General features: G+C 40.8%; 2 protein-coding genes across 7 annotated transcripts; both read left to right on the top strand.

Annotated features, from left to right (window-relative positions):
- The first annotated feature begins 17,670 nt into the window (after positions 1-17,670).
- eif2s3 (eukaryotic translation initiation factor 2, subunit 3 gamma) lies at positions 17,671-57,907 on the top strand. The gene is made up of 12 exons (XM_041211023.1): positions 17,671-18,224; positions 23,119-23,182; positions 27,607-27,734; positions 28,318-28,439; positions 34,988-35,082; positions 36,370-36,528; positions 38,158-38,292; positions 40,237-40,331; positions 50,441-50,585; positions 51,740-51,909; positions 52,267-52,439; positions 55,582-57,907. Exons 1-12 carry the CDS (start codon positions 18,156-18,158, stop codon positions 55,643-55,645), a joined length of 1,419 nt encoding a protein of 472 aa, XP_041066957.1. The 5' UTR covers positions 17,671-18,155; the 3' UTR covers positions 55,646-57,907.
- Positions 57,908-84,180: 26,273 nt separating this feature from the next.
- Positions 84,181-133,105, top strand: LOC121290553 (zinc finger X-chromosomal protein-like). Of its 6 annotated transcripts, none has more exons than XR_005945840.1 (11): positions 84,181-84,539; positions 97,071-97,155; positions 99,386-99,483; positions 111,967-112,539; positions 115,274-115,432; positions 116,355-116,498; positions 117,759-117,800; positions 120,911-121,048; positions 124,189-124,329; positions 125,962-126,112; positions 129,221-129,417. XR_005945840.1 is itself a non-coding variant. In XM_041211077.1 (11 exons), exons 3-10 carry the CDS (start codon positions 99,417-99,419, stop codon positions 126,024-126,026), a joined length of 1,329 nt encoding a protein of 442 aa, XP_041067011.1. In that variant the 5' UTR covers positions 84,181-84,539; positions 97,071-97,155; positions 99,386-99,416; the 3' UTR covers positions 126,027-126,053; positions 129,221-129,417. The 6 variants fall into 6 exon arrangements, 5 of the variants coding, with proteins under 5 accessions (XP_041067011.1, XP_041067007.1, XP_041067009.1 ...); XM_041211077.1 differs by having other exon boundaries at positions 125,962-126,053; XM_041211073.1 differs by lacking the exon at positions 125,962-126,112 and having other exon boundaries at positions 84,184-84,539; positions 129,221-133,105.
- Positions 133,106-144,179: the final 11,074 nt, after the last annotated feature.

The following is a 144,179-nucleotide window of genomic DNA, read 5'->3' as shown; positions in this document are numbered from 1 at the left end:
TCTGGGAGAATTCTACCTGGACAACCCAGGGAGCAACGGGTTATCTCGGTTGTCTTCTCTCTTCCTCTTACCCCTTCTCATAGTCATATAGCTGGTGGCTAGAACTGTCCCCTCATAAGGACAAGGTTCTGCAGCATGCAGCAGACTACCAGGAATCTTGACAGCCACTGTACCAAATACTGCGGGGCTTCTCCAAGGTGTCCAGGCAGCAGAAGCTTTGATTCCTTTTTATATTTTGGAGACCGGATCTGCACAGTATACTACGTGTCAACTTTTTACACATTTACTGCTTCTCTGTGCCAAGTCTCAACCTTGCAGCTTTTTCATCGTCTTCAATGATATTCCTACAGTACTTTGAGGACTGATCAAAGCATATGGTTATTATACTTAAAATAATAATGGATTCCTAAATTGTCAAGCAAAATTTAACTAGCTGCATGATCAGGCAAAATATTGACCACAGAACTGAAACTGAATATATAAAATCCCAGTCAATAAATATGATGGATGAAGTGCAGTATCTAATCTGAAACAGCGATTGAAATCCAAACTTTGAATTTATTCAGCTACTTTCAAATTCTAAATTGTCTTTTCAATTGTTTTATCGATATGGCTAGGGAAATATTAGTTAGAGTTTAACAGCCTTCTCTATGTCACTATAAATAGCAGTGGTGTCAGTAGCAGAGATAAATATCACCATTATTTTAATTATATTAATATAATTAATATTAATTATAATATTAATTGCTATAATAATTAATATTAATTATTGTAATAATTATAAATATTATTTTTTTTAATTTATATTTACTTTTTCAAAAGATAAAATTTTCAGAAATATTTGGTTCTAGAATAGCTTTTGATGTAGTAATTTTCAATTTAGTAAATATAAGCTAGATTTTACAATCAATAGTAGTACTCCTGTCAATAGTAAATGGGTGAGCAGGGATCAATCTATTAGGACTTACCAGAATCACCAGATTTCTGCCTTTCCACCTGCTTTTCTCATTTGCAGTGGCCATTTTGTTCTCATACAGAATGTACATGAGTTTTATTAAACAATCATAATATGAGGGTGATTCCACAATGCTGCAGCCTATGGTCATCCATCTATTAAAGCTAGAGGTGCCACATTGCACATGTCATTTAGTGAGGTCAATGCAATGCAGCCCTTGAATTTAATTTTTTCAGATCATTGTCCCACGCAGTATTAAGTACAGCTATTGGACACCAGATATATTATCACATATGAGGGAAACAGCTCTTAAAAGCACAAAGGCATTTATTTTATTGGTCATTTCTGCAATTTATGGAGTTTGCTTCCATAGGTTTGAATCAAAGGTACAGGAGCAAATGCCAAAGATACCAGTTTACATGAAAATCAGACTGCCTACACTGGTCATTCTGTCACCAACCATACCTGCAGGCTTTGGCACACCTACCTTGTTATAGCCATGGAGAACTGTCTCCACAGATGTCTGAACAGCGCAGGGCATTTTCAGCCAACTTTATCACAGGAAAAGCACAGCAAAATGCAAGGATCTGTCATTGTTTCCTTCAACAGTAATGCCTCTGCCCTCTTCCATAGTATAGGAATTATCTTCTGTATCAGGCAATTTTCTATCCAATCATCCATCATAATGCATCAAACAATTCCACAGGAGGATCCACACATTAATTTTCTTTTCTGCTGAACAGCTGCAACATGACATGGCTGCCTAAATTCACATCATTGTGAAATACATCAGTGCAGGAGCCATCCTGCAAGCTCTGGTATATGTCAGTAATTGAGTTTGCTTCTTGCAGCTATGATGTGTTGGCAGGACTTGCTTTGTGAAATGCCTTTAGGATTTTATTGTAACAGCAGTTCCAAATGAAAAGTGTATGTGTGCTGCTGTAGGCCATGCATGCTAAGCATTCAAAGTGCAGTGAGGTTGCAATGACAACCTTGGAGGAACAAGTAGCAAGCGTATCATTTTCTGAGGACATATTTATGACAGACACTTGTAATTAAGTAATTAACCATAATCTGTAAAGGACCATATGCATCTCTCTTCATAAGAAAGAGACAATTCATTACATTTATATCATACTTTGTTCCAAATCTGTAGCCAAATTCCTCGGGTATTGCAAAGAGCAATCACCATCAGATACTTGGGATAATTCCAACAAGCTATCAACAAGTGCAAACTTCCTTGCTTCACGTACGCTTTTGGACCTCATTCTGCTGTAATGTCTATTGTTCTAACAAAGTATCAGCAGTATAAATTAACTAATGTTCCTGAAATACTTTTTAGCCTGCTCATGTGAGACTGCTACCAATGAACTGCAACGTCCTATGATGCACAGATCACTGCAGAAAAATGGCATTTTTATATATTTCAGGATTATTTTCCCTAACAGATGGAACATTAATAATAACTGCAGCCGAAGTTCATGACCCTCTGCACTTTCATTAAAAATCTACTTTGTTTCGTATGTTAAACATTAAGGGCAGAATTTTCCCTTGGCCGTGCAGGGGGCGGGCCCCACACGCAAATGCGTAAAATGATGCGCGGTGACATCAGGCGAATGTCCTGACGTCACTGCGCACCGTGATATTTCAGTGGGCACGCGCGCAATGATCTCTGATGCGCGCCCACCATTAATTGACGGGCCACCTAAGGCCTTTGACAGTGATTTTTAGGGCCCGTGTGATCTTCACGTCATCACACAGGCACAACGGGCAGGCGGGTAGGACACATTTGTATAAACCTCATCCATGGGTGGGATAAGAGGGGTCAGTGGGGTGGCGAATGTGCTCAGTCAGATGTTTAATTTGGAAAGTTACTGATACTTGCCTGTTTGAGCAGAAATACTTCAAAACTCATACCAACTGCTTGGACAGGACTCACAACCTTCAGGTCAGCACTCTATAGTGAAGATCCTTTTTTAGGCCTGCAGGTTTCAGGAAGCCTTCCCTTGACCTGGGAATGGGAGCTGTGCTCTCCACTGGAGGCACCTCCTCTGAGGAGGAAGGGAGGGCCAGAAGGGGGAGGGGGCCAGGAGTCCACATTCAGCCTCCAGGGGAGCCATCTTTGGGAGGAGAGGTGCAGGCACAAGGGGCGCAGGGTCAACAGGAAGTCCAAGGCAGAAGGGGCCGCAGAAGACGCCACTATCCTGCTGCCAGAGTATACAGGCGTCAAAGCAGCAACCTCAATATGTCTGAGGCGCAGTGCCAAAGGAGGCTCCATCTCTCAAGGAAGACAGTCAATCCTATCTGTCAGATGATAGGCCCTGAAATCTCTGCTAACTGTGTGGGTGGGCCCCCCATGCCACTGGCTCTAAAGGTCACAGCTGCCCTCAACTTCTACGTCTCTGGCTCTTTCCAGGGCTCGGTGGGTGATCTTTGCGGTGTCTCCTAATCAGCTGTCCACACTTGAGTTAAGCAGTTGGGAGAAGCTCTATTCAGGCATGCATTGACATTCAGCCACTACCGCTGGGACCAGATCAGCCAGACAGAGCAAGTTAGAGACTTCGTAGCGATTGCTGGCTTCCCCCAAATCCAGGGTGCTATAGACTGCACACATGTGGCCACCAAGGGGTCAGCAGGTGAGCCCGGTGCCTTCGTCAACAGGAAGGGCTTCCACTCCATAAATCTGCAGATAGTGTGTAATCACAAGCTGCAGATTCTGCAAGTCTGTGCAAGGTACCCAGGCAGCGCCCATGACGCCCATATCCTCAGACACTCCCAGGTGCCGGATCTCTTCAGTGCTCCAGCGCTGTTGGATGGATGGTGCTGGGTGACAAGGGCTATCCCCTCAGAAGGTGGCTCATGATGCCTCTCCGCCATCTAAGAACAGAAGCTGAGCAGCGGTACAATAGGAGCCATGCCTCCACAAGGGCTGTGGTGGAGAGAACCATCGGTCTTCTCAAGATGCGCTTCCGATGCCTGGACCGTTCCAGGGGCGCACTCCAGTAACCCCCCAGATCGTGTCTCGGGGATAGTGGTTGCATGCTGCGCTCTCCACAATCTTGTGCTAGAAAGGGGCGACGCTGTGGACGAAGAAGATGTAGACATAGTTGCTGTGGCTGCACGATGAGTCCAGCAGTGAGTCCAAGGATAAGCATGCACAGGGAAATGCCAAGGAGGTAGACACTGCATACTCCAGGGAGATAGGGACACCAGGGAGGCTTTAATCCAACGAATCTTCAGCTAGAGCACCACAGATGGACCTGTTGAAGGGTCATGAGGACTCGAAACGTCAACTATTTTCTTCTCCGCTGATGCTGCCAGACCAAAAAATTCTGTTTTTGTTTTGGATTTCCAGCATCTGCAGTTTTTTGTTTTTATCACTGTGCTGTCCTGTTGGCCTCGATGAGCCTGGCGGCCATTCGCTGGCCTGTGGAGCCTGTGCTGGCCCGGCCTGGGAGGGAGTGGCCAGTTGCACAGATGGCATCTCCCCAGTCGTCGCAGCCTCATCGGATGCAAACGTCACAGGCAGAGGGGCAGAGGAGCTGCTGCCCTCATCCGGAGTGCCCAGAGAAGAGCCCCCAAAGACAACAAGCAACTGCTGCAACAACATGAGGTAGCTTCAGACCTCCCTGCTCACTGTAGATGGATGGGCACCGAGCTGGGAAACTTGTTAACCAGACCATCTCCCACACTGGCACTGACCAGCTGAGGCCAATGCCGACGTGAGGGCTTGCTGGTCCGCGCACATCCCCAGAAAGCCCTGATTGGTCTCCTGGAGGAGCCTCTCCATGAGAGTCACCACTCTTTCCATGGAGGAAGCATGGCACCAGGCCATGAGGCTCATTGCATTGGCGATGGTCCGCGTGGACTCCTCCACCATGGAGACCAAGCCAGGAATATGCTCATGTATCTCTGCCAGATCCTCCCTCACACCTTGCTGGACTTCCAGCGTTTGCTGCCTCATGGACGACTCCAGAGGCACATCACCAGCCACCAACTGCCTGGTCCCCTGCAGTCCTCTGACTATTGACCCCATGGGCATTTTCTGTCTCCGCCAACTCCTCCAGCGACTGTGAAGTGCCCTCATCGCTGTGCCCCGGGACACTAGCCGATGATCTAATTCCCCCGGGGTGCCAATATTTGCGCCGGTGCCTGCCAGGCAGAGATATCATGGCGCTGGTAGGTCAGAGACTTCAGGACCCTCAGGTGTGAGAGGGGGGCCCCTGTGCCTCCTTCTCCTGGCCCTGATCCACTGATACTGAAAGGAAGAACAAAGACATCTGATTAGTTAATGTGGAGACAATGTCAATGTGCATCCCTGTCCCCCAGACCATTATGCGCTCATCCTTCCATAAGCAATGGTCAGGCCATGTTGCAAACTTCAATCACTGAACATTCAGCAGTGCCATGGTTGCTGGGACACTAATGGTGACCTCAGTGCTGGGCTAACATTCCTGCCCGCGGCACCCCAGCTTCACCAACACCAGTGGACCTGGGCGCATGGCCGCTCTCCAGATCAAGGGCCTTCTGCTCGAACCTGGAAATGATGGTCAGCTGGGCCGGCCCTCCACCAGTCCTCAGCCGCTCAGCGGCATTATGAACATTCTTCTCCTGAAAAAGAGAAAAGAGAATTGATCAATGCAGCTTGTACCTGGATTCCATTCACTGCCATCCCACCCCAACCAGACTGGAACATTGCAGGGCTCCAGTGCCTCCTCACCCTGCAGCTGCCGCACACTCACAAAGCTGCCAGGCCTGTTACCCCCACCCCTTGGCCAAATGCAGCATACATCACATTTGGCACCACACGGTCCAAACTTCCAAAGCAAGGAGGTGCAAGCAAGTGGAAGGCAAAGGGCAGCAGATGGATCGGTGCCCTGCAAACTGGAAACTCTCCTCCCAGCATGTCAGCAGCCTGACTTTGACATGTTTTGCAATTCCAGCACTGCGCCTAGGTGCAGATCCTCCAGGTTGCCCCCAAAACAGTAATGTGGGTGTCACTGTACCACATGCTGCAGGTGCAGAACCCATCTCATCACCACCCTCTCAGGGTGACCTCGGCATGGCCAATATCTGATGGCCTACCCACCGAAGGACACATGCCATCGATGATTCAACGCAGTAGCTGCACTCAGAGTTGACAGGGGGGTGCAGCCAGGGGGGAAAGCCTACCTGCTGTGTTAAGTGACCAATGCCAACATGAGTGCCGACATGAGTCCAGAGTGCAAAAGATCGTTAAAGCGCTTGAGGCACTGGATCCAGGTGCATCGCACCACATCGCGGGAGCTCACTGTCTCCGCCACCTCCTCCCAGGCACGTTTGGTCATGTGGGGGGTCTCCTCCTCCACTCCCAGGGAACAAGGACCTCTTGCCGTGCTGCCACCTCCCCGAGGAGGGCAGCAAGGTAATCGTCTGAGAACCGAGGGGCATGGCCCCCCTGCCCTAGCCTCCTGCCTGGCCTGCTCACCAGCAGTGCTCTGGGGAGCCCTTCTGCTGGCCATGTTTGACAGCTTTTGCAAGGCTGCAGGAGGACTTTTAAACAGGCCGCCCAGTCGCCATTGGACCCAACAGTCATAGCAGTCCCTCCACCGCCCGCTTACTCCCACTGTCCTCGGGAGCAGCATTTCACACTGGGTGGACCCTAATTGGCCCGCCCGCGTAAAATGGCGGTGCAGACCCGATCGCAGGTACCAATCGGGTCTGCTCTCGCCCACGCCCGCTCCCACAGGGCCCACCGACAGGCAGAAAATTCTGCCTTTGGTCATTCCATTTCAGTTTTCATGGAAAAACAATCTGAATTGTGAAATGTGATCCCAAAATGCTAATAAAAATCCTGAAATCCAATTTGATAAAAAGGAATTTAAATAATTCTGATGCTTTGAAGCAGTGGCCTTGGTCATTGATCTTTATACAGAGTTGTTTTTCACCATTGTCAGCTTTTTTTCAAGCTGTTTATCTGCTTTTCTGTATTTATAGGATATGGTGTTTATGTTGACTGCCATCCATCTATCCATTGTACAAAGCTTTCAAACATTCTTTTATGCAAGGATTGTTACATAAATACAAATTGATATGCAGAATATATCTACATCAAACAAGACTGTCAGAATATTATCTCCTTGCCTTGAGTTCTTCATTGCCTGATAAGTCTGTTTTTGCTCAGAATGAATGTCCACAGGATAAATATTAGATCACAAACATACCAGGTTGGGTATCTCAATTTTTTTCAGCAAGATTTCCGCAGTTTGGCATGCTTTCCTATCTTGAGCAAGCTGTTCCTACTTAAGGACCCCTACTTTGCACTGTTTCAGATTTACATTTAAGTAGTCTTTATATGACTTGTGTAGTCCATCAGGAGTTAGTTTCCCAGCCTAAAGAGTATGATCAACAATCGTTATGATGGGTGGAGTGTAATCCTTGCCTAGAACTGGTTAGAAGAGCACCACTATCTTGCCAATTTGCAGGCAAACTGTTACAAGATGGTTCCTGGTTGTTAGCATATAATCCTGAGGATGGGTCATCAGCAAAGGGGATTAGAGGAGTTTGTGAAAAAGTCTGGCTTAGAGCCTTCTAAACTTGAAGAGCTTCCCTTCAGTCCTGAATCTGATCCTGACTCTGGTTTCGAGATTATTGAAAGCCGCGAGAAGTATAACAGCAAACAAAATGGTGAAGTGTGATGGTCACTTCCTTGCTTTATGCTGTTCATAATGGGGAAGGAGTGAAAACTGGCCCCATATTTCATCACTTTAGTTATTATTTTCTTTATTCTTTCATGGGATGCAGACGTCACTGGCAAGGCCAGCATTTGTTGCCCATCCTAATTGCCTTTGAGAAGTTGAAGGTGAATCACTTTCTTGAACTACTATAGTCCATCTGGTCTGAATACTCCCATAGGGGTGAGGAAGGGAGTTCCAGGATTTTGATCCAGTGACAGTGAATGAACGGCAATATAATTCCATATTAGGATAGTGTGTGGCTTGGAGGGGAACTTCCAGGTGGTGGTGTTCCCATACATCTGCTGCCCTTGATCTTCTAGGTAGTAGAGGAGCCTTGTTGAGTTGCTGCAGTGCATCTTGTATATAGTATAACTGCTGTCATCAGTGGTGGAGGGAGTAAATATTTAAAGTGGTGGATTGGATGCCAATCAAACAGGCTGCTTTGTCCTGGGTGGTTTTAAACTTCTTGAGTGTTGTTTGAGCTGCACTCATCCAGGCGAGTGGAGAGTATTCCATCATGCTCCTGACTTGTGGCTTCTAGATGGCAGACAGGCTTTGTGGAGTCAGGCGGTGAGTTACTCAATTCCCAGCCTCTGACCTGATCATGTAGCCACAGTATTTATGTGGCTGGTTCGATTCAGTTTCTGGTCAATGGTAACCCCCAGGATATTGATAGTGGGGGAATTCATCAATGGTAATACCATTGAATGTCAAGGGAAGATGGTTAGATTCTCTCTTGTTGGAGATGGTCATTGCCTGGCAATTCTGTGGCAAGAATGGTACTTGCCAGTTATCAGCCCAAGCCTGGATATTGTCCAGGGCTTGCTGAATTTGGACACGGACTGCTTCAGTATCTGAGGAGTCGCGAATTGTGCTGAACATTGTGCAATCATCAGCGAACATCCCCACTTCTGACCTTATAATGGAAGGAAGGTCATTGATGAAGCAGCTGAAGATAACTGGACCTAGGACACTAATCTGAGGAACTCCAGCAGCGATGTGCTGGGACTGAGATTATTGGCCACTAACAACCACAGCCATCTTCCTTTATGCTATATATGACTTCAATCAGCGGAGATTTTTCCCCATATTTCCATTTACTTCAATTTTGTGAAGGCTCCTTGATGCCACATGGCCAAATGCTGCCTTGAAGGGCAGTCACTTTCATCTTCCCTCTGGAGTTCAGCTCTTTTGTCCATGTTTTAACCAAGGCTATAATGACGTTAGGAGTTAAGTGGCCCTAGTGGAACCCAAACTGAGCACCAGTGGACAGACTATTGCTGTGTAAGTGCTGCTTGAAAGCAATGTCCCCCAGACCTTCCATCACTTAGCTGATCAGTGAAAGGAGTCGGATGGGGCAGCTTGGATTTGTCCTGCTTTTTGTGGATAGGTCATAACTGGGCAATTTTTCACATTGTCGGTGTGGTAACCGGGGGGATAGTCTCTCCCTTCTATCAATCAAGGGTCATGTGATTTACTATGGGGGCTCCACCAGTGAGCTTTTAGTGTTGGCAATCCAGAGCCGGGGCTTCCTTATGAGAGTCCTGGCCGAGCTTGAAAGCATCTATAAATCTCTCCGTAATAAAGTTAACTGTTTCTTAATGAAACCTGTCTGCTCTGTTGAACCATCACTATTGGCGACAAGAATGGGATTAACGCTGACTCTGCGCCTCGCCCTGTTACTGTGAATACATTGAATTTTGAAAAAAAAACTACTTACCAGTCATGCCACTCTTCGTCAGAATTGATCCATATGATGCGATTATGGGAGACTGGAGCCAGTATGTGGAGTGCCTTGAATTTTAATTCATAGCAAATGAGGTTACTGCAGAAGAAAAGCAGAAAGTGATCCTCTTGAGCATATGTGGCAGTAAAACATACAACCTCATTCATAACCTGACAGCCCCGAACACACCCAATTCCAGGTCCTATAATGAATTAGTGGATCTTGTAAAAACACACTTCCAGCCAAAGCCATCTGTAATAATGCAGCATCTTAAATTTAATTCAAGATTTAGGGCCCCAGGAGAGTCCTATGTTGTGAACCTCAACCAGTGAACAGAACACTGCGACTTTAGGGACATATTAAACAATATGCTGCAGGACCAATAGGTTTGTGGAGTTCAGGATGATGCCATACAGTGTCCTTTACTCGCTGAGGTCACGCCCTAGAAATCTCCCTCACCATACAAAGTTCTGCAAGAGACTCGCAGGCTTTACAACAGATGGAAAGTGGTGTCGTACTTCATGTTGGGTGGGAACCTGTCACCGAGTTTGGCGTGAAAGCCAGACTTGCAGAATCGAAGCATGATTCAATGCCTACTGTGAGAAACATTAAAAAGCCAAGCAGAAATGTTTGAGCAGCGACTTCAAGACAAAGTTGTTATAGTTGTGGGGGTGACCACGGAGCGGACAGCTGTAAATTCAAAGAGGCAGAATGAAATTACTGTCATAAGAAGGGTCACGTGGTTAGGCAATGCTGGACAAAGTTAAAGCAATCTGCAAAACAGCAAACAAACGTGATAGAAATAACAGGTTCAACAATGGCTGAAGCTGCTGCTCCTGATGTTTTCTCCTTATATAATGTGGCTGCTGTGAAATCCTAACCTATTACTGTAACGCTACAAGTTAATAAGTAGCCACTGAAAATGGAAGTGGACATGGGTGCCTCAACTATGGTGTTCGGAGAGCACACTTTCCGATACCTTAATGGGGGAAGACAGTCAATAAATCTGGAGCAGAGAACCACTAAATTAAGGACATATACAGGAGAATCCACTCAGGTAAAAAGCATCGCCAGAGTCCCAGTCTCTTACAAGCAACAGGTAGCCCAGCTGCCTGTAATAATTGTGAAAGGAGAAGGAGCCAGCTGAGACTGGTTACAGAAGATCAAACTCAGCTAGCCTGAGATTTTTCACCTAAAATCTGAGGGAATTTCAGAACTTCTAAGAAAATACAACATATTTTTTCGGGATGAACTAGGGAAGTTAAAAGACATGCAGGCCAAGATACATGTGGAGACACAGGCGATACCTCGCTTCTTTAAGGCAAGACCTAGGCCTTATACATTGAAAGAAAAGGTTGACAAGGGGCTATGCTAGTTAGAAATGTTGGGCATTATCCAACCTGTTCAGTTCTCAGAATGGCTTGCGCTCATAGTTCCAGTAGTTAAGCCCGACTGCACCATACGTATCTGTGGAGACTATAAATTGACCGTAAATGAGGCAGCCAAACCAGATAACTACCCTATCCCAAGGATAGATGACTTATATGCCAAACTGGCTGGAGGCAAGTTCTATACAAAATTGGATATGAGCCACACTTATCAGCAACTAGAGCTGGACAGCACATCGAGGGAGTAAGTAAACAATAAGACACACAAGGGGCTCTAAGAGTACATCTGTCTATCCTTCGGGGGCTCATTGGCTTGTGGTATCTTCCAAAGAACAATGCAGAGTCTTTTGCAAGGACTTCCACAAGTGGTAATGTCATTTAGATGATGTCCTCAACACAGGGTTAACTGAGGCAGAACACTTGACCAACCTAGAGGAAGTGCCAAGGAGGCTCATGGAAGCTGGCATATGGTTAAAGAATGAAAAGTGCACATTTCAGGCACCAGAAATTACTTATCTAGACCACAGGGTGGATGCCACGGGACTGCACCAGGTAGAATATAAAGTTCAGACAATAAAAGATGCGCCATCACCATCCAATGTAACAGAAATCAAGTCCTTCCTGGGCATGATCAACTACTATAGTCACTTCTTATCAAACCTATCAACTGTGTTGGCACCATTACACTGGTTTTTTTTTAAAAACCACCATTGGTCTTGGGGGTAACAACAGGAAGACACCTTCATGAAAGCAAAGGAATTGTTTCATTTGACATGTCTATAGTGTCTGTGACCCATCAAAAAAGCTGGTATTATCATGTGATGCCTTTCCCTACAGGGTGGGAGCTGCATTATCCCATAAAATGGAAAATGGGTCTGAAAGGCCCATTGGCTATGTCTCGAGAACCCTCTCCACAGCCAAGAAGGGTTATTTCCAGCTAGAAAAGGAAGATTTATTGGTGGTATTTGGGGTGAAAAAATTCCACCATTACCTGCATTGTCACCATTTCACCATTGTATTGGACCATAAGCCATTAATAGGTTTATTCAGCGAGGACAAGGTCATCCTGCCAATAGCACCAGCAAGGATACAACGGTGGACTTTGACATTATCTGTGTATGAGTATACTTTTATGTACTGTCTTGGGCTACACATTGCAAATGCAGATGCACTCAGTCATCTCCTCTTAGCAGATAGTATTGTAAATACTCCCGTTCTACAAGGTTTAGTGCTATTATTGAATTTTCTTAGATTCTTTACTTGTGTGTGTGTAAAACAAATTAGAAGTTGGATGAACAGAGATCTAACATTATTGAAAGTCAGAGACTTTGGGAAGAATTTTAGGGTTGGCGAGCGGGGCCGGGGCCCGCTTGCTGACGCATAAAATAACGCACAGTAACGTCGGGTGGGCGTCCCGATGTCACCATGCATCATTTAGATTTTCAGTTTGGTGGGCACGCAGCCGAGTCGACTGCACGCCTGCCGAACTGTCAAAGGCCTATTAAGGCCTTTTAAATAGTCATTAAAACAATTAACAGGGCTGTTAGTATTAATTAGGAGAAGAGCCCAGGCAGCCTTCACATTTTTCATGGAACCTCATCCACGGGTGGGATGAGGTTTCATGAAGATTTCATGAATTAAATAAAATTTTTTATCAAAATTCATGAACATGTCCCAGCTCATGTGACACTGTCACATGAGGGGACAAGTCTTAAAATATTTCCTTTTCTTCATTTAAATTTTTAAACCTTAAACTAATCTCCCTGAGGCACACCTCTGTGCCTCAGGGAGATTTCTGCGCTCTTAAGAGCACAGACCCCGACTCAGGGAATCCCCACCCCTCTCCCCACCCGCACAGGGAGTGGTCAGTGCTTCCAGGCGCACGTCATGCTGGGTGGGCCTTAATTGGCCCGCCCACGTAAAATGATGGCGCGGCCCTGATTGGGGGCACCAATTGGGTTTGCACCCGCCCGCATCTGCCCCCACATAACCCCCCTGACGGGGGGAAATTTCTGCCCTTTGTCTTAAAAGGATGGCCAAACTTGCCTGTATCTGAGGATTAGAGACCATTCCACGTCAGACAGATGGAGTTGAGCTGCCTGGCAGGATTTTGTTGTGGGGGTCAAGAGGGTGGTCCCACCACAAGGCAGGGAGCTGCTCTTGAATGACCTCCATAGTGCTCATCCGGGCATATCAAAAATGAAAACGCTTGCGCGATGTTATGTATGGTGGTCAGCCATTGATGGAGATATTGAAAATTTGGTCAGGCACTGTCAGCAACAACAGAAGTTGTCTGTTCTGGCTCTCCTGTATCTGTGGGTGCAGCCTGGTTGACCCTGGGTTCGATTACATATCGATTATGTCGGACCATTCTTGGGTACTAGGTTCTTGTTAATCATAGATGCACATTCCAAATGGATGGATGTATACGAAGTCGCCAACGTCAAAGACAGCTATGGAGAAGGTACGTCACAGTTCCAGCGTACACAACCTACCTGAAATTGTTTTTTCAGATAATGGCATCGCTTTTACCAGCACAGAGTTTCAGAAATTTATGGAGCTGAATGGAATATGACATTTCAAAACAGCCCCTTGGCATCCCTCATCGAATGGCCTAGCTGAGAGGGCAGTGCAAACTTTTAAGTCTGGTATGAAAAAGCTATCGGAAGGCACTTTGGAATCTCAACTTTCCTGGTTTCTTTTCAGTTATCGTACAACACCACATTCGACTATGGGTTTAACAGTCAAAGTTATTCATGAAATGCCATCTGCGTACACGTCTACATCATATCTTTCCAAACTTAGAGGGGAAGATGGCGCAGAGCCAGAGTAATCAGAAGTTTAACCATGACATGCATTGTAAAGCTCACACTTTCAGGGTAGGTGACACAGTATATGTACGGAATTTTGGCAGCGGATGCTGTTGGGCTGCTGGAGCCATTGTCTCAGAGAATCTTACCAAGTGCAAGTGGGAGATAGAATACTCCAAAAGCACATGGATCTTATCCATGCCAGAGAGACATTCCAACAATCAACTGATCCACCTGTGATTAACATCAAACCATCAGTTCCTGAGGTGTCTGATCGACCTGGAATAGACATGCCCAATGTCTCTGAAGAGTTGCCAAATCCTGAACTGCCACGTTCCGATGATGTATCTCATACTGCAATTCCAGACTCTTGTCGATACTGTTCAGGAACCTCCAGTGGTCAATCTATGCCATTCTAGCCTTATAAGAAAAGCACCTTAGATACTTGATTTATAATCACCTGAAATTGTATATATGTTTATTTGATTGTTCAAATGGTTTCCTGTAAATAGAAATTGTAAAAAAAAAACTAATGGGGAAGGAAATGTGGTGATTGGGAGTATAGTCACTCCCTTCTATCAATCGGGGTCACGTGATGTACTGCAGGGGCTCTGACAAGTGAACTTTTAGTGTGAGCAATCCGAGGGGAGTGGGGCTTCCAGACGAGAGACCTGGTTGAGTGTGAAAGCATCTGTAACTCTCTGTAATAAAGTTAACTGTTTCTTGATTAAACCTGTCTGCTCCGTCTAGTCATCACAGTTGGGGTCAGGGTTGTAGCTGTATTGGAACAGTTTGGCTAGGGGTGTGGCTACGTCTAGAGCACAAATCTTTATTATTACTGGTATGTTTCTCGGGCCCATAGCCTTTGCAGCGTCCAGTGCCTTCAGTTGCTTCTTCATATCACGTAGAGTGAATCAAATTGGCTGAAGATTGGCATCTGTGATGCTGGGGACCACAGGAGAAGGCCAAGATAGATCATCCATTTGGCTCTTTTGGATGAAGGTGCTTTGTCTTCTGCAGATTTTTTTTTGGAAAAATATATTTTATTCATAAAATATCTGAAAGAACATTGCAAAACATTTCTAAGTGACCATCACAAAAAGTGCAATCATATTCAACTTTTACACATGGATCACCAGGTGCTTCAGTATAATCAATGAATATTACAGCCATTTCAATATGGTCATTACAGACAGTCAGACAGTACAATGGTAATCGACATACATCATGTTGCACTCTGAGGTGCTTTAATACAATTATAATACATTTAGTATTCACTACATACAATCTTTGTGAGTTGTACAGCCTGAGGGGTTTACACAATTCCTAGCTCCTCGGTGGACTATGGCAGAAAGATCTTAGACAGTGACCTTTCCCCATTGTGTCTTTGCTGCAGCTACCCCAAGCTTTAGTGCATCCCTCAGCACGTAGTTCTGGACCTTGGAATGTGCCAGTCTGTAACCCTCGGTCGGGGACAACACCTTGCGCTGGAAGACCAAGAAGTTTCGGGGAGATCAAAGAGCATCTTTCACCAAGTTGATGATCCTCCAGCTGATGTTTGTCATGGTGTGTGTCCCTGCGACCAGCCCATAGAGCACAGAGACCTGTGTCACAGCACTGCTTGGATGAACCTCAATAAAAACCACTGCATCTCTCTCCAGACCTTCTTTACAAAGGCACATTGCACAAGGAGGTGAACAACGGTCTCTTCCCCACCACAACCACCTCGAGGCAATGTGCAGAGGGGGTGAGACTCCTGGTGTGTTGGAAGGAACTGACGGGGAGGGCCTTTCTCAACACCAGCCAAGCTACATCTTGGTGCTTGTTGGAAAGTTCAGATGATAAGGTATTCTGCCAAATGACTTTGACAGTCTGCTCGGGGAACCATCCGACAGGATCCACCATCTCCTTTCCCCTCAGGACCTGTAGGACTTTACATGCCAACCACTGCCTGATAGACTTGAGGTCAAAGGTGTTTCTCTGCATAATTTTTCCACGAGGGACAGGTGGTACGGCACGGTCCAACTACTTGGAGTGTTCTGTGGCAGCGTGGCCATAGCTATCCTTCACAATACTGGGGACAGGTAGAACCTCAGCACGTAGTGACACTTGGTATTTGCGTACCAAGGGTCTAAGCACAGCTTAATGCAGTCACACACAAAGGTGGCCATCAGGATGAGGGCGATGTTGGTCACGTTTTCTCCCCCTTTATCTAGAGGCATGTACATTGCGCCCCTGTGAACACGATCCATTTTTGACCTCCAGATAAAGCGAAAGATGGCTCGGGTGATCGCCATCGTGTAGGAGTGAGGAATGGGCCAGACCTGCACCACATACAGCAACACTGAAAGTGCCTCACACCAGATGACCAGGTTCTTACCCGCAATGCAGAGGGGGCGTCGCTTCCACATGCCCAGTTTTCTTTCCACCATAGCCACTCACTCCTTCCAGTTTCTAACGCCGTCTGACCTGATGGTGAAGGGGACAAAGGATTGGTCAGCCCAGTTCCCAAAGAACATGGCCTCGCTCTTGCCACAATTTATCTTGGCTCCCAAGGCCAGTTTGAACAGATGTTGATCAGTTTGCGCACCGACAGTGGATCCAAGCAGAAGACAGTGACATCGTCCATGTACAGGGAGGCTTTGACGTGAATGCCTCCACTGCCTGGGATCGTCACTCCTCTTATGCCCAGATTCTTCCTGATGGACTCAGCAAAGGGTTCTATGCAACACACCAACAGGACAGGGGAGAGAGGGCAGCCCTGCCTGACTCCAGATTTAATTGGAAAGTTTTCTGATTCCCACCCATTGATTGAAACTGTGCTACTGATTTTAGTGTAGAGCAGTTGGATCCATTTGTGGGTTCCCTCCCCAAACCCCATTTTGGAGAGCACATCCACCATGTAGGTATGTGATATTCTGTCAAAGGCCTTCTCCTGATCCAGGCTGATGTGTCAGGTGTCCAACTCCCTGTCATACATAGGCAATTGTATCTCTGAGTAGCGCAAGGCTGTCAGAGATCTTCCTGCTGGGTACAGTGCAGGTCTGGTCAGGGTGGATCACCAACTGCCGAGCAGACGTGACCCGATTGGCGATGACTTTGGACAGAATCTTATAGTCCACATTCAACAGTGAAATGGGTCGCCAATTTCTAGTTTCCTCCCTTTCCTTCTGCTTATAGATGAGGGTGATGATGCCTTTCCTCATGGATTCTGACATGCTGCTGGCCAGTAGCATACTCTTGTACACTTCTAGCAGGTCTGGGCCGATCCAGTCCCAGAGTCGAATATAACTCAGTCAGTAAGCCATCACTTCCAGGAGTCTTACTCTTCTCGAAGGACTCAAAGGCCTTAGTCAGTTCGTCAGAGCTAGCAACCTGTCCAGACTGTCCCATGTACTTTCATCTAAGACCTCCGTGATAGAGGACAGGAAGGACTGGGAGGCTGCGCTGTCTGTGGGCTTCACGTCATACAATCTTGCATAAAAGGGTTTGCTGATCCTCAAAATGTCAGACGGTGATGACTTTACTGAGCTGTCTTCTTCCTTCAGGCTGCTGATCACAGAGCTCTCTCTGCGTACTTTTTGGAAGAAGAAACGTGAGCACGTCTCATCCTGCTCCACAGAGCAGATTCTGGACCGGAAGATGATCTTGGTGGCCTCCGAGGCAAAGAGCGAGGCTTGCTGGCTCTTCACCTCTTGGAATTCCTCCTTGACATCGACTGCAGCCGGAGCAGGTTCTGCATGTTTTTCTGGAGTCCGGAAGTTTGCCTCTGTTCCTTTCTAGCTTTCTGGATGTCTTTGGGATATGCTGGTCTTCTCCATCATTGAGGATGGGATATTTGTGGAACCTCCTCCTCCTGTTAGTTGTTTAATTGTCAACCACCTTTCATGACTGGATGTGGCAGGACTGCAGAGCTCTGATGTGATCTGTTGGCTGTGGGATCACTTAGCTTTGTTTACTGCGTGCTGCTCCTGCATTTTGGCATGTAAATAGTCCTGTGTTGTAGCTCTGTCGAAGGGTCATGAGGACTCGAAACGTCAACTCTTTTCTTCTCCGCCGATGCTGCCAGACCTGCTGAGTTTTTCCAGGTAATTCTGTTTTTGTTTTTGTCCTGTGTTGTAGCTTCTGACGCTATGGAATTGTTTGACCAATTCAATGGATTTTTCAATCTCCCAAAACTCCTCTCCTAACAATGTTGAACGTTTTTATTGGGTCAACCAAGTGTTGGAGCAGTTTCGCTGGAAAGATCGTTATTCGCTTTCGGAGCCCACATTGACTGCCTGGGGGGAATTTCGCAGCAATGACGAAAAAAACCATTAGTGAACAATTTTCAACACATTCTCCAGTTTCGTACATGTGTTACTTCTGGAAGAATTGCTTGTCAATTCTTTAACTACGTTTTATAATTGGGTGCGAACAGGTTGCTGTGCGCTTCTTGTTCCACATGGGAGCGCTAGCAGTGGTTCCGCCGCCGGAAGGGCCATCTTGCGGAGCCACCTGGTGTTGTCGGCGTTGGAGGGTTGCATCATTCAGGGAGCGGCGGTTGGTCCCGGGAGCAGGATGACGGGAGACGAGGCCGGTGTGACCGTGGGCCAGCCGCATCTGGCGAGGCAGGATCTCAGCGCGCTGGTCAGTGCTCAGCTTGAAGGGGGGGGGGAGGGGGGGTTGAGGTGGGGGGTGGTGCGACGAGGACGAGGGGCTTCGCCAGCACATGGGCCACACGCGGGCCTGGCTGAGCGATGGGAGCGGGAGGCGGCCCGGGCTCGGGCCTGGGCCCGGGAAGCGGGGGAGGGCGAGCAGCTTGTGACTCTGCACAGGGACGGGCGGTGAGCAGGAGACTCTGTAGGATCTGCGGACCCGGAGCTGGCCTGTATCCCGCTCACTGTTCAACTCCCGTCCTGTGCCCGGACCTAAATTTGCTGCATTCCTGAAATCGCCCCCCGCCCCGGTCATTTGCGAACCTCGACCCAATTTTCTTCTTGTTCCTGTATAGGGAGCAGTCTCTTCCCCCGAGCTCCAGAGCACAGGGAATGACCATGTGCTGCCCACTTGCTTTTAATTTGCAAAAGGGGTTTGCAGGAGCAGAGAGACTTTGAGGCTGAATGTGGCAGGACAACTGGAAAAAGTGATAAAAACCTTCTCAGCTGGAAAACAACCCCAGCTTCTCCAGTCTCCCCCTAACCCCCTAACCCCCACCCCCACCACGTCGCCACTTCTGAAGAAGTCATATTGGACTCGGAACGTTAACTGTATCTCCACATGGTGCCATACCTGCTGAGTTTTTCCAGCACTTTCTGTTTTTATTTGGGGCCTCCAGCTTTATTCGTGGAGGCATAGGGTACAAAAGCAAGGAAGTTCTGCCTGACCTTTTTCAGCTAAGGTGAATCAAATGAAAACACCTCAGCAAAATGTATTGTGTGCCCATCGTCTTTTGTGGATGGAAGGATGCCAACAAAACAAATGTATAAAACACTGGTTTGGCTTTGGCTGGAATATGTGTGCTCAATTCTGGGCACCAAACTTTAGAAAAGATCTCATAGCCTTGGAGAGGATGCAGAGGAGAGTTACAGGATGGTATCAGAGACGTTTTATAGGGGGAGACTGGAGAAGCTGGGGTTGTTTTCCAGCTGAGAAGGTTAACAAGATTTGGTAGAGCTGTTTGAAATCATGAATGATTTTGATAGAGTAAATTAGGCAAAACTTTCCAGTAGCAGAAGGTAACCAGAGGACACTCTTAAACTGATGGTTTAATGTATCTGATTCTTTTGTCTTTTTTTTACACCCAAATTATGATGATCTGGAATGTACTGCTTGTTAGGATGGTGGAGCAGTTTCTGCTGCAACTTTCAAAAAGAAAAATTGATAAATACTTGGTGAGGGAACATTGCAAGGCTATGGAGAAAGAACAGAGGAGTGGGACTAATTAGAAAGCTCTATCAAAGAACTGGCACTGGGACGATGGGCCAACTGGCCATCTGCTTTATGCAGCATTCTATCAATTGTATGTTTGTTCTGGTTTTGTCAGATCAGATATTGAACCTGCCAGATAATTGACATACAATGCATTCATGGTTTAAGCAAAATACTGCGGGTGCTGGAAATCTGAAACAAAAACAAAAGTAGCTGGAAAAACTAGCAGGTCTGACAGCATCTGCGGAGAGGAACACAGTTAACATTTCAAGTCCGTATGACTCTTCATCAGAACACTTCTGATGAAGAGTCATACGGACTCGAAATGTTAACTGTTCCTCTCTGCAGATGCAGTCAGATCTGAGTTTTTTCAGCTATTTTTGTTTTTGTTTCATGAATTCATGGTTGCCTTTGGATGTTCAGTAAATGCTGTCGGTGTTTGATTGCTTTTGCAGCATAGAAAATGTATTGATGAATCTACCATTGCCAAATATTGAAGCAGTTTCTTAATTTCAGATTTTTCTTCCAAGCTCTGTGAAGAAATGTTACTTTACAGTCATAATTTGTCAGCCAGAGTTAGTTGGTTGATTGATATAGATTGATCAGTTAAATTTTTGTAAGATGGAAGTTTCAAGGGATAGTGAAAAAGATGTATAAATGGGGAGCATTTGTGATCTAATAGAATGGCAAAAGAGATGTGCTTGATAGACTGAATTGCCGATTTCTGTGTCTCTGTTCATCAGATGTACGTCAGAATTTTCTTTCTACTTTTGATTTTAAGCATCTTCCTGATACTTTTTGCCAGAATTTTATCTGATACCTCCTGGATACAAAATGGATACACTTAGAGAATATCCTCATTTAATGACCAATTTTCAAAAATCTCCTAGTGTAACTCCTACTTGGCAAACTGAGCATTTAGTGCGATGTAGAAATTCTTACTTAATTGTATCGGCTATCTTACAAACACCAATTTCAGATTTCATAAGGATCTAATTCTAGTAGATTCAATAAGGCCTTCAGTGAAACCCACAATGATCTGCTAATTTGAAGTAAATTTATGCTTCTCCAGCACTTCATACACAGAGAGACATCTCAGCACTTGATAAACCAGAGTGGTAAAGTGGATCCCAAGCATGAGGGGGGAAAAGAAATAAACAAAAAGTTTAGTAATCATGCTAACAGCAGATAAACAGTTTATTTTGGAAGACTGAGGGATTCAGGGAATAAACTGATCAATCTGCGTCAGTCAACCCAGGCTTGCTGGGTGAGAGGGAGCGCACCAATGAAGGAGCAGAAGGAGTGGGTAACAGAATAAACTGGCATCAGAGATTGCATGCCCGACTTCAGTGATCTCCAGCTTTAAGTAGTCAGGCAAGGTCTGGTGAGATTTGAAAACAAGGGATGAGACTCATTTTGTGCTTCCATCAGGTTTCTACTTGTCCTTAATGGTTTGCTTTATGTTCAGTAATCCCTCCTATTCACTGAGTAAGGACTTGTCACCTAAGAAAACTTATTTCTTCATGTTTTCACCAGTGGAATAAGCCACTTTCCTAAGCAATATGAGGCTCATGATGGAGTATGTCAATCTTGTGTTTCATGTGGATGTAGACACATGGATGACTGCATTCCTGAATATACAATGCTTTTATCTTTCTGGTCCAATGAGATTGTTTACAAAGTGGCATTTGCTGTAGCCTTAATCTGGTCCTCATGTAGGCACATCAGACATCAGTTTCAGATGGGGTGTAGAAAAATAATTCTGTGCATCTGTATGCTCAAATTAACAACTTGCATTCATTTGGCAACTTTAACTTCAGAGTCCTGTTCAGAGGGGAGAGAGGAAACATATTAATCACAAGCTTGCTGAAACAAAAACAGAAAATGTTGGCATTTCTGGTAGATCCCGTCATCAGAACTGGAAGATTTTACAGATTAACAAATTGTAAAAATGAACAGCATGACAAAAGGGAGAGGAAGGAAAGGAATAGAATGAGCTATAAAGTCATTAGGAGAACAGGTGATAGTTAATTGACAATTGATAATCATGTCAGACAAAAGGAGGCAAAATGAGAAAACCAACAAATAAAATGAGACCCAGAGAATCTATGATATGCTTCAAACCATTTCTGGCAGGCATATTCATGTGAATGCATGCAGTGGCCAGTAGAACCCTGGGAGTTACCACTTATTCAACAATTCACTTATACAATCTCACAGAATTTTTCTGGAAATAGACTAGCTTAGTTTATTTGTCCTCAAAATAAACAGGGCACATAAAGTGTTGTAGCTGGCAACTTTCAAACTAATGGTCATCACTTTTTGGCCAATATAAGTACTATTCGTTTTAAGTGGTGATGGCTATGGTTGGAGAGGGAGCGCATGAAAACCTGACAAAATAGAGAAGGTTCTAGGAGTCTGTTAAAAATAGGCAGATTAGCACCAGGGTTGCAGATCGCATTGCCAATGGTGTACTAGTGGTGGATTCCCAGCCTAAGTACCAATCCACTTCCTCTGCTCTCCTGGAAGCACAAGTTTCCCTGACCCTACTTTACATTGCATATGGTCAACGAAAATAATTAGACCTGATATTAAGGTCCAAATTAGTATGGCTAGATGGCTGCAATATGCCCAGTAGCCAGATTGGGTGTTGTTTTTGAGCTGGCAAATGCACTGAAGTCTCTTTATATGTTTAGCAGGTAATTTGGGGAGGTAATTGTTTGGAAAAGTGGGAGACCCAGAAGAAAGTGACTTATCCACCACTGACAGCTAGCTGGGGTTGATTGTAGACAATTTTGAATACTGCCGTGAAACTTCAGAATTTTGTAAATATGTTGACATTCATATTCATTGTCAAAATATGACTTGAATTTATAATCCACTAAATTGCTGTTGTAGATAAATGGAAGCATTGATGACTTGCAGGAGAAGCATGCAAAAACTGAGGAGGGGGAAAAATAAGTTTGGAAGGGTCAAAGGTGGTGATAGGAAATGTGCTAGCTTCAAATTGCTAGGTGCTTAGCAAGGAAGACGAAGTCAGAAATACCACCAAACCTGGTCACAGTCATACTGAAGCTCTAGTTGGGATCCCAAATTGGGATTTCTATTTTGATCAGGCTTTTTACATGAGGAAGACAAAGGATAATATGCAATCCCTGTGTGTTTTACTAATGTTGACTGATGAGGCATGGAATGGAATTGTTATTTTCTGAGATAAAAACAAAATACTGAGGATGCTAGAAATCTGAAATAAAAGCAGAAAATGCTGGAAATACACAACAGGTCTGGCTGCATCTCTGGAGAGAGAGTTAACGTTTTGTGTCGAATATGATTCTTCAGAACTGAAGAAAAGTAGAAATCTCATGAGTTTCATGCCATTGAAAGAGGGAGGGGTGGAAGAACAAAATGAAAGGTCTGGGATGGGGTAGAGGTGGGAGAGATTAAATAACAAATATCATGAAACAAAAGATAAAGGGAGTGGCAGTGATTGCAGTAAAGAAACAAAGCATTTGTTGAGAATGAGTGTAAATGGCAGATTAATGAACAGATCTATCCAAAAGCAAATACATGAAAAATATTTAATGGTTTATGAACCAGTGCTTCTGTTTTACAGGATGTTGCCAAATTAACACCCCTTTCTCCTGAAGTTATCAGCAGGCAAGCTACTATCAATATAGGTGAGTTATTAAATCCTTTTGGTTCATTCTCAGTTACATGAATGTTCATTTTCTACTGGAGATAGATGCCTATTTTGAATGTATGGTAGAGTTGGAGTTTAAAAAGGTGCTATAAGTGTTTACTGTTAATTGAATTTATAAAGCTGAATTTTATGATTGTGAAGTTTTTAAAAATTCTGCCTAGTCACAAGTCTTTAAGTACTTGTGTTTGCTGTATTTTAAATGTAAAAAAAGTTCTGCAGATTGTGATGAAAAATATTATGTTGAATGGACTTAAGTTGGAAGTTGTACCTGGAAAACTTCAAGAGGAAGAATGTTCACTACTTTCTCGTGTTAATACAATTAATGATTATTTTCATTTTCCACATGTATTTGTGCCCTCTAATTAAAATGGACAATTTGAGAGTATTATGCTGTGAATCTATACTAAATCTCATTTCAGCCTGCAGAATTTAATCTTTTCGGTCTGGGCAACATTTGAACAGAAGCAAGAAAATAATGGTAACCTGATGCTGCCACCCAATTCCATTCAACAACTTCATAACTTTTTTAGCAAATTATGATTTCAGTGAAGAAATTTTAAATGTGTATAATGAAAATACAAGGTCAAATATCATTGTACATGTTTAAATGAGAGATCCCTTACAATAGATCAAAACAAAATTGTCTTATCACTGCTTTTGTTTTGGTTGACGATTTGCCTCTAGTGTTAGCTACTCATCTGTAAGTTCATGTGATACAGTAGATAACCTGAAATGATAAATATCATAACTCATATATTTGCCCAGAGGAAAACCATTTAATTTTGTTTGATCCTGGCACCATTTATAATTGAGAACTGCAAATAGTTATTCAGTTGTAAGCACTTTAAATATCTTCAAAGTTACTGCAAGAAACTTAGTTTAAGTTGGCTAACCAGTTGGCCACTTTAATCAATGCAAATTCTAGTGAATGAAGAAGCTCAAGGTAGTATTACAATTCTATAGTATTAGAATTAAGGCTGCAGGATGACAAAGACTAAGACCTACATATTCAAGGGTACAGGACATTTAGAAAGGACAGGAAATTAGGTAAAGTTGGAGGGGTAGCTCTCTTAAGTAAGGAAGGCGTTGTTATAATAGCGAGGTGACCTTACTTCTGAAGATCAAGATGCAGAAGCAGTTTGGGTGGAGATGAAAAATAGTCAAGGTAAGAAGTCACTTGTGGGAGTGGTTTATAGGCCCCCTAACAGTAACCACACTGTAGGATGGGATATATAGGAAGAAATAATGGGAGTTTGAGAGAAAAGTATGGCGATAATAATGGGTAATTTTAATCTACATATAGATTGCCAATCTGATTTGTCCGAAGATAGCCCAGATGATGAGTTCATAGTGTTTTCGGGATAGTTTCTTAGAACAGCGCATTTTAGCATCAACCAGAGAGCAGGCTGTACTAGATCTGGTAATTTGCAGTGAGACAGGATTAATTATTGACCTCATAGTGAAGGCACCCCTAGGTAGCAATGATCATAATATGATTGAACTTCACATTCAGTTTGAGGGAAAGAGGAGTAGATCTAAGACTAGTGTTTTAAACTTAAATAAGGGCAATTATGAGGGCATGAAGGCAGCTGGCTAAAGTGAGCTGGGAAATTAGGTTATGGGATAGGTAAGCAGAGGTGGAGTAGCAGACATTTACGGTGATATTTCAGAGTAATCAGAAAAAGACGCATTCTAGTGAGAAGGAAAGACTCGAAAGGAAGGATACACCATCTGTGGCTAACTAAAGAAGTTAAAGATAGTATCAGATTGAAAGAGAAAGCATATAATTCTGCAAAGTTGATTGGCAGGTCAGGAGATTGGGCAGAATATAAAGAACCGCAGAAGAATGACAAAGATTAATAAGGAGAGAGAAATTAGAGGATGGCCATATAAAAACAGATGGTAAGCATTTTTTGCAGGTATTTAAAATGCAGAAGAATAAGCAAAGTGAGTGTTGGCCCTCCAGTGAATGAGAATGGCTAATAATGGAAAATAAAGAAGTGGTAGATGAATTGAACAGATACTTTGCATCTGTCTTTACTGTAGATATCAAACAACATCCCAGAAATTGTTGTGAATCAGGAGGTGAAAGAGAGGGAGGAACTTAAAACAATTACAATAACCAGGGAAAAGTTACTGAGAAAATTTAACAGAACTAAAAGCTGACAAGTCCCCAGGTCCTGATGAACTTCATCCTAGGACCTTAAAAGAAGTGGCTGCTGAGATAGTAGTGCATTGGTTTTAATTTTCCAAAATTCCCTAGATTCTGGAAAGGTCCCATCAGATTGGAAAATAGTGAATGTGCCTCCTCTATTCAAGAAAGGAAGGAGACAGTAGGAAGCTACAGGCCACTTAGTTAACATCTGTTGTAGGGAAATTGCTGAAATCTATTATTCAGCAGGTTTTAGCTGGGTACTTAGAAAATCTCAATGCAATCAAGCAGAGTCAACATGGCTTTATGAAAGGAAAATCATGTTTGATTAATTTATTGGAGTTCTTTGAGGAAGTAACTAGCAACATGGAAAAAGAGGAACCTGTGGATATGCTGTCCTTAGATTTCTAGAAGGCATTTGACCAGGTGCCGCATCAAAGGTTACTACACAAAGTAAGAGCTTGTGGTGTAGGGTGTAACATATTAGCATGGATAGAGTTTTGGTTAGCCAACAGGGAGCAGAAAGTAAGGATAAATGGGTCTTTTTCTGGTTAGCAAGATGTGACGTGTAGAATGCCAAAGGGATTGGTGCTGGGGCCTGAACTATTTAAAATTTATATCAATGAGTTGGATGAAGGGATCAAATGTATGGCTGCTAAATCTGCTGATGAAACAAAGGTAGGTAGGAAATTAACATAGATTAAGTGAGTAGGCAAAAATAGGCAGCTGGTGTATAATGTGGGAAAATGTGAACTTGTCCACTTTGGCAGGAGGAATAAAAAAGCAGCATATTATTTAAATGGAGAGAGATTGCAGAACCCCTAGGTACAGAGGATCTGGATGTTCTGGTACATGAATCAGGAAAAGTTAGTATGCAGAAACAGCAAAGGATTAGGAAGGCAAATGAAATGTTGTGCCTATTACAAGGAGAATGGAATATAAAAGCAGGGATGTTTTGCTGCAGTTGTATAGGTTGTTGGTGAGACCGCATCTGGAGTACTGTGTACAGTTTTCATCTCCTTCCTTAAAGGATAAACATGAGTTAGAAGCACTTCAGAATAGGTTCACTCAATAGAAACCTGGGATGGGGTGGAGTGGGGTGGGTGCGTTGGTTGTTATCTTATAAAGAAAGGTTAGACAGGGTTGGCCTGTATCCATTGGCGTTTAGAAGATTGAGAGGCAGTCTTATTGAAATGTCAGATTCTGAGGGGACTTGACGTGGTGAATACTGAAAGGATGTCTCCCCTTATGGGAGAGAATAGAACTGGGGGACACAGTTTAAAAACAAGGGGTCTCCCATTTAAGACAGAGAGGAGAAGAAATTTTTTCTCTTAAGAGTCGTGAATCTTTGGAACTCTTCCCCAGAGAGCGGTGGAGGTGGGGTCAGTGGATATTTTTGAGGTAGAGTTAGATCCTTGACTAACAAGGGAATCAGTGATTATCAGGGGTAGGCAAAATGTGGAGTTGAGACCACAATCAGATCGGCCATATCTTATTGAATAGCAGAGCAGGCTTGAGGGGCCGAATGGTCTACTCATCTAATTCGTATGTTCATAATTCTGGAGTGAATAAGGCCCAGGAAAGAATTGACGTTGCTTGCGAAGCATGCATGACCATAAATATTGAGAATATTTGTAGCAAATTAACTGGAAAATGCATTAGTAGTTATGAGTGTCTGGATAATATGCCAGTGATACAAGTTTTTTTTTAGATAAAACCAGCATGAAGACTATTCCCCTTGCAACTTATTGCTGTTTAGCAGTAAGAAAATACTAGCTGTCAGGTTGCTCTCCTTTCTTTGCTACATTAAATCGTCAATGGCCAATTAGTAGGCAACCTGAACAGAAGCAGGGCAGGCCAAGCGGCCTACTCCTCCATTATGTTTGGACAGAATGATATAGGTATCCTGCCCCACATGCCAAAAAAAAAACTTGCTCTGATCAAAATGGGGGTTTGAATAGGTGAATTTTTAGGTTCTGTGGTATCTGAAATTTGGCAACTTAAAAGTTGTAAAGAACCTTTTATGTTAAAAATCTCATGGCACTTTACAAATAGCATAGGAAAATGGACATAGTCAATAGAGGAGAAGAGGTTGATAACTGGATTATATGTTTTGCAACTCAGTAATCAAAAAGAATAATGCAGAATTTATTGTTTTTGACGAAGGTTGATTTCATGTTTTAAGATAAGTTGTGTACGTGCGCCACGCAGTAGCTTAACTTGTGTTCCAAATAATTGTTTTCCCTTAGGCACAATTGGCCATGTAGCCCATGGAAAGTCCACCGTAGTTAAAGCTATTTCTGGTGTTCAGACTGTCCGATTTAAAAATGAACTGGAAAGAAATATTACTATCAAGCTGGGGTATGCCAATGCAAAGGTAAAAATAACTAAAGAAATGAAGAGCAGTGCATAATATATCTGGCTTTGTAGTTCATGTTCAGCTAAATTACGCTGTATCTGATTTTAAATTGTGATTTTTTAAATTACTTTTTTTTGTGCTGCATCTCTGTGAAACATTGTCGAGATAAATTGCACATATTTTTTATATTTCCTGAAGTTCTTCATTTTGAATAATTAATGAACAGTTCAAAAAATCATTTGCAGTGGTTCTGTGTTTTCTGAAATTCTAAATTGCCTGAGTAAAAAGACAGTGATTATACCGTACTGTGGAAAGACTATAGTCCTCGGAGTATGGCAACCTGGGTGACTTGAAGCTGAAACCTTTTTACCCTTGTAATTCAAAGTGCAAATAATTGATGGAACACACATAATTGATAAACTACAGTCTTACATTATTTAGTTCAGTTGTGAGATATTCAGCTCCTGTGATATGGCCAATAATATGATGGTATTTAAACAGTGCATAGCTTTATTTTGATTACAAAATCCAGTCATTACTCTTACTTATTAGCTTTTATAAAACGTCAAACTTTTTCTGGACTCATTTAGTTTTTTTTTAGGTTTACAAACTTGATGACCCCAGTTGTCCAAGGCCTGACTGTTACAGGTCATGTGGTAGCAGCACACCAGATGAGTTCCCTTCAGATATTCCTGGAACCAAAGGAAATTTCAAGCTAGTCAGGTTGGTGCAATCTAAACACGGGTTATTGATATGATTTAGCACCTGTACACTAGTGAGAATTATTTTGGACACAATTATGTCTTCCACTATTTGGTTTGCATTGACTACATCTGGTAATATGTCGCAGCGGTTATTGCTGGCTATTGCAGCTCTCTGATACAAATCATAAAAACTTCTACTTTGCTTTTTTACCAGTATGCTTTTTGAGTTTTCTAATAACATATTGCTAGTTTGCAACATTAAATGGGTATACAAATTTGATTGCATTTTATAGTATTTGTGGTAAACTGACATTGAAATGTTTACAGATATCAATTACAATGTTCAGTGGCTCAGTTCCAAACATAATAAGTATTCTTCTCATTTAATGGCCCCTTTTTTGTCAAACCTCTTAATGGAATAAGTAAATATTAGCTTTGCTTATTATCTGTACTAAATTTGCATCCCTTATTACTGCAAGTATCTCATTACACCTGTGACATTGTAAATGGCTTTCTATTCTCGGGCACTAACACCTCCCTTTCAAAACAGCTGCCATTAGCTGCTGAAAAAAAATCACCGTCAACTGCCCTAACCTTGCATCCAACCTCCTCTAAAGGCTGTGAACTTGTCACCTTGCAAATCCATGCTTATCTTTGAGAGAATAATCTAGGATAAAATTGATTGGCATTTAGAAAAGTATGGGCTAATAAGTTAAAGTTGGCACAGGTTTGTCAAAGGCAAATCATGTTTGATTAATATAATCAAGTTCTTTGAAATAACAGAGTGGGTTTATGGGGAGGAGTGTGGTTGACCTTGTGTATATGAACTTTCAAAAAGCCTTTTACTGAGTGCCACATAATAAACTTGTTGGCAAAATTAAAATTCCTGGCAGCATGGGTGCAAAATTAGTGAAGGGACAGAAGCTAACGAGTAGAGGTGAATGGTTGTTTTTCAAACTGGGGATGGAGCGGACAGTATTTAGAACCACTACTTTTATATTATTGCTAATTTCAATGCTTACAGGTGATTGAAAACTCAAATGAAATATAAAAATGATGCAGTTAGTAAGTTTCATGGGGACAAATTGGAGAAATAGACAGACACTGACAGATGAAATTTAGTGCAGAAAAGTGTGAAATGATATATTATGGTATGAAGAATGAGAGGCAATATCAACTGATTGAAATAAAAACAGAAAATGCTGACATAAATCAACAGGTCTGGAAGCACCTGTGGAGAGAGAAGCAATTGTTCCGAGTCCAATATGACTGCTTTGAAACTCTTCTGCGCTAAATTTCATCTGTCATGTGTCTGTCCATTTCTCCAGTTTGTCCCCCTGAAACATGTTACTATCTGCATCATTGTTATACTTCATCTGAGTTTTCTATCACCTGCAAACATTGAAATTGGCAATAATCGAAGAGCAGTGGTTTTAAGTATGACCCTTGGGGAATACCTCTGTATACCCCACCCCTCCCATCCCAGTTTGAAAAACAACCATTCACCACTATTCCTTGGCTTCTGTCTGTTTGAAAATTTTGCATCCATGCTAATGGGGGTTTTATGCTGTTGAAAAACGGGGAGGGGCAGATGGAACAAAATAGAAGATCAGGGATAGGTTGGAGGGCAGGAGAGATTAAATGACAAAGGTGTCATAGAGCGCAAGACAAAGGGAGTGGTGATAATAGTATAAAGACAAAAGTGTTGGTGCAGAGTAGGTGTTAATAGCAGAATAAAGGTCAGCACTGTCTGAAAGCAAAATAGCACAATGTGTTATTAGCCGAAGTGTCAGTGCTGTCTGAAAGCAAAACATGAGAACAAGATATGGACTGGCACTTTGGTGGGGAAAAAAACCAAAATGGAGGGCACAGTTCATGGTCTGAAGTTGTTGAAGTCTATGTTGAGTCCAGAAGGCAGTCAAGTGCCAAAGTGGGAGATGAGGTGTTGTTCCTCCAGTTCGCATTGGGCTTCACTGAAACATTGTGGCAGGCCAAGAATAGAAATGTTAGTACGAAAGCCAGCTGATGAATTGAAATGCACTGGAACATTATAGCGGGCCTAGAACAGAAATATGAGCATGTGCTATTAATACATTCTGCTTTTTTGCTTTCAATCGGTGCTTACCTTTATTCTATCAACACCTACTCTGTACCAAAGATTTTGTTTTTATACTATCATTACCACTCCCTTTGTCTTATGTTCCTGCCCTTTAGCCTAACCCTGACCTTCTATTTTGTTCCACCTGCCCCTCCCCACTTTTTCAACAGCATAAAATCCATCACATTTCTACCCCTCTCCTGTTCCGAAAAGGAGTCATATTGGACTCGAAACTATAACTCTGTTTCTCTCTCCACAGATGCTGCCAAACCTGCTGAGTTTTTCCAGCATTTTCTGTTTTTATTTCAGATTTCTAGCATCCACAGTATTTTTCTTTTATCATATCAACTAATTGATAGAATTTTAAAGGGCTGCAGGAAGAAAGACAAGGGAAGGTCTTTGAAGATGGCAGGGCCAGTTGAAAGGATTGTTTTTTAAAAAAAAAAGCTTTATATCTTTGGTTTTATTAATTAAGGAATATCATACAAAAGCAAGGAAGTTATGCCAAACCATTATAATACACTGGTTAGTCCTCAGTTGAGTATTATGTTCATTTCTGGGCATCACACTTTAGGAAGGCTATCAAGACGTTGGGAGGGTGTGGATGAGAATGCTACCAGGGATGAGGGATTTCAGTTATATGGAAAGACTGAAGAAACTGGGGTTGTTCACAGAGCAGAGGTGGTTGTCAAAATACTTCATAATTTATATGTTTTCGAGTATAACTTCAGGTTTTAGGAATTAAAATTTAACTGTAGAGAACTGGGGAAAATTCCATATAAAACTGGTAAACACCTGATGTAAATGCAACTTAAACAACCTGAGTTATTTAGAATTCAAAGAATGGGTAATGTTTATCGAAAGGCTGGCCCGCATTGACTTAAAGGTTAGAATAAAAGGGTAAGAGTCAAACAGCAGGTGGAGAAACTTAAAAGCATAGATGACATACCTGTGGACCTTTTGGTAGAGACATGACATCTGCAATCCTTGCAGCGAGGCCAGTCCGGAGAGATCTTTTCATTTTGGGAGTTAGAGCTAAAATTAGTTTAAAAACATTCGGTAAAATCCGATTCTTTCTTCAGATCAAAGAAGGAATTTTAAATGAAGGATACATAACCTAAAGGTTTGTTTGAGGAAACCCCAGAGCATACCATGTTGTCGTGGAGGGGCTTGTGGTGGAACTCATAGTTGAGCTTCGGGAGATTTTAATTTTTCTAGATGTTGCTGAGTTCTTAGTTGAAACCTGGACTTTGTATGGGGTAGTTCACTGAGAGAAGATAGCCAAAGTAAATGACAGTTAGGCTTGCACTGTAAGCAGAGAATTAGCTTATTTCATCACTTCACATGTGGAATATGGGTAGTGCTTTATCTCAGTTTGGATTTTATGAGGGAAAAGAAGCAGAAAGATAATCTGGTTGAAAAATCTACAGTGGTCCTTATATTAGCTTGGAAGTATAGAGCAGGCAATCAGAACAAGGCATCGATAATCAAAAGAGAGTAAATGAAAATCTTGAACCTCTGAGTCCAGCTGGAACTGAGGAAAATTCAAGTAGTTTTCAGACAACTGTGGCATGCCTTTGGGTGGTCCCTAGAGAAGCAAATAGCTTTAAGATTGATGTGTCTTAGAAGGAAAAGGATTAGGAAAAATAAGGAGTAAAACTGAGTGCATAACGTATATAGTTATAACTTCTAGTGTTAAGACTGCTTGTTTTGTTTAATCCTTTTAAATATAATAAAGTTTTTTTTTTGGTTGAAAAATGTGGAATCTTGTGGCATAGTTCTGTTGATTAAATTGTTGGATATTCAGATTTCTCTTCAAATGTTAATAGCCCCTCATCAGATCGCAACAAGGTCAAGAGGGGATTTGATTGAAATGACCAAGGTCATAAAAGGTTTTAATAGCGTAAATAAAGAGAAATTGTTTCCAGTGGAGAAGGGTTGGTAACCAGAGGACACTGAATTAAAGTGACAAAAGAACCAGCTGTGACAAGAGGAAATTTTTTTTTCATAGATCAAGTTGTTGTGTCCTGGAATGCAGTGCCTGAAAGGGTGGTGGAAAAAGATTCAAAAGTAACATTTGTAAAATAATTCGGTAAATACTTCAGGGGAAAGAAGTACAGGGCTATAGAGAAGTGGGGAGGAGTGGTTTAATTGGATAGCTCTACCAAAGCACTGAGGAGACTTGATGGCCCAAATAGTCCTCAGTGTTGTATCATTCTATGATTTTTCTTGCAACTCCATATTCAGATACGTCCAATCAGGTTTCTGTCCACATCACTGAAACGGCCCTAATCACACGTGACCTTCACTGTGATCAAGTTGCATTCTCTCTCATCTTGTGTGCTTTAACACACCACTATAACGTTTTTGCTCTATTCTCCAGTTCAATAAGACCACCCTTACTTTGTTCCACTCTTATCCTTTTCTCAGTGGATTCCTGTTCTGACTTGATCCATTACCATGGAGTCCCCACATAGATCTGTCTTTTCTTGCCCCCTTCTTAATTTCTCGCCTATATATTGCTCAATGGCAATATCACCCAAAAACATTGCATCAGCATCCATAAGTAAGCCGATGACATGTAGCTCTCTCTCCAACTCCACCTCAACACCTTCAGTACCTCTATTGTCAGACTGTTTGTCCAAAATACAGGCTTGGATGAGCCACAGTTCTTTGGGTGCAAAGACCAAATAGTTATCCTTGGCCCCTGCCAAAACTATACTTTGCCACAATATCCATATGCTTTCCAGACCACTATCTCGGGCTGAACCAGACTTTCCATAATTTCCACACAAAGTGAAACTTGGTCTTGCATTAGCATTTCTTCACAATAACTGTTATTGCCACCTGTCTAATTTCATTGAGATCAACCATCTGTTCGCTAAAAACTCTTTCCTACTTTGTCATCTCCGATTCAACATTTCCAATTCTGTCTTGGCTGTGTTCTCATTTTTCAACCATAGATTTTGTCTACAAAACTCAATACTCTCTATCCTATTCAATACTATACTAAGTCTCACTCATCCATCAGCCCTATTATTGTTGTCCTACATTTGTTCCTGGTCGTCCAGCGCTCCAATTTTAAAATTTCCATTCCTTTATTTAAATCTTTTAATGATCTTGTTCCTCCCATCTGTGAGCCCTTGCAGCCTTAGAATCTCCCTGCCCTCCACTGGTTCTGGCCTCTTGCATCCTGGGCCCTCTTTGCTCTGCCTTGCATTCAGCCATCTAGCCTCTCTGTTCTAGAATTTTCCTACCAAAACTTCTATACCCTACACCCCCTTTCTCAGTCTTCCACACCCCTGTTTAAGACCTTCCTTAAAATCCAGCTCTTGAACCATGTGCCAGGCTGTCCATGCCTTCATGCAACAAGACCTGGTCACTGTTCAGGCTTGGGTTGATAACTGGCTGGTAACATTCAAACCACACAAGTGCCTGGCAATGACCATCTCCAAAAGGGAGAATCTAACTATTTCTCCTTGATTTTCATTGCCATTACCCTCGTTGAATCTCCCACCATCAATATCCTGCCGGTCACCATTTGATCAGAAAGGTAACTGGATCAGCCACATAAATACTATGGTTACAACAGCAGGTCAGAGTTGGGAAGTCAGCAGCATGCAACTCACCTCCTGACTCCCCAAAGCTTGTCCACCATCTAGAAAACACAAGTAAGGAGTGTGATGGAACACTCTTCGCTTGTCTGGATGAGCACAGCTCCAACAACATACAAGCTTAACACCATCCAGGACAAATGGGTGCACTTGTTTGGTACCCATTTGCCACCTTAAACCTTCACTTACTCCTCCACTGGCGCACACAGGCAACAGTATGTACCATCTACAAGATGCATTGTAATAACTTATCAAGTCTCCTTCAAAAGCACCTTCCAAACATGTGACCTTCACCAGTTACAAGAACAAGATCAGCAGGCACATGGGAACACCACCATCTGAAATTGCTCTTTCAAACTACACACCATCCTGACTTAGAAATAAATGCTGGCCTTGTCACATGACGCCCATATAAATAAATTTTAAAAATAAACATTTCTGTCAGGTCACAGCCCTGTTGTACCTTGAGGTATTTCTTTACATTAAAGACAATGTTTAAATGCAAATGACTGTTTTTGATGTTGGTCTAAAATAGAAACTTAGAAATATCTTGCTTATAGTTCCAAGTTATTTACTACTTCGAAATTCAATAAACTTTTTGTGGTTTGATTTTTAAGATTTTATCACTGTTATCCAAGTTCCGGTGATGTTATTTTGCAATATGTTAGTAATTTAGAGGCAATGTTTATCGTTTTCCTTCAATCATACTTTGCAAAATTTCATTTGTCGCTAGTCAAACATCTGTTACCATAAGAGTACTCATTTGTACATTTTTTATTTTTTGATGGTATGATATAGGGGAGAAAAGTCTGTACTAAATTAGGGTATTTTTTATTTTGTTTCCCACTATTATAGGCACGTATCTTTTGTGGATTGCCCAGGGCATGACATCTTGATGGCTACTATGTTGAACGGAGCTGCAGTCATGGATGCAGCTTTGCTATTAATAGGTAATTGGGACAGTAACATTAGTTTTAATCTGCAGAATGTTCTTGGTTTCATGACTGTTAATTGCATCTGTACTCTACTCTGATACCAGATTTCTTGGACAGATCCTTATGATTTAAACAACCTTGAAAAAGACTACCTTAAGTTACTTCACAAATCTCATCACAGTTCCATACTCTTGTATTTTGCTTGTGTAAATTGGCAGGAGTGAATGAGAAGATCTGGGTTTACGCTGCCAAGAACCATATTGGCCAGCTGAGTTAAAACCATATGCGATGCTGAAGAATGCTAATGTTTTTAATCCACAAAGTTAGAGAATAGAAGCTGGAAATTGGATGATCATTAGATCAATGTATTAGGCGACAGCATTCTCCTTTTAGAGAATGCACTCAAAGTGATTAGATAAAACTTTATTTATTTATGAATGATAGAATAACTCCTCGTGAAGAGGTTAGAGTTCATTTCTGAATCGTCTCTAAGGCCAAAATGACTTGTTTAATTGAGAGAGAGAGAATCTAGATCCCTTCAGTATGTAAGGATTGGTCTAATAGTGGCCAGGTAGGTGAGTTTATTTTGAGGAGATGGCTGTCAAAGGATCCCCAAACATGATTATCAGTAGCCAGGTCCCATCTAATAGTGTTGCCTAATTTTTGAAAGTGAGAAATATTTCCTCACTTTCTACTTACCTTTGGCCAGGTTCTTCTAATGGCTCATTGATGCAGTGCTTTTGTCTGGTATGCTCTTGAAACTTGGGAAAGTCCTATGATTGACCCAGGCCTAGTTTGTGTTTAGTAATTAGCCAATGTAGTCATGCGGATACTACAGTCGGCTTCAGCATCCTTGGCTAAGGAAGAGAATAAGTTAGCTAGGCTTCCCAGTCCCAGTGCTACATATGTACAAATGGCAAGCAGTAAGGGATCAAACTCATTTGTAGTGACCCTAAAGGGGTCATGAGGGCATTTAATTCACTTCTTGGGGCCACACTTATCAGGTTAAATGTCAAAGTGCGGTAGATATTTGGAATTTTACATTGCGTACAAGTGGTTCTTTGCTCCTCTTCCCTACCCCAGCAGTTTGTAAATATATTGCTTCTCTGATAAGCTGCTAATGATATTTATTATTTTTGTTTGATTACATCTTAGGCCTAGTTTATTTTTTCCTCCAACTTCTCTTCGGTTTAAATTTTAATCCAATAAGTACTGAAGTGGAAAAGTAAACTATCGAGAGCTAGGAATTGTAAACATTCATACTATTATGCTATTGTTCATGCTTCTTTCTCTCTTTGTCAGCTGGTAATGAATCTTGCCCTCAGCCTCAGACCTCAGAGCATCTGGCTGCTATTGAAATCATGAAATTGAAACACATTCTGATTCTGCAGAACAAGATTGACCTTGTAAAGGAAAGTCAAGCAAAGGAACAGTACGAACAGATACTTGCTTTTGTCCAGGGTAGGTTGTCTCTTAATGAAACCTCATTCACAGTTTTTACTTGTTTGATTTCACAAATTATGAAATGATACAGCATAGAAGGAGGCAGCTTGATTAATCATGCCTGTGTCTGCTCTTCAGTAGAACTATTCAATTAATCACACTTCCTTTCACTTCCTTGTAGCCTTGTAAGTTTTTCCATTCAAGTATTTAATCAACTTTCTTCTGAGTGCTACTGTTGAATCTGTCACCACCAGCCTTTCAGATAGTGAATTTCAGATTGCAATTAGCTGTGTTGCCTCTGATTGTCTGGCTAGTCACCTTAAATTTGTGCCCTTTGCTTACTGAATCGTCATTAGAAACAGTTTTTTCTTAATTATTCTAACAAAACCATTTTTGATTTTAACACCTATCAAATCTCCACTTGACCTTTTCTGCTCTAAGGAAAACATCCCTAGCTTCTCCACATAACTAAAATCGCTCATCCTTGGTAGTGTTCTAGTAAATCTCTTCTGCCTTGACATCCTAAAATATGGTGCCCATAATTGAAAACCTTACTCCAGCTGAGGCCCAGTGTTTTATAAACATTTGTCTTCCTTGCTTTTGTAATCTATTCCACTATTATTAAAAGTAAGAATCTCATAAACTTTTTTAACAGCTTTCTCAACTTGTCCTGCCATGTTCAAAAATTCTGTCTGTATGTTCTTAAACTCTCATCTTTGAAATTGTGCCATTTAATTTGCATTTTGGTAGGAAGAGTCGGAGGCAATATATTGTAAAGAACGTAGCTTTTTATTTCTGTTGGACTGCGGATTAAAATTACAGTGGCTGCAGTTTGAAGGACATGTCTACTGGAACAGTGTGAGGGATATATACAATGTTGCTGTCCTGGAACAGTGTGTGCCATGATAGACAGGATGGTGCCAAGGAGGGGTCTGTTCTAAAGGGGAACTGCCTGGAAATGTTTTAATTGACTCAGTACTCAGTACAGTACTTGGCCATGATCCTTATAATGGATATAAAACAAATCATTGAAAGGGCTATATTTTTGAAAAGTAGGAAGTGCAAGCCAGCCAGTATAGTTAGAGATGAAGTAATTCTACAGGCAAGCACAATTATGATAAGTAGCCCACATCATTACTAATTTTAAATAATCATAGGGTTCATTCATATAAATATTAATTTGAACACATTGAGGTGCTGCTATTGGGAGGTGTGCCTTTTAGGAGGCTGTTACATGGAACTGTATGTTAGCAGAAGAGGATGGTGAGAACTGAACCTGTTCTGTATGTCTCAGTTACATGCTGCCTTCACTAGTGATTGTGGGAAGCTGATGATTTTTTCTAATGAATATTACTGAAGGACTATATTGAGATTATTTCATTAAGGTACATATCTTAAATTGCTAACGCTTAGGTTGCAGCACTCTGCAATTAAACATGATTTGCCTTTAACAAATCCATGCTGATTTAGCCCATACTTCATTAAATGTCAGTTTTTGCTATTTTATTATTATTCTTTCAGTTTCAATTTTTCAAGTTTGCCCACCACTGACATTAGTCAGACTGGTTTATCCCTCCCCGCTTTGCATTGTTACTGCTGTATTCTTTGGATTTATAGCCTATTGCTTTTTCATGTCTTGATATACAGGTACAGTTGCAGAAGGAGCACCAATTATTCCAATCTCAGCACAGTTGAAATATAACATTGAAGTAGTATGTGAATATATTGTAAAAAAAATTCCAGTACCCATCCGTGACTTTATATCTGAACCAAGGCTAATTGGTAAGTGTTTTATTTACCTTGTTCTTTAAAATGTTGAATTATTTGTGGCATTTTTTGGATCCAATACATAAGTTCACGAAAGTGTGCAAACATTGAAATTGGTTTCTTGCTATTTTCTAATTCATTAGAACACAATAATTGTCTTTCTTTGCACTATGCAATATGCTGTAAATGCAGCACCCCTCAAATCATTAGTGTTTTATCTTGAAATGCTAATTTCCGCATGTTACTGAGAATTGCATGTATTTGAGCTCCTGTTCATATTATGTTAACCGATTTCAAATGGATTGGCAGTAGGGCTTTTGCAGTTGGCCAGGACAATGGAAGGCAAAAGTCAACCAGACTTTCCGCTGGTGATCAATTTGATGACTACTGCTTAGAAAGTTGCTAATGTGTGAGGGGCAAAATTATGCTAGGCTATAATGTCAGTCATGGTAAATTACACTGGATTTCACAACCTTCTCGCCTCTGAAGGCCCCCTTGTTATTAAATATCCACAGACTCCTTTTTCTCTTGGATGAGGGAGTTGAGGAGCTAAACTGGATCTCGATCTCAGAACTTAAGTTGAGTCCAAGATGATATGCCTGATGCAGTAATAGAGTTGATCCTTTGTAGCAGACTCAATCTAGTCCAGATACGGGAAAGATGTTGTAGGTTAGTTGGCTAGCCTGAAATATCCCTAGGATTTGAAGGAAGAGATTTGCCATTAGGAACTGTAATTCTTATCATTCAGCTCCACATAACTTTGCAACTTAATATCCTAGCTCAACAAGCAATGGAAAGCTTACAGTGCCAGACCTGGTAAGCTGTACTCTTAGTTAAGTCCAACAATATCCTAGTAGGACTGTGTCCCTGAGAGAAAAGTATGCACAACCAAGCAGACAGAACAAATTATGGCAATGAGTGTTTGACAACAAAGACCTCTGGAAGTCAGCAAAAGTTCTTGTGTATCTTGTGAATATTTAAGTTTAGTTTGATACTCTTAGTTATGTGCAAAAGGTTTCCACACCTACCTGACTGATCTGACCAGAAGAAACTGTGAAGTTTTGAGGCCTCCTATGTGCTGCTGAATTTTCCATGCTTTTCATATGTCTCTTCACTATCTTGTCTATTGCATATTTTTAATTCCTTCTCATTTCCTCACTGACATTATTTTGTACAAGTTTACTGTCCAGCCTGCAGGTTAATCAGAGTCTGAACCAAAGTTGGAATGTTCCAGTGGTTCTAGTGACTTAAAGTCACAAGTTTCAGTTTATATCACAGTCCTTGAACTATTGTCTCATTGTTTTCCTATTTGAGCTGGACTTCAGCTGTAGGAGTTAGATGGTCTGAACTACTAATTTGGCAGTGGAGATGTGATGGTAATTTGAAAAAAATAACTTGAATGTCCTGGAATTGTGGTCTAAGATATATGTTCCTGATAATATTAGATTAACATAACTAGATATTCCAGTGATGATGAGAAAATTTATCTCAATAACATTTCTTATGGTAGACATCCAATTTAAGTTACTATGAGGGCGCACCACAACTTGAAAGAATTCAGAGGATAGGGAGTTTCCAATATGTGCCCTCTACTCTTCTGACTTGGGTTTTTTTTTCCACTTCCATTCCCAACACGGCCTTCAGCTGTCCTAGCAATACACTCTTAGGTGCCCTGCCTAAATCCTTTGTTTTGTTACTTCTTTCTTAAAAGCTTCCTCAAAATTAAATCTAGCAGCCTTTGTCATTTTCCCTAACTTTGCTCTCTTTACTGCACACTGTTTTCACCTTTGTTTTATTAAAGCATTGCGGAAATGTAAGCTATTGGGTTCATCCAATCCCTGTGTTAGTTTCCATTTAGTATCATTGGAATCCTGGGAGTTTCTTTTTCTCCTGATCCTGAGGGGTGCTGAGGCAAATTGTATTCTTAATGTTTTTACATTTTTCTTTGTATTAATGCAGTTATTCGCTCCTTTGATGTCAACAAACCTGGCTGTGAAGTAGATGATCTAAAAGGTGGTGTAGCTGGTGGCAGCATTCTGAAAGGAGTGCTTAAGGTATAAAATATTATTTCAAATAAGCCTTTTTGGGGTGGAGTCGGATTGTGATCATCTGTGATGGGTTTTGAAATCACAGTTGAGTAGTTAAATTAGTTGTACAGTTATGGAAGCCATTTATTTGTTGCTATAGCCTGATAACATTTTGTAACATTTAAATGTATTTAGTTTATTAGATGGAAATTAAAATTAACTTGCATGTGCTTTTCAAATGTCTCCAGTACTCCCAAATTCCTGCTGGTGGCAGTGATGAACTTTTGGTTATTTCCTTTGCTTATCAGAAGAAGCTTGGTGCAGCCTTGTTAGCTGACCATTGTGGAGTACTGCTCTTATAAAGACTCAGTATTTTAAGTTGTGGTCTATGCTAAGTGCTACAGTTTTAATAAGTATACAGCTTTTAAAAACAATGATAAGCTGCTTGGTTTTGTAATAACATTAAGTTTGTTCAAAAGAGTTGAATGTATGATTTTAAAATCAGCAGTGAATATGCCTCGATTGATTTTGATGCTGCATCAACTTGGGCTTAGTCCCTTTTATCAACCTACAAAAACGGAAGATAGGAAAAGACCAGCTGGTCCATCAAGCCTGCTCCATTCTCATGATCTGGAGCATCATAACTTAGACATTTCCAAACCCCACCCCTCCAGCAATGTAATTTTGTTAGAAGGGGCAAAAAAGAAATCAGAAAAACCCAGGGACAATAAGGGAATAAAATAATCTGGGAAAATCCCTTTCCACTCGATTCAGATGATCAAAACTAATCCAGCTGATCATTTGGACCATTTTTATCTATAAAGCCACTTACTCGCTGTATGATGCGATCTCTGCCCCATCAAATAACTGGCCAAGCACTCTCTTCAAGGCATGCAGAGAGTACAGCCGACAACACATTCCAGAAGTTCATATTTCTGGGGAGACACTTGCGTTTGTTCGACAGTCCTTCTGTGAATCCGGAGGATGCGGCAGGGGCATTGTTGGTGGAATTTCTCTAGAGCTCTTCCATGTCACTGATACACAGTCCTGGTCTCACTGCAGTACAGGAGCATGGTGACGACTACTCTGTACACTTGGGCTTCGATGACTTGCGGAGGTCTTTGCCAAACACTCTTTGCCGTCATTTGTAGAAGGCTTAGCTGGCATAGCTGATCCGTTGTTGGATCTCTTCGTCAATGGTGGCCTTTTGAGAGAGGTGGCTACCAAATTATGGGAAGTGCTCAACGTATTCGAGTCACTCCTTCAACATATACGGGAGATGGAATATTTGGCTGACTAAGTGTATGAGTTTTGTTGTGGCAACATCGAAGGACAAGCTGAATTTCTTGTATGCAGAATTTAAGAGATGGTGAGTGGCTTGCACATCTGATGTAGTAGGGGCAGGAACACAGCAGTGATCTGCAAACTGTATATTATATATGGATGGGCAATAAACGCTGGTCCAGCCAGCGAAGCCCGCATCCTGTGAATGAATAAAAAAATAAATAAATAAATCTCTGGTGGTCAGTTTAGTTTTGGCACAGAGGCAACTGAAGTTGGAGTTTTCTATCTAGGCGGTATTTAATACTCACCAGAGGTCAGTTGACCTTTGAGATGGATAGCCACTGTCAGGTAGATTATAAATGGCATGGGGGCTATCACACAGACTTGCTTGACACAGATTTTGAAGGTACCTGTTTCAGATCTCCCACTCAAGACAGCTGCAGTCACATCATGAAGCAGTTGTAGGATTGTGTTGAGGAATTTTTTGGACATCCAGATCTCTGGAGCACAAGCCTTCCAATTTACTGAGTGAAATGCCTTGGTCAGGTCGATGAATACACTGAAGAGTTTCTGGTATTATTCTTGACGTTTTTCTTGAATTTGTCTGGCTACAAAGTCATGTCACAGGTCTTCCTGGAAGGTCTAAAGCCACATTCTGTCTCTGCGAGCATTTCCTCAGACACAGGAAGTAGGCTATTTAGGAGAATGCGTGTCAGGATTTTCCCAGCTATGAGAGGGAAATACCTCGATAGTTTCCACAGAATGATTTATTTCCCTTGAAGACAGAACTGTTGCATTCCTGAAGTCGGTTTGGTTGGGGGATGTACTTTTACTTCCCAAATCCGTAGGGTGAGTGCATGGAGTCCAGATGTGAGCAAATCCCACCAACTTTGAAGACCTCAATTGGAATACCACCAAGGCCACAACTTTTGTTGTTTTTCATCTGTTTGATTGTTTGTTGCAACTCTCCCATCAATGGTTGCTCACCCATAGATTCTACAAGGGGATAGCCTGGAGAATATCAGCTGTCACTGTGGGTTCACGGCTGAGGAGTTGGTGGAAATGTTCTCCCCAGCACTGATGAATGGCATTGTTATCCCTGAGAAGAGAGACACTATCATGTGAGCAAAGGGGTTTTGTCCTTATGACCTTGGTCTAAAGATGACCCTGGTGTCCTTTTTGAAGCCAGCTCCACAAGCATTCAGGCAAAATTCCTGCAAAATCAACTACGATGGACTGGATACTGTGTCTAGATGGCTGAGAAGTGTCTCCCTGCCAGGTTCAGTTTCCTCAAATATCAAAATGGCCAGCATTCCAAGGGATGGCAAAGAAAATACTACAAAGGTGCACTGAAGCTCTCCTTGAAATGCAGTAGCATTAACGCTAATAATTGAGAGGAACTTGCTACCAATCATTCAAAATGGCGACAACTTGTCCATCAAGCCGCATCATATTTTGAGTCCGAATGCCTTAATGATAAGGCAGGCTAGTTGCAAAGAAGGAAAGAAAAGGAAGCAAAGCCTGCACTTCGCATCCCACTACCCCATGGGACGTCTTGCCCCATGTGCCCAAAGACCCTCTGTCGAGAATCAACCTATTCAGTCACATGAAGACCAATGGGAAAAATTTGTGACCCTGAGTAGACATCATCCTTGAATCAAGGGACAGCTGATGAGGACAACGATCCCTAGGAAATGGCGAACCACCTTCAGCCCACTCTGTTCCTACTCTTGTGTAGTTTAAATTCATGTCACTGATTCTCACTCCCAATCTGTCAAACTGAAATAATTTATCGAAAGGCATGTTATTTTCCACTTGGAGGCCTTGTATTCTTGACCCAGCTTGTTATAGATGCCCAGTGGCTTCTGCTCTTGACTATGGTAACCACTCTGTTCTTTTAAGTGAGTGGGAATTGGTTGGATTCTATTTAATACCCCATGCTGCTTAAAAACAAAAGCCTCAGCACAGATGTTAGCTGTCAGCCCAATGGCAGCTGTGTTGGGGCTAGATCTCCCAACTTGGTTTACATACTCTAATCTTATTTCTCTTCCCTTCCCCTACATTTTTTCATATTTTGTGTTTTTTAAATTTGTTTTTAAATCATGATTTCTGCCTTACTGGCAATCTATGGTAAAGCATCCATGTTCTAATAACATTGTGAAAAATGTCTTCTAAATTTCCCCTTTTTCCTTCTGTTGATTATCTTGTGTTTTTGCTTAATCTCTTATTACCAAAGCTCTAAAAAAGGGGAAACAACCTTTTATTGCTTACCTCTTGAATCTTTACACAGTTTTGAAAGTCTCTTAGGTTTAGCCCTTTACCTTCTATTTTGTATTTTCTTTTAATATACTTTCACATGATGTGGGCATTGCTGGCTAGGCCAGCGTTTGTTGCCCATCCCTAATTGCCCTTGAGAAAGTGGTGATGAGCTGCTTTCTTGAACTGCTACAGTCCATGTGGTGTATTTATACCCACAGTGCTGTTAGGAAAGGAGCTCCTAGATTTTGATCCGGTGATAGCGAAGGAACATCAGCAATGTAGTTACAAGCCCAAGTTCCAAGGTATGTGGCTCGATGGGGAACTTGAAGCAGGTGGTGTTTCCATGCATCTGCTGCCCTTGTCCTTCTCGGTGGTAGAGGTGTCGGGTTTGAAAGGAGCCTTGGTGAGTTGCTGCAGTGCACCTGGTAGATGGTACACACTGCTGCCAATGTGCCTTGGTGGTGGAGTGAGTGAGTGTTTGTGGTGAATGGGGTGCCATTCAAGTGGGCTGCTTTATCCTGTCTGGTGTCAAGCTTCTTAAGTGTCATTGGAGAACTGCACTCATCTTGGCAAGTGGAGAGCATTCCATCATACTCCTGATTTGTGCCTTGTTTTTGGCAGATAAGCTTTGGAGAGTCTGGAGGTTAGTTACTCTGCAGAATTCCCAGCCTGTGACCTGTTCTTGTAGCCACAGTATTAATATGGCTAGTCAGTTCAGTTTCTCGTCAGTAATAACCCTGAGGAATGTTGATAGTTGGGGATTCAGCAAAGGTAATGCCATTGAATGTCAATGGGGAAATGGTTGGATTCTCTCTTTTTGGAGATGGTTATTGACTGGCATTTGTGTGGCCCAAATGCTACTAGCCACTCATCATCAAAACCTGCATGTTGTCCAGATCTTGTTGCATATGAAAATGATTGCTTCAGTATCCGAGTCGTCGTGAATAGAACATTGTGCAATCATCAGCAAACATCCCCACTCCTACCTTATGATGGAGGAAAGTCATTGAAGCAGCTAAAGATAGTTGGGCCTAGGACACTACCCTGAAGAATGCCTGCAGTGATGTCCATGGACTGAGATGATTGACCTCCAACAACCACCACTGCCTTCCTTTGCGCTAGGTATGACTCCAACCAGTGGAGAATTTTGTGCCTGATTCCCATTGGCTCCAGTTTTACTTGGACTGCTTGATGCCCCACACTGTCAAATACTGCCTTTATGTCACGGACAGTCACTCTCCTCGTCTCTGGAAGTCAGCTCTTTTGCCTGTGTTTGGACCAAGGTTATAATGAGGTCAGAAGCTGAGTAGCACGGAACACCTTCTATCAGCTGATGATCGACAGTAGACTGGGGCGGTCAATTGGCTGGATTGATTTGTCCTGCTTTTTGTGGACAGGACAAACGTGGGCAATTTTCCACATTGTCGGGTAGATGCCAGTGTTGTAGATGCACTGGAATAGCTTGGCTAGGGCTGTGGCTAGTTCAGGAGCACGTCTTCAGTACTATTGCTGGAATGTTGTCAGGGTCTGGAGCCTTTGCATTATCCAGTGCCTTCAGCCATTTCTTGATATCATGTGGAGTGAATTGAATTGGCTAAAGACTGGCATCTGTGATGCTGGGGACCTCAGGAGGCCAAATGGGTTGTCCACTTGGCACTTGTTGCTGAAGGTGGTTGCAAATGCTTTTGCATTGATGTGCTGGGCTCCCCATCATTGAGAATGGGGATATTTGCGGAGCCACCTCTTTCGATTAGTTGTTTAATTGTCCACCACCATAATGGTGGGGAAAAAAAGTTTTGAATATTTCTTCATAACTGTAACGTCTTATTTCTGATATCATTCTTGAGAATCTTTACATTTCTTCACATTTGAAATTTGGGGGAGACAATGGCGTCTAGCCCACCTCAGACTGGACTAGTAATCCAGAAGCTTAGTCTAATGTTCTGGAACACGAGTTCAAATCCCACCATTACAGCTGGTGGAATTTACATTTAGTTAATCTGGAATAGAAAGCTAGTCTCAAGTAATAGTGACCATGAACCCATTGTCGATTATAGTAAAAACCCATCTGGTTCACTAATGCCCTTTAGGAAAGGAAATCTGCCATGCTTATATGGTCTAGCTTACATGTGACTCCAAATCCACAGCAATGTGGCTGACCCTTAGCCCCTGAAATGGCCTCGTAAGCCACTCAGTTCAAGGGCAGTTAGGGGTGGGCAGCAAATGCTGGCCTTGCCAGTGTTGCCTGTATCCCATGAAAGATGTGTACTTCATGATTCTTAACTCCTGCATTTTTCCTCTGGTTGGCATTGGAACATTAGCAATAGGGCCATTCAGCTGCTCAGGCCTGCTCCACCACTTAATTCAATTGTGGCTGATCTCTATCTTGGCTCCATTTTACTACCTTTGCTTCATAATCCCTTGATATCCTTAGCTAACAAAAATCTATCAAACTCAGTATTGAAAGCTCCAATTGTCCTTGCATTTGCAGCATTTTAGGCAAAAAGATCAACGTTTCTGTCACCCTTTGTGTAAAGGTGCTATCTAATTTTGTTCCCAAATGGCCCGGCCCTAATTTTAACACTGTCCATTTGTTCTAAATTCCACCACTAGAGAAAATAATTTTTCAGTATCTACCCTTTTTAAACATCATGCTCACTTATTATTAAAGGAATGTGTTTTTGCGACTTGACCTTGTAATTTAACCCTCCGAGATGCAGAACCAATCTGGTGTTGCGCATCTGTCCAGGGCTAATATTCTTCCTGACCTGCAATACATTAAAATGCACTGTTGCAGATGGGAGCTGACCAATACGCTCTACAACTTGAATGTAACTTCATTCCCTTTGTATTTCAGCCCTCTTCAGATAAAGCCCAACGTTTCATTGGCATTTTTTTTATTCTAATACAGTAGATTTTAGTGATTTCTGTGCATGGACACCTAAATTCCTTTGCACCTCCACAGATTCGTAGTTATCTGGATTCTTCTTCCCTTCTTAAATAATGGAGTGAAATTTTTAATTTTCCAGTGTAAAGGCATTTGCCAAATCTAGAGAGCTTGGCAAAGTGATGCGTCTTTAATTTCCCAGTCATTTGTTCTAATGAATGCAGTGGGATGAAAGCCACCAAGCACTCAATTTGTCAAGGTTAAGACCTATTATTTTCTCCACTGCCATTTTAAACACATATCAAATCAACTAAGTTCCCCTCCTTGATTTATTTTTGTACCAGCCTACAAGCTTTTAATGATTGGTGCACTGGACTCCCAAATTCATTCCCTTCTCTACAGTCTCACCTTTTAAAAAATGCTCCGATTTATCCTTCTTAGGTCCAAACTGCATGAGCTAAAATTTGACTGTATTAAATTCCATTTGTCATAGTTTTTGCTTATTCACTTGATCTGCCTCTGTTCCTTTGTAGCTTCCTGTTGCCAACTGCACTACTCACTGTCTTTCCTTACTTAATGTCATATTCAAACTTGGTTATGCAACTCTCTATTCCATCGCCCAAGTCATTCATAAATATGGTGAGAACTTGAACAAATCTTTGAAACACCTACCAACTAATTTCCAATCTTCAATTTTTTTTATTCATGGGATGTGGGCGTTGCTGGCTAGGCTAGCATTTATTGCCCCTCCCTAATTGTCCTTGTTCAGAGGGCAATTAAGAGTCAACCACTTTGCTGTCAGTCTGGAGTTATGTGCAGGCCAGACCAAGTAAGTAAAGACAGCAGATTTCCTTCCCTAAAGGATGTTAGTGAACCAGATGGGTTTTTAGAACAATTGGCAATGGTTTCACGGTCATCATTAGACTTTTTTAATTGTTTATTTGTTTATTGAATTCAAATCTCACCATCTACCATGAACCCGGGTCTCCAGAGCATTACCCTGGTTCTCTGGATTACCAGTCCAGTGACAATACCACTATGCCACTGCCTCACGTTGAATGCTCTTTGGTCTAGGGGTATGATTTTTGTGCTGGTATTTATTAAATTAGTAGCGGGAGGTCCTGGGTTCAATTCCCAAATGAGCCCCTCAAGCATGTTCGTTCAGCAATTCTTACGCTCGAGGTAGTGGCAGTTGGGGAAATCAGGACCAGGTTTGAATACCTGGGAAGTCATTGCAGAAAACACATCACTCCAACACACGTGAATTTCATGCTCTCTCATTTTTTGCTAATCCAATGTGAAATGCCTTATGAAGGTAACATCCATAAACACTCCCTTTTCCACCTTATTAGCGATAGCAAAAAGAATTCAACATGCGTGGTTATCTTTAACATGCTCTAATCAGCTCATATTTATTCAAATGCTCACTCTCATTATCCCTAAAGACTGGTAGCTCCCCACAGCTGACGTTAAATTGACAGGTCCTAATCTTTTATTTGCTATAAGCAGCAACTTCAGTATCATTCCTCCAATGCAGATGTCCCAAATTATTTATATCAAAGTAACCAAGATCCCACATGGACACTGAGGCACTCATATTCTGCGAATCAGAATATTGTCCATTTACTCCCAGCCACCACTTAATCAGGGGGCTACATGTCCTTTGATTCCGTATGCCTTTATCATATTCGAATGTGGCAGTTTATTAAATGTCCACTTTTTATTCATTCATGGGATATGGGCATCGCTGGCTAGGCCAGCATTTACTGCCCATCCCTAATTTCCCTTGTCAGAGGGGTTAATTTAAAAGTCAGCTACATTGCTGTGGGTCTGGAGTCATATGTAGGCCAGACCATACCAGGTAATAATGTCAGATTTCCTTCGCTAAAGGACACAGTGAACCAGATGGGTTTTTACGACAATCGGCTATGATTTCATGGTCATCAATAGACTTTTATTTCCAGATTTTTATTGAATTCAAATTCCACTATCTGCCATAGCAGAATTCGAACCCGGGTCCCCCACTGTGTTACCCTGGGTCTCTGGATTACTAATCCAGCAACAGTACCACTATGCCATCGCCTCCCCGCTCTTCCCTGAAATCCATATATGCAAAATTAGTTTTATCTATACACATTTTTTTTTTCATCCAACTAAATTTGCTTAGCATGTTTTTCCTCTGCTAATCAATGCTGACTGTCCTTAATAGTCTGTAAACTTTCTCGTTGTTCATCAGTTTCATCCCATGTTATGAAATCTAGAAGTTTACCTACAACAGAGATTAAAGTTAATTTACTCAGATTTTGCCATAATATCAAGAATGAGGTTATCCATGCTCACCATTATTACAGGGTAAATCTGAAAGCAACTTCTGGTGTCTGTACATGTGTTGTAAGCTTGAAATCCGGAAGTTGCTGTCAGAGATCTCTGCTCCTCCATGGGGTGTGCTGCTTCAGTCCTAGTCGCTATACATGGCATTGAAATAGTATCACAGATCCCCTGTAGAGGGCACTGCGCTAAAAGAGACATTGGATTAGAGGAAATCACCACTGAAAATTCTGCAAAAACTGCCAACGTGGTGAATAGCAAGCGCTGTTCCTTGGCTATTGACTTGAGAATCTGGGCCATTAACTTGGAATTTCTTGATTGACCCTTTCCCTTTTTTGAACAGAGATCCTAGTATTAATGGTGAAACTCTGGAAGGACCTACATGTTCTCATCTGTGGGTTGGACTTTGCTTAAATCCTTTCCATGCTACCCAGAATTTCAAGAGTACCATCTCCAGATCTCATGCAGGACTCGAGGGAGTGTCTCTATATGTTTGAATCACATTGTCTCTTTTTTTTGGGATACACAAGATTTGAAATGATTTGTTACTGGTCATGTGTTCCAAATGATAAAAGCAGCCAAGCAAAAACATATTTTTCAAATTAAGCTAGCTTTGGTTTCTTAAAGCCAAAGTTTAGATCTTCATTTTCAATATCTCGTTGGAATTCATTGTGTCCCCAAAATGATACCATCACTGCATACATCGAGTTTGAAAACAGATTTTTTTCCAAAGTCTTGCCATGGGATTTAATCTTGAGTGGTGGTCTTAATCATATGTAAACCCTCACTCAGTTGATAGGACTTTTGCTATTGAGTCATAAGGTTGAGGGTTCAAGTACCACTACAGAACCTTGAGCACAGATACCTAGTGTAGTACTGAGGAATTACTTCACTGTCTGAGTTCCTGTCTTTTGGATGAGATGTCAGAAGCAAGTCTTTTCTTCCTTTGTGATTCAGCAAACTTTACTAGTTAGTTGGATCATACAAACTTCATCTGTGCCAACTTAGGCCATGGTAATGAGAGGGTATTATAATTGGCCATGATGTGCCTGGGGTTGTGGGGAAGGGACTGGTTAAGATGCCTCATGTGCCCTATCCAGAGGTCTAATCATAAGCGCATATGTGGGAGTTAGTTGAGGACAGTTCTGTCTCAGCTATGCTGCCATTATAGGGCAATATGGCCCATTAAAATTTGGTGTCAAATCTTATATAAAGTTTCCAGTACCTTTTAGGGGATAGTTATCGATATAGCAAATAAAATGTTTTGAGCAAAATCTATCCAACAGAACACAGTTTTGACAATACAAGCCTTGTAATAATGTGTGATTTTAATTAATTTATACCCCTAAGTCTGCAGGATTTCATGTGTTTTTTGCAGGTTGGACAGGAACTTGAAGTACGACCTGGTATTGTGTCAAAAGACCATGAAGGGAAGCTGATGTGCAAACCCATCTTTTCAAAGATTGTATCACTCTTTGCAGAGCACAATGACCTCCAATTTGCAGCACCCGGTGGCCTTATTGGTAAGGAGGATGTTTTACTTAAGCCTTTCAATTTTGAGGCTTTACCTGATAAGCCTGGAACTGTCAAAGTTAGCATACTGCTGGTGTTGTCCGCAAGATCACACCACATATGACGCAGTGAACACTTGGCTGCATGTCAGCAAACAATTTCACAGAAGGTATATAGCATTGACCCGCCTTTAATCTTTGTTATACTTAGTAAAAGATTGGTGTTTATTGTTTATCATAAATATATTTACCGATTGAGCAAAAGATTTGTTCTTGTAGCTGTTTTCAATTAAGTGAGGTAAAACTTCAAAATCAGAAGGCCAATTTATTTTCAAACTACATAGTAAAACAATACTGCTAGTTGAGCTTTTTGAGGTTTGATAGTTTCTGAGAAGCTGTACAATTATTAGCTGCTTGTCTAGTTAAAATGGAATGCCGCATTGCCAGTGTTGAGTTCCTGTTTGAAGCTGGACTGTTGAGATTATCACTGTCCCCCCAGATTAGCAGTGATTCAATTCCACACAATAATGAACATCTGTTAAAAGCATATTGTGGCCTAACCAATTGACAATGGGAGTATCAACAGCTTACTGAGGAGTCGGGTCTGTTATATTGAACGTTGCCAAGTATTGCTACGGTCAACCATATATTAACCATATATTAACCATATGTTTCTTGATGGTTTGAATTGAAGCAGATCTCATGAGTGCCTGCTTTAAAGGGTTGATTATTGACTGTATTGGATACTGGCAGATGTTCCAATAAAACTTAAAAACATTTCTTCAATTATCCATCTCTTGCGATTTTTTTTTTTAACTTAAGTACAATTAAGAAACTGGAGAGAATCCATGTACTTTCATTGGACCTCTTCAGAACCTACTTTGAATCTTTGGGTGATCAATCATGTTTAGTGGGTATGTTTTTCCATAGTAACACATCAGTAGCAGCATGAAGTCATGACTAGAAGTGGAAAACTCCAGCAAGATGAGAAATATTCAATATTGCGAGCCATGTAGATTTTCTCCCCATGCACATTCAATGTATTTTGGTTGGCCATTATGGGATTCATGGCTATCTGCTTAAGAGATGATACTTATCCAACTAATCATTGGAAAGAGCAAAACCCGTATGTTATTTTTGGTGACTTAAGCTATTTCTTGTTTAAGGTGTTGGAACAAAAATTGACCCAACTCTGTGCCGTGCCGATCGTATGGTGGGACAGGTGCTTGGTGCTGTGGGAGCTCTCCCAGAAATCTTCACAGAGCTGGAAATCTCTTATTTTCTTCTCAGACGATTGCTGGGTGTGCGTACAGAAGGAGACAAAAAAGCAGCAAAGGTTAGTTCAATGTTGTGCACAATTCCACATTTTAAAAAAGAATAACTATTATAAATGAAAATAGTTTGGAAGAATACAATGGTATATCAATCTGCTCAAGCTTAGTGTATGAAGGTCAGAAAATTAAATGTGATTTAGTTGATAAAAATGTCTAGAGCCCTAACCTACTTGTTCTGTTACAATAACATTAAAATGAACATTTCTTTCAGTATTCTATGATTTTGTATTTAAAATGCAAATAGGTTATTGACTATTGTACCATGTATGTATATTTAAATAGTGGAATTCCATTTAGTTATTGGTGACAAACTACTATTAAAATGAGTGCATTTTAGCAACATTTCTTTCTCCCTCTAGGTACAAAAATTATCCAAAAATGAGGTATTAATGGTCAATATAGGATCCCTTTCCACTGGAGGAAGAGTCAGTGCTGTGAAGGCTGATTTGGGGAAGATAGTCCTCACAAATCCAGTGTGTACAGAAGTTGGTGAAAAGATTGCCCTTAGCCGAAGAGTAGAGAAACATTGGCGGTGAGTGAAGGAACTCAAAGTGTTGAAACTTTTCAAGGGAATTTTGGAAGTTAACGTTTTTGAAAATCTTGGAAAATAAGTTTCCTAATATAAGTTTTCTTAATTTGTATTAATGAGGGTATCCAAAATGATTCTCCCTGGAAGCATCCCACATTGAGAATATACATTGTTGATGGATATTAGGGTGAAAAAAAGAAAGTTAACATTTTGTGCAGAAATGGAGTGTTACTTCTAAGTGTTAAAGATAATTGAGAACGAAAGCTGAAGTTGCTTTGATCTTAAAAAAACAATGCTGTGGCTAAAGGCTGTTTATCTACACCAAACATGACAATTGAACACTTTGAAAGTATACAAAGTAATGACTTACTCCAGGTGTAGCAGAGCTGATGAAATGTGAGCTATGGCCCATAGTTCACAACATCATGAAATCTGCTCATCAGTGTCGAGTACAGACCCCGACACTTTTCAACAGTGAAGGAAAACCAAATGCCAAATCGCCCAGACAGCTCTTAAGCACCAGAAGCAAGCTTAGGGCTGCACTAGCAAATATTTTGAAGTAAATAGCTTATTTGCCCTCAAGAATGGTGGTCATGCAGAGAGATCTGAAGGGGGATGTTTTCAAACTGTTTTTGATAGTGTTGAGAATGTACTTTAACATCACTTGCACCAACATGAAACAGACTGATGTAGAAATTCAGCTTCATATTGTCAGTCAGCTTCAGACTTTTCTAATTTTGTATTGTGCTAGGATTCATTATAAAAGAATTACATTTGAGTGTTGCTGAATAAAAGAGACGTGCTGTCGAAGCTTTCATCTGCACTCATCAGGACAGATGCAAGAATGACAAATTTCAAAGGAAGTAATAATTTATATTGTGAGAAAAAGATGCTAATTGGGTGGAAAGTCAACTCTGGTTGAGGTGTTGCCAAGGAGAATGCCAGGGAACTATTGCCCCCATGCTTTTTAATTCATAAAAGTTGCAATGCCTGGACATGTTCTTTCTGCTTGCAAAGGACAGGTCTCTGTGTATGAATATACTTGTTAGAAGCTACATAAGTGTGTCACATTGCAAACTGACTGATGATCTTAAATTGATTTTTAGTGTAATTCTTAGCACACACTGGATTGTTCAGGAAGTGCTGTCCATTCACAGAATTATATCTAATGTTAGACATTATCTTCTGAGTTTTGCAAGCATGGGCTGGTTGACTACAGTCAGCACTCTACCTGTTGCAAACAGCACAAGGGACCTGTTTATTGACACGATCCACCAGTGGTTGGGATGTACAGGCTACATGCTGGCACTGAAATTCATATACCACGTCAACTCATTTGTGTGGTAGGTGGAATGTTTTTTGGGATTGAAAGCAGCATCTATTAGTGGAAAATACCAGTTGTGTTGCGAGTGAATAGTAGCGATGTGAAATGGCTAGCTTCACCTGTTGCTCAGGCTTTTGAGATACCTTACCGTTCCAGGGTAATTTGAGGTCAACTGGGCACTTTTCAAGGCCAAAAGTGGTGGCTTTGGGCCTATTTGTGAGTTTGCATGAGCAATGATCCGATCAGGGTAGTCATTATCCAGCAGGATAGCTTTGATGCGCCCTATTTCAGCATCAAGCATGCATGGTGAGTAAATGGCTCGGGCCTTATTTGCGAGGTTGCTAATAAGGCCAATCCAGTAGCGCATGGAGCTGTAAGAATCCCAATGCGTAAATTGACCAGTGAAGGTAAGCTTGTGGTAGATAGTAGTAAAAAAACCCATTTGCGCATTTCTCAACTAGCACTTCAAGGAAAGGGAGATCATTAGACTCTCCATTTCAAAGGTGAATTCGAACATGGGATGGAGTCCATTAAGATGTGAAAGGCAATTCTTACATGCAGCTTCAGATTCAAATATAGCAAACGTATCATCTACGTTTTGGAAATATACAAAGGGTAGGAGGTAAGGGGTCATTCCATCAAAAACATGTTTCTTGTGGAAACTGATGAGAGTGTTAGCGAGACCGTGGCCGAGAGGAGATCCCATAGTAACGCCATCTGTTTGAGCATACATGGTGTCATTAAAGCTAAATTCAACTGTGAGAGTTGCTAAGTTGATGAGTTCAGATTCATAAAATGATAATACCTCTAAATTGCCACAATATAATGATAAATCACAAATCTTGTGGTTTCCTGGAGCGGCACATTAGTGAATAGGCTAGCAATGTCAAACGAGCACATGGACACAGCATTGCTATTGATATGCAGTTCTTGTCTAGTCTTTACAAAGTTGAAGGAGCAGAGCTATGCAGTCAAGCTTAGTTGGGATCCAGTGGCCCTCAAATAGGGCCCAAGCCATTTTTTGATTGTGCAAGGTTGATGCCGAAATAGGGTACATCAACGCTATCCTGTAGAATAATGGCACACCGGATTAGATCATTGCATGCTGTATATTTCAGTCTACTTCAGTGCTTTCCAGTCAACTCCAAATTACCCGGGAATCTCAAAATTTGAACAACAGGTGAAGCTAGCCGTTTCATGCTGCTACTATACAGTAGCAACATGAGTGTTTTTTTTTACACTAACAGGATGCTGCTTTCAAGCCAAAAACACATTCAACCTACCACATAAATGAATAATGTGGGATATGAATTTCAGCACTGGTGCAATGCCAGGTATGTAGGCCATATGTCTCAACACAGGCGGCGAATCATACCAAACAGCACATCCCTTCGGCTGTTCGCAATAGGCAGAGTGCTGGCCATTCTCTTCTCAAGCAGCCCGTGTTTGCAAAATTCAGAAGATAATGTCTAACTTATTCTGCAATTGGATAGCACTTGATGAACAATCCCGAGTCTACTAAAAATTACACTAAAAGCCAGTTTAAGATAGCAGTCAAGCTTGCAATGTGGTTCACTTAACATTGCTTGAAGCTACATATATTCATACACAGGGACCCGTCTTCTGCAAACAGAAAGAACGTGCCGGCATTGCGCCTGTTTTATATTGAAAGCATGGGGGAAACAATAGTTCCCTGGTGCATTCTCTATTGCAATGACAGGACCAATCCGAATCATTGTTAATATCATTCCACAGTTGAAGTGACTGTTAGCATGCATTGTTTCATTCACAAGACTAATTAACTTTCTTTCTTTCTCGCAGTTTAATTGGCTGGGGTCAAATAAGAAGAGGTGTAACAATAAAGCCAACGGTGGATGATGATTAAAGCTGGAGAGAGTGATATCATTGAAGAGGACAAGTGGACTGCCTGTAGCAGTACCTAGCATTATCCAAATACTGTTGAATCCTAAAACATGGTTTAAAAGAACTTCTGGTATCATGCCAGTAAATTTGGAAAAGTGATTTTTTTTTTAAAAAAAAATTCAAATATCTCCTGGTAATAAAAAAAACTAATTTATATTTGAATAGAAGTTGTGTTTTCAGCAAGAATTAAGTTCCATTCAATCAGGTCTGTCAACACTGGCAGTCAGTAAACATAAAATATTAAAAGTGTTTTGACATTTAGAATTAAATGTGTGTTTTTACCCTCCTTATTACTTCTATATTTTCCATGCTGAGCCCATACCTTTCAGCTATTTCATTCAAATATAATTTTTCTGGCTACACCGCAAGGGATTGTGCTTGCAGAGCATTTGGTAAATTATGAGAGGGTAATGAGGCAAATTTTTTTAAGCTCAATCATGGCCCTTCAGTCCATTTAATCTCATCCTTGCTGAATAGCGAACTTAGTCATCTTTCCATTGCAGTGTCTTAAGTGCTTCTTACATTAATTCAATTAACTCTTCAACCTGGAAGCCAGTTCTAACTTTTTATCACCTGAGTAAAAAATAACTTATGGACCTGTCCTTTCACATCTGGTATGAAATTCACTACAGACTGTTGGAATGAAAATCTCTTGGCAGCTATTTGTCAGGATGCTGAATGAAACATGTGGGCAGATTCTGTAGGGCATGAGCTCACAACCTAGAACTACCACAATTTTTTTTACAATTGCCAATCTCTCACTCACTACAAGGAAAGCTTGTATGAGAAGTGGAAAATGTCACACTGGTGTATAGCCGTAGCTAAAGGTCGAAGTAGCATTATTATTCAGTTAGTTCATAATTGACTGATCTATGTTGTTGACCCCTGTTGCTGAAGATGGAAGTATTTTAATTGGTATGCAGCTTACAGTGACATAGCATTTTTGAAGATGTTACTTATTTAAAATAACTCAAAGCCTTGGGCTGATCACAAAAATCTTGTGCTTTATATGTTATTGTTTCAATCCCATTAAGATTAATATGAAGGAACAAAAATGGATATAATTATCAGATGGGGGTTTACTCTGCCAAATGGTTGCACAAAAATCATGTTTTGACAATAACTAACCACAGTTGTCTGTGTTTGAATGCAAGGATTTGGGTTAATTCAGAAAATTGTAAGATCATTTTCTCTTTATTCCTTTTCTCCCAAGCGACTTTCCTCTGCAAATTGTTTACATGCTTTATTGTATAACGTGTATGATTCCCCAAGGGGTTTAGCTTGTTTAGACATACAGGCCAATTTATGCTGAATTCAGTCAGGGCAGCTATTGGGCATTATAATTGACATCCGTGGCTTTGTGTTAAGGAAGGGAAAACAGCCAGCATTTTTTGCTCTAGAAGAAATGGATGAAGAGATCAGGTTCAACGACAATCTGTCTTTCATTGTCAGCACACAATATCAAGGCTCACTTGTTAAAAATGGCAACGGATGAAGTACCAACTTTAACTTATGGCTATGAAACTGTATACCAACAAGCAACAAAAGAAAAGGGGGAGAAAATTGGCAAAGGGAAGAAAAAAATCCTTCAATCCCAGGTGGCTCTGCTGGTTAAAAGAACCATTTTAATTCTGTGACTGCATTCATGTGGAACTCTTACCATGTTTCTTATGTAACAATCTGTTAGTACCTAACAGTGAAATTCTAGCAGAGTGAAATAACACTTTTTTTCCTTCCCTTGTGGTGCAAAGATCAGAAAGTAAAGTAAGTTGAGAAAAGCATAGCAAAGCATGAAATAAAACAATGTCTTGAGTACTGCAGATATAGTCACTTGAACATACTAAGGAAGCACCTACATATAAAACACCATCTTTTGTCCTTAATGTAATTCCAACGTGGCATTTTTTCCATTTTGGCAAAACATCCTTGAAGTTTCTATGTCTCTTAAATCCTCATCTCATAGCTGGCTGATAACTGAAGTATTTGTTTAATCTTGTTTTCTATGATTCATACTTTTACCTAAGTTGAATTAGTGATCATGTAAGAAAATTGAGTGAATATTTTAAAATGAACTCTAAATCCTTTCACATTCATTGTTTTATACTTGTGATGTCTGTATTAACAAAACCTTTATTTGCAACTGAAATGTATTGTCCTACCAGTGCAGTACTAATTATTCCTGTGTATAATGTAAAAGATGGGATAAATGCTTAATGATCACGAAGATTTTACCTGCTGCTTTTTAAATGAAATGCAGCCTCAGTAGACATGTCACCTTTCAGATAGACTTGAAGGGGTATTTGACTTTCACTCCTGGTGTATTTCCTATTTCTGACTCAATAGTTTGCTCTTTTTAATCAGTAGAAAAAATTTTCTTGCATGCTACCAATGATGACTTTTTTAAGTCCATATACAACTGTACTGATTGCAGTTATACAGAATTAAGACAGTAAATGCTTTAAATACTCAGTGGGGCAGGCACATCTGTGGAGAGAGAAACAGAGTTAGTGTTTCAGATCAATGACCTTTCATCAGTTCTGGAAAAAAAATTAAATTCATTGATCTGAAACGTTAACTCGGGTTCTCTGTCCACAGATGGCCAGACCTGCTGAGTATTTCAGCGTTTTCTGTTTTTATTTACCATTACTTATTCTTTCATCCCCATGACCCTCACCAACCCTTTGTTACTTCAGCAAGGAACTCAGTCAAGTTAGTCGAATATAATTTGTCTTCAACAAATGTGTTGGCTTTTATTCACTTTCCAAGTTCCAATGAATTTTGTGTTTGATTCATAAAAAAGCTTCCCCACAGCCAATATTAGGTTGATTGAACTGGCATGGCTGGCTTTATCATTCCCTTTTTTTCTAAACATTCAAGATTTGCAATTCTCCAGTCCTCTGGTGCCACTTCCATATCTAAGGAGGATTAAAATCCTCTGGATTTCTGTGCCTCAGTAACCTAGGTTGCATGCCATCCAGACTAAGTGGCTTTTTTACTTTAAGCACTGCCAACCCTTTTGTTTTTATAATTCTATCCAATTTCACTAGTATCTCATTGTGACATTGGTAGCAGTTCCTAGTGCAAAGTACTCATGAAAAACCTCAATCAAACCCTCTACTCATAAGATTTCCTTTTGATTCCTAACTGATCAAACCCTTCCTATGACAACCTTTCACTATTTATATGTTTTTAAAAGACCTGGCTTCTCTTTTATCTTACCTGCTAATCTGTTCTCGAACTCTCTTTGTCTTTTTATTTCCTTTTTCCAGTTTTCCTTGTACTAATAGCTTGGTTTTCTACTGAACCATGAGCCGGACAATTATCACAAGTTTGATTTTCTGCTTCATTTTGAATTAAGTCATCTGGGGAGTTGTAGCTTTGGAAGACTAAAGATACAAAGGTCTTTTAGATTATCACTAATATAATTTTGTAGATTTTTTTTTACACGTTAAAAAGGCAACATAATTATTTCAGTAAGTTTAATTTCAACATTTGTTTCAAATTTCCTTTCCTCCTAAAGTTGCAGACTCGTCAACAGAGGGGAACTAAAGCTATAGAGTTAGCTGGAATAGATGGTCTTGGATATTACATATAAAATATAAGGGGTACATTAAAACCAGAATATCAACAAAAATCTTCCCCGAACTTAATTTTGGTGATCTAGGTTGCACGGATGTTATATTAAGTGGAGAAGTGTCACAAGACTTATTTCCAAAATAGTACAATGTTAACTTATAAAACTTGATTCCAACGCATTCCTAGTTGGCTCCTAGTTCTACCTCCCCTGATGTTAAAGTCATCTAAAACTCTACACATAAACAAACTCGTGCCAAATGCTGTTTATCCATCACCCTGTCTTCGCATATCTACTTTGGCTCCTGATTTATGAATACCTTGACTTTAAAATTCTCATCCTTTTCAAATTTCTCCATGGCCTGATCTCTCCCTTTCTCTATAATCTCCTGCAGCGCGACAATGCTTAAAGATTCTTGCTTTCTTCTAATTCTGGCTTCTTGGGCATCCCCACTTTTATTTACACCTCCAATGGTGGCCTTGTTTTCATCTGCCTGGGCATCAGCTCTGGATTATCCTCCTTAAACTCGTCCTCCTTTGACATCTTTGTCTGATGTGACTCATTTTTTAACAGACTTAGCTGAGTGACAAGATTGGATTCAAGGCCCACTCCAGGACTTGAGCACAAAAATAAAGGCTGACACTCCTGTGCAATACTGAGGGAGTGCTGCACTGTTGGAGGTGCTGTCTTTTGGATGAGATGTTGAAACGAGGCACAGCCTGCTATAACACATGGAAGGAAAAGATTCCATAGCACTCTTTTGATGAAAGCCAAGGGACTTAACCACTGTGTCCTGGCCAATATTTACCTCAATCAATGTTAGAAAACAGATTATCTGGTCATCATCATATTGCTGTTTCTGGGAGCTTGTGCTCAAATTGGTTGCCACATTTCCTACATTACAACAGTGACTGCACTTCAAAAGTACTCAATGTTCTGTAAACCCTTTTGGATGTCCTATTTTGAAAGGTGCTGTACAAATGTAAGTTTTTTTTTTATTGAAAACCTACCTCTTCGACCAGGTCGTTTGTCCTAATATGTCCTTACGTGGCTCAGTGTCGCATTTTGTTTTATAATGCCTCTGTGAAGCGTCTTCGGGCACTGTTACATTAAAGGCGCTACATAAATACAAGTTGTTGCTGAGTAACATTTGGACATGGCTACTAATATTCTTGAACACATCATGGAGGTTTACATCGGCCATTTTCTGCACAAATCTTTTAAAGCCAGTGGGGTCTTTTCCTGCATCAAAATACATCTGGGATACTGCATCAAAGTTATTCTGTTTTCAGCTTTTAACTCTTAGTTGACTTTAAAATATAAACAATTTTTAGAAATTTTCTTCTTATAGAACATGCTCGCATTTTGAAATATTCAGTTTACAAGTGTTATATTTATACTTTAAATTCAGAGTTCTCATTTCCTTGCTTTTTGAAGACCTGTCTATTATGTGGGGTTTTTTTTGAAAGGACATTTGTTCTTTTTTTCTCAAAATCTATCCCATTCTCAAGGCATTGACAGGATGCTGGGGTATAGTTCTGAAGACACTCCTGTGTATTACCCAATCATTTTTGTGTAAATTTTGATGGTGCATGTTAGGAAGCTATTTGGCTGTAGAAGCTGTCACCCAAGCTAATCCTGTCTTAGTTGTATTTCAATTCATGCTGCTTTTCAGCAAGGGGTCACTGAATAGCAATTAAGAGTGGTGAAGCTTGGCCAATTTCATCGGTAGTAGCAGCTACGATCAGCTAACTCAACATACCACAGATAAAACCTGGGGCCTTCATGGAATTAGTGGAGACTTTGACCTCAACTTCTAGCAAGCCTGGCAAAGTGTGTTTCTGTCTTGCATTAATCACAGTTACAGAGGGTTTTCCAAAATGACTGTTAAATCACAGCTTTAAACATACTAGGAGTTTTCATTATGAGCAGTACTTGTGTATTTATGGTTAAATGGCTATAGACTTACTGTAGTTCTGTAACACAAGTCTATTAAGTGTAGATTATGCTCACCAGGAACATCTGTTTAAGTCTGCCTAATGCAGCTCGGATGAGGTTGTCAACTCCAGCTAGAGGTATCAAAAGGTGAGCACAAACGTGATGTTTCACTCTAATGGAAAAATTACATTGTCACATACTAATTAACTTCTTCTGTAATGATGTTAGTGCCCCACCTTGTTGCAAAGATTTGGTAACAAATGTTATATTTTATCTAAAGAGTAAGGTACAGTAAGGAAGCATTTGAATGCTTACATGCTCAACTGGATGCAGCATAACAATGCAAACATTGAGCTGTGCTCTACTTGGCAGGTGTGGCGTTTGAACATTTTCCTCTTTCTCACAATGGATTAGCAACCCATGATTTCAATCACAGTACTAATATAACTGGTCGGATTTAGCTTTTACAACAGTTCTCTATTTTAACTTATGTTTTTCATTTTATATAAGCAACTTTTGCCTTTCATAAATAGGAAGTTTATTTTTTTTTGCACATTGTGTTGTACAAGTTAATATGAGCTGAATCTAACAAGCAAATTGCAGTAAATTGTGTAGTTGATTTTATGTAGAAGTCCCGTTATATCTTCAGTTCAGCCTCTGCATAAGTAGAAACTACATTCAGGTCCAGGCTGAAGCAGCTAAAACTAATACAGTAATTACAAATTAAATGCTGAGAACCTAATGAATTGAAAAACTACCATAATTTCATGGACATATTACTTATACAACTTAGTGAATCAATCTGCTAAATATTCTTTAGCAGAAAGTAGTTTTGCAGTTTTTTTTAAACTGCTTGGAAGGTCTCTTCTGAAAACAAGTTTTTTTTCGCAAGCTAAGCTGTTAAAAATCTCTTGATTCTGCTTGTTGAACCAGCAACTGTTTAATTTACTTTTCATCTTCGATAATGTCAGTTAAAATTAAGTGATTACTTTAAATATAGCATTGCAAAATCCTAACATATGAACCTTTAAAGTTAGATACTAACATGGGTTATAAATTTTAATGTATCCCTGTAGCTTGAATATCTAGTTTCTTTCTCACATGTGCCAACCCATAATTAGTTGTGCTCTACCATTAACTATACATAAATTCACTTTTAAGTTTAAAACTGTGATAGCTTAACTTAAATCATCTTAACCAACCTTTCATCAAACTAATTTTACAGAATCTGCGTAGACTCAAATCTGATTTGCCATACAATCAATGTATCATTCAATTTTAACTATTACATTTTGTTTTCCTGTCTAAATAAGAGGTTAATGGAAAACACCATTATTTATGTGCAAAAGGTACAGCACTTCAAACAAAGGCAGATAATGCAGTTAAACTCAAAAATCTAAAGGTTGCTGTCCAAATTGCACTGCTTCACCATTAGCTTCACAAAAATTGTATTCACTATCTGACTCATTAAAATAGGTGAAGTTGCTGTATTTTCACAGTAGATATGAAATAAACTCACCACTAAATTAAATCCTATCCAATCCAGTTTAAGTACTCTCAACAATGTGATAAACATTAATTAATGCTAAACAACCTGTACAATATTGAAATTAACTGTTGCATGTGTGGACTCTCCTGGTTTTAGCTGTTGCTTTTAAAAATATAAAAGTTTTCCTAAACAAGATTCTATACAAATATCACATAACTTCTCCCCTTCTCAAGTCTGTCCCTCTAGAAAGTAACCCTACTGCTTTATTTGATATTTCTAATGGCCTTATAAAATTGTTTTGATGAATTATGTATCAGTAACCCTAGATCACTTTAATCCCATAACCTATTTAAGCCCTGAAGAGACCAGCTAGTTTTAAAAAAACAGCAGTGAGGGAGAATGCTTCGTCAGTGAAGAACTGTCCAGTACAAACACCAGAGGATTCTCTGAAGTCTTGATAGTGAATGAGTACACAGATGGAGTTCTGAGGGTGAGGAAATCAGGTGAGTAACCAGGAAGTAGTTTCTTTAACAAGTCAAAGACTCCGGGCAGGTGGGGGTTTAATTTCAAACAGCCAGTTTTTGATTTCCCCCTTTATGAGTGGTGGCATTTTTTCCCCAACCCTTCAGTTTTGGAGTGATCCAATCCTCTATTAATAATCCCACAGCAAACTTGAATTAAGGTAAAAATAAGAGGATTAGTTTATTTTACACACACACACCAATGTGGGAATGTGGGTGTTTTGCAATGTCTGCCCTTTTTTGCATTCATACAATAAAAGAGGGATAAAAGAAAGAAAGGGATTCAGGGCAAAGACCATGATAAAAATAAGAATTAGGGTTTCACCACAGTCTAGGATTATAAAGTTCAATGGTTCAATTAGGGGTTAGTAGGTTGAAACTTCCAGAAGTGAAGACTTTCACGATGGAAGAAGGCATGTAGAGATGAATTAGTCTTCTTGGCATAGATACAGAAGTTCAGATATCTAAACTGTACTACTGAAATGAGAGCCAGGCAATTTAAAACCTAGACAGAGCCCTGGTTCCATTGCTGCTCTGTTAGGTGGTAAATAGCAGAGGTAGGCTTCTAGTCTGGAGTCCTGGTTCTCTTCTGAGGTTAACAGTGACTAAAGATAAAACCCAGAAGCTGTTTGTTTAAAGCAATTCAAACAACTCAAGTCTCAGTCATGTGACAGGATGGTTTCAGGTCGAATGATTCAGTTAACAAGGTCCCTTGTTAAAACCCATTGTGTTTTGAGCAGGTAACTGTGCAACCATTAACCCAACTACTCACTAACATACCTCATCCACTTGCCCACCTACCTGTTGTGTTCAATGGTTTGATTAATCTGTGTTTGATTATGTTGGTCTGTTCTCTGATCTATGTGACTTACTTGATTGCTTAAGCCTGTTGTTGGAGCTAGACAACTAAGATACTGAGACGATTTTAGAAAAGACCTGGCTTCTGGCTGATACCATCTGTGTATAGAAAATCCTGAGAGTTCTGAGATATTTTTAAGTATTGTAAAATAAACCTGTTGTAGATTTGGAATGAGTGTCATCTTTGCATTGCTCTGAGATAAATCAGATAAATCTAAGATATACAGCAAACCTGTGAATACATAACAGAAGTGGTGACAAGGACGGTTGAGAAAAGTTTAACTTTACTGGCCAGCCTCAGAAGCGTTTTGTTGATCATTGGGAGATCTTCCCATGTCCTGAAAGTGACGTATTTCGGGGTTCAAGATCTACTTACTTACTACAGGGACAGAAAGTCCAGATGTAGCAGTAATTCGTAAGGTGAAACATACATTGTCTTGGAGCATAAGTCCAGTGAATATTTGAGCAGTTCACAGAAGGTACATCTACATTAGATACAGCAGAAAGTGCTCTTGAAAATTATTTTGAGCCAAATAAAATTTTGCTGATCGAGCGATATACAGTCCATCAGAGGTCCCAAGGAAATGGTGAGCCCGTTAAACAATAGGTGGCAGTATTGCTGCAATTGGCTTCTACATGCAAATTGTGACCAATTAATTGAAAAGACTTCAATTCCATGAATTAGGGAATGTCTTCTCATGGAGGATAACAATTTAACTTTGGAAAAAGCTACAACCTTAGCTGTCCAAATTGAATCTGCCATGTAGATTTGAGGAGGTAACACAGCAATGCAGCCTTAAGCTCAGGACTACAGACACAGCCTGCCCAACTAGCTCCAGTGCAAGGGTTGTGGATAAGGCGATCTCAGCAATCTCATCGACACATGCCCTATCACAGTCAGGTACCTTCAAAACCATGGTCAAAGTATAGAAATGCTCATCGAGTCACAATGCCATGTCTAGCTTGAGGGAAAAAATACAATTCATGCTTTAGCCTGCACATATTTGCAAAACGGTTCCATTTATCAAAGATGACGACTTTATTGGTTCAACATGTGGAAGAGTCTCTTCCTGAGTAAGGTGCAGCATGTATATATCACCGCAAAAAGCAAAACACTAGGTCACTTTAAGGAGTGCTCAGTTGACATTGCGAACATCTCAGTTCATTTCTTAGTGATGTTGATATGAAAGTATCTATGCTGAGTGACAAATTCTACCATCAGAATTTTCACTGTTGTCTCTCACTCCTGCAACAGATACTTTACAAGCTTATGACAACTCTATCATTCCAGTTTTCGGAACGATCATGGCTCCAGTCTGCTACAAAAACATCACCTTAGACCGGTTCACTTTCCACATAGCTAAAGGGTGTGAGGGTAAACCTTTTTGATAGGCTTGTATTCAAACTCGAAGACCCCACCTGAGCAAGTACAAACATGATTGATGATGCAGACTATGTTAATATCCTTCCTCATTTAATGGATTTGGGGAGAAAAAAGGGTATTGTCATGCTCTTGGTGTTAACACACAACTTTCAGTAGTTTCACAAAATTTGAGATGGTTGCCATTTGCAATCCATGCTGAAATGTCATAGGAACTGAAATGACTAGAAGCAGATGGTATCTTTGAGCGAATTGACTCATAGCTGTTGATTTCAAATCTAGTCATTGCACGATGAAAAATTGGTGAACTTAGACTATGCGTCAACCTTAAGGTAGTCAACAAAGCTATAATTCCAGACAAGTATCCACTTCCTACAATCCAAGAACGTCAGCACAATTTGATCAATCCACAGCCTAAATATGACAGAGCTATCTTCAGATACTTCCAGAAGATCTTAGTTTTTTTGTTAAACTCAAGAAGGTGTGGTTTAGAATGCCCTATTGACTGAGTTCAGCACCTAGCACATTTCAGAAGATCATTTCTAGTCTTGTCAAATGTTGAGGGATGCTCAACCTACTCAATAATGTCAAACAAAAACAAAAATAAAAATACCTGGAAAAACTCAGCAGGTCTGACAGCATCTGCAGAGAGGAATACAGTTACAGAACTGTTGAAGAGTCATACAGACTCAAAACATTAACTGTGTTCCTCTCCGCAGATGCTGTCAGACCTGCTGAGTTTTTCCAGGTATTTTTGTTATTGTTTTTGATTTCCAGCATCCGCAGTTTTTTGCTTTTACTCAATAATATCATTGGCCATGCAAGGGACAAAGCAGAACATGATCACCAATTATCAGCAGTGCTCACTCAACTTATCAAATTGTGTTTTGCAAATGCACATTTGCAACACCCGAGATTGACTTTCCAGGGTACAGACGGACACCAGCTGGAGTAAAACCTATACCTGACAATGTCAAAGTCACTCATGTCCTTCCAACACCATCTAACATGAAAGAATTGGCATTGTTCCTCAGTGTTAACAACATTTATCACAAAGCTGTGCCTAAGTATGCAGAGATTGCTGAGTCTCTTTGGAAGCTAGTGCACAAAGATACACCATCACACAGCAAACTGTGTTTGAAACATTGAAGGCGCTGATAGCATCTGCACTAGTCCTTGTGCATTTCAGGCCACATGCAGAAATGTATGTCACAACAGACGCACCAGGAAATGTGATTGGAGCTGTACACTCAGTCCATTGAAGGAAACGCCCGGCCAATCACTTAAGCATCACACAAGTTGTCGGAAATTGAACATATACTCTACTGGAGAGCGGGAAGCACTAGCCTGCGTCTATGCTTGTGATCATCAACACATCTATCTCAATGATAGAAAGTTCATTCTTTACACCATCACCAAGTGCTGACTACATTGTTAGCTATATCAGGATCAAGTCATCACCCTCTATGCATCAACAGATGTTCAGATCGTCTTCATCAGTATAACTTTGAGGTTGAGTATCTTGCAGGTTCACGCAACTGAGTAGCTGACATGCTGACCTATAGTTCTATCACAGACAGTGTAACTGATAGTCTTCAACGTTGCAAGTTGCTTTGTTATATTGTTGGAGTGATTTTGCACGTGACCACAAATCTGGTTACATGTGAGAAGTTGAAGCCAGAATCAGCGACATATAGCATACTGCAGAAAGTAAGCCAATACCTAAAAACTGAGCAGCCTTGTGAAATAGGGGAAGAACTGATCCTGTGCTACAGACTGCACAATGAACTTGCATTGTTTGGCGATGACTGTATTGCACACAGAACTTGACTAGTTATCTCGAAACCACTACAGCAACATGTATGGCATCTTAGCCATGAAGGACAACCAGGTGTTGTTAAGATGCAACAACGATCCTGTGAAGCAGTCTGGTAGCCAGCAATGGATCACTCTATAGAAGAGTTCATTAGAAACTGCATAGCTTGTTCACTCAGTGAGAAATCAGCTAAAATGTGTCCTGCACCACTACAGCTGACCCCATGGCCAACAAAACCATGGCAACAACCCCAAGTTGATATTTTTGGAGACGTGCAAGCCCATAGAAATCAAAATTTTCTCCTTGTGTTCATGATCCACATAGCAAATGGCCGGAAAACACTACAAAGTCCAACCAAATAAATGTTATTCCAAATGACAGCCACCTTCCGTCATTGACATTCTAGATAAGTCGTTTACAAAATGAAGTTTGCTGGAGACGAGAACTACAGACAATGGACTGCAGTTTGTTTCCAGTCAGTTCACAGAGTCCCTAGGAAGTTAGGAAATTCATCACCATCTGACATTGCACTATAACCCACAATTAAATCTGAAGGATGATCAAGTACATTCTGAAAGCCAATATGTCAAATGGGAAAACATTCAAACAATTCATTCACATCCTGCTTCACACATATTGATTCACCCTACACTATCTGACCAGAAAGACAGCAACAAACATATTATAGGTCAAATGTTTGGATTCCACTGAGCATTCTTAAGCCATCAACACCAGTTAATAAGAACGTCAGAGCAAAAGCCGATGAATTCGCAAAGCAACAAGGTATAGCAAAAGCATACTTTGATAAACAAACAGGCGCAAGGGAGCCATGATGTGAGATTACAAATTGGGTTTGAAGCAAAAGGCCAGATCACAACCACAAACTTGCATCAGCTGTATTAGGGCTAAAGCAGATTGAGTGGTTGCTTAATACCAATGATTATCTGATGGATCATAGTAAAGTATCAAGTGAAATGCGAGACGATTGGTAGTGAGCAGGCTAGGGTATTTCATGAACAATCATTATGTGGATACATTTCCTTTTCCTAAGAGTCATGTTGATCATCCACCTCATTAAGTTGATCACAAAGAACCAAAACTTCAGATTCGTACATCTAAGCATGGATCGAAGAGACCTTTGTATCTCAAAGCCAGCTTCTGTACTTAGAGAAAACAGACAAGTTGAACTCCAAGAAATGACTTGACATATGTATGTTTGTTGCTCGGGATGATTTAATTAAAAATAAAGTCTTTATTTAAAGGGAGGAAAAGATTAAGTGTTCACTTGTTTGATTGACCTGTTTGAGTGCGTTGGTCTGTTCTCTGATCTATGTAACTTACTTTATTGCTTACGCCTGTTGGTGAGCTAGACAACTAAGATACTGAGAAGATTCCAGAAAAGACCTGGGTTCTGGCTGACACCATGTATGTATAGAAAATCCTGTGAGTTCTAAGATGTTAAGTATTGTAACTAAACAGCATTATCTCTGCATTGCTCTGAGATAAATCAAACATCTAAGATATACAGTTAACTAGCGAGTACATAACACTACCCATTCACTTACTCATGCATTCACTAACCCACTCACTTACTGAAAGGCTTGCCTTTGTATGACAGCTCTGCAGGTCATGAAAAGGGGACATTTCCTCCCTTCTTCCATCTTTTCTTGCACCTGACTATCTTCTCCAGGGATGCTGACCGTTCGGTGCTTCAGCTGGGATCAGAATATAATGGTTGAAAAAATGTAAAAGGGTCAGGTCACAGAACTCTTCACGGGCAGCATCAATGTACTCAGCATTGACACTGACTGGAAGATTTGGGCCTATGTATTTTGCTCATTTCAGATTTCTTTATGTATTTCTTTCTTCAATTACTTTACACTAGTAGGTGGTTGTGGAATACTTCCAGTAACTTGATCAGGCCCTCCTTATCCTTCATATGATTGAAATAAACTGTTGAGATTTTCAGAGACAAAGGTACTAGCTGAAGATTTGCATCTAATGTTCTGTATGGTTCTTTTAGACTGGTACAGAATGCTGTGTTGCTGCCATAGCAATTAAGTTTAATTCCAGATCTGAATCTGTTCATGAAGCACGTTAATAGTTTAACTTGTGCATCATGTCCATTCTGATCAAATGTTTTCTTGAATGCTGCAAGTGTTATTCTGTACCAAATAAGCATATCCATTACCTACCACTGAAGCTACAGCTCAACAATTTGTTTAATTACTAATATTAGCAAGGTCATGTATTTAGGTTCATAGGGTGCAACTGCTGAGTAGGCCATGTAGGATTACGTATCAAAACCTCTTATTAAACATCTCAGTCTCCATATAATAAATTTGAATACCCTACTTTAAAAATTCAGTTCCCCACTCCCACAATCCCATGTTAAAAATCCAACCCCTAAATGTAAGAAAAAAATCCAAGTCCTGTTATGCAGTAGGAATCAAGACTTTTCAAACAAAATCTTTTTTTCTCTTCTGTTCTCAGTCTAGTCTGCTCACCTACTTTCCATTGTATAGCCTGATCTGTTCAATGCTCTTTCTGCTACCATAGAGGTTGCCTGGTCTTGTGTCAGCCGTGGTTCAGTTGATAACTCACTCTAGGTCACAAGATTGTGGGTTCAAGTCCTGCTCCAGGACTTATCTAGGCTGACACTCCAGTGTAGTGCTGAGGGAATGTTGCTGTGTCAATGGTACTGTCTTTCAAATTAGACTTTAAACCAAGGTTCCATCTGCTCTTTCAGGTGGACTTAAAAGATCCTATGGCATTATTTCAAATAACACGGGAGTTATCCCTGCTAACCTGGTCTATATTTATATTTCAATCAACATTAGAAAAAAAATCATTGTTTTTTGTGGGAGTTTATGATGTGCAAATTAGCAGAAGCATTTCCTACACTACAACAGTGACTAGACTTTGAAGCACTTCATTGGATGTATAGCACTTTGAGATGTCTGATGGTCATGAAAGGTGGTTATATAAATGCAAGTCTTTCATTATTTTAATGTCTTTAAATTTCCTATGCCTGGAAGCTGCTTCCTAACGGATGCAAAAATAGTGCATTTTGACCACAAAAGAGGAAAGAACAGAGAACAGTTGTTCTAATCCTTAAAATCAGGTAAAGCTACTCAACATACAGACAGGAGGAAATGATTGCAGGCTATGTTTAAGGTCTCATGAATTAAATCAGGCCACCAGCCTCATCTTGGATATTGGCAGCAAAAGGGTCTGGATGATTTTGTTTGAAATAGATTAAAATGGATAGGGCCTACAGCAAAATAAATTGTTGTGCTCTCAGCAGTTTGATTTGGTTCCAATCCAACCCAGATTAATGAATTGGAAGTATCCTCACCCAGTTCCTGTAGCTTTCTCTATTTTTCTCTTGAAGGCAGTGGCTCATGTTGGGCGTTTGAAGCTGTAAGAACAGTACCTATAAACTGTTGGAAGGGTGTCTTTGAGATTTGTTGGGGAAGTGTTCTAAAATGCATTTAAAATGGAGTTTAGCTTTAAAGCTGTCCGTAAAAGGTGAAATTCAGCTGCTGTATTGAATGGTCTCACTCTGATAGCTTAAAGTGGTTGCAAGGAAACTTCCCCTTAAAATTTAGAGGACTGTTACATGCCTTCAGCAGTGGATAATCAGTACTCAGCAGTAGTTGACAACCTGTAGGAAACTTAGGACAGGGGAACCAGCTCATATCCATCTGCTAACACTCTCAATGATTCTGGCTTGATAAAAAAAAAATGACCATTTGCCTGTAAAAAAAAGTGAGAATATTCTCCAGTTTTGTATTTAAAAAGTATGTCCAGTTGTTGGAGCTTTTCCTATGGAAGCAAGTACCCAGTAGTAACATCAAACACTCATTTACAACAACTCCTGCTTTGCCTAATCATGTGCCTCTCACTCCTTGGAACTGAATTGAGACCAAGCAAGTTCATGTTGTACAGAATTTATAGATCTGAGATCTTACGGAGTTTAGTTCATTTTTCTCATATGTTTGTGGGCTGAAATTAAGTCTAGGTTCCAGAGGTGCAAAGCCAATGTCTAACAAGCTGCACTAGCCAGTACTTTCAATTCCCTATGTATATTGTTGATACAAAATGCTTTATAATTTATTTCTAAGAAAATATATCCAAGAATGAAGAAAAAGCCTGGGTTTTCCAAATTTGCTGTACAATTCAGAAAATTCTTTACTTTGCATATGAGGCATGACACAAGTTCTCTTACGTTCTCAGTTTTTTTCCTTCCGTGACTTGTATGCATATTTAAAAACAATAAACTATATCTTTGAGAGATTTCTCTTTGTCTTTATAGAAGTAGTAATTTGTTAGTTGACTGATCTTTGTTCTGTTTACCAAACAGATGCAGAAAGTCACCTTTACAGGTACAGCACATTAGGACACGGAATAAAATACTTAGTTCATTTATGAAGCAGTACTCTGCAATTGCAAGCAGAAAAATGTACAAGATCAGAGGAACATGAGAGTGAAGCCAGTTCAGATCACGTTCGTTTTCTGTAAAGTGGGTTCAGCCTAAACTGAAGATCCAATGAATGATAAACTGCGGCCAAAAGGTGGCTCATTAACTTGACAGACCGAATCTAATGCTTGTGTTCAAGGAGATGGACTCAACCACATTACTCAAGGCAAGTTTGTGTAAGTCTTGAAGTATTGCTTTTTGCCAATATCTAAATAATAATCTATCCTATAAACTGGCTATCAAACCCGTTGACTTCTCAACAATCTAGGAATGTATCCCTAAATAGCCTCAACAATTGTAACAAGCTCATACTTTGATCACTGCTAAAATTAATATTCAGTGTCCATTAATGCTGCTTTATAATGATATTCTGAATTGCCCACACAACTTCATTTTGTTAAGCATCTGTCTATTAATTATTTATGATTCAGACTGCTAACCGGTGACATCTTTTCACAGCTGGGTCAAAATCCTGGAACTCTTTGCAAAAGCACTGTGGGTGTACCTACACCACATGGACTGCAGTGGTTCAAGAAGGCAGCTCACCACCACCTTCTCAAGGGCAATTAGGGTTAGACAATAAATGCTGGCCCAGCCAGCAAAGCCCACATCCCATGAATGAATAAAAAAAATTGTGCTGTGTACCCAATTTTAACCAAAAAGCATTTTGTAATCAATAAAATTTTGTGGTGCCCAGCCAGTTGTTTAATGTCTGCCTTGCTGATTCTGCAAGGATTAATTCCTTAATTTTATGCATTATAGATATCCTAATTGAAGGTTAAATCATTACATAAAGCTAATTTAATCTGATTAGTGTAACAGCCATTTGACAAGCCTATCCAGGCATCACTAACTCCTAGGTCTGTGCTAAGGTTTTTAGGGATTTGTCTACTTTTTCAACACAGCCATCAAGATACCAAAACTTAGTGGTGTTCTTCAAGCCCACAGGCACCAATGGCCCTTTATTATTTCACCCAAATGGTCACTTTTTAGATGCGAACTCGGACAGTGAAGCTTAGTAATCTGTTTTGATTATATTGCCACAATTGTAAACTCTTAAAGCAGCTACATTCTTTAACAACCTTGGCTTGGGATGAAAAGACTAATGGAGGCAGATGTGTAAAGTGGTAGATCTGTAATATTTGTGATAAGTACTAATTCATGTTAGGGACAATTCTCCGTGTTAATCTAGTTCAGATGCAAGGAATATTCTGCTACACTGAACATTTAATGTTTTCATACGTTACAAATTTGGAGACTACCTTCTCTTGGATTTAGTATTTAGTCTCTCCTGCAAGCAAACCCCATGTTCCTTAAGATACTTTACTGCCAAATATCTAGTCATATAATAGCATATTATATGATGTAATCCACTGATTGTAACAAACACCCTCCAGTGAATTTGATACTGTACTCTCAGTCCCACGTATGTTTCTTTGATCTTTTACAAGGCAGTGATAAACACTCCAGTGAAATGGGGCCAATTGTGAACCAACAAGCTGATTTATTTTCCTTACATAGGGAAAAAACACGAAAATTTTTACAGTGCAGTTAAGACTATTTCAACACAGTATCTCAACAGGGATATAGACACGTTAAGTGAGTGGACAAAAACAGGGCAGATGGAATATAATGTGGGAAAGTGTGAGGTTATGCATTTAGGAAGAAAAGAGGAGCTGAATATTACTTAAATGGAGAAAGGCTGAAGAATGCTGCAGCACAGTGGGATTTGGGCGTCCTCGTGCATGAATCACAAAAAGCTAGCATACAAGTTCACCAGGTAATAGGTAAGGCAAATAGAATGTTGGTCTTTATTTCAATGGGAATGGAGTATAAAAATAGGGATAAAAGCAAAAAAACTGTGGAAAACAAAAACAGAATTACCTGGAAAAACTCAGCAGGTCTGACAGCATCGGCTGAAGAAAAGAGTTGATGTTGAGTCCTCATGACCATTCGACAGAACTGGACTCGAAACGTCAACTCTTTTCTTCTCCGCCGATGCTGCCAGACCTGCTGAGTTTTTCCAGGTAATTCTGTTTTTGTTTTGGATTTCCAGCATCCGCAGTTTTTTTGTTTTTATCAAAAAACTGTGGATGCTGGAAATCCAAAACAAAAACAAAAAAACTCAGCAGGTCTGGCAGCATCTGCGAAGAGGAGCACAGTTAATGTTTCAAGTCTGAATGACCCTTCAACAGAACTAAGTAAAAATAGAAAAGAGGTGAAATATAAGCTGGTTTAAGGGAGGGGGTGGGACAAGTAGAGCTGGATAAAGGGCCAGTGATAGGTGGAGATAACCAAAAGATGTCACGGACAAAAGGACAAAGAGATGTTGAAGGTGGTGATATTATCTGAGGAATGTGCTAATTAAGAGTAGAAAGCAGGATAAGCAAGGTACAGATAGCCCTATTGGGGGTGGGGTGGGGTGAAGGAATCAAAAAAGGCTAAAAAGGTAAAGATAAAACAATGGATGGAAATACATTTAAAACTAATGGAAATAGGTGGGAAAAGAAAAATCTATATAAATTATTGGGGAAAAGGGGGTGGGGATGGAGGACAGAGTTCCTGATCTAAAATTGTTGAACTCAGTATTCAGACCAAAATGCTGTAAAGTGCCTAGTCGGAAGATGAGGAGCTGTTCCTCCAGTTTGCGTTGAGCTTCACTGGAACAATGCAGCAGGTCACTTTCAAACAGTTCCTCTGACATGTCTTCCTTCTTCCTTTACCTAGGTTTTCCACCCATAGCAGTTGACAGGGCCCTCAACTGTGTCTGGCCCATCTCCTGCGCATCCGACCTCACACCTTCCTCTCCCTCCCAAAAACATGATAGGGTCCCCCTTGTCCTCACTTATCACCCCACCAGCCTCTGCATTCAAAGGATCATCCTCCGCCATTTCCAGCATGATGCCACCACCAAACACATCTTCCCTTCCCCCCCCCCCCCCCCCGGAGACATTCTGCAGGGATCATTCCCTCTGGGAACACACTGGTCCACTCCTCCATCGCCCCCTACACCTCAACCCCCTCCCATGGCACCTTCCCATGCAACTGCAGAAGGTGTAACACCTGCCCCCTTCACTTCCCCTCTCCTCACTGTCCAAGGGCCCAAACACTCCCTTCAAGTGAAGCAGCATTTCACTTGCACTTCCCTCAATTTAGTCTACTGCATTCATTGCTCCCAATGTGGTTTCCTCTACATTGGAGAGACCAAACGTAGACTGGGTGACTGCTTTGCAAAACACCTTCGGTCTGTCCGCAAGCATTACCCAGACCTCCCTGTCGCTTGCCATTTCAACACTCCACCCTGCTCTCATGCCCACATGTCCGTCCTTGGACTGCTGCATTGTTCCAGTGAAGCTCAACACAAACTGGAGGAACAGCATCTCGTCTTCCGACTAGGCACTTTACAGCCTTCCGATCTGAATATTGATTTCAATAATTTCAGATCATGAACTCTCTCCTCCATCCCCACCCACTTTCTGATCCCCCCTTTTTTTCCAATAATTTCTACAGATTTTTCTTTTCCCACCTATTTCCATTATTTTAAATGTATTTCCATCCATTGTTTTATCTCTACCTTTTTCGATTCCTTCACCCCACCCCACCCCCATTAGGGCTATCTGTACCTTGATTGTCCTGCTTTCTACCCTTAATTAGCACATTCCTCAGATAATATGACCACCTTCAACACCTTTGTCCTTTTGTCTGTGACATCTTTTAGTTATCTCCACCTTTCACTGGCCCTTTATCCAGCTCTACTTGTCCCACCCCCTCCCTTAAACCAGCTTATATTTCACCTCTTTTCTATTTTTACTTAGTTCTGTTGAAGGGTCATTCGGACTCGAAACGTTAACTGTGCTCCTCTCCGCAGATGCTGCCAGACCTGCTGAGTTTTACCAGGTATTTTTGTTTCTGTTTTATAAAAATAGGGAAGTCTTGCTAAAACTATACAAGGCACTAGTTAGACACACCTAGAATACTGTGAACAGTTTTGGTCCCCTTATCTAAGGAAAGAGATACCGGCATTGGAGGCAGTCCAGAGAAGGTTCACTAGTTTGATCCCGGAAATGGAAGGATTTTCTTATAAGGAGAGGTTGAGTAGGTTGGGCCTGTACTCATTGGAGTTTAGAAAAATGAAAGGTGACCTTATTGAAACATTTAAGATTCTTAGGGGGCTTGACAGGGTAGATGCTGAGAGTTAAATCAAGGGTTATGGGTAAAAGGAAGGAAAGTGGAGTTGAGGATTATCAGCTCAGCAATGATCTCATTAAATGGTGGAGCAAACTCGATAGGCCGAATGGCCTACTTCTGCTCCTACGTCTTATGGTACTGCAGTGGGTTAAATTGACTTCTCTAGCTAGCTGATTCTGAAATTAGTGGGCACTATAATTAAGGGCATTGTAATCATTAGATTTTTCCCTAATTATCAACATTACCTAAGCAAACATGAAACCAAAGACTTGGCAAGGTATTCCCCTTCCCCACACCCGCCAAACCCACACCCTTGTGTCTGGGGTTTAGCCAGTTCAGGTGCCAATCAAATTGGCTAGCACCTCAATGGATACTCACCTAACATCCACAGCAAACCACTAGATAGCAATCAGGCAAAGATCAATTTAACAAACCTGACATCCTGATCTGCATGGCTCAGCTACATGTTGCATAACTCACCGTAATATAAAGAAGCTTTTAAAATACTTTAGCTTAAAAAAAAATTGTTCAAATTGATGAAAAGGAGCAGTGTTTCCCATGAATATTTGAGAATAAAGGCTTTCATCCAGTTGTTTCTCTAGTTTTCTATCCTGTTAGAGCAGTGATGGGCAACCTAGGCTCATGAGCGTGCCACATGAATGGCCCTCATTCTTCTCAGTGGGCCGCAAGATTGAAATTGGGCATGTGCACTCACCATGACCCCATAAATAAGAGTAAATACATTTAATACATACTGAATATTTCATAACGAGTTATAGAAAATGTTTCCAGTTTCCTTCCGATTTGGAAGCTGTCGAGCACATTGGGCAGAACCTACTGGAGATTCTGCTACGTGACAGGAATGGCGTGTTTCATAATGTCTCTCAACATTGTATATCACCTCATTGTAAATTAAGCAAAATGGTCTCCCTTTCTGTTCAATAGCAAAATAATCCAGCTCCCAACTCTCTTTTACCATTCTGGCCTCATCACTGATTTTCCTCTTTTTGGCCACATCTTCTTCCCCTGTATTTTTTTTTTATTTTGCTCAATTCTCCTCCTTTATCACGCCACATCAACACAAAACGATCCATTATATAATTAGGGGCAAATTAAATTACCAGCAAAAGTAACGTAAAAAATGCACAACCTCCCACGTCCACTGGTGTCGTAACCAAGATGGTCTCTCGGGATAGGTTAATTTTGCTAACGCACTTGCATACTTAGAATTTTCAGGGTGTGCCGATTGAACCACAGCAACACTTTGATTGGACGCAAAGAGAGTGCACGGCTCACATAATGTTGTGTATAATCAGCACGTGCCTCACTTCAAGTGCCCTTGTTTTGCATGTGTATCACTTTAATAACATCAGTAGGACAAAAACTACATGGATGGAAACCAGTGGAATCTGGCAACCCTACGTGTGGGCAATAATCAACAAAATGTCTCAAGGGTCGCACTCAGGACCTTGATGGGTCACAGGTTGCCCACCACTGTATTAAAGGATGGATGTCCTTACATTGCTCCTCAAAATAAAAGGCATTGCAATATATAAATATCCTCATGGTTATTTCTAAAATTTTAAAAGCTGGACAAAGACCTTTTAAAATAGCTGAAGCCATGTCTATCCGTGACCCTCAAACAAAAGGAGCTAGCTGGCAGTATCACAGAAACTTGCACCTCATTATCTCTGAAGAGACACTAAAAACGCCCCTGTGGGCTGGAGAGACCAACTTAAAAGAGAACTATACAAAGTCAATCTGCATTTCATAACCCAGGCTGGCCAACCGGAGTCTACTTGTCTGTTAGGGTGAAGGGCCCCGCAACCTTCCTTTCAATTCTTAATGGTTGGGACATTTAACCATCTCTGGAACTCAAATTAGGGATACACATCCCTTGCCAAATGCAATGTGGAAGGGTGAGGGTCATGTGACATGGACTTCCAGCTTGTGTAACCAGTAATATTGCCTTGCTGTACCAGTTACTTTCAGATTTGTATCCCAGCCTACCATTTTACCATCTAACCGACGTCATCACAGAAAGGGGGCTCTGCCCAGATTGAAAATATGGCCCCATCTATATGATTTCTACTGGACCTTCTGCACCATCACCTACAAGACTGATTCATCTCTGCATGCCTATCTCATCACGTGAAGTCAACACCAATGGTAAGTGAATTATACCACATTGGTTTTCAGCCCACCGGCCTCTGTGAAGGAATACCTCATTGGACTTTGATTCTGGGCCCTGGACCCAAGTGAAACAATATTTCTTTTCTCTGTAGTCTCTGCAATGTAAATCTTTCTTTTCTCTATCCCTCTTTTACTCTGTGAATGCAAAGGAGTGTGTGCAAATAAACTAACCTTTTGAGTTCATCCTAACTCAAGTTTGCTGTGGGCTTATTAATAGAAAATTGGATCACACCAAAACTGAGGGGTTGGGAAATAAGCCACCTCTTAGAGGGGGAAGCAAATCAAAAACACCTGTTTACAGATGTGCGGTGAGAAGATAAAGTAGCAGTGTTTAAATTAACCCCCTCCCCAGCCAGTCCATAATAATTAAGCATGTGTAAGAAGTTGATTAACATTCACATAACAGAAAAACTTATGGCAAAAGCTTGAGCTCACTGGAAATTCCAAAGCAGGTTACAGCTTTGAGATTGAAATATATAGAACTCGATGTTACTCCCCTTTTTTATAATGGGTATATGACAACTTGCAAACTCCACAGCATTATTAAACTCTCTTCTGCAACCCTTATCAATAACTTTAGTTTTAACGAGCATATTCTCCAACTTTTAAGTTTCACCATTCCTCTGATTGATACCAATGTGTTAACCCTATTTGGAGTGTTACAAAGTCTGTTTCTCTATGAAGCATGTGCTTTGATTCAAAGCATTAAATCAGGAGCTATAAAATATAAATTTTTACTCTCAAGTCACATTAACTAATTTGTGTAGTGGAGTTATCTACGTGATTGAGCATGTTTGGGACTTGTCGTTCGGTGCATCTTCTTCAAACATTCCACATACTAGTTGCTTAACAAGTAACATATCACATTTGAACACACCGACGATCCCAAGATCATATCATATCAAAGGATTTTTTGGGGGGGGGGGGGCGGGGAAGGTGGAGAGAAGTTGGGTACTGGTGGCAGCAGGGGAATGGTGTCTGTAGGTCTTTTACTTATTTCCCCCTGCATGACCTTGATGTCACAGTTGATGGCCGTGCCACCAGTTGTATTTTTTTGTTGTTCAATGCAGGCAGGGAAGCAGCCATCTCCAAGAGAAATATTTTAACTAACTAACTTTTACTAGATTGTGCATTGATACCAGATTGATATATTTTCATAAATCATGCCAGGATAATTTATGTTATGGGTGCACTCACTTACCCTTTCAGCTGAGGTAATTTTGCTGTTTCTACATTATACCATCAGTCACATCCTCTCATCCAATTTACCTGTCCCATCATACGATCTTGTCATCTCATTCAAGAGCCCTGGAAGAACTTTATCAACCAATACAATATTGTCTATTTGGTCCATTGTATTAATTGTTTAATATACTTCTGCTCTGTTTTGACATTTTCTTACTCCTTCAAAACACTAAATTGTGCCAGAGTTCATTTTATGTTTTCAAGATCGAACTGGTTCCAGAGGGCAGTCTAGACTACAAGATGAGGAATGTCAGTTACCATCAACTGTTCTTCCCCCCCCATCTTTCCCTCCAATACTAGTGATTGCCTCTCTATCCAACAATATGAAACCAATGTCAACACTAACTTTATCTCCCGCAAAAACATTGTTTTATACATAGCACTGTGCGTAAACCACACAGACTAGACCTTAAAGAAAACTGATCATCCCTGCTAGATCCTTCAGGCATTTTTAAGAGCTTGCTTCCTACATTATAACAGTTTAAAATGTGTTTAAATGACTCAAGCACTGTGATTGTGAATGACACTACAGTATATAAACTATGGGCCAGTTTTTTTTTATTTGTTCATGAAATGTGGGTGTTGCTGGCTGGGCCAGCATTTATTGCCAATCCCTAATTCCCTGAGAACTGAGTTTCCTAGCCCATTTCAGAAGGCATTTAAGAGTCAACCACATTGCCGAACATAAGTCATTAAGGAATTCTTGGCAATGCACTTAAAAAATCTTTGTACTATCAGGGTCAACATGGTTTTGTGGAGCAAAATTGTGTTTGATAAGTTTATTAGTGTTTTTTTGAGGATTTAACTAGGTGGGTAAAGAGAACCCAGTCGATGCAGTATACTTGGATTTTCAAAAGGCATTCAAAGAAATGCCACACAAAAGGTCAATACGTAAGATAAGTGCTCACAGGGTTGGGGGTGACATATTAGATGGATGGAGGGTTGGTTAATGGACAGGTCAAAGCAGAGTGTAGGGAAGGAAAAAAAGGGCATTTTCAAATTGACAGGATGTAACGAGTGGAGTGCTGTAAGGATTAGTGCTTACAATATATATTACTGAATTAGATGAAGAGAATAGGTTTGCTGACGTTACAAAGTAGGTGGGAATGTAAGCCGTGAGGAAGATACAAAGATGTACAGACAGGTAAAGTGAGTAGGCAACAGGTAGCATATGGAGTATAATGTGATAAAGTGTGAGGATACTCACATTGATAGTAAGAATGAGAAGGCAGAATATTTTTAAAAGGTATGAAACTTTTAAAGGTTGATGTTCAGAAACTGGCATGTACTTGGAGAAGGAACACAAAGTTAACATGAAGGTACAGCAAGCAATTAAGAAAGCAAGTAACATGTTGGCCTTAATTGCAATGGGATTGGAGTACAAGGTCTTGCTATAATTGTACAGAGTTTTGGCAAAACCACACTTTTACAGTTTTGGTCTCCAAATCTAAAGAAGGATAAACTTGTCTTGGAGGTAGTACAGCAAAAGTTCACTGGGTTAGTTCCTGGGATGAGAGGTTTGTCCTATGATGAGATGTATACGCTCCAGAGTTTAGAAGAATGGGAAGTGATTGCATTGAAACATACAAGGTCCCTTCTTAAGGGACTTGGTTGCTTCCCCTGGATAGGGAATCGAGAACATGGGGCTGCAGCCTCATGATAAGGGGTCAATGATTCAAGAAATTTCTTCACTCAGAACTGAGAAACTTTGGAATTTTCTACTCCATAAGGTTATGGATGCTTCATCTTTGTGTATATTTAAGGCTGTCATAGGCAGATTTTTGGTCCCTCAGGGAATCAAGGGAATATGGAGAGAGGGTGAAAAAGTATGGTTGAAGCAAATTAACCCCAATCATATTAAACAGCAGAGCAGGCTTGAGGGGCCACATAATCTACTCCTGCTCAGATTGCTTATGTTCTTAGGTAAATGCAAATCATTTTTGCACAGCAACTGACATCAATATATTTTATCAATTTCAATAACAAATAATGCGCAAGCCTGGTATTTGCAGCAGAGAGGAGTGCTTGCAGTTACTTTCAGATAACTTGCATGTCCTCTTGCTTCGTGCACTCCATCCTTGGAATCCGAGAAAGGACCTTACATGGGTTAAAGCAGAGCCTTAGCGAGACTCGATCTTAGTACAGCTTGTCACAGTACAATGACATTTGGTGATACTCTTCCACAGAGCTAACTTCAAACTCTTACCACAAAAAGATTCCCACCTTGCAGCAAGACTTTTCCAGCAAAAGATGCTTCATAATACCGGGAAGCTACTTTCATGTCAAAGTAGTAGTTCAATAATTCTATGCTATTTCTATGGTCCTGGAAACATGGTCACCTCTTATTTTAAAGAAGCATCTCTTCCAAAGCCCTTCAATGGGTTAACTTAAAATAAATGGTAAACATCCTATTAAATTAAGTCCTGACCCTTTTAAAAAATGCCATGATTTATACTTTATTCAAGCAATACAACTAGTGACTAAAATAAAAGGAAAATTAAGTGGATCTGAAATCTAAATAAAAAGCAGAAAATGCTGGAAAAACTCAGGTCTGGCAGCATATGTGGAGACAGAAACAGTTAACATATGAGCCACACAGATTCAAAATGTTAACTCTGTTTCAGTAATTTTAAAGAAACTTTGGTGAATTGAAAAATCATTAAATTGCATCTCATATCTCTGACTTAAATAGGACACAGTCCTTTAACTGTGTAATTCTCAAACTCTGATTTACTTTCTTCCCAACTTCTTTGTGCATTTAACAGTATTGTGTAGATTTATTAAAACATGCTGTAATCAATTTAACTTTAAAAAGCTTGTACAAAAATCTAGATATAATCTGAAGAAGTCATATGGACTCGAAACGTTAACTGTTTTTCTCTTCACAGACGCTGTTAGACCTGCTGAATTTTTCCAGCATTGTTATTGTTCTAGATATAATTAGCTCAGGTACATATAATTATGGTGGCAATGCAGTCATGCAGAACAACTCATCTCCTTCTAGCATGTTGATTTTTACTCTCTAATAACGTACTCCAAAGCCCACCTGGTTTCTCCAGGATATCCTCCCTCAGCCTGTGCTGCCTTATATGTGAATTCAATCTTTTTCATCTCTCCTTTGACATCACCACTCTCAATCCTCCCTAAACATCTTTTATATACTGTCCTACTCATATTTACAGCCACTATCTTCAATTTTACATTTCCTGCAGCCTCTCTACTCCATAGCCTCGTTCATCATCGATGCAATCTACAATAAAGCTTTGTATTCCTCACCTCCTTCCATCCCCTTTCCAACCCACTTCCTTCTGTTTCCACCCATGGAAAAGGTTCTCTCCCAAGCCACTTTCCAACTCTAGTTTTTGGGTCCCTTTTGCCATACATCTGCACCTGAGCACGCCTTAATTCCCAGTAATGTTTACACTCTTTAATCCAAGTCATTTCCCCACTTTGGCCCCCATCTTCATTCCCTCAAGTCTTATAAGAGTGATAAGCTTGACCGTGTCAGGTGCACAAATAGCTTAGCCATTCATCCACAGGCTGAATGACCTCAAGTACTGTCAGTCCAGAAAAATGTTCACTACTCCAGGATCTCCTGGACAGCAAAGATAATCCACATCTTATTTTCTAATACCAATGATCTCCTTAAACATATACTTGTTGAAGTGAGAATGGGAGGTATAAGAAAATCATAAAAATTGCAAAACTCAGTTCAACTCCCCCTTTCACCCCAAACCCGTGCTTCCCTACCATCTCTTCCCACACTGACTCCAAGCCCACTTCGATTATATGACCCACCTTTTTCCAACCTAAAATGTTTGCCACACAACATGCACTGCTGGCCCATTAGTTGAAATTGTTAATGGTTCCTTCTCCACGGGTACTATACCCCACCCTTTCAGAACTATCACTACCTTCCACTCTGCCTTTGCAAACGAACATCCCATCTTTCCCACAATTCCACGTCAATCACTCCAATCATGTTTCTGCCCCTAACAAGAGCACCAGAACAATATCCTCTGTAATTCTAACCATAGAACATTATATCTCCCATCGTTTCTTAGCAGACTTGTCTGAGATCCAATTCTGCTCTGGCTCATTCGATCTGCTTTTCAAACCCTCACCTGTGCCTTTGTTACCTCTAAACTGCAGTATTCCAAAGCACTCCTGGCTGGCCTCTCATTTACTCCCCATCTACCCTTAAACCTGATGTCAACACCGGGGGGGAGGGGGGAGGGGAAATCAAATATTGGCAAGTAAACCATGGGGTCTATGTATGATTCTCTTTAAGGATATAATTTAATCGTGAGTTCCCACACATCAATAAAAGTGATAGAGGCGGTGGAATATCACCGAAAAGGAAATTAATCTTGGGTTAATTAAAATGGTGGACGGAGGAGTGGAAAATGGCGGGCGCAGGTTTGTTAATGACGAAGGAAATGAACCCAATTGCCCGACTCAGGGGCAAATCAAAATATATACAAAAATAAGCCAGTGCCTCGACTACCTTCTTTAGTGTTCGACTAACTGATTATTTCTCCCCCCACCCCCCCCACTGGTCGTAATAATGAGCTTTGGAGTGCCGACTCTTTTCACATATGCACATTTTAACCACCTCCATTTCTACAAAGATCTAAACAAACCGATCCGTGCGCTGGATCTACGTTTTCACGAATAACCCGGGGTTTTAGTTTCTGACAAGTTGCAGCCGCACGAAAGCGTTCGAATTTATTATGCCGAAAACCGCAAAAGGGGAGAAAAAATAAAATCTAGGACGGTGCGTTAAACCTCGCCCAGATTCGGCCCCGGGTAGAGTCCCGGGGCTCAGGTTGAGCGGCCACCGCTGTCGGGGACGTTAAATGTCTGCGGCTTTTTGCTGCTTTCCCAGCTCTGGCCTGACCGCACTTGCTTCTTCCGCATTTTCCTAGGGGTTAGGCTCTGACGTTACGTATTACGACGGCGGCGGGAGCGAGGAGCAGAGTCGAGTCGAGTCGAGTCAGCCCCTCCTCCTCCTCCCCGCAGCCATCAAACAACAAAGCCTGATTGGCAGGGCTAGGCCCGACCCGACCCTCCAGCGCTCGGCCCAGCCAGGAAAGGCTGAGCCTGCCAGCCAGCAAGGGAAGCGAAACGTCCCGAAATTGGGCCATCGGCGGCCAGCTTGACTCACCAGGTAAGGGCAGGGGCGCCGCCGCGGCCGCTGGGCCGCCTCTTGCCGGAGCCGGAGCCGCTTCCCCGGTGGGGGACGGAAGGCGGGCGCTCGCGCTGCAGTTCGACAGCGGCCGTTAGGAGCATTGGCGGTTGGTAGGCCGCGAGGAGGCCGCACTTAGGCCACGAGGGTTTTCCCCATCGTGCTGAGCTTTAAGCAGGCCTCGCCGGAGATTTGTTCAAGTTAATTTTAAAATAAAATCGTTAAGAAAGGGGGGGAACCGAGACCGAGGCGAAAGGTGGCGGCGGGGCCATCTTTCCTTTTGTTTTTGAGGAAAATGTCGGCGAGAAGGAGCTGCCGCAAAGGCACATTGTGCGGCCGGTGGCGGAGACAAAATGTCGGTTGGGGGCAGGGTTGGAGGAAGGCGTCCGGCGCCATCTTGGCGGTGAGTGGTTTTCTTTTTCCCCTCACTGAGGGGCAGCATGGAGTTTCTTCCAACCCCCTCCTCCAACCGGCTCCTCAGTCACCTTTGTTTTCCCTCCCCTCCTTGAAAGGAGAGGAACTCACGGGTCGGGTCACTTCAAAGGAAAATAATAAAAAAAAGTCCCGCGCCTTGCACTGTGACTGGATTTTAAATTCTACAGACGCAGCCGTTGCTTTGCGCGCTATTTTTCGCTCTTGCGGTGGTTTGGTTTTTATTTCTCTCTCTCCCTCCCTCCTGGCGGTGCAGCTTGCCTCCTGAGATTCGGCGTGCGGGTTGCTCCGACTCCTGTATTGTCTGCCATTTCCATCTTCATTGTCGTCACCGCCTGACAGATACTGCGGTAGCTTGCTTTCTTTCCCGCGCTCTCCTCTTTCCCCCCTCCTTTCAATCAACACTGCACCGGTTTATTTGTTCACAATGCGTCTCGGTGCCTTCCCCTGGCGCGCGCACACAGCCGCCATCTCTCCTCTCACACTCCGCGCTCCCCTCCCTTCCATGCAGTGGAGGGAACGCTTTTAAGCAATAATTTCACCTACGCAAAGTGCTTTTGCGGCAGTTCATTTAAGTGATCGGGATAAATAAATACAGCTTGTGGCTCTTTACATGCCTGGGTTTGAAACATTCGGGCAAAGCTTGTTTTCAGACTTATATGTGGGGGGGTGGGGGAAGCCGCTCTGAATTTGAAAAAAATCACGCTCCATACATTTAAGTTTACTAATGCATGACAGGCGCTCTTCTTCGTGTTTCAAACAGTTTTCTTTCTGGAGGGATGGGTGGACCAGCTTATTATCCATCTGCTAATAATCTGATTCTGGTTTTATAAACAAAATGAGCATTTGCCTTTTTTTAAAAAAAAGTGAGAATGTTCTCCAGTTTTGTACTTAAAAATGTTCCAGATGTTGGAACTTTTCCTGTGGGAGCAAGTACCCAATATCAGCATTAAACACTCATTTACAACAACTCCTGCTTTGCCTAATCATGTGCCTCACTCCTCGGAACTGAATTGAGGCCAACCAAGTTCATGTTGTACAGAATTTATAGAGCTGAGATCCTAGGAAGTTTTGTTCATTTTTCTCATATGTTTGTGGGCCGAAATTAAGTCTAGGTTCCAGCGGTGCAAAGCCGATGTCTAGCAAGCTGCACTAGCCAGTACTTTCAGTTCCCTATGTATATTGTTGGTACAAAATACTTTATACCTTTATTTCTAAGAAAAAATATCCAAGAATGAAGAAAAGGCTTGGGTTTTCCAAATTTTCTGTACAATTCAGAAAATTCTTCATCTTGCATATGTATCATGGCACAAGTTCTCTTACATTCTCATTTTTGTTCTTTCAATGATTTGTATGAAAATTTTTAAAACTGAATTTTTAAGCATTTTATGAAAGAAACCTGAGCATAAAGTTAGCACTTGTCTCGTGTCTACCAGGTTAAGCTTTTTATGATGAGCTGAAGGGTCCTTTAAAATTCAACATCTGTTTAACACTAATTTCTTCAGCAAGAGAATCTAATAAGTTGGCCCAGGTTCCATGGTGCATTATTAAATGACTGACACAAATTTATATTTTAAGTAAACTAAACAGCAGTAGCAATTGAAAATGTAAAAACAGCATAAATTTAGAGCTTACATTATCTCAAGATGTAGAGAAGACAGCTGGAGCAGAACGGAGAACAAAGTGGAGCACCAGCAATTGGAAGAGGGGACTCTGGTAGCAACAAAATTTGGAGCACAAGAGCCGGCAAGATCAGTAGTAGAATGAAAATTCGTGACAGGAAAGATATAGCTAACTTTTTATAGTAAATTTCTTCATACCTTGCAAACCTTGTGCTCTTGCTCCCATGAGACTTCTACACTGTAACAACTTAGTGTTCATTATACAGATAAATGCATGAGCTCTTTACGGGTCACTGTGCAGTGAGTGAACACAGGTTTGCAGGAATAAAGGGAAATGGGTGAGCTGTTTACTGTGGGGGGGAAAATGTAATGGATTGTCACCTGTACCCTGCTCACGCTGCTTGCTTTCCGAATGGATGCCTGGATGCAAAAGTTGATTATTGTTTGCAGTGCCATACTAACACCAACGGGTAGGTGCTAGGAATCATTCAGATATGATTTCCTTCCTCCCCATTTGGTATGTCTTAGATCTGGAATTACCAACTGAAAAGTTAATTTTCCCCTCACTGGTTCTGCACTTTAGTATTCTAACCCACAGCCCTGAATATCAAAACTAGTACAGTGGCACTAAATGTGATTAGTATCTTTCAGGTGAACGTATCACTTCAGATTCACCAACATGAGCAGCTCTATCAACCATTTCGGGACAATATGCATCTACATAGTAGTTTTATTTAATTGCAAAATTATCCATGGAAGGCCTAAATTGATAATTTATGTAATTCCAAGTACTTTGAAAGGTAAATGAAGGATATTATGTTTTTTCCAGCATAAATACTGTCTTAATCAGTTATGTAAGTCCTCCTTGTTCATATAATACCCTAAATAGTTTGGTGTATGTTATCTTTGTGCATTAAATTTTAAAAAAAGGCTATATGGGGAAATGGGGCTGGCTGGATAGCTCATTCAGAGAGCTGCAACAGATGTACATAAGAAATAGGAGCAGGAGTAGGTCATTCAGCCGCTCAAGCCTGCCCCACCATTCAATAAGATCATTGCTGATTTGCCCAGGCCTCAACTGTGATGGGTTAAAGTTCCTATCTTGTATAAAATTCTATGATTTTGCATGAACAGAAAACCTTTTGTTGCTATGATTATCAGTTAATTTTAATATTCCTGATTTTATTACAAATGCTGGAGTTGTAGGATGAATTGACTGCTTCCTTGGAAATTAATAGGCATGAAGTATCAAATAAATGTTTTGTGGTTGTGGTTTTCCCTGAATATTTGTTTTGATCTGTTATAAATTTAAAGCTCTTGTAGCTTGATACAAACCTAGAAGATTTTAAATAGTGCCTAAAAGAGTTTGATGTGCTAAAAAATAATTTCAATGACAGGAAGTGCATTCTACTATTTATGCTACCAAACAGGAGCTGCATGAGCACATTGGTTCCTGATTACTACTATAAATGGCGTGGTTTCCTGAAAGCTAACTTAGCCACGCTAAGGTAGACGGGAGATATAGTTCAAACTCATTTGCCTGTTGCTATTTTGCATTGTGATGCACCTGATGAAGTCAGTAAACTTGCACTTAACAATAACGTATATCAGCTTTGTTTGGAAAGAAAAACAACTGGAAGTACTTTTTAAAAACACACAAAAAATGCAATTTGTAAATGCACAATTTGTACGGAGTATTTTATTTTATTTTCTACTGTTCACTGCTTTTCCCTCCCCACACGGCCATTAGCTTTTTATGAAACGATTCCACTCATTATGTGGGAGAAATTGGAGTGTTTCAGGCTGCTAATAAATGTGTCCAATATAATGTTTTCATCTGTTCTGAAAACATTGACACTTCCATTGGAATAAAAGCAGAAAATGTCAGTAATACTTAGCAAGTCTGGCAGCATCTGTGGGGAGGGAAGCATGGTTAATGTTTTAGGCCAACAACCTTTCATCAGGCCTGGGAAAAAGTTGAGGTGCACCGGGTTTTAAGCAAGTACAGAGGAAGAAAAAAATGTGTGACAGGGTGGAAGGCAAGAGTGATTACATTACAGAAGGGTTGATGGTCTAAGGGAAAAGGGAGTGGTAATGGGACAAGAAAAGTAGTGTCTAGCAGAGGTGTGAATGGCAGAATCATGAACGTTGATGTCCGAAACGAAAACAGAGGTTACAATCTAAAATTGTAAAATTCATTGTTGAGCCCAGAAGGCTGTTAAGTGCCTGATTAAAAGATGAGGTGCTATTTCTCACACTTAACTTAGCTTCATTGGGACACTGCAGGAGACCGAGGGCAAATAAGTCAGAGTGAAGCATGGTGCAGAATTTTGCTCTTGTGATACTTTAACTGGGTATGGTTCCATGGATAATATTATTGCTTCTGTAAGCAGACATGATTAGCTGCAGGTTATCAAATTATGAGCTGGTCATAAGGTAGTCTGTGAATGTTTCCTTTCTTAACCTGAGGCATTATAGCAGTTGTATACATAATATTGCCTTTGCTGAGATCAGTTAACTCAATAGCATCTGGGAGTTATTCCTGGAACCTTGCTATGGTTGAGAGACTAATATATAAGTCATCAGGTAAAACCAGTAGGGGTGGGATTAAACTCCCATTCACACACAGCTACTATTGAAACATAGTCAACATTAAATGGTAGGTATCAGAATTAAAGTGAATTCATGCATTAGTGTAATTAGAGGAGGGAATAAAATGGAGAATTCCAGTCTTTTCCACCAAGGATTCCTGGATCATCAGTGCATTTTCTCAAAGCTTGCTGTGCATCTTCCTAGCATCTTTGTTTCCGTTATCATTTGAGAACCTGAAATTTGCTAACAGAGATGTAATTAAAGTTTTGCATCTGGGAAAGAATATGTTTTCTACGATGGTTCTTAATTGTTTACATTGATATTTGGAAGCTCGAGATTATACATTTCTGTCAAACAGTAAATGCCCAGTAAAAAAAATGAAGCTTTAGAACCTGAAACTATTTTGTGTGTAAGGTGATTTGAGCCACACTTGGGACACTTCACACTAATTTGCTCATTTTTTTTGACCCCCATCAGACCATGAGATGTAGGAACAGAAGTAGGCCATTTGGCCCATCAAGTCAGCTCCACCATTCAATGAGATCATGGCTGATCTGATAATCCTCAGCTCCACTTTCCTGCCTTTTCTCCATAACCCTTGTCAATGCTTCACTTTGTCACTACTATGCAAAGAATTCCAGGTTTAATATAATTATATACCTAAATATCTGAATACACATGCCCTCTATTGGTAACAAAAGATTTCTCCATGTGCTCATTACTGTTAACAGCGATAAATCTTATTCTGAAGAAACTGGAACAAGAGTGCCATCTAGCACCATCTGTTCTTCCTACAGGTTCATAAACAGATTTACCACTACACAGATTAGGAATGGGCAATAAATGCTGGCCTAGCCAGCAATGTCCACACACACCCTGTGGAAGAATTTTTAAAAAGTTAAAATAAGCCACAATTCAATCCTGAACAAAGAGCTAAACACTCAGATGCTGGAAATTGGAAACAAAGCAGGAGTCAGTAGGTCAAGCAGCATCTCAGGCGAGAACAGACAAGTTGACATTTCAACAGAATTGGAAAATATTAGAGGCAAATAGTTCAATCAAGAGTCTATACTCTAAATGTTAACCTGCGTTTCTGCGCACACGCTGCTGACATGCGAGTGTTCCCAGCATTTTTTGTTTTTGTTTCCAATCTAGGTGTCACTTAAACTCATGGGAAAACTGTAACCTAAAGAACATGTTTTCCCCTCAGTATCTGCATACATTCTCAATTTATAGATACAGATGGTTAGATTAGTAATTATCACATAATATTGATAGTAGAGTCTTTTCAAACTGTTATGAATTTATTAGGGTCTTGTAACTTCTGAGGTTTACCCCAACAGATATTCCAATCATTTCACTACATTTTGAAGTGGAACAAATTTGCTTCTTGTGGTTCTGTTTATTTTTAAACACTTGATGAATGATTATAATGTGATTGTATGTTCTTTCTTTGGCCCAGGTTTTGCTGCAAATATAACGGTTGATATAATGGCGCTTGCAGTTTTTGATGCATAAATAACATGGCAGCTTTTGCCTGTTTTGGTTCCCTGACCCATCAGCAATGACAATTTATGCTAAAGCTGACATTCCTTTTGAAGTACTGCAAAGGTGTTAGAAATCTTGATCCTCTATTATGGCACTAGTTTTAATTGAACTCATCCCTTCAAATGTGAATAGCATGTTTTTTTTTTTAATTAATTCATGGGACCTGGACTTCACTGGCTGGGCCAGCATTTATTTCTCATTCCTAATTGCCCTTGAGAAGGTGGTGGTGAGCTGCCTTTTTGAACCGCTGCAATCCATGAGATGTGGGTACACCCACAGTGCTGTTAGGAAGGGAATTTCCGGATTTTGACCCAGCGACAGCGAAGGAACAGCGATATATTTCCAAGTCAGGGTGGTGAGTGTCTTGGAGGGGAACTTCCAAGTGGTGGTGTTCTCATCTATCTGCTGCTCTTGTCCTTCTAGATGGTAGTGGTCGTGGGTTTGGAAGGTGCTATCGAAGGAGCCTTGGGTAATTCCTGAAGTGCGTTTTGTGGATGGTTCACACTGCTGCCACTGTGTGTCACTGGTGGAGGGAGTGAATGTTTGTGGATTTGGTGCCAATCAAGCGTGCTCCTTTGTTCCTTGATGTTGTCAAGCTTCTTGAGTGTTGTTGGAGCAGCACTCATCCAGGCGAGTGGGGAGTATTCCATCACACTCCTGACTTGTGCCTTGTAGATGGCAGGCTTTGGGGAGTCAGGAGGAGGGTTACTCGTCGCACCACTCCTAGCCTCTGACTTGCTTTTGTAGCCACGGTATTTATATGGCTAGTCCAGTTCAGTTCCTGGTCAATGGCAACCCCCAGGATGTTGATAGAGGGGGAATTCAGTGATGGTAATGCCATTGAACATCAAGGGGCGATGGTTGGATTCTCCCTTGATGGAGATGGTCATTGCCTGACACTTGTGTGGTGTGAATGTTACATGCCACTTATCAGCCCAAGCCTGCATATTGCCTACATCTTGCTGCATTTGGACATGGACTGCTTCAGCCTCTGAGGAGTCGCGAATGGTGCTGATCATTTATGCAATTATCAGCGAACATCCCTGCTTCTGACCTTATGATGGAAGGAAGATCATTGATGAAGCAGCTGAAGACGGTTGGGCCGAGGAGACTACCCTGAGGAACTCCTGCAGTGATGTCCTGGAGCTGAGATACCTGACCTCCAACAACCACCACCATCTTCCTTTGTGCTAGGTATGACTCCAACCAGTGGAGAGTTTTCCCCCTGATTCCCAATGACTCCAGTTTCGTTAGGGCTCCTTGATGCCACACTCTATCAAATGCTGCCTTGATGTCAAGGACAGTCACTCTGACCTCACTTCAGGAGTTCAGCTCTTTTGTCCATGTTTAAACCAAGACTGTTATGTGATCAGGAGCTGAGTGACTCTGGTGGAATCCAAACTGGTCATCAGTGAACAGGTTATTGCTAAGCAAATGCTGCTTGGTAGCACTGTTAATGACCCTTTCCATTACTTCACTGATGATCAATAGTAGACTGATGGGGCGGTAATTGGCCAGGTTGGATTTGTCATGCTTTTTGTGTACAGGACATACCTGGGCAATTCTTCACAGCCGTGTAGATGCCAATGTTGTAGCTGTACTGGAGCAGCTTGGCTAGGAGCGTGGCAAGTTCTGGAGCACAAGTCTTCAGTACTATTGCCGGAATATTGTCAGGGCCCATAGCCTTTGCACTATCCAATGCCTTCAGCAATTTCTTGATATCATGTAGAGTGAATCGAATTGGCTGAAGACTGGCATCTGTGATGCTGGGGACGTCTGGAGGAGGCTGAGATGGATCATCTACTTGGCACTTCTGGCTGAAGATGGCAGCAAATACTTCAGCCTTATCTTTTACACTGATATGCTCGGCTCCTCCGTCATTGAGGATGGGGATATTTGTGGAGCTGCCTCCTCAGTGAATTGTTTAATTGCCCACCACCATTCACGACTGGATGTGGCAGGACTGCAGAGCTTAGATCTGATCCGTTGGTTGTGGGATCTCTTACCTCTATCACTTGCTGCTTATGCTATTTGGCATGCAAATAGTCCTGTGTTATAGCTTCACCAGATTGACACCTCATTATTAGGTATGCCTGGTGCTGCTCCTGGCATGCCCTCCTGCACTCTTCATTGAACCAGGGCTGATCCCCTGGCTTGATGGTAATGGGGGAAATGCCGGGCCGTGAGGTTACAGATTGTGCTCGGGTACAATTCTGCTGCTGCTGATGGCCCACAGTGCCCCATGGATGCCCAGTCTTGAGCTGCTAGATCTGTTCAAAATCTATCCCATTTGGCACGGTGGTGGTGCCACACAACACGATAGAGGGTATCCTCAATGTGAAGCCAGGACTTCGTCTCCACAACGACTGTGGGGTGGTCACTTCTACTGATACTGTCATGGACAGCATCTGCTGCAGGTTGGTTGGTGTGGATGAGGTCAAGTATGTTTTTTCCTCTTATTGGCTCCCTCATTGCCTGCCGCAGACCCAGTCTAGCAGTTGTGTCCTTTAGGATTCAGTCACTCGGTCAGTAGTGGCGCTAGCCAGCCACTCTTGGTGGTGGACATTGAAGTCCCCCACCCAGAGTACATACTGCACCCTCAGTGCGACCTCCAAGTGGTGTTCAACATGGAGGAGCACTTATTCAACAGCTGAGGGAGGGTGGTAGGTGGTAATCAGCAGGAGGTTTCCTTGCCCATGGTTGACCTGATGCCATGAGACTTCATGGGATCCGGAGTCGATGTTGAGGACTTCCAGGGCAACTCCCTCCCAACTGTATATGACTGTGTTGCCCCGCCACCTCTGCTGGGTCTGTCCTGGTGGAACAGGACATACCCAGGGACGATGATGTCTGGGACATTATCTGTAAGCTATGATTCCGTGAGGATGACTGAGGCTGTTGCTTGACTAATCTGTGAGACAGCTCCTAACTTTGGCACTAGCCCCCAGATATTAGTAAGGAGGACTTTGCAGGGTCGACAGGGCTGAGATTGTCGTTGTCGTTTCCATTGCCTAGGTTGATGCCGGGTGGTCCGTCTGGTTTCATTCCTTTGTTGTGACTTCGTAGCGGTTAGTTACAACTGAGTGGCTTGCTTGGCCGTTTCAGAGGGCAGTTAAGTGTCAACCACATTGCCTGGTCTGGCCTACACGTGACTCAGCAATGATGACAAGATTTCCTTCCCTAAGGGACATTAGTGAACCAAATGGGTCGTCATTAGACTTTTAATTCCAGATTTTTATTGAATTCAAATTCCACCATCTGCCATGGTGGGATTCAAACCTGGGTCCCCAGAGCATTACTCTGGGCCTCTGGATCACTAGTCCAGCGACAATACCACTACGCCATCGCCTCCCCCTTTCTCTGTTGCCACAAGTCTCCCCTTCAAATCCATCCAGCTTACCCTTAACTTACCTAGGGAGAAAAGATGTAAAAAAAATTATTTTTAACGTGTTTTAAAACTTTCCAATAGCCATAATACCAGCAAGAAAGGAAAATGCAGATTGTTTAATCAACGAGCCCCAGTCAAATAAGGTCCCATTCTTACTTATGTGCATGTAGCCCCAGAGCTATCCTTCTCCATCAGGTACCATGCCCTAAGAGCGCTTTGGTGACCATGGACTTTGATTGAATTGGTTCATGATTATGCTTGGCAAAGTACTGCAGTGGCCAGAGGTATCAGAAAAGCCATTAATATTGATTTGAGTTTAGCTTTGCATCTGAGGATTCGCGCATGCGCCGCTATCTTATTTGCTCACCACAATATTTGGTCAGGCTATCTGAAGCTACACAGTACTTCTCTCTGCAATGCCAAGTCTTGCTTGTACTCCAGGATTATTCTGGAGGCTAACAATAAGCCCAGATTTATGAACAACTGATTGTCTGTTCCTTTAGATAATCTTGTATCCATGACCCTTTTGTTCTTGATCCCTCAAATATTGGAAACAGTCTCCTATCTACCCTGTCATAATTTTGTACTTTAAAGATCTCTATTTTAGCACTTTATAAGCTACATTGATCTAACAAAAAAGGACAGTTTTACAAACCTTTCTTGGTAATTGTATTTCCTCCAGATTAGGCAATGTTCTAGTGCATCCAAGTTGTATCATCTCTGTCTCAGCATGCATCTAGCATGGGGCCTAATACATTGCAGTGTAACTGAGATCTTAAGGTTTTACATAGGTGCTACTTGTAATGCTCCATGAAATCCCTTTGCTGTTCCACAGCATCAAACATACTTCAATTTAGAGTACACCAGTAATTATTTATTTTTACTAAAATACATTATCTCACACTTGTTTGAATTTAGAAATTAAGCATGTATGGTGGGGGGATAAACTGGTTACCAGCATCATTTTTGCAATTTTAAGAGATCAGTAAATAATACCTTGTTGAACCATTGTGTATTTTATATATTCTGTTCTATATAGTAATAAAACCCACTTGATCATATTTTGAGATTAAAGACTGTGGCTGGTATTTTTGTCTCAGACAAATGAAACCATTTTGAGATAAGTCGCCCTGTCAGAAAATGTTATTTAACATGTGGAAAATGGTATATATGATACTGATTGGAGAATTTCTAAAAAGGGGGATAAAAAATAAAACTAAATATTTCACCACTGGTGCAGTCAGCATCTTCAGGAATAACTGTTGAACTAAACTGTTAAGTAGAAGTTATAAAAAGCAGCAGTTGTAATAGCAAATTAGCGTACATGGTGTGTTTGGTTGAAGACTAAACTGAAGTGCATGGGGTAGTCCAATGCATGTGTGTCATTGGTTGGTCCGAAACGAAAGTTGTAATTCCATGTAACTGTTCACTTGAATTAACAAAATCCTTAGTAGTAATGTTGGCTGTAGTTACCCATGCAACAGCTTGAGGTTTATTTGGGATAACATGTTCATTTCTGGCTGTCTGTAACTAAGGGGTCCTAGGCAACAATTTAAGAATTATGTGTTCTTTTCATTTATTAAAATCCTATTTATTTTGTTCAAGAATCCTCTCATCTTCCTTCGGTACCTTTATTACTTGGTGACTAATATCAAGTATCTAATTAAATACAAATCTTCATTGCAACAGATATTGTGGAACTTCCTTAGTGTTATAACAACATCACAAGGTTCAGGTTTATGTGATCCAATTCCACGACTCTTTTATCAGTCCTTTTTATGCAGCTTGCTTAAATGCTGTGCCAGCTTTACAGTACTTTGGCAAATGTACAAATTCTCTTCAGTAGAGAAGTAGTGTATCACTGTTTAGCCAGATAACTATCTAGATCACTATCCAATCAAAATTTTTGTTTAATAAACAAACTAAAACAAGCAATTGGCATTTAATTAGTATATTGCAATTGCCAGCCTTGGCCTTGGCTCTGCCTCTGCCTCCGAGTCAGAATGTCTCAAGTCCCAATCCAGAGACATGATCCAGAATCTAGGCTGACACATCAATGCAGACCTGAAAGAGTGCTGCACTGTCAAAGGAACCATCTTTTGGATAAGATGTTAAACTGAAGCACAGCCTCTGTTGTATGCAAAAGATCCCATGGCATTATATGCAGAAGGGCAAGGAATCCTTCAGCTCTGTCCTGGTCAATATTTGTCCCTCAACTAACATGCCAGTAAATACCTCATTTATGTTTGTGAAGCCTAGCTGTGTGCAAATTGGCTGTCACTTTTTGTACATTACAGCGGTAAATAGAATTTTAGCTTTAATACAGGACCATAAATTCCTGATGATGGTCTACTTATTGGTTAATTTCCCTGACATTGAAATTTAATGGTGGGTGACTATTAGTCAACACAGCATTCAATTTGGTTGGTTGATGTTTGAGAAATCCTTTAAATCTTGTTGAAGGGTTCACCTTTATTGGGCATTTAGCTGGCAAGTAGATGTTTAACCTGCCTGTAGGCAGATGTTTCCCCTTACCTTCTGACAGTGTGTATGTATGCTATTTGTCTGCAATTGTCAAAGAGAGAAATGAAGACTTGCATTTATACTGTGTTTTTCACAACCTCAGGCAGTCCCAGAGTGCTTTAGAGCCAATGAAGTATTTTTTGAAATGTAGTCACTGTTTTAGGAAACAATGGAAGGGCTGTCCTGCATCTTTTCAGTTCCACTATATTTTAAAGAGAAAAGTAGTCACTAACTGGTCCAAGTTCATTTAAACAAATTACTTGGAAATATTGTGAAGAATAACCGCTTTGGTCTTTCAGTGCCCTCAGACAGAAAATGTTGTTTATATGGTAACACTAAATGCATAGATTCCAAAGGAAGGAAATATATGGTGAAACTGAATTGGACTTTATTTCCTCCTTCTAATAGGTGATTCCTTCATTTAGCTGTACCTGGATAAGCATGCCACAATCGGTGATTTATTTCTATATACACTGAAAAATTGTTTTTCGTGGTAAGTAATTAAAGTACACAGGGGATGTGTGTCTAAACAAATTGCTCAAACTTCAAAACTGCTTGCAAGTATGTATTAACAGATAATCTAGTATGGTTTTTAGGTTAAAAATGTTTGGTTTGAGGGGTTCAGGCTAAGACTTAAAATTTATGAAGCAATAGCTAATTATTAAAAATGTATTTTTTTTAAAATCAGTGTCATAGATAACCTTTTCTGTTTGGGCAACAATCAATGCCAGTCAATTTGAGACTTAATATTATTGAACCTCAACATTCAATGTTGAATGTTTGAAGAAGGGGCAGGAAGGCGATGCTCAGGTGAAAAATGCTTTGGCACAGCATAAACTAGGTGAAAGTGGTAGTTTGAATCAGAAGACTTGTTTAAAATTGAAAATAAGTTATTTCAATTACATTTTTTTAAGGTTGAAATTGTTCTGAAGCTTTACTCTGGATAATTAGTTCATTAAAAGTTTTCACTAGTCAGTGATCTGGGTCCCAGCAGATGGTGTATCATGGTAATTTGGGCAAATAAATATCTCCAAATGTTGTTTTCTAAGAAATTCCATTGTGAGTGAGCTTTAGTTGCCTCTGTCTTTTACACATCATTCACTGTTTATTTTAATCGTTTAAATCTCAAACAGGACTTAAAAGTAATAAATATTTGCTATTCTTAGGTGCAGTCAGTAAGTTAGTGAATAGTTTCTCAAACAGTGAAACTTCAAGAGAGACTGTACTTTATTAATGCACATTGATCCTGAATTGGTGGTTGAGAAGCTACCGGTATTTATTGTTTAAAATTATATTGGGCCTCGGAAATGGATCAGAGTGGTCCTGCTTGAGTACAATGAAACATGTGAGAATTTAGATCCACTGACAGGTAATGGATTGAGTCGTAAATCCACTTGTGAAATTGTGCATTGAATGATTTTGTTTATCTTCTGACTTTTTTTTTCTTTCCTCATATGCCCTTCTGAAAGCAGTGAGACATACTGGGGTACTTGTCTGTGAGCCAGCAACTGTCAGTACCACATCCAAGTCTCTGTTCTTCATCTGTGAGCCTTGGCCAATATTGCTAGGGTATTGGAACTATGAGAGGCATCACATTTGTGCCTAAGCTATTCACTTGTGCACTTACAGCTGGACTGTGTTCAGCTTAATTAGCTTGGCTGTATTTTTTTCAATCTCTCTCTCTCTCTCTCTCTCTCTCTCTCAACTAATTTTCCCATTTTCCCTCCCATTGCTGGATCCCAGAACTGAGATTGGATTTGAATCTGGGGTTTCTCTGATCCTTATGGCTGAACAGAAAACTACATGATATATTTATGGACTATATTCTTGGAAGGGCTTTCAGTTATTTTTTATGTGTTTCTCTCTCCATATTCTTTCTTAGCTTGCAAACACCATTTGCCACTGAGAGGTCAAGCACCCATCTTCCAGACCCGTTCTTTGACACTGTGAAATAAGATGCCGTGAGATGTGCAAAAGTGGTTTAGGATTAATGCTGTCTCCATTAATTTGCTTTTCTTCTCTGTGAGAAAGTGATGAATCATTGTTTGTTTTCTTCTCAAAACAGAGTTGAGATTGAGGGAATTTGACTGCAGGAATTTATAGATGTGAACAGCCTATTTACACTATTTAAAGCTTCCATTTCTTTGAATGCCTGTGTTATTAATCATTAAAAATTATTGGGATCCCTTGAATTCCGAGGTCAGCAGAAACTTTGCTAAATGAGTAGGGTTAATATAGGTTGGTAAAATGAATTGTTGGATTTAGTCACTGTGGTTAGCCATAAATAGTATGCCCAAAAAATCTACGTACGGCCCCAGTTATTGGAATCTGCCAAATTTGAATACAGTGGAGTCTGAATAAATCTGTTCCAGCTCTAGAATTTCAATGTTCTATACTCAGTAATGCTCAATTGTATAGAAGGTATGGTGTACAAAGAACTCAGTAAGAAATTTATTTGTAGTTTTTTTTAACAGTTTCCCTACAAGTCCATAGCATTAAACTGGAAATATTGCTGCTTTGGATGGCACGGTTCAAATTATGAATGACGTTCAGTAGATAGTCTAAGGCAAAATAGTCAAATTTACTGTAACTTTGGGTTTGATCTTCCATGACTGTGTAAACTCTTATCCTATTTGTGCATATACTGATGTGAAAAACAAATAATATTTTTATAGCAACACAAGTACTGGAGAATCCTTAAAGCTTCTTGCTTCGTTTAACAGATTTAGCAGTGACTGATGAAATTTACAGACCATGGATGAAGATGTAGGAAGGCTTGAACTGCAGCAACAGGAGCCCAAGGTGATTTTTGATAACACAGGTAATCCAAACACATGTTTGAATTAAGAATATTGTATACTTGTTTAATACATTGGAATATTTTATGCCACAATTTCAATACACAAGTCCTAACTTGATAAATTAGAATAGAATTTGTTAAAATAGGATTTAAAATGGTTTGAGGCATTTCCTTTTGGACTTGCCAATGTAATTTTCATGATCACTCAGAAGACAGCTCCTACCATTGTTGAAAGGTCACTTTTCATTCAAGATCCTCCAATAATGTCCCACAAACAGGAATGAAGTGAATGAATGGTTGATTAATTTATTGAAGTTGGCTGTGGTATGAAAGTTAGCTTTTTGTTTATTTGTTTACAGGATGTGGGCATCGCTGGCTAGATCAGCATTTATTGCATAACCCTAATTGCCCTTGAGAAGGTGATGGTAAGCCGCCTTCATGAACCACTGCAGTCCATGTCGTGTAGGTACACCTAGGGCAGAATTTTACCGTCAGCGAGCAGGGTCAGAACCCTTGATGTCACCCCGCCCCATTTAAATTTTCAGGAAGGCGGGGGTGCAGCAAAATCAGCTGCAGGCCCGCCGACCTGTCAATGGCCACTTGAAGCCATTGGCAGGATCAATTAACCAATTAAAGGACCTGCCTGTCCAACCTTAAGGTTGGCAGGTCGGCCAGGAGCCCCAGCGGCAACTAGAAAAAACATGAAACCTCATCCACTGGTGGGATGAGGTTTCATGTAGGGTTTGAAAAATTGTAATAAAGTTGTTCTGTGAATTATGAACATATCCCAACTCATGTGACATTGTCACATGAGGGGACATGTGAGGGATTTTTCTTCTCTATTTTTAATATTTTTAAAAGTCAAGGCGATCTCCCTGAGGCTGCACTTATCCATAGGGAGATGAGTGCACTCTTTTGTACGCTTGCGCAAAAGAGTACATTCTCGATTTGGGGATCCTCCCCCGCCTGCACAGGGAGCGCATAGCACTTCCTGGTGGACTTCACGCTGGATGGGCCTTAATTGGCCCCGATTGGCTCCGCGCCCATCCGTGATTGAGTCAGGTCCGCCCGACAAACGGGAAATTCTGCCCCTACAGTGTAGTTAAGAAGGGAGTTCCAGGATTTTAATCCAGGAAAAGTAAAGGAATGGCAATATAGTTCCAAGTGAGGGTTGTGTTTGGCTTGGAGGGGAACTTGCAGGTGGTGGTTCCCATGCACGGGAACCTTGTCTTTGTCCTTCGAGGTGGTAAAGGTCACTGATTTGGAAGATGCTGTCGAAGGAGCCTTGATGAGTTGCTACAGTGCATCTTGTAAGTGGTACACACTGCTGTCACTGTGTGTTGGTGGTGGCAGGAGTGAATGTTTAAGGTGGTGGATGGGATGCTGATCAAGCAGACTGCTTTGTCCTGGATGGTCTCGAGCTTCTTGATTGTTGATGGAGCTGCATGCGTCCAGGCAAATGCAGAGTGTTCCATCACATTCCTGTCCTGTGCCTTGTAGATGTTCGACAAACTTTTGGACAATCAGGAGGTGAGTTACTTGCCGCAGAATTCCTAGCCTCTGATCTGCTCTCGTATTTGTATAGCTGACCCAATTCAGATTTTGGTCAATATTAACCCCCAGGGCGTTGATAGTGGGGAATCAGTGATGGTAATACAATCGAATGTCAGGGGGGAGATGGTTAGATTCTCTCTCGTTGAAGATGATCATTGCCTAGCACTTGTGTGGCAAGAATGTTACTTGCCGCTCGTCAGCCCAAGCCTAAATGTTGTCCAGGTCTTGCTGCACATGGACATGGGCTACTTAGTCAGAGGAGTTACGAATGGTGCTGAATGTTGTGCAGTCATTTGCGAGCATCCCCACTTCTGACCTTATGATGGAGAGAAGGTCAATGATGAACTAGCTGAAGATGGTTGGGCCTAGGACACTACCCTGAGGAACTCCTGCAGTGATATCCTGGGACTGAAATGATTAAACTCCATAACCACAGCCATCTTCCTTTATGCTATGTCTGACTGTAGGCTGTAGAGTTTTTTCCCCTTGTTTCCCATTGACTTCAGTTTCGCTATGGCTCCTTGATGCAATACTTGGTCAGATGCTGCCTTGATGTCAAGAGCATAACTCTCACCTCACTTCTGGAGTTCAGCTCTTTTGTCTGTGTTTGGACCAAGGCTGTAATGAGGTCAAGAGCTGACTGGCTCTAGCGGAACCCAAACCAAGTGTCAGTGAACAAGTTATTGTTTAGTAGGTGCTGCTTGATATCACTGTCGAAGACACCTTCCATCACTTTGCTGATGACCTGTAGACTGACACTTTGTAGACTGATGGGGCGATATTTACTTGGCTGGGTTGGATTTGTCCTGCTTTTTGTGGACAGGACATACCTGGGCAATTTTCCACATTGCTGGGTAAATGCCATTGTTGTAACTTACTGGAACAGCTTGGCTAAGGGCACGGCTAGTTCTGGAGCAGAGGTTTTTAGTACTATTGCTGGAATGTTGTGAGGGCCTATAGCCTTTGCAATACCCAGTGCCTTCAGCCGTTTCTTGATATCACGTGGAATGCACCCCAAATTGGCATCTGTGGTGCTGGGGACTTCAGGTGGAGGCCGAGGTGGATCATCTACTCGGCACTTTTGGATGGAGATGATTGCAAATGCTTCAGCCTTGTCCATTGCACTGCAGTGCTGGGCTCTCCTGTCTTTGAGGCTAGGGATATTTGTGGAGCCTCCTCCTCCTGTTAGTTGTTTAGTTGTCCACCAGTATTTATGGCTCAGTGTGACAGGACTGCAGAGCTTAGATTGAGAGTTGGTTGTGGGATCGCTTAGCTCTATCGCATGCTGCTTCCAGTGTTTGGCTGAGCTCATATAGCCCTGTGTTGTACAGTCACCAGGTGGACACCTCATTTTTAGGTATGCTTGGTGCCGTTTGTGGCTTGCCCTCCTGAACTCCTCATTGAACCAGGCTGACCTCCCTCCGTTGCCCTGCTTTATGGTAATGGTAGAACGGGGTTACAGGTTCTCGTGGAATACAATTTTGCTGCTGCTGATGGCCCACAGTGCCTCATGGTTGCCCAGTTTTGAGTTGCTACATCTGTTCGGTCTATCCCATTTAGCTCGGTGGCAGTACCACACAACATGTTGGAAGGTATCCTCATTGTGGAGGTAGGTCTTCTCCACAAGGACTGTGCAGTGGTCACTACTATCAACACTGTCATAGACAATGCACCTGCAACAGGTAGATTTGTGAGGATGAGGTCAGTGGCTGGCTCCTGCAGTTGTTGGCTCCCTCACCACCTACTGCTGACCCAGTTCGGTCAGTAGTGGTGCTACCAAGCTACTGCTGGTGATGGACATTGAAGTCCCCCATCCAGAGTAAATTCTGTGCTGCTTCCAATTGGTGCTCAACATGGAGGAGCACTGATTCATCAGTTGAAGCGGTTGGGCAGTGGAGGGAGCTGTGCACGGTAAATAGGAATCAGAAGGAGGTTTCCTTGCCCATGTTTGACTTGATGCCATGAGACTTCAGAGTCTGGAGTCAATGTTGAGGATTCCCAGGGCAACTCCCTCCTGGATGTGTACCACTGTGCCACCACCTCAGGTGGGTCTGTCCTGCCATTAGGACAGGATATACCCAGAGATGGTGGTGTCTGGTACAATGTCTGTTAGACTGATTCTGAGTATGAATGTCAGGCTGTTACTTGACTAGAAACAAAAACAAAAAAACTGCGGATGCTGGAAATCCAAAACAAAAACAGAATTACCTGGAAAAACTCAGCAGGTCTGGCAGCATCGGCGGAGAAGAAAAGATTTGACGTTTCGAGTCCTCATGACCCTTCGACAGAACTTGAGTTCGAATCCAAGAAAGAGTTGAAATATAAGCTGGTTTAAGGTGTGTGTGAGGGGGGCGGAGAGAGAGAGAGGTGGAGTGGGAGTGTGGTTGTAGGGACAAACAAGCAGTGATAGAAGCAGATCATCAAAAGATGTCAACAACAATAATACAAAAGAACACATAGGTGTTAAAGTTAAAGTTGGTGATATTATCTAAACATGTGCTAATTAAGCACATTTAATTAGCACATTCGTTTAGATAATATCACCAACGTTAACTTTAACACCTATGTGTTCTTTTGTATTATTGTTGTTGACATCTTTTGATGATCTGCTTCTATCACTGCTTGTTTGTCCCTACAACCACACTCCCACTCCACCTCTCTCTCTCTCTCCGCCCCCCACACACACACCTTAAACCAGCTTATATTTCAACTCTTTCTTGGACTCGAACTCAAGTTCTGTCGAAGGGTCATGAGGACTCGAAACGTCAACTCTTCTTCTCCGCTGATGCTGCCAGACCTGCTGAGTTTTTCCAGGTAATTCTGTTTTTGTTTTTGTTACTTGACTAGCCTGTGAGACAGCTCTCCCAATTTTGGTAGAAGCCCCCAGATGTTAATAAGGAGAACTTTGCACGGTTGACTGGGCTGAGTTTGCCATTGTCATTTTTGGTGTTTAGGTCGATATCAGGTGGTCCTGTCTGGTCTCATTCCTTCCTGTAGACTTTGTAGCAGTTTGATACAACTGAGTGGCTTACTAGACCATTTCAAGGGCAGTTAAGAGTTAACCACATTGCTGTGGGTCTGGAGTCACATGTAGGCCAAATCAGGTAAGCATGGCAGATTTCCTTCCCTAAAGGGCATTTGTGAACCAGATGGGTTTTTACAACAATTGATGATAATTTCATGGTAACCATTAAACCAGCTTTTTAATCCCAGATTTATTAATTGATTTTAAATTTCACCAGCTGCCATGGTGTGATTTGGACCCGTGTCCCCAGAGTATTAGACTAAGCCTCTGGATTAGTCGTCCAATGACATTGCCACCATACCACTGCCTCCCATTACTGTGATACTGTTACTTACTGCTGCTCATTGCATAGTGCCATGGGGTTTTAGGCAACCAGTTGAATAGGCAGGTGGATCCATAATTTAATATTTCATGTGAAAGATGGCACCACTGACATTGCAGCTTTCACTCGCACTCCCTCAGGAATATTAACTTAGTTTGGGTCCCATGCAATGGGATTTGTCAAGTCGGTTTTTACAGAACACCATTCGGGATAGGCTAACTCTTGGACTGCTATTCATATTCTTATACATCAAGTGTGAAGTCCATATCAGAAGTTGATTTAACATGTCCTTTCTGTAACTGAACTTGAAAGCTTGAAGCACCTCTGGGTGCAGCTAGTTGGCTAACTAGTCATGCCAGTCGTCAGTGGAAAGATTACTTGGCTATTTTGGCACATATAACTGCCCCGCTTTTCCCATGTATGCACAAGTCTTAAAAACAATTCTATCCATATCCAAATTTGCATTTCTCACAATTTTTTTCTTCATTCTTTCACGGGATATGGGCATCACTGGCAAGGCCAGCATTTGTTGCATATCCCTAATTGACCTTGAATTGACCTTGCTAGGTCATTTCAGAGGGCAGTTAAGAGTCAACCACATTGCTGTGGGTCTGGAGTCACATGTAGGTCAGACCAGGTAAGGATGGCAGATTTCCTCCTCTAAAGGACATTAGCGAACCAGATGGGTTTTTTACGACAATCGATATTTTCATGGTCTCCACCACTGGGGCTGGCTTTATATTCCAGATTTATTAACTGAATTCAAATTTCACCAGCTGCCATTGTGGGATTTAAACTCATGTCCGCAGAGCATTAGCCTGGGTCTCTCGATTACTAGTCCAGCGACATTATCACTATGCCACCATCTCCCCAATTAATGATAGTTCCTTTGTTCGCTATTATAATTGTGGCCTATTCTTGATCCTGCTTGCTATGAATTATCACATTGCTTCCTCTTAGGGCAAAGTTACATGTCTTATGATTTTGCAGTTGAGAATGTCTCAATCAGAAAATTGGCACCTTGTTCAATTCCTCTTAACAAATCCTCCAGCATTGCTATCAAAGGATGTGCAGAACCAAATTCTTTCTAGTGGGAAACAAAGGTGGGGTACTTGTGATGTGACCATTCGCATGTGCTGAAAGTGACAGAAACAATGTTAAGCATAATGTAAGATAAAAAGGATAAGAAAAGACCACTCAAAGGGGGAAAGTAACTTTTTTTTTGGAACCCTCTTTTGAGGTTGTTTAACTACATGTTGGTCAATGTCTTTAATGTCTAGTTCCCTGAAGTCACTTTCAGCTGAGGGGACCTCAGTTCATGGGTCCAGTCTAAAACCTGGCTCTTCTACTCTCCTTTTTTGGGTACTGCTCATTTAAACAAAAAGCAAGATATATGACAAGGGTCGAGTTAGTTCACTTTCCTCCTCAAAAGTAATAAAAATATTCAGATAATCTGCATATGAACTTATACAGTGTTTATAGCATAAAACATCTCAGCATGCTTCACACTTGTGTGAAGAGAAGGAATGATTAGGAGGGTTAAAAACAAAAAACTGCGGATGCTGGAAATCCAAAACAAAAACAGAATTACCTGGAAAAACTCAGCAGGTCTGGCAGCATCGGCGGGGAAGAAAAGAGTTGACGTTTCGAGTCCAGTTCTGTCGAATGGTCATGACCTGCTGCCAGACCTGCTGAGTTTTTCCAGGTAATTATGATTAGGAGGGTCATGTGCATGAATCACAAATGGCAAATACGCAGGTACAGCAAGTAATTAAGAAAGCTAATAGAATGTTATCACTTATTGTGAGGGGAATTGAATACAAAAGTAAGGAGGTTATGCTTCAGTTGTATAGGGTACTAGTGAGACCACATTTGGAGTACTGTGTACAGTATTGGTCATATATCTTGCTTTTTGTTTAAATCAGCAGTACCCAAAAAAGAGAGTAGAAGAGCCAGATTTTAGACTGGACCCATGAACTGAGGTCCCCTCAGTTGAAAGTGACTTCAGGGAACTAGACATTAAAGACATTAACCAACATGTGGTTAAACAACCTCAAAAGAGGGTTCCAAAAAAAAAGTTACTTTCCCCCTTGGAGTGGTCTTTTCTTATCCTTTTTATCTTACATTATGCTTAACATTGTTTCTGTCACTTTCAGCACATGCGAATGGTCACATCACGAGTACCCCACCTTTGTTTCCTACTAGAAAAGGAAAAATTAGCTGTTTCTTTCATTTTTACGTGTCATAGGAAATTCGTTAACTTCAATGCTCAGAGTAAAAATTCCATCATAATGAGCTCATTTTTGATGTCAGAACTCAAACTGTAATTTTAACTTTTCTGAGGCTTCACCTCTCATAATGATACAAACTTTACATTGCATCCCAAGAATCTTTTGAGGATTTTGGCAAGTGAGCGCTCGTCATTTTCAGGGAACTGAAATCCATGGTAAATAAAGAAACATTTGGGTTGACAGCTTTTTTAGGATCTTGACTCCAGTTGCTGATTCTGAACTGACCTTGGGATTAATGTCCCTGTCTAAATTAGTTAAATACACCAAATCAAGGGTCAGATTTTTGCCTTTGTTTTTACTTGAAATGGTGGATTTGAGTAAAATCCCTTTTCAGGATGCAAACTGCAGCACTTTTCCCCTCCCCTTGTAAGGCATGTTTTTCTGATGCCTTATGGAATGAACTAAAATGAAGTTGAAGAGAACCTAATATCTTGGGATAGTAATATCACATTAGCATAATAAGTGATTACTAACTGTTTCCCAATGTTGAACCCCTGTATGTTACTAATTTGAGGAGCAGCGGGCAGACAACACAGGAGCTGGTTGCTTCATAACAAACTGAGGAAACGCATTTGATATTTCCTCCAAATTGCTTCCATTGGTGCCAGAAACCACCTAGTAATACTTCTGGCCTAATACTTCACCAGAATGGAAAACACCGATGTCTATAATTCAAACATTCTGGTCAAGAATTTCCTTTTCCATTTCCTGCGTTGTAATGTATCCCAATGGGAGACTTTATGTTTTTCCCTGATGGATTGAGATTATGGAGTCCAGATGCTTGCTGTTATCTTCAATGTGTTTGAAAAAAATATTTATGCACATTTGCTTCACTGACCTGCATTGGCTTCCAATTCCCCAATGGCTATCATCCTCGTGCTTAAATCCCTCCGTGCTCTCTCCCTTCTTAACTCTGCAATCTCCTACAATCTTACAAACCACACTCCTACCCCCTCCTTGCCCCCTCACAACTTTTCCATCTCTCTGGTTCATTGTGGATTCCGTCTTCCTTATTACCACCATAGGCAGCCATTCCTTAAGCCAGCTAGACTGTATTCTTTGGATTTCCTTCCCTACCAGCCTACGCCCCGCCACCAACCCCCCTCCCCGTTCTGCACTTACCTCCTCCTTCAAGATCCCTTTTTGAAATTTAATTAATTTGACCAAATGATTGGTGACATATGAATAAGGAGCAGGAGTAGGCCATTCAGCCCCTCGAGCCTACTCCACCATTTAATAAGATCATGGCTGATCTGTTGTAACTTGAAATCTGCATCCCACCTACCCCTGATAACCTATCACCCCATTGCTTACCAAGAATCTTTCAACCTCTGCCTTAATAAAATTCAAAGACCCTGCTTCTACCACCTTTTCAGGAAGAGAGTTCCAAAGACTCATGATCCACTGAGTGAAAAAATTTCACCTCTGTTTTAAATGGGTGACTCCTAGTTCTAAATTCTCCCACAAGAGGAAACATCCTCTCCACATCCACCCTGGCAAGACCCCTCAGGATCTTATATATTTTAATCAAGTCGCCTCTTACTCTTCTAAACTCCAGCGGATACAAGCGTAGTCTGTCTAACCTTTCCTCATAATACAACCCACCCATTCCAGATATTAGTCTGGTAATGCTCCTCTGAACTGCTTCCAATGCATTTACATCCTTCCTTAAATAAGGTGACCAATACTGTACACAGTGCTCCAAATGTGGTCTCACTAGTACCCTGTACAACTGAAGCATAACCTCCTTACTTTTGTATTCAATTCCCGTCGCAATAAATGATAACATTCTATTAGCTTTCCTAATAACTTGCTGTATCTGCGTACTTGCCATTTGTGATTCATGCATATGACCCTCCTAATCATTCCTTCTCTTCACACAAGTGTGAAGCATGCTGAGATGTTTTATGCTATATACACTTTATAAGTTCAAGCTGTTGTTGCTCCAATTTCTTTCCATCTCAAAATGTTGGGCAGATCAGGAAAGAAGTTTGAGATAATTCTTGTCTTATCAGTCTAGGATTTTGTCGTTCCTGTACCATGTGCCGATGCAAACCAGTGAGCTCAATCACAGCTCTGCAAACAGTTAAATTTCTCACACAGCTGGAAGTCATGGCTCAAATTTTACAGGGGGTTTTGACAGCAAAACGTCAGAGTACTCCTCCTGAAACTGACTGCAATTTCAGGATTTAGCACATGGGCAAATTAATGCAAAAATTCTGAAGTTGCAGTCTCCACCACAGTTGCACTGTAGACCACAACCCCCCCCCCCCCCATCCCATGGAGTGAGCAATTAATGAAATCATGATAACTTTTCCTTTTCCGCTCTCACATCTCAAATCTCATTAAAATGTTGCAACTTGTTCAATTAGATGCAACTGGGTTTTTAACTATGTTCTGAGTAATAACTATTTTTGAACAATAGATGGGGCCCTGAAAAAATATGATTTTATATCAGTGGAATGTTGTTTAATGTCTCCATTATTACTAATGACATTATTTTAAACCAATTTAAAAAACAAATGTGATACTTCAGTTTCAATTGACACTATAGGTATATGGCATTGCTTTATTTAAAGCTCTAGGTATATATTTTTTTAATTATTTGATTTTGGTACTTTTCATTTCTTGGTAGTCGATGAGAATTCTTTAATGTGATTGGCTGCTTGGACAACTTGATGGCATGAGTGCAGCTCCAGGCTGGAAGTCCCCATTAAAGAGCAGTACAATCAATTGAATGGTGAGAGAGATAAAGATCTCACCACAGAGATCACTAGATCTCTCAGCAAGGCTTTTTTTGAGGTCAGCAGCAAGCACATTTTCTTCCCTGCTGACCACAAAATCCAAGCTAAAGTTTCCTGTTAGCTGCGTGCATGACTGCACAGAAAACCAGGAAGTACCAATCAGATAACTTGTGTGCATAGATGTGCAAAGAAAAATTGAAGTCACAGTACATTCAAATCAACAGGCTGCATACAACAGCAAAAAAATTAAAGGGAGCCATTTGTTGGCTGGACAGATTTTGCATTCTTCTGACATTTTACAATCAGTAGCCTAGCATTCAAAATACTGGGCAACAAAAAGCCCCATTCCTGTTTAAAAATTAGACTAATGATGAACTACATAACCTTATGACAGTTATGTTAATTTACACAGTAAACTGATCATAGTTTGTACATAGAAGGAAAGGTTGATTTTGTCTTTGGAGACTCTTTTAAGGACTATTTTAATTAACTTATCACACCTTTCCTTACTGATTGCAGAATTACTTTTTTAAGTTGATCTTTTTCTGCAATTGATTCTTTTGTACTGAATGTACTTGGTGTGAAGTTAATCATTTTTGTTTATGCCTATAAAAGTCTGTATTTATATTTTGAGGACCTTATTTTATATGAATCATATTTTGTTTACAGTCCATTTTGGTTAAACCTGTTGCAAACAACCAAAGGGGCATGCTGTTTGATATGATGTGCCAGTCTTTGGGACATACAGCCTACATATTGAGCATCACACCAGCACTGAATTTAAAAAAGTACTGTAGAAAGTTATCTTTATCTCCAAATCTAAACCACTAGTTTTTTTTGATCCATTTTATTAGGCAGTAGATATCACCAGCTGAAAATTTGTGGGACAGGATAATTTTCAATTGTTGAACTTTTATTAAAGCTGAATCGCTTGCACAGTTTGTAATTTTCTTGTACATCAACATTTGTCAATATTGATGTGCTAATACCTACTATCTGATTCTCAGTTCCCCTGGTGTGTTCCTACGTGTTGCATTCAAATTCAAATTGTAGGATTATGTCATGAGCAATTATGGTAAATGTATTATGGACTTTTTTTCTTTTTGAAAATAGTAAAAATTCAAAATAATTTACTTGGAATTTCTTGTCTCAGATACTATGCCGATAGAATTTTGCTTATTTTTTGTGTGTATTGGTTTAAGATCAGAAACCAATGAACTGTAAACCGTTAATAGAACATGTACAATATATTTATTAGAAAAATGGCAGTAACAGCTAGGGTCTTTACAACGGTGGCACTCTGGCACTTGGTATATGAATTTCTGAGATCCAACTGTATCAGAAACTGGATCTTGCAAGCTGCTATCAGGATTCAATTCAAAGTGCAGATTTGGATTCCTATTTATTTTGGTACAGGAACTGTGCATCTAAGTCCTCAATTTGAAGCAGTTACAGGAAGAAAGTACAAGGGGGTGAACAATACACAGAAGTTGTGAATTTCCCAATACTGCTCCTCAAGGATTGCTTCCTGAACCATTTTTATAATGTAGAAGTGAAACTAGTAATTTGAAGGGTACTTTAACAGATTAGTATAAATTGTATGCCAGAGCAGAATAAGTATGGGCAACTTTTTCCGGTTGACGAGCGGGGGTGGGGTCCACTCGCCAACATGTAAAATGACACAGGGTGACGTCGGGCATGCGCCCCAACGTCTCCCCACATCATTTAACTTTTCAGCTCTGCGGGTGCGCAGCCAAGTCGACTGCACGCCCACCGACCTGTCAATGGCCTATTAAGGCCATTAAAAAGTAATTGAAATGATTAATGGACCTGCCCATCCAACCTTAAGTTTGGCGGGCAGGCGAAGAGCCCAGGTGGCATTCCGAAAAGGCATGAAACCTCAGTCACGGGCGGGACGAAGTTTCGTGGCGGATTTAAAATTTTCAGAATATTTTTAAATAAAAGTAATGACATGTCCCAGATCATGTGACAGTCGGGACATGTCAGGAAAATTTTTTCGAATCTTTCAAAAAATTTTTATAGCTTCAACTGATCTCCTGGAGGGGCAGTACTTTGCCTCAGGGAGATCTGTGTGCTCTTTCGCGCACATGCACGAAAGAGTGCACTCCCGGCTCAAGGAATCCCCCTTGCCCGCACAGGGAGCGCTCAGTGCTTCCGTGCGGATGTCACGCTGGGCGGGCCTTAATTAGCCAGCCCACATAGAATGGCAGTGCGCCCCCGACCAGGGGCTCTGATCAGGAACCAGTCCGCCCACTCCCTCATAATCACCCCCCCCTGCCCGATGGTGGGGGGAAATGCTGCCCTATGTTCTTAGTCAAGAAAATAATGCTTTTATGAAAATAAAAGATGATTCTGAAAAAAAACAATAATAGCCATCAGTTATTGATAAATTTGTGTTTATATATTTGAGTACAGAGTAGTCCCCGTGTAAATGTTGAGAGCTTAACTAAATAAACTGAATACCTTTTTAATTGAACTTGGTTGCAGTTATTTTTTTACATCAGTACAATGTTGTGTAAGTAAAATTTTCCCCTTTTTGTTTTCTAGTTCAGGAAGTAACTTCTCAACACATTGATGGACACCATATTCTTGTAGAAGTTCAAGAAACTGTCTTTGTAGATTCCACTCTTAATTCTGGATCCCACTTTGTATCTGATGATACAGACTCTGTCGTAATACAGGATGTCATTGAAGATGTTGTTGCTGAAGATATTGTTGCTGAAGATGTACACTGCCCTGATATTATTGAGGAGCCAGAAACCATCATTGTTCCCGAACAAGTACTGGACACAGATGTTGCCACAGAGGAAACCTTGGGCACAGTCCCTGAAGATGTCTTGGCTTCCGACATCACCTCAGAGGCTATGTGTGTAGCAGAACATGTCCTGACAAGTGACGACGTTTCTGATATGGCTGTTGAGCATGTTGCAGTCACGGAAGCTGAAATAGTCACAGACACTTTGTCGCCTGATGTAGAGGAGGTTCTAGTGACAGACCCTACCACAGAGACTGAGATAGACACACACAATTTACACGTTCAGAGTCAGGAGACTGTTCCAGTCACCATTGAGACTCCAGTAGGAAATAAAGACACCAGTGAGGATTATTTAATGATTTCCTGTAAGTGACGAGAGAGGTAGGCCTTTGGCACATGGAAAATGAAATATTAATGAATTTCATTCTTTTAGTCCTGAAAACTAGCTAAATGAATTGTTCAGTGTATATTGTATTGGAGATATCAGGGCTGAAACATTTTGCAATTTGTGACTGAAATACAGAGAGGGAAGTATAAATTGAATTAATTCCAGTGAGGTTTATTTTGTAACTAAAGAACTCCTCACTAAGTCACTGTCTCCCACCTCTAAATCCTAAACTCAGAGCCACAGGTTTGAGTACAGCTGTACATTCCTCTTGTCATCCACAGTAAAATCTGACTTAATGTTGATTGTTAATAAATGATCCACCTCCTTTTAAGATCATTCTGAGGGTGAGGAGAATCAATAGCTATTTTCCTATACAAGTGCATCCTCTCATCCCCTAGCCCCACCCCTCTGACCCTGCCCTCTAACATCAATTGTGAGGAACTAAGACTTTGTCTCAAATACTAAGCCACTTAGACAGTTGCCATTTCTTCTCACTCATCTCTTCACAAATGGCAAGCTCCTCTTTCACAGGACCTACTCAACTTCTGACTCTTTTACCTTTCCTGGGTCATAATACTATGACAGCATTAAATTTAGCTAATAATTCATTTCCAGTACTAAATCACCACTTTTCTGTATCATTCATGTTGCATTACAATATTACAATAATTTGATCACTTTAATTCTTTTACTGCTAAAAATGACTGTGGTAACTAGAAGCAAGAGCACTAGACTTTTTTTCTTGCTCTCCTTCCTCTTTCCTAGCTCAGCAATGCAGAGGTAAATCTGATGCTTCATCTGGCTGAAATTGTTAAAGTTAGCATTGTGGTTGAACTTTGAGTGTTCCTGGCCTATAAGGCTCAGTACCATGATGTGCATGGCAATATTATGGACATTATGAAAACATTTTTGAGTAAGATCATATAGCAGGAAAAAAATCAGTTCAATCAAAGTGGAAGCTTCTTGTTTAGTTACTTGTTCAGCAAGTAGAGAATAACTGAATTGGGAGCACTGATTTGCAAATATTGCTATGGTTTCTTAACATTTTTCAGGTTGGTTCTTTTACCTACCTGTCAACCCTAATGGCTCCTTTGAGAATTTGTGTTAAATAAAGAATGGTGGGGTTCTCTACCTTTTTTTTCTAAATCCTGAAATTCACATTGAAGCTACATCTTGATTTTAAAAAATGATTGGTGTACCCTTGGTTCAGTAGTCCCACTGCAGTATGGGCTGGAGGATTATAGGTTCAAGTCCTGTATTGGGGCTCACCTATTTAGATGAATGTTTTAAGTCATGCCAGGTGCTCTTTAAGTGATTTTAATGGATCTTTATATATTTTTTGTTTTCCTGATATAATTTCAGGGTTAGTGACTTCTGCTGGGTACGGTTCCAGAGGTACCTCACTCACTCAGTGATCATTCATTATGTGTGGGGCTAGATATTGAGTGTCAGCAGACTCTCTTATAAGCAGATCTAAAACTTAATTTTATAAGAAGACCCTCTGCTTTATTGTTGTCAAAGTGCACCGTTTTATTTAAATTGTTTATTTCTATGTTCATTTTTATTCATTAACTTTAGGATTAGCATTCTTCATCAGTAGGTATTTAGAGCGTCCCATTAGCTCTTAGCAAGAAGATTGTCTAATCTGTTCCTTCATTTTCTAGAAATATTGCTCTCTTTATTTCTTTCAAAGCTTTACTCATTTTATGTTTGTATGAGTTGTACTGATGGGATAGTAAAGCTGAAACACACAGGGCTGCATCTTCTGGTTGGGGGCGGTGGGGGGGGGCCGCTTGCCGCCACATAAAATGATGTTGGGTGGGCATCCCGACATCACCCCGCATCATTTACATTTTCAGGTCGGCAGGTGCGCAGCTGACTCGTCTGCGTATCCGCCAACCTGTCAATGGCCACTTAAGGCCGTTAATAAAGTAATTGACTTAATCAATGGACCTGCCCATCCAACCTTAAGGTTGGTGGGCAGGCCAGGAGCCTGGGCGGGCTTCTGAAAAAGCATGAAATCCCATCCGCCGGCGGGATGAGATTTCATGAAGGATATTAAAATTTCAGAATATTTTTTTAAAAAGTTATGGACATGTGATTGAGTTGTTGGGAACACATCATCTAAGATGCAGATCTACAACCCTGTATCTGGTTATTGTTTGTAGCACAGGCGAGCAAAGTTCTATCACCGGCTCTTCACTCTTAGAATGCAATGCAAGCTAGTTCCCAATTTAGTATTTTCTGGGGAGAGAAACTGTAATGATTCCTGTTCCTCTCTCCAATGGTGCTTCCAGGCTTGCTGAGTGTTTCAAGCATTTCTGCTTTAATTTCAGATTTCCAGGATGATGGTATATTTCTTTTGTATAGTACTTTTGAGTTTGTTAATTACATGGTACCAGAGAACTTTTACCTATCTGTGAATAGTTTTAAAGTTGTGAACCAGATACTTTTCCTAAACTTGCTTTTTCACATCGTATTCTGTTATGTATATATATTTTTACTGGAAAGCACATTTTTTTGTTTTGTATAAAATATGCTAATTTTATTAGAAGCAATCAACTGTTCAAGGTTTATTTTGCCAGAGAGCTACGTGGTTCACAAGAAGCCTGTGAAGAAGTCAGTATTTATTGCATGTCACAGTCAAAAGTGTGTTTTCCAGCTGTATACATGATACAATTAATAGTAAATTGTACACTTTTTTTTAAAAGTGGATGATGATGGAGGAAAGATTGGGCATGAAGGAAATGGTGAACTGAAAATTGAAAGTGGCCTGTCGGCACAGGGTGACCATTTAAAAGCAGATGGTCCTTGTTCTGAAGTCATTAAAGTTTACATTTTCAAAGCGGATGATGGAGATGATGATTTGGGTGAGTAATTGGGTGTAATACTATCTTTTTGTTTTGTGATCTGCTAAAAACTAACAGCATAAATTTGGGATGAATAGTGGGAGTTATGACCATAATCTGTGATTGAACTAGCTCATTTTTGGCAAAATTGTTAGGCAAGCTAATATCTTGGCTTTTGTGTAATCATGTTAGCTTTTTGTGAGAGTAACTAAGGCCAGAATTTTCTGGCCCTGTCGTGGAACCCGCTGTGGGAGATTCGGTGGCCCAGCCAAAAGTCCATTGACCTTCAGTGGGACTGGACGGTCCTGGTGGTGGTCGGGTCGGAAAATGCACCCATAGAAATAACAATTATTGAAAGGGAGTCCAATTTAAATGCTTTTATGTACTTTTTCACATCATTCTTACATACAGTAGTAGTATTATGTGGAATTTGGATTGTTACAAACCTACAAAATCCACAGCTTCTCTCGATTTCCATTGAAATGTTATATGTTGAAAATTCCAGCTTGCTGACAAGGTGGTGAAAAATAAGTAAGATGTCCACAAAAAATTAGAAGTTTGAAAATTGAGGCCAATGCTTTTGGCCTACCCTATTTTTACCTTTTTTAGCACTCACTTCAGTTGTTCCTTTGGGTACATATTCTTAACAATTGCTGAGACTTCAGTGGCTTCACTTCAGATATCTGCAATGGTCAGATTGAAGTCTTTTTGTCTATAATTTCCACACTCACAGGTTCCTACAGTTTATAATCTTGTGTTGTGTTATATAATTGATTAGTCACACTCACTGTAAGTTGGGAAACATATTTGAAGTTAATATTTTAATATTTCTTTACAAAATGAAAATATGATGAATGTGGGGAAAATTAAAATGGTACAAAATGTTAATTTTTGAGGGCCTTTTAGTGCTGGAGCTCTATTAAATGTTTTTCTGCAATTCAAGGTGGAACTGTGGATATTGGCGAAAGTGAACCTGATAATGATCATGCAGTTGGATTACTGGATCAGGGCAATGTGGGCAGAATATCACGAGAGAAGATGGTTTATATGACTGTTAATGATCCCAGCCAGGAGGATGAGGATATGAGTAAGTAGCTGGTACAAATGTCTAACATTTTTTGCATTGAATTAAAAGAAAATGTACTTTCACTATAATGCTTCTAAAGTTTTAATTAAATAAGGACTTTGCAAATTAAAGGCATTTGGATGAGTCAAAATATATTTAATCTTTCCCAGACCTCTTCTGGAATTCAAACCTTAAACTGTCAGGAAATTGGTTTATTTTAGTGCTGGGTGACAGTAACCCTAATAACAATTATTATTCTATTCATGTCTAAAATATATGTTCTTGTAAAAGCAAGGTTATAACTAGGGCCAGAATATTTAGGATGGCGGGGGCTCGGCCGACTCGAAAAGCCCCGCTGCTATTTTTGCACTCTAACAAGCATTGACTGGCAGTAGGTGGGACTTCCGCCTCTCACTTGGGAGGAAGTGCTGCCTTGGAGAGCTGCCTGTCAATCAGGTTGGCTAGCAGCTCTCCAGTCTTGGCAGGAACAGCGATGCTGTGGCCAGAAAAGGCAATGCAAGAAGTTTCCTGAGCCTAAGCCTAGGGAACTGGAGAAAAAGGTAAATGTCAGGAGTCCAGGTAGGGAATGCCTGGCGTGTCACGAGGGGGGCAATTTGGGTCTTGGGATAGGCCAGGGAGAGGAGATCCATAAGTTAACAGGCCTTAAGGGGAGGGCGCCCCCAGTCAGAAGGGGGTTTCTGATGGAGGCAACCTCTCTTCCCGCCAGAGATCTAATTCCCTTCATTTCCATTTCTGGCCTTTTCTCCCCCCCCGAGCTGTTATCCACCCACTAGCCTAAAAATTGAGGCTGGATGGGAAACGGCCCTTAAGTGTCCATTTAAGAGCCTTAATCATGGTTAGGGTGGGCTTCCCATCTGAGGCCCTGCCCGTGCCAGCGTGAAATCGCTCCTAGGTCAGGTGGGCGGGGGCCTGCATGCAGTTTCGTCCTCACCCCCACCCCCGCAGGGGGGAGGGAGCATAAAATTCAGGCCTAGGTTTTTGAGTTGAACGCAGTTAAACACTATCGGTTCGTTTTTGGTTACAATATTTTTTGCTAATGTCAGAATTAACAAATTTACTGAATTCATTTTCATAATTTGCTATGATGGAACTTCAACACACAACTTCTGGATTTCTGAGTCAGTCCCATAGCCACTACATTTTAATGCCATGATTAAACTTAGGAAAAATCTTTCTTTTAAATAATTTAAGATTTGATATTGTGCAAATATGATGTCCTTCAGTCGAGTGTTCAATAACTTACATTTGCTTATGTCATAGTGAATACAACACAACAAGAGGAGAATTGCTATCTTCAAACAAGTGAGTGCAATTTTTTTACTGTATGTATCCTAAAATTAAGTGAGTTCTAAGTTTGAACAGCACTGGGACATTGATTTATGTGGTCTATTAACCAAATTATTGCTATATTTTGAACAGCTGCTTTGTATGTGACTATTCTAAACTGTGTTCCCTTTGCATTTTACATTATACTTACTATTCAAAGCACAAGACATGCATATGAGTTGAAAAGGTTTATAGTAGGACAGAAATTGTAGACAGATATCACAATATATTTGCATAATATCTATTGAAAGTAATCAAATAAATTATTTCAATGCCAGCTGATCCCCTGTGGTGTCAGTTATAGACAAAAAATTGAAGAAAAACTTACATTTGAGTAGATGCTAACTGAAATCTCAGCTTTATTGAGGGAATCAAATCTTGACGAAACTCAAGAACATAAATTTTTAATTTAAAGTTGCTTCAATTTAATCAAATTTTAATTTACAATTTTTAAATGGTTATAATCTGAACAATTTTTTTAGCTTTCATTTGAAAGTGCAGTACCTAATTTTTCAAAAAATACAAAAATTAAAAATATCACTGAACAGTGATATTTGTTGAGGCCGGGATGATGTGTGACTTGAAGGGGAATGAAGTTGGTGCTCCCCTGATATTGTCCTCCTCACTGGTAGAAGTCACAAAGGAGGATGGTGTTGTTGTAATCTTGCTGAGTTACAACATTCATAAGACAACCGCAGTATCCCAGTGATGTGGGATAGGGAGCTGTTGCATATTAAGCCTCATGACAGGAGCACTAATCAAGTGAACTGCTCAATCCTGGATGGTTTTGAGCTTGTTAAATGCTGTTGCCTTCAAGTGAGTATTCCTTCACATCTGTTGTTTGTCCTTTTAAATGGGGGAGAGGCTTTGAGGGCTCAGGAGGTGAACTGCTCATAGCAGAATGTTCATCCTTTGCCCTGCTCTTGTAATCACGGTGTTGATACAGCTGGTCAGGTTCAAATTCTAATGTTCACAGTGGGGAACTTGCTGTTGGTAGTACAGCTGAAGGTTGAGGGGAGAGGTGTGGGCTTTTCTTTGATGGAGATGGTCTTAAATTCTATTTGATGTCTCAAATTCTGCTCTAGGCTAGCATGAGTTGCTTCATTATTAGAGGGTGTGTAAATGGAGCTGAACCATATGAAATTGTCAGCAAACAGTTCCATTCCTAATTTTATAATGGGGGAAAGGTCAAGATTAAAGAAGGTGAAGATAACAGGGTTGAGGAGGCAGCCCTGAGGAACTCCTGCAGTGGTGCTCTGCTGTGACTAGTGTCTGATATCCAAAACAAAGGATGATGATTTTGGTTTTGACCCCAGTTGAACAATTTTCTGTTTTAACTCCATGTTTGGATCAAGGCTGTGATGTTATCTGGAGTCAGAATGGTTCTGTTGAAACATGAACAGAGCTTTGTTGTGTAGGCACAATTGGGGATTCCTTTGATAACTTTATTGATGATTTGGAGTTCGCTAATAATGCAGTAATTGGTTAGGTTAAATTTATCCTACTTTTTGTGGATAGGATACATCTGGGCAATCTTGCATATTGTTGGATAGAGGCCATTGTCATATAGGCATACTAAAAGAATTTTTCAAAGAGCATGACTAACTTTGATGCACAGGTCTTCAGCACTACATGCATGATGCTGTCAAGGCAATCATAAGAAATAAAAGCAGGAGTAGGCCATTTGGTTTTTCAAGTCCACTCCACCATTTAATAAGATTATGGCTGATCTCTTACTGCAACGCCACCTTTCCTCATTACCCCTATATACCTCAATTCCCTTAATACCCACAGAATTATTGACCTTTGTTTTGTATATTTTTAATTATTGGTCATCCACAAATCTCTTAGGTAGAGATATCCAGAGATTCAAAATTGAAAAAAATTCCTCACAGCGTCTGCCCAGTCAAGCTGTTTAGGACTTTTTTATGTATCACCTCACATTCACCTAAGGAAGATAGACTTAGCCTACTCTGTAACCTTTGTGAATGTGTTCTGAAATGTGATTTATGGATTGAAACAATCGTTGTTAATTCATATAAACCAATTAGAACATTACGTTCATAGAATCATTTGTTTGGATGTAAAAGAATGGGTGAATGAATAAAGAACTGGAGAAAAAGAATCAGGCACTTAAGGGAAGAAAGGTGTAATTGTTGCTGTTAGGCTGGATACGTCAAAGTCAACAATGAAGTGATATGCTTAAATGATGATGTACTCTTCTCACTACAGCTCGAGTCAATTTCATGTTAATGGAGGTAAAGTTTACTCATATGAGTATAACTGCACCTTAGTCACTATAAACGTTAAAGGTTCACTCCCACTGATTATGAAATTGACTCACTGTAGAGATAGTAGGCAAAATGTTGAGTTAGACAAAAGTAAGTGTTGCAAAAGGAAAATCTATATGTGAACAAGTTAAATACTTTAACTGTTATCTAATAAACCTCACCCTAAATATTTGTGACACCCTTGACCAATGAAAATGAATGGATGGTAAAACTGAATATTATGACAGTAGAACATAAATCATACCATGGATGAAAGATGAATACCAAATTAACACCACCTGAGGCTATTTTTAACTCATTCATTAAAATCCTTTTTCTTAGTTGTGTAAACCATCAAAACTGATATATACCTAAAACTTCAATATGGAAGGGGTTCTTGATCAGCAGAACCCGTGGCTTAAGACCATGGCTATTTACACCTTTTCTTTGGTCTATAATTGATGAAATCTCCAATGTTATTCCAAGATATCAGGAGAAACCACAGAAGTCAAATTCAAAGACCAAAACAAATCTGGGCTGATGTAACGTTGTACCTTTCCGTTTGGAATTGCAATATTGCTGGCCAGCTTGTTCGAAATTTTGGTACCACTGCGTCTTGATGATACAAACAATTTGAAAACGCACACCTTTTTGAGGTATATTTATCTGTGCAATTTTGTAGTTCCAAGAGGGTTGTGCCCATATTGTCCTGAAATATTTTGCTTTTATATTTGGTAGGCATTTATAAAATGAGTTAATTTGAAGAAATTGAGAGATTCTCTGTCACTCCTCATGCTTGTTTGTTGGTTTTCACAGGTTGCACTGATATTGCAGATGAAGTTTACATGGAAGTCATCGTAGGGGAAGATGATGCAACAGTAGGTCATGAGCAACAAATTGAAGACACAGACATTAGCAAAACATTTGTGCCTGTAGCTTGGGCTACTGCATATGGTAAGATTTTTTTTAAGCAGTTACCCGTTAAGATTTATGTAACTAATTTCAAAAATATAGTGGAGTTCTTGTCAGTGTTATGTTATACATTTGATTCTGACTGAAAATTGGGGGCATGGGGAATCCCAGAATTGGGTCCCGGCTGCCATTTTTAAAGGTTTGCGGAGTCTTCTTGACTCCTCAAAAAGTCAGCCCATTAACTCTGTTTCTCTCTACATTGATGGCGCCAGAGCTGCTGAGTATTTCCAGCATTTTCTGCTATTATTTCATAAGTTTGGGCCATGTGTTTTAGCAGTATTGTAGTCAGAAGGCAATATCAGGCCCATTTGCAAAAACATGGAAAATAGAAACAGAAGTAGGTCATTTGGCCCTTCGAGCCTGCTCTGCTGTTCAATATAATCATGGCTGATCCTCTATCTCAATGCCATACTCCTGCTCTCTCCCAACACCTCTTGACACCTTTTACAGCCTAGAAATTTTACCTATTTCATTCTTAAATATATTCAGTGACTTGGTCTTCACAGCCTTCTGTGGTAGAGAATTCCACAGGTTCGCTACCCTCTGAGTGAAGACATTTTCCCTCATCTCAGTCCTAAATAGCTTACCCCATATCCTGAGACTGTGACCCCTTGTTCTAGACCACCAGCCCCCCAACCCCCCAGCCAGAGGAAATATCATCCTTGCATCCAGTCTGTCCAGCCCTGTCAGAATTTTATACGTTTCAATGAGATCCACTCTCATTCTTCTAAATTCCAGTGAATTAATCATGGAGTTTCAGGACATCTCCCATAGAAATAATAACATGATCTTGGGCTCTGTTGGAAATGCAAAGGAAAAGATTGGGAGGGGGAAGATCAAATTGAACAACTGAATGTGGGTAAAGAAAATACCCAACTTGTTATTTGGGGCCATACTTGGCTATCAAGATTAAATCAAAGACGTTACAACGATGCTCACCAAGCTATTGTTTATTTTAGTTGCTGTAGCATATTGTATGAAAAGCTACATTGAGAGGCCAGTCGATGATGTGTGACATCTGTGCTATTGGGTTTTTTGAACTGGCCATTAGAATGTGCACTAGAAGCACAAAGCTTATTTTTTAAATTCTGTATTGGGAGCTACTGCCAAAACACCCAGGATGAGATGAGTAATTCTAATCAAAGATGTGAATTTCACCAAACAGAAATGAATATTTTTTTCTGTAAACCCGCTTTTGAACTCTAATGTCTTTAAATTGCCTATTTTTCATGCATGAGCCTGTAATGTGTTATCAGGTTATTGAACCATAGACAATATCACAAGTGTCATCGCAGCTCAGTGGTACCTGAGTCAGAAGGTTATTCTTGAGCACGCAATCTAGACCAATATTTATTCCTCAACGAGCATCACTAAAATAGATTATCTGGTCATTATCTCATTGCTGTTTGCGGCATTTTGTTGTGTACAAATTGGCAGCTGCCTTTTCCACATTACAAAACCATTTGTACTTGCATGTGATCAGGCTTCAAAAATACTGCAGTGGCTGTAAAGCACTATGGAGCGTCCTGAAGTCGCGAGAGGCACAATGTAAATACAAGCTCTTTATTTACCACAACCCAGCTTAATTCTATTCTAATCTAATTCTTCATTGAAACATATAAGATCCTGAGGGGTCTTGACAGTGTTGTTGTGGCAAGGATGTTTCCTCTTGTGGGTCTAGTACTAGGGACCACTTTAAAAATAAGGGGTTGCCCATTTAGGACAGAGATGAGGAGAATTTTTTTTGTGTTGGAAGTCTTCAGGGAGAATTTTCTCCCCGCCGGGGGAGTTGGGCGGGCTCAGGCGGGCCCGCTCCCGCTCGCTGACCCGAAGATTCTGGCCTTTAGGGAACACTTCCTCAAAAGGTGGTGGAAGCAGAATCTTTGAATATTTTTAAGGCAGAAGTAGATAGATCTTGATAAGCAAGGGGGTGAAACATTATCAGGGGTAGACAGGAATGTGGAGATGAGGTTACAATCGGATCAGCCATGTTCTTATTGAATGGCGGAGCAGGCTCGAAGGGCCAAGTGGCCTACTCCTGCTCCTAATTCGTATGAGAGACTGAATGCACTTTCTATCAGTGCAGCGATTGCTGGATAGTGATTAGAAGTAGAATTTTTTGGGCAGTGATTGATTGTACCTGTTACTGCATTTCCAGTTAAGTTGCTTTTTGTTGACACTTGGCTCTGTTTTAATAATGTTTCTGATTCAGCTAGCTTTGCAGTATTGATAAAAATTGATGTTCTGTGTACTGATGCCAGCACAGAAGCAACAGTAATTTCGATGCTTGCTTGTTTGAACATTTATATTTGATCATTTTATACTTGTATAAAACTTCTGTAGAATTCCTTATCTGTTAACCATAGGAAATAATTATATTCAAACAAACTTGTAAAACCTGCAATAGTGTGCCCTATAATGAGTGCAGATTATTTATATTTGTTGTGATACATAAAATAGAATAAGGTACTTGAAAGACAATTGGGGGGATGGAGGTGAAATTTCTATCTTGGTCTATTAAATGTCAACTTTTTAAACTCCATTTTAAAATTTTACTGGTATTGTAAATATGCTTCCAGAATTTCTTCCAACTTGTTGGAGACAGTGTAGGGACCATTGAACTTGTGCTTGTGACCAAAATATTTATTTTTGGAAGATTATCTAATGTAGTCTCCATAGAAGTAGTTGCAGCTTCATTATTCATTTTACTATCTTCTTCCTTATTACCACATTGTTGTTAATGTAAAGATTCTTTTGGTTCTATATGCAGCCGAATACAAATGGGGGAATGGATTGTTTTTGTTCTTTGTGTAAGGCATCAGTTAAATGTTGAAACTGCTTAATAGCAGTTCTGGTTCTATATTGATTGTTTAAACAGTTTAACAGTTACATTGAAAATATATATACAAAGGATCAAACACATCTAGACTGTAGTGGCTAAATGTAATGAAATATAATGAATTATGAGGTAGGTTGTTGTCTTTTTATTATATATATTACATATATATATATATATATATATATGAAAATACATAATTTATTTGAAAAATTCAACTAGAGTATCCACATAAAATATGTAACTGAACACTAGAAACATATTACGGTATTTTATCCTCTCTCAGGCAACAGTTCTGATACCGTAGAGAACAAGAATGGAACTGCCAGCCACCTTCTACAAGCAGATGGAACAGCTGAGCTTAACAGGCTGGCAAAACCGAAGTCAAGGAAAAGGAGGAGACTTGAAAGTAGACAGTATCAGACAGGTACAGAAATTTCCTCATTAATGCAAACTAAGCTTTGGCATTGGAGGAATGTTTTTATGATGCCATTTAATACCTGGTCACGATAAACCCAGCAAAATTAACTACTTTTCCTGTTCACATTTTTGCAGGAAATTATGTATTCAGCATATTTTCCATGAGATTTCCTGTCATTGTCTTTTCATACCTTTCTAATATTCAGTCCACATCATTCATAGGGAATAATATTAGGAGATTTGGTCATACATTTTCTTTTTTATATAAAATAAACCCTCCCTTAATCCTTGTAAGAAAGTACCTGATCTACACCCTGGCAGTGTGACCAAGAACTTGCCATTTACTGATCACCAACTGAAATTTTTGCATTCTGTTGCTTTATGCTGCACTGTTTCTGCAACAGCTTGCTGTAAACCGACATACATGTTTAAGAAACTTATAATATAATATTGTCCCTGAAAATAGATTAGACTCAACCTAACTTGATTTTTCATACTCCAGAATTAGAATTAGCAGGCCTTGCACTGTGGGAATTTTCTTTGTTTGTAATTACAAATTTCAATCTCTGCACCTGCCGCCATACTCCCCCACTCACGTCTCCTTGCGAATACATTGATCTACTGCCACAGTACATCTAATCTAATCTAATCTAATCTTGTAAACAAAACAGTCAAGCCTGGTTATTACTTGCTTTGGAGACTGCCTGGGAGCAGTATACTTGTCTATTTTAGCAGATGCTGCTCCCTTGCTTCTCCTTTTACAACTTCAACATTCTTGTAGGTAATATCACTTTGGATGGCATCCCTCCAAGGGAGTCAAAGGCTTGTAATTTCTGAGGCATTCTCTTGTCTTGGCCTATTGTCGTCTTGGCTGCCATATTGCAATAAAGTAATCTTGACATGATAAATTGAAAGAGTGTGTGAAACAATGATAGAAACGTGCCAAAACTGCAGCCATCATGGGTGCTATTAAGTGAAATACAGCGGTTGTGCTACATGTGTTAGTGAAGCCCTTTTGAAGATGCATGCTATTGGCTATTATACAAATTATAGCTGAAATAAAAGTATATGTATATGCATGATCAGCAATGAAAATAACATAGTCTTGTGAGAGCTTTTGGCATGGATCAGGTTGTCCTATGAGAAAAGCTGAGCAGGTTGGGCCCATACTCATTGGAGGTTAGAAAAATGAGAGGTGATTTTATTGAAACAAGTAAGATTCTAACAGGGCTTGACAGGGTAGATGCCGGGAGGATGTTTCCTCATAGGGGAATCTAGAACAAAGGGGCATAATTTAAAAATAAAGGATCTCCCATTTAAAACAGAGATGAGGTGAATTTCTTCTCTGAGAGTCTTTTGTCTTTGAAATTCTCTTCCACAGAGAGCAGTAGAGGCTGGATCATTTAATATGTTCAAGGCTGAGTTAGACAGATTTTTGATTGTCAAGGGTCATTGAGGACAGGCTGGAAAGTGGAGTTAAGGCTACAGTCAGATCTTATTGAATGTGGAACACACTCAATAGCCTATTCTTGCTCCTATTTCTTATTTTGTTAACATCCTAGTAGCACTTAGACATGTATATGCTGGGCAGTACCTGATAAATGGAATAGTTGCATAAGCGTACCTTGTCTGTTTCCAGATCTTGTAGTAATGCTATTAAGCCTGATCACTGCCTGCCAGACATGCTGCCCAGCTGATCTTTGAGGAGGATACTTCAGAATGGCAAACATGGTAACCCTCCTTGCACCCACTTTGTGCAAGTGTACCTTCAGTATACCAGACATCAAACAGTGAGTTAGGTGCTATGCTACTTCATCACTGGCCTACCAACTGTTTCTCTCTTCCTTCTTTATTGTGCAGTCACTGGATATTCAGTGATATGCTGCACATGGACATCCTCGGGGTTACCGTTGACCAGAAACTGAAGTGGACTAGCCATATAAATACTGTGGCTACAAGGGCAGGTTGGAGGCTAGGAATCCTGTGACAAGTAATGCTCCTCCTGACTCCTCAAAGCCTGTCCACCATCTACAAGGTACAAGTCAGGAGTGTGATGGAATACTCTCCACTTGCCTGGATGAGTGCAGCTCCAACAACACTCGAAGCTTGACTTCATCCAAGGCAAAGCAGCCCACTTGATTGGCACACCATCCACAAACATTCACTCTCTCCACCAGCGATACACAGTGGCAGCAGTGTGTACCATCTACAAGATGCACTGCAGGAACTCCCTAAGCCTCCTTAGCAGTACTTTCCAAACCCACGACCCACTACCACTTAGAAGAACAAGGGCAGCAGACACATGGGAGCATCACCATCTGTAAGTTCCCCTCCAAACCACTTACCATCCTGACTTGGAAATATATCACAGTTCCTTCACTGTTGCTGGATCAAAATCCTGGAACTCTCTCTCTAACAGCACTGTGGGTGTACCTACACCACATGGACTGCAGAGGTTCAAGCTCACCACCACCTTCTCAAGGACAATTAGGGACGGGCGATAATTGCTGGCCTAGCCAACATCCCATGAACGAATAAAAAAAAACAAGAAGTGACTACACAAAATTAGGGCCAGTGGGATTAGGGATAATATATTAGCATGGATTGAGGATTGGTTAACAGACTGGAAAAAAATAGGAATAACCAGTAATTTTCAGGTTGGCAGGCTGTAAGTATTAGGTTACCACAAGGATCAGTGCTCGGTCCTCAGCTATTTACAATTTGGATCAATGACTTAGATGAGTGGGCCAAGTGTAAAAAGTCCAAGCTCGCTGATGATACAAAGTTGCGTTTGAAAGTAAGTTGTGGGAAAGATGTAAAGGAACATAACAGGTTAGTGGGCATGAACCTGGCAGATGAAATATAATGTAGGGAAATGTGAAGCTATCCACCTTGGAAAGAAAAATAGAAAAGCAAAATATTTTTTAAATGCTGAGACTGAGAAATGTTGGTATTCAGAGGGACCTGGGTGTCCTTGTATATGAATCACAAAGTTAACATGCAAGTACACCAAGCAAATACTATGTTGGTCTTTATTCTAAAGGGACGGGAATATAAGAGTAAAGAAGTCTGACTACAATTATATAGGGCCTTGGAGAGGCCACCCTTGGAGTATATTGTACAGTTTTGGTCTCCTTACCTAAGTAAAGATATACTTGCCTTAGAGGGAGTGCAATAAAGGTTCACTAGACTGATTCCTAGGATAAGCAGATTGTCCCAGGAGGAAAGATTGAACAGAATAGGCCTGCATTCTCTAGAATTTGTACCCATGAGAGATGATTCATTTAAATATACAATGTTCTTAAAGGGCTTGACAGGTTAGATGCTGTACCCTCCCCTGACTGGAAAGTCTCGAACTGGAGATTACAGTTTCGGAATAAGGGGTCAGCCATTTAGGATTGAGATGAAGAAAATTTGCCTTCACTCGAAGGGTTATAAATTTTTGGAATTCTCTACCACAAGAGCGCCATAGATGTCAGATCATTGCGTATATTTGTGTTTTCAGAATAGAAAACAATAAATTCTTGGACATCAAGGGACCTGAACCCAATAACAATGCTTTTGTCCAGAATTGCTGTTGAGTTCAAGTACAGCTCAAGTTTTTATCCTTTTTAAAAATGAATTTCTCTGTAAATGGCCATTTACCTTTACCTGGCTGTATTCTTTCAACTGTTCCCTTTTGAGGGTTGCCAACCTGTAATCTTTTTGCACACCACTCTTTGCCCCCACCCCCACCACCCCACAACCACTCTCCTCAGGCTTCCAATTTCAGCTGCAATATGGTCAATGACTTTATTGTAATTAGGCTAACTCTGGAAGTTTCTACAGGAACACCTCTCTTCTAATCTGGTAGGTGCAAAACATAACTATTTCAGTTTCCCATCAGGCTGGTAAAAAGATCTGAAGGACAATGCTGTTGTGTTTGTGAAGTATCTGACTTTTTAAATTTACATTGATACTTTTAAGCTGCCTTGTGCTGTCTTTTTTTAAACCCCACTCCCCGTCTGGCTTACACTGATGTATGGCTTTAAAAGTCTTGGGTGCTCTTTGGTGAAAGTCTCGAGCAGTCTTTCATACTAGGTGAACACAGACAGTAATTGTCTAGTAATTCCTAGGCTGATCCTAGGAATATGGATCACAGACTATCTATCCCTGTCTCAACCTGTCATCCACTTTCCAGCAGAGATTACTGGATTGTAATCAACAATGTGATTCAATACTTGCTTTGTCTCGCTCCCTAACCGAAGGATATTAAGACCAACTGTAACACCTGTACTACCAATTTGGCTTAGGTCAGCTAACAACAAACTACATTGATCAAAGCTTGGCCTAAATAGCCAAGTGGTTATGGTACTGGGTTTGTAACCCCAAGATCAAGAGTTCAAATCTCACAATGGCAAACTATGAAACAATGTAACTTCATCTGAAACAGATGGTTTGTACTCGAAAGAGTTACATTGATCAAGGTTGAACAGTGCTGTGCTTCTTAAGCAATTGAAATATGAGGGAGGGGCTACCTAAGAGCATTTCTGAGGAGAGCAACTTCCCTTTCAACACTGGGGGCTGGAGGAGAAGGATGGAAATTTTATTCTGAGGGGGTGATTTAATTTGGTTTATTGCACTTGGGCATCAGAAAGTTGAAAACCAAGCCTCTGTATGGTGTCATTTTAAAGTTTACATGAAATATAGTATCTTAAGATTGGTGCTGGGGTGGTAAGAATTAAAATTTAATGACAAATTGTGAACTTTCTATCTGTCATGAAGCTTCAGGTGAAACACATTGCCATGAAATTCCAGCTTTTGTTCTTGGGAAACTGGTAACCATACAGAGTAACAGCCACATAATGTATAATATCTTAGAGCTGAAAACTGATTTTTTTTTCTTTATTCTAATCAAGCAATCATCATAGGGCCTGATGGACATCCTATAACTGTTTACCCATGTATGATCTGTGGAAAAAAATTTAAGTCCAGGGGCTTCCTGAAGAGACACATGAAAAATCATCCGGAGCAACTGACTAAGAAAAAGTACCAGTGTACTGACTGTGATTACACTACCAACAAAAAAACCAGTTTACACAACCACTTGGAGAGCCACATGCTCATGAACAAAGTGGAGAAGACCTATGAGTGTGATGAATGTGGCAAGGGGTTTTCCCATCCCGGAGCACTGGTTTCTCATAAGTTGGTTCACCGTGAAAAGGGAGCCACGAAGATGCACAAATGCAAATTTTGTGAGTATGAGACCGCAGAGCAAGGGCTTCTGAATCGTCACCTCTTGGCCGTGCACAGCAAGAATTTCCCTCACATATGTGTGGAATGTGGCAAGGGTTTTCGCCATCCATCTGAGCTGAGGAAGCACATGCGAACCCACACTGGGGAGAAACCCTATCAATGTCAGTACTGTGACTACAAATCAGCTGATGCTTCAAACCTGAAAACCCACATGAAGACAAAGCACAGCAAGGATCTGCCATTCAAATGTGAGCATTGTTTGATGACATTCACAGATGCCAAAGAACTGCAGAAACATGCCATCATGCATCAGGGACACAAGACCCACCAGTGCACACATTGCGATCACAGAAGCTCCAACTCTAGTGATTTGAAGCGCCATATTATTTCAGTCCATACCAAGGACTACCCTCACAAGTGCGAGGTATGTGACAAAGGCTTTCATCGACCCTCGGAGCTTAAGAAACACATGTCAACTCACAAAGGTAAAAAACTGCACCAGTGTAGGCACTGTGACTTTAAAATTGCAGACCCTTTTGTTCTTAGTCGTCATATTCTTTCAGTTCACACCAAGGATCTGCCATTCAGATGTAAACGTTGTAAAAAGGGCTTTCGGCAACAGGTTGAGCTTAAGAAGCACATGAAGACCCACAGTGGCAAAAAGGTTTATCAGTGTGAGTACTGTGAGTATAGCACTACCGATGCTTCAGGCTTTAAACGACATGTTATTTCGATTCACACAAAGGACTATCCGCATCGTTGTGATTACTGCAAGAAAGGCTTCCGAAGGCCTTCAGAAAAGAACCAGCATATCTCGCGACATCATAAGGATGCTGTTTTAGTTGAGGGGTTACCATGAACTATTTTCAAGTTGGGAAGCAGCTGCTTCAAGTACATCCATTGTACAATAAATAACATTTGTGTACATTCATTGTTAAAGACTCAGAAGTTAAGTTCATTCTGATAATTGAACTAACTTTTCCCCTCTCCGTTTGTATTGTGTCATAGATTGGAGATCTAGCCTAAATTGAAAAGGTATATGTCCTCTGACCTAGAAATCCATTAAATGGACATTTTTTGCAACGTGGTGTCAGCTCTTAAGAGATGAATGTAATAAACTAGTTGCAACCAATCAGTTACAGTTTTTGATCCCTGCCATTATATAATTACTGGACCCAAAATTAGCTATTTTCTACGAGTACAATTTAGCTTCAGATTAATTATTGATGGCAAATGTGGTCCTTTTATTAGTTTGTATCATTGCTCAGTTTTGTTGAAGTGCTACAGTTTTATGTGCTTGCTTGCTTACTGGCTGAAATCCATGTTATCAGCACATCTTTCTGTATTTTGAAATTTCATTTGGTGTTAGGCTGTAGTTATATTTTTCCATTTGCGCTCCTGATGCTGCAGTGTATTATGGTAATAGTATGTTTTCAGTCACTATCTGGATTTAAATTTTTATTACAATTTCATCTTTTTAAAACGAGGAGAAAAATCTTCACTGGCGTAACCTTGAGACTAAAGGCCTCTGCCTGACTGCATTTTACCTGTTTTTCCAAATGTGCTTCATTCCTCTGTGTCAAGTGTGGTCTAGCAATGCATTGTTGTGGCAGAATTCTCTCAGCTAATTGAGTTTTCCATATATTGTGTAAAAGAAAAAAGACATCGCTCATGTTTTTACAAGTGTACACATTTTTCCAGAATTATATTTTGCCAATGTCTTTATCTTGTAAAAATAAAACAAATAGCGCTATATGTTTTTTAAAAAAAAGTTCTGTGCTTTCTGTAGTATACTGCAGCTTAATCTTAAATTAGCAGTTTAATGTAAAAATATGTACGTATTAGTATCTGTTCTGCATGAGCTGCAAAAACTATATTTTAAGACAAATAACTCCAGATATATGGGGTATCCTGCTTTACACGATGTACCTCTGTCTGACAATAAATGCAGAGGGGGCGGGAGTGGGTGTGGGGAGGTGTGTGGAGAGAAACAGACTGGTGTTTTCTTCCTAACTAAATCTTTATAACACAAATACAAAATTAAAATGATGCAACTTTTAAAGCTTTGAGAAACCAGTGTTGGGTAAAATACAAACTGAAGTAATCTTCTGAAGCAATCTTCAAATACAGTTTATTCACTTGGAAAACTTGATAAAATGAGAAAATTGCAGTATAATTCAGGAATTTCAGGTTTGTATATTTTTTGAGCTTTAAGACAGTGTCCTACTTCTAAGTTCTACAGCATTCTGCAAGATTTGAAATGTAATAAATTGGCCTCTGATGTATATTAGCAACGTATAAATGGCATGTAAATTGAAATAAACTTCAAATGGAAGAGCTGCAACTTATTATGTAACTGACAAAACTCTTAATTCCTCTACATGTTCTCAAGGCATTAGACATCTTTGGCTGAAAATGGGGGAACAGACATTATTTAAAAGAAAATACGATACAAGAGAACATTCCATTGCTGTAAAAGAAGTTTTGGAAGCGCAGGGATTAACCATAATCAAAATTCTTCAGAAACCAGTCATCTAATTTAAAGCAGTGTATTTATTCTTGAGAAAATAGCTTTTAAACAATAAATTTGTTTGAAATCATTCCAGAATGCTTTGGTCTATGAGGATTGAAATTTTTAAAAACTTTAATCTTTGCAATTTAACCCCCTCCTTTCCTTACTATAAAATACACAGCATAAACTCTGCTGTTATTTATTTGGAACATGCTTGAAAAACAGATTTTGCAGTGCACTGAAGTTGATCCTAAGTAGCAGTTATGTAAATGTTCTATTATTTCATTTGGCTATCTTCAGCTTCCTCCCATTCCTTTTAAATTAATGTGAGCCTAATATTGCAACAATCTCCAGTCTCTCTGTTTTGTGCTTTGTAAGGAAAATTCATTAGCGCCATTATATCCACTGCACCTGAATGAAATTTAGTTGCGTTATTGTCTTGTGAAAAACACATTTGGCATTAGCTGTTCTGATATTAGGAACTTATTAAAAAGAAAATACTTTTCTAACTGTACACTGACAACAGATGCTGTGCTATTGGTCAAGCTTGAGCATTCCTCATTATACTTGTTGTGCCAGAGGCTATGGTGCAGACCTTCTTCAGAACTGCCTGGTGCTGCTCCAGTTTATTAAGACGTTCAGAGGATAATGAAAAAATGATGAAGATGGGGCAATAAGAGAAAATGTATATGTTTAAAAATTTATTTAAAAAGTAAAAGACATTAAACTGTATTAAAAATGTTAATAGTTGCTTATTGTGCGGACATAATTGCATTATGAAAAAGGATTTTAGCTGTTAAACAATTGAATTGTTTAATAGATTTGATCAGTTTTGAGGGAATTGGAGGAAATTTTTGAATAGGTGCAGGATTTTTTTTTACTGGGATAAAATGTAAAGTGTTCAAAAAATGCCAGCTGACTTGAGAAGGAAGTTTTATGTCCCTGTGCCTGTAAACAAAACCATCCTCTGTGACATTATTGTACTTAACAATGTACTTCATATAATCTGTAAACAAATAAAATTCAGATTATTTTCCTTTGTATTATTTACTGAATTTTCCCCACATTTTTTGTAAGTACATTAGTGCTCGCTGTTAGCAATGAATACATTTCTGTAAAGTTTTTAATAGCTAATAAATCTTTGGGATTACATAGCAAGTACAATTTTTACAATAAATGTATGCAGATGTCTTAAATGTATCCTTGGCAGGTTACTAAATTGTACTTACATATTTTGGACTTGACTGTCCTCAGATCTTCATCCTGGCTGCAGCATTGAAATTTAAGATCAGTTTCGAGTAATTTCAAACTAACATTTACTGGAGAGATTAAAACAGTCTAAACATGAAATATGGACAAGGCAGGTCATGCAAATATTGCACTGGCGAAGATATTGCTTTCACCATCTAGCATAATGTGCCATGGATGAGCAGCACAATGGTCTGTACCATAGTTCCTTGCATGACTAATAGTTGATTCAGCTGTCATTAGTAGGGGATTCAAAACAGACGAGGTAGTTGCCTCCACCTTCATTTCTGACAAAATAAGTGGGAGCGGTGTGCTTGAGCCATTTTGTATTTGGAGTGGGGCATTACAGAGGCCCAAAACAAAATAGCTTTGGCGTAATATTTACACAAGTGCACTTGGATTATTCTGGCAAGGCGGAAAGCAGCTCTGGAAATAAAAGATATAGTGGACAACATGAGTTCTCACTCTTACATAAAGATACAGGTAAATAGAACCTGAAATATCACAGATTTAATCCTCTAGAATACCAGGTGTGACGGGAAACACACTTCAGAGGTAAATCTTGAAAAGGCGTGCAAAATCACTTCTGCGCTAGGGTGATAAACTTACCAGCTGTTTGCTCCAATTCAACAGAGCAGCACTTGCAGATTTTGCATCTAGCATCCTCTAAGAGCCAAAGATAATTCAAGAACAGTGAATCTCGGCAGACTCTTTACTCAACATAGGCATATGCATGCAATTTAGCATCACCTTCAACTTGAAGGATACAGCCATAACACTGCAATTCAAAGCCCATCAATTTGCCCAGCACTAGTAACACCAGTCTAAAATTGTGTTTATGATCAGAGAATGTAGATAGCCTTCCCAAAATAAACCATTTCCCAGTTTAATTAAAATCCCTCACTTCCATTGGTATGTACCCTAACAGCCTGAAGCCAGAAACTGGGGAGGTGAGTGAATGGATCAATAAACCAGTATGTAACATAATAGGCTTGTTATTTCTCAGTAATTCTTGTCTGTTTCATTGCTCAAGAGTGAAGATCAGAGGAAAGTCTTGATGCATGTATTTTATATTGGTCTATGTTCTCATCTTAGATTTCTTTAAGGAGCTCAAAAAAAATCCCAGTACCTGCTTCCTCTTCGAGCTCCATATCCTTCACCTGTCTTGACAGTTCCCATCTTCAGATCTTTCCATGGCATTGCCCTACTCTATCTTAGTATTTTATCCTCCCTGATGTCTCCATATATACCCTCTCTGCGTTAACAGCAAACAACTTATCATCCCTTGATCCTTCTACACCAATATTGGTGGCTGCAGATTCAAGTGCTATGTTTCTGCCCTTTGAAGCTCCCAACCCTGTTTCTTTCACTTGACAACCACTCTCCCTGCTTTTAAAAACCTTAACAAAATGCCTTTGGTTTGGTATCCTACTCTCCCCTATTCCCAAGGTCAACATTGGTGCAAATCTTCTGGTCTTCGGATCATTGGAGGCCGGACTATGACGGGAGAGGCACACTGCAGAAGTCCTGATGCACAAACATACATGGGAATGGCTTGGGAAGTTTAAACTTCCAATGGATAATTGCCTGCTGCCCAGCACCTGGCACAAAAGTCTCTTGACGCTGAGTTTAGGGTGGAGACTTGGGCTAAGCCAATGCAACTTACCTTGATAGTTATTCAGGAAATGTTAGACAGTTTAAAACCTGGGCCTGGTCTAACAGGTAGGTAACTCCACAACCAAGCCTGTTGAACGCCCCCAACCCAATTACCCATCTACTTGATTACCCACCTCTCCCACTTAGGCACCTACCCATTCACAAACTCCCATATTCATTACTCATTCATTAACCCATACTAATTTAATAAAAGACTGGACCTTTAAATACTTATCAGAATACAGCAGCCAGTGCCTTAAAGAGGGCGTGTTTCCTCTACACGACTACTACGATTTGCAAACTTATAGGGGAGATGCTATGCTGCCCATTTCTCTTTCAGCCAGGATTGGAAGATCCCGAAAAAACTGCAGTAGCACAGGGTCAGGGAAATCTTTGTGGGCATTACCGCTAACCAGAAGATTCAGACCATTGTAACCATTTTCTTGTTGTAAAGCATTTGGAGATGTTCCCCTGTACACAATTGCTTTATAAATGAAAGTTGTAAAATAGACAATTTTACTGAAAAGTTTTTTGAAATGTCCATAGAGTAGTACCTTCTGTGTTTGAAATGCTTCCAACAATACATAAGGCCTCAGCCTCTCTGAGAAGCCTGAAACTTGTTTGTAGGGCTTCCATATCACACTCAGCTGAAGAGACTCCAATAAGTAGTGAACTACAGCTCCTAGCAGGCATTAAGTCCACAAAGCCCAGAAACTTAGCAAAATTAGCCTTTCACAGACATGTCAGAACTTGTTTGTAGGACACTCCAATTTTTGTCCATCAATGAAAAATTGCTGAGGTCAAAAATCCCTAGGAATACTATTTTAGCAGCAAAGAAAGTAAAATGAGTTGGCATTTTTTTTCCAAAACAAGATAAAGCATGAAATTTGCAACTTTTTTGTGGTGACTTTGCTTTAAAAAAATCATTATTCTCAGGGCTGCTTAGCAAATTCAGCACATTACATACTAAACTTTGCACTCCATATTTTGAAAATTTGCATTGATTAATGTAGAATAAATAGTTTCATCAGCTGCAATATAGTTTAAGGCTGCTTTAACAACCAAAAAATATAACCAGTGGAAATTATGAAAGAATTATAATATTATTCAAGGCTGTTCTTAACAAAAGATTGTCTAATTAAGCAGACCTTTTAGTAACAATAATTGCTATTACAGAAATATGGTAGAATTGAAATATGTAAATTAGTTTAATCTTCTAAGCTTCACATATTTATTGGATGAAGTATTTGGATAAATCCTTTTTACACTGTATATTGTCATACTCATGACCTCTGATGTCATTTAGTGCAAATAAAGGTTTTGGGCATTAGCCATTTTACACAACACATGGAACATGGGGCAGAATTTTGCCGTCGGTGAGCGGGGGCGGGGCCCACTCGCCGACGTAAAATGATGTGAGGTGACATCAGGCGGAACCCCCAACATCATCCCGTCCCATTTAAATTTTCAGGAAGACGGGGGCACAGCAAAATCAGCTGTGCACTTGCCAACCTGTCAATGGCCAATTGAGGCCATTGGCAGGATCATTTAAACAATTAAAGGACCTGCCCGTCCAACCTTAAGGTCAGTGGGCAGGCCAGGAGCCCTAGCGGCAAATAGAAAAAACATGAAACCTCATCCAACAGCAGGATGAGGTTTCATGCAGGGTTTTAAAAAGTTTAGTAAAGTTTTACTGTAATTTATGAACATGTCACATGAGGGGGACATGTTAGGGAATTTTTTTTTTCTAACTTTTTAAAAGTGTCAGCAATCTCCCTGAGGAAGCACTTAGCCTCAGGGAGATGAGCGCTCTTTTGTGCGCATGCGCGAAAGGGCGCACTCTCGCTTTTGGGGAATCCCCCCGCCTACACAGGAAACGCATAGCACTTCCTGCCGGACGTCACGCTGGGCGGGCCTTAATTGGCCCGCCCATGTAAAATGGCGGCAGGGCCCACTTCTCCGGCGGGGATCGGCTCTCCGCTCGCTGGAGATTGGGTTGGGCCCACCTGCCCGGCAGGCAGAAAATTCTGCCCATGGTGTCAGAAGTGTCTGTGTGGAGCTGGGACTGAGTGGATTTTGATAGCTGTAAGAGCCATCAGCTGGGAAAAACAGGAAAAAGTAATTAAACTTAAGACTACAACTTTGTATAGGATATTGACTGCTGGGCTGGGTGAGTCATTATGGCTTTGAATATTCCAGTACCTGCTTCTATGGCTATATAGGGAGATTTGAGAGTGAATTGGAAATCTCCTAGTCTCAATGGCAGAATACAAGATTTCCACAGAGGTGAACAAGAAACCTGTACTGATAAGAGGAACAACCCTGTTACCAGTGCTAGGGAAAGTGTGCTGTAAGCTGTGTTGTACTTTAGACCTCACTGAGGAACAGAAAAACCAGACTTCTGAAATTTTGGAGGACTTGAAGACCCACTTTCAACCCTTTACTAATGTTATTTATGACCATTATGTGTTTAACACTGGAGCTCAGAAAATGGGGGAGAATATTGATCAGTATGTGACTGCATTGAGACATCTACCTGAATCTTGTGAGTTTGGGCAACTGAAGGATGATCTCATAACAGATAGGATTGTCTTATGAATAAGAGATCCTGCTGTGAGAGCAAGTCTGCTGAGAGAAGAGAAACTTATTCTCAAGAAAACTATTGAAGTGCAGAAGCTCTGAGGTTGCTAATCATCTGCTGAAGAGTATTGATGGGAGAACTGGCAAGGCTCTGCAGTATGCTAAGAGGTAATCCAAGCCTTCCAAGAACAAGTCAATGGAGAAAAAGAAGGACAATCTGCAAAAGGGCCAGCAGAAAGATGAAGGCCAGAGTATGGAATTTAAATACTGTGGAGGATTCCACACAGTATGGGGAAAACCGTGCACTAACTGTAAGAAGCTGAACCATTTTGCACACAAGTGTTTTGCTGGAAAGTATAAAAGCAAGCCTATAAAGATGGTTGCTGGAGAGATGTCAGATGATGATTCTGAAGAATCACGCTATACCCTAGAACAAATTGGCAGCAGCAAGTCTCAAGGAAAAAAATTGTTTTGTGACTGATGCAATGACAACTGCAGAAGGAGACCGCCAAGTTAAAGTGTCAGATAGACACTGGTGCTACGTGGAACAGTGTGAGCTTCACAGAATGGTGTGAAGTTGCATGTGGTAACCCGAGAATGAAGCTGTCGAAGGTAAAGTTGAGGTTCTATGATGGCAGAATGCTCACCCCAAGAGGACAAATTAAGCTGAGAGTCCAATAAAATGGCAAGAAAGAAGGTCTGCAGTCCAGATAGTGGACACTAAGTAAAATCCTTCATTTCAGTTGAAACAAGTCAAAAGGTTGGACTGGTAACTCTTCACATACCAGAAGATATTTGCAGTGTTTCGCGTGACACCAAGCCATTGACTGCTAAACAGATCAATAGAGCATCTTGTTTAAATCAAGCAAACTATAAAGGATGCAACTTTTCAAATGTTAAAGGAAGTAGTGATGGAAGGATGGCGTGAAACCATCAAGGGCACAACTGTTGCTATAAGAAAGTATTGGGCAGACAGGGATGAAGTGATTGCACCTTGTACTAAGGAATCGAGGCCAATCAGAGGAAGGTAAGAGAGGTACTTGCCTGGCCAAACATGAGCAATGAGATTAAGGACCACATCAGCCAGTGCAGTGCTTGTAATGAACATCAACCTAAGCAAACTAAAGATCCACTCATGACTCATGACATCCCAGATAGACCATGGATGAAGCTTGAAGTAGACCTCTTCACTTTCACAGGCACTGATGATCTAATCACAGTCGACTACTAAGCAGGCCACTGGGAGTTAAACCAACTGACTTCAGTGACTACCAGTGAGATCGTAGAACGCCTGAAAGCACACTTCAGTCGTCATGGCGTTTCTAACATTTTGATGAGTGACTTCCCTTCATGAAGAATTCAGACACTTCATGAATGATTGGGAAATTGTGCACTACACATCATCTCCACACTATCCCCAGTCAGATGGAAAAGCCGAGGCAGTGGTGAAAATTGCCAAAGGGAACATCAAAAATTGATTAGATCCAGCAAAGGTGTGTACAAGGCATCTTAGAATGGAGAAACACACCTACTGAAGGCATTGAAGGTAATCCAGTGACGAATGTCACGCTGCATCCAAACTACTCTTCCAACTGATAAAAACTACAGAAGCCAGAAGTAGTAACAGGACTGAGTGACAAAATCAAAGTCCACTTTGACAAAGCTGCCAAATCATTGTCACAGTTTAGAATTGGAGAACCTGCTCATCCACAGCATATAGCTGATGAGGCAGATTTGATTTCGCCAACTGATTAAGGAACTGAATGACCATCAGTCCCAGCATCAACCATTCCCCAACAAATGTAATGGATCAGCGGTGACAATTACTACAGCAACCACAGAGAAGCAACGTCACCCCAAGAAGACACCAGATGAACAGCCAACAACAACTTGCACACATACCACTAGAAGACCTGAACACTAAAGAAAACGTGTGCATTATGTGTAAAGAGACAGACGTAATTGGAATAGCCCAGAAAGAACAGTTATTTGTTCATGTGTGATAATTTTGTTTATGGACTATGTATGTCAAGTAATTTGCAAATGATAGGCATGCAATATTTTTTCTTGTTGGGGGATGTTTGGATAAATACCTATGTACCCTGTGGCTTATCATACTCATGTGATGTCTGATGTCATTTAATGCACATAAAGGTTTTCAGCAGTAGCTATTTTTAATGTCTCATGGAACAGTCTTTACTGTAAAAGCCCATACCCTAAACTGCTCTCCCATGATACATAAAGAAATATACCAATTTACTTACCTGGTAAAGTAAAGAAAACCAACTTGTCTTCCTCTGATAGTAATTAAAAAACACTTTACTGCATAAGCTTACCTTTTCAAAGAAAAAATCTCCTTCCAAACCTCTTTCCAAATCCTTTCAATTAAGTTTTGTATCCCTCCCTAACTTCCACATGCCAGCACCCTCTGTATTATTATACAACAGACTTTATTTAGAGATTGAGAATCTACATTTTCAATTTTTTCACACAATGTTTCAAGTCATGATTTTACCGATATGTTTGTGGTTTAACTTTCTATATTGTTTTAAGAATGATTCACAAATTTTTTCTAAATATAGTTTTTGAAGAGAAGATAGTATCGGCCTAGGCTCAGTGAGTTTTGAGTCAGAATGTTTGTGTCCTACTCCAGAGGTTTGAGCACATAATCTGGGCTGTCATTTCACTGCAGTACTGAGAGAATGCTACATTGTATTTCACACAAGATATTAAATCAAGGTTTTTTTGACCCTCTCAGGCCAGTGTAATAGTCCATGGCACTATTCAAATAATAAGGGGGAGTTCTTCCGAATTGTGGCCAGAGTTATGACCACAGCCAATGTTATTTGCTGAACAAGCTGAATCCCAGAGGGAAACCTGTCTCACTGATCATAACCTTTTCATTTGTATTTGCAAAATGAGGGGAAAACTACTGATCCCAGAAGCATATAATCCCAGTAATACTTTTAGGATTTTAATGTTAAAATATTTATTAACAAGAAGAAGAAACCTTAATCACACAAGATTAAAGTTACACAGTTAACAGTCTTATAAAACACTACCCCAAAAAACACACTTGGTCAGAACACACAAGTAAACTACTTGGCAACTCTCTTATAGATTGTTAACTATAAAAATCCTGTAATATTACCCAAGGCAAAAACTGCTGTCGCTTTAGTAAAGGTATACCATGTGACTTCTCAGTCTCTTCCACTCTGCTGTGGAAATCCAAGAAAGTTCAGAAAACAAACTGCTTTCTGACACAAAGACTTTTCTGGCATCACTGGGTAGCTGTTTCAGATTTCACACCTTTTCTCAACACAGAGCTGGTCTCAGGACATCTCCCCCACACACAGCCAACACAACTCAACTGAATATCTTTCCTTAAATATATATACATTTTCCTTTCACTTTAGATTCCATTGTTCTCAAACATCTCTTTGAACTCAATTTTTCCAAAATATAAAAATATTTCATGTTTTCCTATTGCCTCCACTTTTGGGTCAAATAAAATGTAATAACCTTCCTTTGTTTACTTATGAAATCTTTGTAAGTTGTAAAAGTCCCTTGTCATGTCTAAACTCCCCTTTGAAATTTAACAACTGAAAAGTCAAGTCCCAACTTATCACCTAATTCAAATTTTAAAACTCAAGCTATTTATTTGTAAATTCACTTCACCAGAGCCTCTCATTACAATTGCATGCATCTAGCACCTTAAGGCTGAGGTGATATCGCCAGCATGCCAATGCACCGAGGTCAACATTGGTAAGACGGTGGATGCATGGAGACCTTGGTCCAGGACATCCAGGACAGGCTGAATTCCATCACTGACGCCATAGTTAGTCTCAACAGTGTGTACATGGTTGGGGTGCAAGGCAGCTCGATCTCACTCCAGCTTTCCCTTCTCCTCAAGGAGTCAGCCAGGAGCCCTCTGGCACCCATTGGGAGGAGGATCAGCAGATGCACACTTGGGAGCCACCCACCCAGGTGACTCCGGGAGTGTTCGGCCCATCCAAATCCCCTCGTCCTGTGACCCCAGCAGCTCCAGCTCCACAGGCCAAGGAGGGTGCCACTGCCACAGAGCAGGACTCCAAAAGAAGGCTGGGGCCCTCCAGATCCCAGCCCACCAAGGACAGTACAGACAGGGCATAGCAGTCAGCAGGCTGCCTCCACCTCTACTGTGGTTGTTGGGGGAGCACCAACACACAGCAGCAGGGTTAGAAAGATTAAGAAGATGCAGTTGCATAGCCTGGGCACGGGTGTTAATCATTTGTACATAATGTCCACTATTGTAAATAAACTCCCAAGAATGTTTCCTTGCCTATAGCTCCTTGTTCTGATGAGCAATGTTCATGTCACTCGGATATGAAACCTTGCTTCCTGAATGAGATAAAGGCAGGTGTCTCAGTCCCTGTGCAGTGTGTAACCTTCAGACTAAAGTGATGATCTGGCTTCACACTCACTGGACACGTTATGGATGCCTGCACCTCAATGCGCTTGCCATTGCTGCCAGAATGTCATGGGCAGGCATCACAGAGTTCTCTTATTCTCTCTGTGTGCTCTCAGCAGCACCTTTGAGTTGGGGCTGGCCCCCATCTCTTCAGCATCTGTGACCAGTGATGCTGTGCTCCTGAAATAGTCAGGTGCTGAAGACTGACAAATGGTTAGGTGCATTTAATGTTTCACAGCTGCGTCTCCATGATACGACCCTGATCACCGAGCGCAGGCGAGATGCCTCCAGCCAGACAGGAGTCAGACATTCTCAGAGGCTATGTGAAGATCTGTGGAGTGTCCTCACTGCATGTCGTCATCATCATCCTACAATCAAGTGACTATTAGGTCTTCCACTGCGTCTCTACGATTTAAGCCTTATCACGGAGGGTAAGTGTGCTGCCATCAGCCAGACTGGAGTCAAATGTTCACAGGTGCAATGTGTAGATCTATGAGGTCACCTCACTGCATGTCATTGTCATCCCCCACAAATCTAGCAGCTATCAGGACCTCCTGAGCATGTCTGTCTCATCTGGCCAGTGCAAGGGCCTCATCCCCGTCATCCTCACCTTTGAGGACCTCATCACCATCATGCCTATTGACATCCTTCTCATTGGAGGAGACCTCCAGCTCCTCCAACTCCTCCTCAGCCAGTTCCTCTCCCTGTTGCAGCACTCGGTTGTAAAGGGTGCAGCAGGCGACGACAAGTTGCAGCATGAGCCTCGTTATACCTTCGCTCTGCTGCAGTCTGAGGCCACCGCACAGGTGTCATCAGCCACGTCCTCTGTGGGTAGCCCTTGTCCCTGAGGAGCCATTCCGGCAGCCTCTGTGGACCTTGGAAGATATCAGGTATCTGAGACTGACTGACAATGTAGGAGAAGTGGACACTCCCATGCACAGACCTGCAGGATGCATTTGTGGTGCTCGCACACCAGTTGCACATTCAGCAAATGGAAGCCCTTGCGGTTGGCATAGTTGACCACTTGTTTGCAACAGAGATCTGAGTGTCACGTGAGTGCAGCCAATCACACCCTGCATCTGTGGGAAACCTGAGATCAGGGCAAGTCCCAGTGTTCTTGCATCCTGGCTTTCCTGGTCCCGGGCGAAATACACAAAGTTGTGTACCTATACGAAGATAGTGTCCATGATCTCCTGGATGTATTTGTGGGTGGAGGCTTGTGATATCACACTGAGGTCACCTGTGGAGCCCTGAAAGGGCCCACTGGCATAGAAATTGAGCACCGCAGTCACTTTCACAGCCACTGGCAGTGGATGCCCTCCATGCCCTCGTGGCACCAAATTCTGCAGTAATTGGTAAATGTGACCAACCAGTTTCCCAGGCATGCACAGTCTTTGGTGAAACTGGTTCTTGGTCATCTTCAGGAATGAAAGGTGTCGTCTATAGACCCTGGGTCTAGCTAAGCGCCAAACAGCAACGGATTGCTGTGGCTCTCCATATCCCTGATGTACTCCTCCTGCAGGATGAAAGAGAGAGATGCGTGTATTAGCTTGGATGTTCTAAGAATCTCTCTTGGTTAAGCCTGAAGACCCCTTAACGCAACCCAATGATTGCTGGCTACCACTTGGATGGACAGATTTTAGTGCGCTGTATGGATGCCCAAAACCCCACCCACCTCCACCTCACTCCACCTGACCAATTGGCAATAGCTTTGCCCATTGGACTGCATGCTGTACTCTCAGCTCAGGCATTTTCCTAACCCACACTGCAAGGCTGCACTGTTAGCTTGAACGATGGGGGAGACTGGTCCAAACTGGAATGATGACATTGCAAGGGGCTTTCAGAAGGGAATCGGATAAGCACCTAAAAAACATAAAGTTTGCAGGGCTCCAAGGAAAGGGCAGGGAATGGGACTAATTGAGTTGCCCTTGCAGAGAGCTAGCATGGACATAACAGGTGGAATAGTCTTCTTCTGTGCTTTAAACATTGCACAATTCTTTGCTTCTAAGTACAGCAATGTTGATGCAATTGAAACATCATTCTTTCATTGGTTATATGCCATTAATCTTTTATTTGAATCAGATGAAAGTTTGGACAGAAATGATTTATGGCTGCAAGAGTCAAAAAGATATTCCTCATAAATGATTAACATGCTATGCAGCCAGGAGTTACAAGT

Source organism: Carcharodon carcharias, chromosome 18 (genome assembly GCF_017639515.1).
Source record: "Carcharodon carcharias isolate sCarCar2 chromosome 18, sCarCar2.pri, whole genome shotgun sequence".
Taxonomy (NCBI): Eukaryota; Metazoa; Chordata; class Chondrichthyes; order Lamniformes; family Lamnidae; genus Carcharodon; species Carcharodon carcharias.
Note: the sequence above shows the minus strand (reverse complement) of the source record. Positions and strands in the feature narration are given on the sequence as shown.

Coding starts and splice junctions, on each gene's coding strand:
- eif2s3 (XM_041211023.1), top strand. CDS start 18,156: ATGACGGGAGACGAGGCCGGTGTGACCGTGGGCCAGCCGCATCTGGCG. Junction 23,183..27,606: donor GCAAGCTACTATCAATATAG/GTGAGTTATTAA, acceptor GTTTTCCCTTAG/GCACAATTGGCCATGTAGCC. Junction 36,529..38,157: donor GATACTTGCTTTTGTCCAGG/GTAGGTTGTCTC, acceptor CTTGATATACAG/GTACAGTTGCAGAAGGAGCA.
- LOC121290553 (XM_041211075.1), top strand. CDS start 99,417: ATGGATGAAGATGTAGGAAGGCTTGAACTGCAGCAACAGGAGCCCAAG. Junction 121,049..124,188: donor AGCTTGGGCTACTGCATATG/GTAAGATTTTTT, acceptor ATCCTCTCTCAG/GCAACAGTTCTGATACCGTA. Junction 124,330..129,220: donor AAGTAGACAGTATCAGACAG/GTACAGAAATTT, acceptor ATTCTAATCAAG/CAATCATCATAGGGCCTGAT.